Below are 144,179 nucleotides of genomic sequence, written 5' to 3'. Positions count from 1 at the left end.
TTTGGTGCACAATGGCTTCATCAAAAGGCAGTCATTTCCCCATCCCCACCTAGGATACAACAGGAAAGTAATTTAAGGGATTATCAAAGGATAACAGTAAAATGAGGGGAAAGTCAAGTAATTAAATCCAAATCCAATATTAGGAAAAAATAAAAATACACAAAGAATGTAAAACAGGAAAGAATGTAAAACAGGAAAAGTAATATACTTGAAACCAACTATAACACAGAAAAGCCAGCATGAAAATACCAGTATCAAATCATCTCAAGAACCAAACCATCCCACCATGCACTCCAGAAATTCAAGAAGTCTGCAGGACTCACCCTTCTCCTTTTGTCAATTGTTTCATAGTAAATGTTCACAAACTGTTCTGCAGCTCTGCAGGCCTGATCAACATTTGTTTTAAAATCCTTATGAGCAAGAATAAAACATGAGTGATTAAGTTACAACAATAACTAACACACACTGAAAAAGCCTTTTTCCCTTCCCAAGTACATAGGGGTCCTCTGTATCTTAACTGAAGCACAATATTACTCTTACAGCTTTATAGCAGGAGGCCAGAGTCATAGAAGGTAAAAAGTTTATACTCTGCTTGTTTAACTTGGTTACAGGATTCATGGACTGTTCTACGTTGGTCTTTTTTTTATTTTCAAACACTATAAATACTATATCTAGTTCCTAAATATCAAGATCAAGTACATCTTTAGCTAAACTCTGACAAATGATTGTCAATTATAGAAACATGACAGCAGAAAAAGACCATATGGCCCATCTAGTCTGCTTTTCTCATCCAGTGACCCAAAGTTGCTTACAACAATAACTTACAATAATACAATACAATATCAAATGCAAAAATATCAGCACAAAACAATAAAATCCCCCAAAATGTCACCTAATCCAACCCAAGAGAATGGGAAACAACTATTCCCCCTCCACCATTTGAAGAAAAGAGTCTATATTAAATAAGAACCCAAGAACATCAGAAACGATACCGTAAAAATAGAACACCATCATTCATAAGGCCATTGAACCACTCACTATCATATGCTTTATAACTGCAAATATTAACCAACATAGAGCAGCAGTTACTATAACTAAACAGAGACATGGGGGTAACCTGCACGGAGCAGCGGTTACTAGGAAGCTTGCTGGGCAGACTGGATGGCCCAGTTAGTCTTTTTCTGCCATCACTATGTTAAAATAATATATGATTTATTTTAATATAAGTTGCATCCTCCAAGGGTTTTATAGTTGGAAAAAGAGATTTTATAGAAATTTCACAATCATTTATCCTGTATCGTTTTTATAGAAACCAATTTTTTAGGCGAAAGATTAAAAGAAAATACAGCGCTTCTCGAGTTTTCATTCTGAATATCGAGAAGCGCTGTATCGGTTAAGTAAGAGGCTAAACTAGAACAAAAATTAGGCTGGGCCACATGATGCCATTGGATTTTTAATGAGAAGGGATACCAGGAATGTAATTGCAACTGTAACAACCACACACACTATGACGGCTAACGCAAACGACTTGGGAACGCCTGATTCAGAGTCAATTAAAAAGGGGAGAACGAGAGAGAGGAGTTTGAAACCGACTCAAAGGCAGACATGGAGAAGAGGAGTTTGAAGAGGCAGAAAAAGCACCAGAGGCAGCCCGTGACGAAAGCTCACCATGGACGCCGCCATAAATCCCTTCCCCCGGCCTCGCACACTCAAACCCAGGAGCCGGGGACTGCTCCCGGGGCGGGATAAAGCAGGGGATGCGTCACTTTCCAGCTCTTCTCTTTCAAACCCAGCAACCGGCAGCTTCCCGGAGAAACAGCGACTTCCGGTCCGTCAGCGAGGACTGTTCGCCTGCGAAAACGCCCGCCCACAAGCTTCCGTTCCGCCCGGCCCCTTTCCGCTAATAGTGCTGACCTTCGTCGCCCATGCCGTGCTTCCTCTTCTCCAAGTAACGCAGCGTCTACTGGGAGTACATCAAACTGGGCAGAGGCTTTCGTGAGGACGCCAGAGCTCACTTACTATGACATCTTTTTGTTGGCCCATTAAAAGTTATCACAATTCCAGTATTCTCTTGGATCGGTAGGAGTTTTTGCCAGCTCATGGAAAGTCTTTTAACTTACGGTGTAAATTTTTCTACGTTTTTTATAATGTGACATCCTGCAAAATACGAAAGCGAGCTTTCTTAGCTCCACTCTGCAGCCTCTCTCTGTTAGGTCCTATGTTCTCACTGTAAACCTGTTTTTTTTTCCATAGTGTGGTTGTTACAAATCAATATTTGATACACCTTAAAAAAAAACCATCCATTCTTTTAAAACAGTGGGAAATATTTTCTTTATGTAACCAGTGGGCGGGACGGATTCTTTACTTGGTACCCAGGGGCACACAGAAAGAGTTTAAGACATATCCTTAAACACTTCCATAGTCTCTATATGCCTCTCCCTTGCTCCACAGATAGCTTTAGTCTCAGTCCAGGCTCCCAGTTGTGGAGAGGAGCAACAGCACAGCACGTATTCCCTGCTTCTTTGTAATCAAGCCCTGTCTCTGTTCTTTGGTTCAGAATACTGTCAATTTACACTGTCTTTGCATCCAATAAACATAGGAGAAGAATGGTGGTTTCCAACTTCTTTACTGATAGCTTGATCAAATGATTGAATAATATTATTTACACTTCCCTTATTCAATTGATTAGCAGCAATAAATAATAAGACAGCAGATAAAATAAACTCATGACTTCATGTCTTCTAGCAAAGTCTCTTAAAAGTCACTTTGGAAGCACTCCTTATTTACGCTGAAATTTCCTCTTCTCTCGCTTACTCAAATTCCTCAGATTATGTACATTGAAATTAGTTCAATCCTTCGCCTCCCAATTTAATTCTTAAATCTTCCCACAGAGTGGTTAGAAGGTATACAGTCCCAATGTTTAACCAGAATGTGGTTCCAGATTTAATATCTTCCAAGAAATCCTTTGGACACCCTTTAACTACTCAGGCAGCATCAGAAGGGTACTTCACTCTCTTTCTTGATTCTGTTAACTCCTGGTGGGCACTGTAAAACGTCCCTCAATAGCAACAAAGTTCTTCTTATCTTTATGTTGTATCTTTGTTTCTCCTAGTAGTTCACTTTACTAGGATCCCTTTCTTTGTAATACCTCTGTATCTTTTTGGAGATTTGGTATACTGACTCGCAGGTATGATAGGTTATCAGTTCCAAGTGGAAAATATTAGTTGACCCCAAAAGGAGGTCAGTTCAAAAAGACAGTTAATACAAAAATATAATTCCTCTGCATCGGGTCACCAGACAGTTTAAATCCTCTGGAGGAGAGACAAAAGACTGCCAGAATCTTCCCTTACACCGCAGATGACCCCAATCCACTGCGAAGAGGTACCAATGGTCTCTCAGGGAATGCTAAAAAAAAATTGGCTTAAAGGAATCCAAAAACAATTTTTAAAAGCAGGCAGATGAGTCAACTGTAGGCTGACCCTAAAGGGAACTTCCTTACTCATTTCCCTTAAATTAGGAGGAAAAATTACACAGCAGGAAGCAGCAAGCTCCCGACTGCTTGAAAGTCTAACTAAAAATCCAAGGGGATAGCAGATGCATTGGGATGATAAACAGCTAGGAAACTGCATCTGCATGTTCCCACATGGGGGAGCAAAACCCAAACCTCTCTCAATTTTACCTTGTGCAATGTAGAAAAGTACAGGACCAACACTGAGTCAGCACATTAATGGATATGATTTTTGCTCTTTTTTTTTTTTTTTTTTTACTAACTGTTGTCAACCCTGATCTTCATTCTAAACATCACAAACCCATAGTTCTAACTGAAGCTCACTAAGAATATCTGATAAAGGACAGCAGCAGCTCAAAAAATGTAAAGAAAAAAAGAAAAAAAAGATTAGCATGGAAAGCCCCAATTTCTAAAGAAAGGGACATGTAGTTGTCTGAGCTCCACTCTTCTACAATTGATGATAGAAGCATTCCACTGCAGGCAATAGATCTATTGAACTGGATCACTATACATCTGCACTGCCCAGTTCTTATTTATTTATTCCCATTTGATATTCAGCTTTTCCCTAGTAAAGGCACAAGGGGAATTACAAAAGGAATTGCAGTACATATGTCTGGGGTGGGGGAAGGGAAATAAATGTAATGCCCCCTTGACCGCTTACCTCGTGGGGCATTCCTGGGTCTGGGACCGACCTGGCAGGAGCCCCACCCACCCAGGACAGACTCCATTGATCCTCATGTTCTTGGCGCCTGGTGCCTCCACCTTGGGAAGAAGGTGTTAATGGGGGGATTTCTCTCCCTTCACCCCAGGAAAAAAAATGGGCTGGTGAACAAGACTGGCAGTATGTACAAATATGTACAGGTTTATTAGACTATATAAGTATATACATTTCTACATAACTATGTACATTGCTAATAGGATGTCAGACAGCACACTTATTGACTCGTGGTTAATAGTCTCAGGCCACTCAACTATATATATTTCTACAAGGTAGCAAGAATATTTAATATTTGGCAATTTGGGGTTTTTGACCCCACAGTATACTATCATATAGAATAGAACGGACCTCTTGCGTTCCTGCTTAATCAAGTATTATTATTATTATTATCCTCCCCTTTTTATTCCAAGTCTTACCCATGTGAAAAGATGCAACTGGGCTGGTGGGCAGTGTTGGCCTGGGGTGGTGTTATTGATCTCCCCCAGAGGGAAGGAGTTAGCAATCTGTTAGTGATCTGCTCCCCCAGAGGGGCGGAGCTAGTAATCTGTTATCGATCAGCTCCTCCCGAGGGGATGAGTAGCAATCTGTATGGATCTGCTTCCCCAGAGGGGAGGAGTTAGCAGACTGTTAGTAATCAGCTCCTCCAGAGGAGAGGAGTTAGCAACCTGATGTAGATCTGTTCCTCCAGAGAGGAGGATTTGCAGTCTGTTATGGAATCTGCTCCCCCGAGGAGAGTAGCCAGCAGTCCGTTGTACTCCGTAGACGGAGTTAGTGATCTGTTGTGGGTTGGCTTCCGACAGAGTGGCAGTCTGTTATGATACCGCTCTAGTAGTGTAAGGAATGAACACTTTAAGGTAAATTGGTGAATCCTTGGGCAGATGACAGCACCCCCAGGAGGATATCCTGAGAGGGACCACCAGCTAGGCTGGAGTACGGAGACAAACACAGATAGTTCTTTATTAGACAGGAAGTAGAACCACCAGAGGTGGCAGTAGTGAGCTAATGTGCCCGACAGGGCTGAAGTCCCTCAGATACTGGAATTGCGATCTCTGGGTTGCTGAGCTGTAGAGAGAGACTATAGATAGTGAGTAGACAGGGTATGCTGGATACATAACCAGTAGTAGATGATACACTCACAATTGTAGATATCTGTAATGGCTTCTATGTAACAGAGAGTCATCAGTATATTCAGGAACAGGAGCTGTAGACGATTACTGGTTCCTATATGCAGTCTGGAATAAGAATTCACAATATCTGTGTATGGGATGGCTTCTGGAATAGAAGAGAGTCTTTGGAGGGTTTTAGGAACATAGGACCTGATGGAGCGAGTACCGGTTCCTATCTGCAATCTGTAATAGTAATTCCCAAGATATGGGTATGCGATAGCTTCTGAGATAGAAGAGAGTCTGTGAAGGGTTTTAGGAACATGGGCCCTCGTGGAGCGAGTACCGGTTCCTATCTGCAATCTGCAATAATGACTCACGATCTCCGTACCTGCGATAACGTATTAGACAGAAGAGAGTCTTCAGAGATTAGGAACATAGGCCCTCGTGCAGCAAGTACCAATTCCTATCTATAATAGAACTCACAGTATTCACGTCTGCGATCGCTTCCAGGTAGTAAGGAGTCTTCTGAGCATTCAGGGACGTAGGCCCTCAAGGAGCGAGTACCGGATCCCGTCTTAGCAATCTGAAATCAAGAAGAGAAAGCGGGGCCCCTGAGAAGCGGGTACGCCTTGGTAAGTTTGAGGAGGCAGAGCAGCAGAGAGATATCCACCTTGCTAACTCGATTCGTAGTTGCAAACAAAGACCTTTTAAGTTGGTAGCGGATGATGTCACTACGGGGGGACGCCCCCGAGGTTCATGCCCTAGCCGGTACAAACTTTGGAGCGTGCGCGCCCTTATGTCATCAGGAACGTGGCGGATCCGCAGCGTCAGGCCAGCCCGGGGATTCCAGGAGAAGCGGCGAGGAGAAGCTGTGCAGCATCTGTCCATTAGAGCCGAAGGGAGTCGCCACAAAGGTAGAGAGGGTGGAGTGAGGGCGAGAACAGGCACGAACGCAACAGTGGATTTGTTGTATCTAAACCGCTGCCATCTCCTCAGTGCTGCTTCCATTCTGCTGAAAGGTCCATAACAACACTGTGGTCCACACCCTCCTGCAGATGCGACTCTGCTTCCTGGTCTGTCACTGGGGTCTATGCCCTCCTGGGGGACCCGACTGTTATGGGTTCAGGCTGTACACACTGGTATCCTGCCCAGGGGCTCTGACCAGGGAGCTAATCTCATATAAACACAATAACTGGAATTATACCTGGAGCCTTGTACCCAGGGGCTTATCTCCTACACAAATGCCCACACACAATTACTGGGGATTATATCTGGGGGATTGAACCCAGCAGCTTATCCCCTACACAAAGAGCCACACACAAACTTGGATTCAGTACGACACGGTTCCAGGTAAGGAAGTAAGTTTATTTGAGCAATAGAAAAGTAAAACAAATAAAGACAGATTGTATAGAAAAAGTAATGGTAAATAATAACAATTGCTACATAAATATAAACAGCTTACATTTCCAAAGGATCATCCGTACCATCATGTCCAGGGCTCTCTCTTTCTCGCTGTCTCCCCTTATACACTACAAACTCTTGTGAGAACAGCACCGTTCCCTCCCTCTGAATTCTTATCAGCTCTTCAGACACAGCTGTGTGGCCTTCATTCTCTCTCTCAGGCTTTATTATAAGTTAATTGCTAGTTTTCTCATCATAGATTTAGTGTATAACTAAATAAATAGGCTCTTGCCTGTTCATAAACATTTCACAGTGGAAGACAGTAAACAGGAGTTCACTCCAGACTACTCTGTGTCTGGGTGAAAACTCTGAATCCATACGATCTATCCTCTATATACATCCTCAGCAAAAAGTAACAAAAAAATGAGTCCAACACCGACTCCACCTGGAATGCTGCTGGGGTCCATGCCCTCCTGGGGAACCCAATTGTGCATCTGGACCTGCCGTTGGGGTCCCCTTCTTCGTGGGGAACTGCTCGATCTGCTGCTGGGGTCCACACCAACCTGGGGGACCGCTCAATCTGCCACGGGAGTCCATACCCTCCTGGGGAAATCACTCCACCTCCATATCTTTTGCTGTTCTTCGGTTCTTCTCCCTTGGTAGGAGGGTTTTCCCTGCATTGGGTTTGCAGCTCCACTAGGCATATAATTCAGTGATTCAGGCCCTCCATAGTCTCAGCTTTTAGTGATTTTAGCTCAACTAAGCTCATGGCCAGTCATTCGCTGTTCCCAGCCTGGATGGGTCACCTTCTCTCAGCCAAAAGGCCAAGACCCAGGCAGAACCATGGAAAGAGAATATGTGCACACCCTTCCATCCTGCCTTGTCTTTTTTTTCTATAGTCTGAGAACTAGGTACCCAAGGGTCTGACTTCTTAGGACTGCTTCCTAGGACTGTTTTTAAGTATATTTTTCTCACAAATCCCCCTTTCATTTAGAATTCCCCAGTGTTGGACTTTTCCAGCCATAGTTCTGTTATTTTGGATTTTGCTATCCTTTGATTTAAAGTGACAGTGAGGAGTTGCAAAAAAGGTAAGGTGGGTGGAGTGGAGTGGAGACGTCGGGCAGCGACAGTCGTAACATAGAGTGAAAGAGCTCTGTGGGCGGGATCCTGCTGGGCAGGAAGAGCTCTGTGGGCGGGACCCAACTGGGCAGGTTAAGAGGCAGAAACCTGCTGGGATCTGGATGCCCCTGCTTCTTCAGGAGAAGGCAGCTCCTGAATACATTGCTGACCTAACAAAAGTCATGTGTAGTCTGCTGGAGAGAAGCAGTCTGGGTATAGGAGAAGGCAGCTCTTACTTATATTGCTGTCCTAACTGGAGTTGTGAGTACTATTGCTGAAGATAGGTGTTCTACTATGATTGTATTTTGGGAAGTGTAAATAAAGCTTTAATCTATGAAGGAAAAACTGGAGTCAGCATGGTTTCTGCCGCCAGCCTAAGAAAGTTGCTTTGTCATCCTACATGAAGTTTCAGAGACAACAAACTATGTTGCAGGTTCCTAGCCTACAACCTCCAGGGCTGCAAGTTCAAACCCTTTCAGGTAGGGTGGCCAACTGCCCAGTTTTTGACCGGACTGCCCAATTCTGTGGCCATTTGTACAATGTCTGGTTACAAGGGTAACCAGACACTATAAAACCCAGTCAGGCAAGGCCAGCAGCCAATCCATGGTGGCAACTTGGTGGCACTCTAATCATTTGCCTGCTATTCTTTGGCGCAACCATTTGGAGGGGAGAGATGCATGCTCATTTAGCCTGGCCTGCAAGGAGCACTTGTCCGCATTTCTCCTGCCATCGCCTGGAAGAACGAGTGTCCTGCATTTTCCCCTGGCTTGCTCTTCCTTCTCTTTCCTCTCTCTCAAGTCAGGCCTTGATTGCAGCTGCTGCCTGCTTAAATGTCTTCGGTGCTTGGGCTGCAGTTTGACTTTCCTCCGGCACTGCGATTCCCATGGCTGTGGTGTGATCTGCTGTTTCACTTTGTATGAGCTGCTGTGACCTCCTTTAAGTCCCAAGCAGTGCTGCTGTCTCTCTAGTCTCTCAAAACTAAAGATAAGTAATTATGCTGCACATGCTGCCTCCCTCCAAGTCTACCTGTCCTGACAGTCTAAGGAAGTCCCACGCAGGCTGCAATGCCATTGAGGCGTGGCCCAAAAGGGACATTATAGGGCTGCTATCTGCTGCTTGTACGCATCGCTGCATTCCCCTCAGTAAAATAATGGTGAATGTGTCATTGTACTGCTGGCTGTTGCTCCCCTTGGTGCTTGCCTCCCTCCCCTTGCTGTCTTTCCTGCTGAGCCCTGAAAAGTAGTGTATGTGTGTATATGAGAGGGAGGGAGGGTCTATATATCTGTATATATGAGAGAGAGGAAGGGAGGACTTGTGTGTGTTTAGGAGCAAGAGGACCTGTGTGTGTGTGTGTGTGTGTGTGTGTATACGAGAGGGAGGGAGGGCTTGTGTGTATAGGAGAGGGAGGAAGGGCCTGTGTGTGTGTGTATGAGAGAGAGGGAGGACTTATGTGTGTGCGTATATGAGAGGGAGAAAGTGCCTTGGTGTGTGTATGTGTGTGTATATGAGAGGGAGGGAGGGCTAGTATGTGTGTGTATATGAGAGGGAGGGAGTGAGAGCTTGTGTTTATACGAGAGGGAGGAAGGACTTATATGTGTGCGTATTTGAGAGGGAGAAAGGGCCTTGATGTGTGTATGTGTGTGTATATGAGAGGGAGGGAGGGCCTGTATGTGTGTGTATATGAGAAGAAGGGAGGGCCTGTGTGTGTTTATGGGAGAGGGAGAGAGGGCCTGTGTGTGTGTATGAGAGAAAAGGAGGGAGGTCCTGTGTGTGTGTGTGAGAGAGAGGGATGGAGGACTTGTGTATGTCTGTCTATAAGGGATGGAGGGACTTTGTATGGGAGAGGGGGAGGGAGTGCATGTGTGCGTATGAGAGAGGGGGGCAACATATGTGTATATGAGAGAGAGGGAGCGCCTGTGTGTCAATGTATGAAAGGAGAAAATTTGTGTGGCCACCCTCCCAGTTCAGACAATCTCACAGTGACCGGAAATCAACAGTTCCTAAGTATGAAGTGGAGGGGAGGGTTTTTTTTTATCCTTATTAGTTTTAATTATTGCATGCTGTTTGATCTATCCGCAATTTTGCAATATTTTATGGAGTCTGGGAAATTTTTTAAAATTTGTATATGAGATTTTAATTGGATGTTCAATTCGTCAGCTGTTTTGAAATATTTTCTGTTTATTAATATATTTTTATTATGATTGATGTTTTATATTTATTGATATTATTGTTTGATGTTTAATGAGGAATGGAGATGTTTCTGTTTTTTGTTGCACTGCATAAAGTCTGGCTTATTGCAGTTTCCAGTTCAGCTTTTGTCTGCATGTTTCTATCTATGGTTTATGGTCTCTGTATTTGGTGAGGATTTGATTGTGGGCTACATGTGTTTCTAAGGTGAGATATTCTGCTTACGTGTAGTTTCTGTGTAGGGATCTATGGCAGCATGGCTTGTTCTGTTTTCCTAATATGTGTAATGGTGTTTTAGGGCCTGGTATAATATTTGGCTTGGAGGTATACCCTAGTGGCCAGAATAGTGGGCTACAAGCCAACAAAACAAGGGTTTATATCCTACTTTGGGCAAATCACTTCACTCTCTATTGCCTCAAGTACAAATTTAGATTATGAGCCCCCTGCAGACAGGGAAATACCTACAGTACCTGAATGTAATCCAGCCGAAGTGCCAAAAAGCAGAATATAAATAAATATGACATGTTGTCTTTTTATAGGTAGGAATATTACTAATGGACTGATGCCAGTTAGTGTTGCACCGGAGGTGGACCCTTGGGCCAAGGTGGGGTTGACGCTACCCGTAGGAGGGATCCTACGGGTCCCCACCGTCGGCAGGCGGAGAGGGCTGATGGACTGAGGCCGGCTGGTGCTTCACCAATACCAGTCTTTGTTACCCGCGGGTTGAGCCTTTGGATGCCGGGGCAGGCTGGACTTAGGTGGCCTCCATCAGTGGTCATCGATGGGTGGATTGAGGTCAGCCCAGAGGCAGCAACTACTAGTGTAGATATCAGTCTGTACTGGATGAGGCGAAGTCCCAGAGACCCGGGCACCAGTAGGAACACAGTCTGACAGAGGGCACCGGAGCAAGAGCAGGACGAAGCCTGAATGAACCACGTCCAGGACAAAGCTGAAGAGGCGTCTTTAAGCAAGCTGGGATCAGGGCTAGCAGCAGTCTGGAAGCAGTGGCAAGAAAGGCTGAAGTCTAGACGAGGAGAGAGTCAAAAGGATGGTCAGACAAAGCAGACGTTCAGGGCTGGAGAGAAGCAACGGCGTAGTCAAGCAATTCAGAGGTTCGGGGCTGGAGAGAGGCAACGGAGTAGTCAGGCAATGCAGAGGTCCCTATTTTATAAAAACCAAAAGTATGTGCATAATTTAGGATTTGCACGCACATATATGTTTGTGAAAAGGCAGTCTAAGGGCGTTCCAGGGCGGAGCCAACACTTACACATGCACGTTACTACTTTAAAAGACAAGCATGTAGATTTGGCAATTTACTCGTGTAATTTTACACCGGCTAATTATCTGGCATACGTGATATGAAGCATGTTTATTGTGTACTATTGGCCAGTGCCATAGCTAGCCTATGGCCAATATAGCCATGGCCATAAGCACCATTGCCAGAAAGGCGCCACCGCCCCAGTCACGCTGTGGCGACTTCCACTCCAGAATAAGACCTTTAATGCAATACCATGGCTACTGCAGCTTCCTCCTCTCTTCCCTACCAGGACTGGCGCTTAGGGCGTGCTGAAACCCTTACAGCATGCCCAACCGTGCAGGCGCAGTGCCTGCTGTAAACGCGATCGCAAACAGCTGAGGATGTGCAGGTCAAAGAGGCAGAGCAGACAGTGAGACAGGCGCTGCTTCCTGCAGAAAATGGAGCCCCTGCCAATCCAGTCTGCGCCGGCACACTGCTGCGGTCCTCCTGAAAAAGGAAGCAAGAGAGCACGGGGAAAAGGAGGATCTACCATGGGCTGCAGCTGCCACAGAAGGAGGCTTTGGAATGGAGACAGAGAGCAGTGCAGCAGGGGCCACCACCTGGTAGGAAAACACTTGAGAGATATTTAACATAAGGGGAGGATATTGCTGGTGTCTGGCGGGGGGGGTGAGGGATATTTGTGTCATCTCCCTGGGTGAGGGCAAGAGAGAAGGATGTTAGTGGCAGGTATCAAGGAGAGGGAAATACTAGTATTGACTGGTGGGGAGACAGGAAAAGAAAGGAGGATGCTAGTGCTGGCCTGGAAGGGAAGGGGGGGAGGGACAGAGAAGGAAATACTGGTGCTGGCCTAGGGGGTGGGGGGAGACAGGAACCGAGAGGGGGACAGTGATGTGTTAGAGGGATGTTGGTGAAGGCCTGGAGGAGAGAAAGAGGGGGGTCAGAGAGGAGGATACTGGTGTTGGCCTGGGCAGGGCCAGTGGAAGCATTAGATGGATGCCGAAAGTGCCATGGTCCCAAAAGTGACAGAAAGACTGGGCTGGCTCTGATCAGGCTGGCTGTCATCTCCTGACCCTTGTGTCAAGCTAGAGAGGAGGCAAGGCAGACTTACAACAGGATGTAGGTAGCAACAAGGATGCTTAGGCACACATTTCCATCCCCTTCCCCGTTGCTGCTGAGTCGATGTCATATTTAGGAGCCAGGAGGCCCTCGAGTGCACAGATGCAGCAGAGAAGCATTTGCTACCTGCTTTTTTCTCACTCACTTATTAAAGCAGCAAGAGCAGAGCAGCATGGGAAGGAGATGCAGGCAGTGCAGTAGCTTCTCACCTTGTACTGTCTAGGGCAGTGTTGTCCAACCTTTTTGTTCGGGAGGGCCACATGAACAATTGTTGAACAACTCGAGGGCCGGATTAACAATATCGCTATTATTAAAAACACCAAATTACAACTTGAGAAAGTTTTTAGACCAGTGTAGTTCAACAGTCTACTCTACTCTAAAATTTAGATTCTAAAAAGTTAACCAAAGTCTCTCATGTTATAAGGACATAACACATAACATAACATAAGAACATAACTACATAAGCTAATCACGTTCAGTGGGAAATCTGACACTGCTTTTGTTTACACAAGTAGTCTATGTCAGCTCCAACTGTAGAGCTTGCAATGCAATGATGCTGTTAAATGTTCAACTGTAAGCAGAAACCGTGACTTTGTTTTTGCATTTTTCATTCTTGAAAACAACTGTGCGCAGCAGTAAGTGCTACCAAACAAAGCAATGAACTTCTTGGCATCTTGTGATAGATTGGGGAACCTGTGAGGTGAAACATAAGAACATTAGAATCTCAGAAGATCATGTTCAGTAAAAACTCTCTTCAAGTCACTGTCATTCTTAATGTCAATTCTTAATGTCAATTACTCAGTAGCTTCATGACATCAGTATGTTTTCTGAAATCTTTGAACCTTTGTTTGAAGTCATCAGTATGACAACTAAATCTGAGTACTTCTCATGTTGCACTGTGTCAGTAGGTCTCGTAGAAAGGATTGTCAAGTGTACAATTTTCTTCAGCATCAACTGTGAATGAATACGCTTCAACTTCTCAATGAATGTAATGACGTTTGTACAATTTGTGCGCCAGCTGTTTCTTTCCTTGAAGTTTCACGTTCAAGTCTTCCATATTTTTGGTCATATCGACCAGAAATGCCAAGTCACTCACCAACAAATTATCATCTAGGAAACTTATATCCTTCCCTTTGTTGGCCATGAATGTCTTTATTTCATCACGTAAACTCCAGAATCTGGATAGCGTGCCTGACCTGCTGAGCCATCGAACTTGGTTGAAGTCAATCACATCATCATGATCTGAGCCCACTTCTTCCAGAAAAGATGTAAACTTCCTTTGATTCAGACCTCTGGATTGTATGAAGTTGACACTTGATACAACTTTTTCCATCACATTCTTCATTTCCAGTTTGTTGGCACACAAGTTTTCCTGGTGAATGATGCAGTGGGGTATGGCGACTTCCTGTGGCACTAATTTCTCCAACAAGGTCACAAATCCATTCCGCTTTCCTGCCATGGCTGGCACTCCATCTGTTGTTATGCCAATCAGCTTGTTCTCACACAGACTGAACTTCTCCATTACCTGCTTGACTTTATCAAAGATCTCCTTTCCTGTTGTCGTACCCTTCGTAGGACAGATATCAAGCAGTTCCTCGACGATGGAAAACGTTTCTGTAACTCCTCTTACAAATATTGCCAGTTGAGGTGTGTCACTTATGTCTGTGCTCTCATCAACTGCTAAGCTGTAAAACTCGCAAGTATCAAGTCTCTTGATCAAAGTCTCTTGAATGTTTGTTGCCAAGCCATCAACTCTTCTAGCAGTAGTCTGATGAGAAAGGCTTACATTTTGCACCACAGACTTCTTATCTGGGAAAACCACATCCGTAAACAGTTCCAAGCATTTCTTAACCAAATTCCAGTCTGCAAATGCTTTTCCTCTCTTGGCTATGGTTTCTGCTATTAAAAAGTTGACCTTTGCTGCTGCTTCGGAACTCTGGCTATTTTAAACAAAGACTGTTGGCTGACAATGCTTTCTTTCAACAAGTTAACGCGATCAGTTCATGGTTGACCAACTAGGCTATCGAATTTACTTGCATGCTTTGTAGCGTAATGTCGCTTTATGTTGTACGTCTTTTGAACAGCAACTATTTTTTTTGCAAATCAAGCACAAAACTTTACCTACATGTTCCACCATGAAAAAGTCATCTGTCCACGAACTTTTGAATATGTGGTTTTCGACATCAACATCCTGTTTCCACTCGCAGATGCCGCCATTTTTGCTGTCAGTATTTACAATGGATGTCTGTACAAGCTGGAATGGACTAAAACAGACTTTAACTCTCTCCCTCTGCCCCCCCTCCTCAGGCAACTTCTCTGTGTCCCCTCCTTATGCAGCTCCTCTAGCTTCTCTGTCTCTCTCTCTCTTTCACTGCCCCCCCTCTAGCTTGTTTCTCGCTGTCTCCCTTCTTCCTCCATGCAGTAGCTTGTGTGTGTGTGCACACCTCTCCCTCCCTCCCTCCTCAGGCAGCTTCTTCTCTCTTCCCTCCCCCCTTCAGCTTCTTTCTCTCCTTTTTTCAGCAGTTTCTCTCTGTCTCTCTCTCACTGTTCATCTGATCATGCAGCGTCTGATTCCCTCCTCAAGCAGTTTCTGCTCTCTCTCTCTGTCCCCCTCCTTATGCAGCTGCTGCATGTGTGTATGTGTCTCTCTCTCCTCAGGCAGCTTCTCTCTCTCTTTCTTTCTCTACCCCTCCTCCAGCTTCTCTTTCTTTCCCTTTTGCAGCACTTTCTCTCTCTGTCTATCTCTCACTGTTCACCTGATCATACACCATCTTTTCTTTCTGATTCCCTCCTCAAGCAGCTTCTGCTCTCTCTCTCTCTCTCTATGTTCCCCCACCTTATGCTGCTGTTTCTTGTGTGTGGTGTGTGTGTCCTTCTCCTCAAATCCTGCACATCTCCAGCTCTCCCACATATCCCCCCCCCCCCTTCAGGTCCAGCACATCTACAGCTCACTCACACACACACTTTCCTCTCCCCTCGTACTCCCCATCCTCAGATCCCCGATTCTACCTCCTCACCTTCCGCCTGCTGGGTCCCGGGTTGATCTGCACTGGTGGCAAAGGCGATTAAAGGTTTCCTTCGCCTTCCTCTGCCAGAGTTGCGTGACAACAGGAAGTTGATCAGGGGGGGCGGGATGCAGTGTAGCAGAAAGGCCCTGATGCCGGCAGAGGAAGGCGAAGGAAACCTTTAATCGCCTTTGCCGGTGTTCGACCCGGGACCTAGTGGGCGGGAGGTATGGGGGGGGGGGGGTAGTGTGGGACCTGGGAGGACGAGATGTTGCCCGAGTGGTCCGTCCGCCCCTGTTGCAGCACGTGACTCAGAATGTGCAGGCTTGTTTTCCCAGTGTTTCTTTTTTCCAAACCGGAGGGAAGGGTTTTTTTTCCCATCAGAAGGCAGCTGCGACCCCAAATGAGAATTCTGCAACCCCATTTGGGGTCGTGACCCACCATTTGGAAACCGCTGCTTTAATTGCTGCTAGATATGGAAGGGAATTTTCCCTTGCTCCCGATCCTCTCCCTGATAGTCCCTGCACCCCTCCCTCGCACTCAATCCTCTCCCCGATAGTCCCCGTACCCTTCCCATGCACCCGATCTGCGGGCCGGATAGAAAGGCTTGGCAGGCCGCATTCTGGCCTGCGGGCCGTACGTTAGACAACCCTGGTCTAGGGTCATCAGTGTGAGGCTGGACTGTAGCTGCCGGTGTGGGAGCTTGTGTATGTAAAAGAGAGCATGTGTGTGTGTGTGTGTGAGAGACCAAGTGGAAGGGAGAGAAAGCATGTATGTGTGTGAGTGGGAGAGAGAGAGAGCACATGTGTGTGTGTGAGGGGGAGAGAGAGATTTGCGCTTGTGAGAAAAAGATAGAGGCATATGTTGTCTGAAGAGAGAGTGTGTGTGTGTGTGAAATAGAAAGCGAGAGTTTGTGGGGACAGAGAGAGAGCAATTGTGTTTGTGTGAGAAATAGAGAACACGTGTTTCCTGAATGTTGGAGAGAGAGGAGAAAGTCTGTGCACACCCACATCCACAACAATCTCAGGGTGAGTGGAAATCAGAAGTTCTCCTGTATGGAAAGTTGGTGATTTTTTTTTTCAATAATAGTTTTAATTATTGGTTGTTTAATGTCTCTGCTATTTTTAAATTTTGGGGGGAAATTAAAAAAAAATTGCATATAAGTTTTTAATTATTGGATGTTATTCATCAGCTGTTCTGAAATATTTTTATATTTCATGTAATAAGGTCACACATATTGACTTATAGATTATAATAATAGTGTTGTTTTAAATTTTAAAAAATTTAACTGAGTCTTCCAGCTCATGGTGATGTGTTGTGCACAGGATGAGGGTGCCTTTTTTTCACTTGGCCATAGGAGCCAAATTGCCTGGCTATGGCTCTTCTATTGGCTGGGTGGAAGGGCTGGGTGAACCAGGAGGGTCTCAATGATCTGGACTGGGCAAACTGGTGGAATAATTTGTAAAACTGGTTTATTTCAATTATGTGTGCATGTTTTAAAATAGACCGTCTTACACACATAAATCAGCTTTTTTTTTTTTATAAGTCCTGCTTTATTTTTGTGTGCAAAATATATGCACATAAATTTTTTATATAGGTGGGGAAAGTATGTGTGCATTCAATCTATTCATGGCCATATATGCATGTATATGCCTCCACGTGCATTTGTTTGAAAGTTATCCTCCCTGTGTACATTTCTTTTCCTTGCAGTTACAGCTGGAACTAAGAACATGCCATGCTGGGTCAGACCAAGGGTCCATCAAGCCCAGCATCCTGTCTCCAACAGTGGCCAATCCAGGCCATAAGAGCTAGCTGACCTACGTCTCCTTTCTCCTCTCTCCTTTTATCAACGAACCAGTTGCTGTGCTGCATGAAAACACTGGGAGAGCCATATCAGCAGAATGTAAAGGGCTAGTTGATCCTAGCTGCAGCATATGTAGTACGTATCTGCTTGTTAAACAAGCCCTGAGAAAGCAGGCTACCCTCACACCGCACATCTTCAATACACACCAAGCAACTATATCTGGAGTGTGTTTGCCACGCATAGCTGTGGGATTTTTAAACATTTTGTCCTTGCTAACGCGGCCACTGCTGGATGAGAGCTGGACAGTAGGTAGGAGTGGCAAAAGAGAAGAGGTGGCAGCGTGGGTGATGACGGAAGGACAAGGAGTAAAAGAGATATGGGAGATGGGAGAAGAAAAAAGAAAGGGGTGAAGCAGCTCTGTAAACTAGTCAGTTTGGTCCAACAAAAATATAACTAGCTACGGTGACTAGTTAAAGAAACAGCAAATTAAAAAGCTGCAGCTGGTTTATGTTTAGTTTTTGAATGATCCATTTGGAAACAAGGTATCATGACAGACAAGTGTTTTTATCCTGGTTACAAATCTATAAATGAAAATTTAAAAACATACCTTGGGAATTCTGGAAAGAGAAATAGCCAGAAACAAAGATTGCTTTGTTTCTGGCTGTTTCTCTGGAAGGCTGTTCACGAACTCCAGCTGATGGTGCATGGGGTCGGTTTCATTTAGTGGAAAGCTGTATGGACTAGACACTATCCTCCAGCAGCAAAAATGGCATCCATAACCCTCACAGTATGTTCTTTATGTAAACTCCCTAGGTAAAAAGTACTGAAGACTCTGAAACCTATTTGCTGAGCTATATGATCAGATGCCCTGATGTAACAAGAAGGGATTTATATTAGCTCATAACCCCATTATACAGTGGAATTCTTTGCCTAGTTTACACAATCAGCTTTGAGTGAAACATCTCAAGTATTATGTATATATATATGCTGAATGACTAAGCCTGTTGATTGCATTTCGATATAGTTTATAACAACTTCATACCGGCAGGGGTCAGTAACTTAACCAATGAGCACTAAAAGGGAAAGAATGATATGACTTCATCTTGACTTGATATGATTTGGAAAACACCCCTGTAATCACAAGATCCAGGAATATTAACTAATCAGTGTCTATTATTTGCCTCAAAAGAAATTCTGATACTGTATGTTAAAATCACTTCTTTTTATTTTCTTGTAAAATTACTGGTCAAGATAGGTACCAGAGTGATCAGCAGCAGTGCTGTGCGCTACCATGCGGAAGAGCCTGGTTTGATTCCTGGGCCTAGTTTATGCTCTTTTTGCCAGCTGAGGTGGGGGGTGGGGAATCTCAGACATTGTGGAAAGGCGACCTCTTCTGGATAGACCCAGGATGCAGACATACTGGGTTTCAGAGGGCACTTTGGTTTTTGGCTCCTGGCCAAGGACTGCCACCACAATGGCTAGGTGGGAAGTTATAAGATAGGGGGTAAAGCCCTGGGTACTTGCAAATGAAGGTTCATGGTGCTATAACCCACTAGATCAGGGCTTCCCAAACCAGTCCTGGGGACTCCACAGCCAGTCGGGTTTTCAGGATATATACAATGAATATGCATGAGATACATTTGCATAGCATGGAGACTCAGTGGGTCGGATTTTAAAAGGGTTACATGCGCCGGGCCTATTTTAAAAAGGCCCGGCGACGCGCTTAAAGCCCCAGGACGCGTGTAAGTCTCGGGGCTTGCAAAAAGGGGCGGGGCATGGGTGGGGCGGGGTAGTCCAGGGCAGGGGTGGGGTCAGGTTCCTGGCCCCAGGGCTAAAGTAAGTTTGGAGATAAAAAAAAGCAAAGGAAAAGGTAGGGGGAAAGGGCGGGGGAGGTAGGGAAAGGGAAGGTGGGGTGGAGAGGTAGGGAATGGGGGAAGGCAGCGTGGCTCAGCGCACGCAAGGTGCACAATTGTGCACCCCCTTGCACGCACCGACCCCTGATTTTATAACATGCGCACACCTGCGCGCACATGTTATAAAATCGGGCGTACATGTGCTCGCGCCGGGTAGCACACGCACATGTACGCTGCGCGCGCTTCTTTTAAAATCTACCCCAGTATATGTAAATTGATCTCATGCATATTCATTGTGGATATCCTGAAAACCCGACTGGCTGTGGGATCCCCAGGACAGGTTTGGGAAGCCCTGCTCTAGATGCTGGTTCAGATTGAATTGGAAATCCAAAGGAGAAGGAGGAAGTTTCTGTGCAAACAAAAAAAAAAGAAAGGTGCCAAATGTGCAGTACTGAAAACTGAATAGTTATTACTAATTTATTTATTTATTTTAAATCTTTTCTATACCGTCGTTTGGTGTGGACCGTCACAACGATTTACATTAAGGCACATAAAAGTAATAATGTTGCAATTTGTCTGATTACAAAAGTGCCATAAGGTTTCGGTAACATAGTTAGTGATCAATATTAAATGTTTATTTATTTATTTATTTAACTTCTTTTACTATACCGACACTCAAGACCAGGTCTTATCGTACCGGTTTACATTAGAACAAGGGGAAAAATCAATTAACGTATAAGTGGAAAAGAGAAGTTACATTAAAACAGGGAGAGTAAAAACATGGATGTCGGAAGATAGGACAGAATTAAGTAATTGAACAATAAGTTAACAAAATTACAAACTATAAATTAACATAAAACAATAAATTAATAATACAGAAAACATGGATTATAATCAGCGGAAATATACATGGAAATATATATATATGGAATATATACAGCTGGAATATACATGTTATGTCAGATGGGAGGAGTGGCGGGGGTGAGGGAAAAGGGTGGGTTGAGGTTGCGAGTGGAAAAGGGAAAAAAGAGAAAAAAGTTTGGGAGTGCGGGGAGGGAGAAGGGTGGGTTGGAGGGTGAGAGAGAGTTGGTTAATATGGAATCCTTCAACGATAGGCTTGTGTGAACAGCCAGGTTTTAAGTTTTTTTCTGAAGGTTAAATGGCATTGTTCCTGGCGTAAGTCTTGAGGAAGCGAATTCCAATGTAGGGGACCTGCTGTTGAAAAAGCTCGCTTGTGGATGGAGTTGTGAACTGATGATTTGTTGGGAGGGGCCTTGAGCTTACTTTTGTAGGCAGTTCTTATTGGTCTTGAAGATGTAAGTAGTTCCAGAGGGAAGGTGAGTTGGAGAGAGGATTGTTGGTAGACCGATTTGTGGATGATAGTGAGAGCTTTGAACAGTATTCTATGTTGAATAGGAAGCCAATGTAAGATTTTTAGGATAGGTGTGATGTGGTCCTTGCGCCGTGTGTTTGTAAGGATCCTGGCTGCTGCGTTTTGCAGCATCTGTAGAGGTTTGGTCGAAGAGGCGGGGAGACCGAGTAGAAGAGCGTTGCAATAGTCAATCTTTGAAAACAGTATTGCTTGAAGCACAGAACGGAAATCCTGGAAGTGTAAGAGCGGTCTTAGATGCTTCAGGACCTGTAGCTTGAAGAAACATTCTTTAGTTGTAGCGTTAATGAATTTTTTGAAATTCATTCTGGAGTCAAGGGTGGCCCCAAGGTCTCTGACATGGCTTGCTAGTGGGGTTATTGTGTTATTAGTGAAGGGGTGGTTATCGCTAGGGGAGATAACCAGGAGTTCCGTTTTGGACGTATTTAGGACCAGGTTGAGATTCGTGAGAAGCTGGTTGATGGCATGTAGGCAGTCGTTCCAGAAATTTAGAGTTGAGGAGATGGGGTCCGAGATGGGGATTATGATTTGCACATCGTCTGCGTATATAAAATGGATGAGGTTGAGGCTATTGAGCAGCTGGCATAAAGGAAGTAGGTATATGTTAAACAGGGTAGGGGACAGAGAAGAGCCCTGTGGTACTCCTTGTTTTGATGGGACGGGGTGGGATTCTTTGTCGTTTATTTTAACTTTGTAGTGCCTGTTGTTCAGAAAGGATTTAAACCAGAGCAGTGCAGAGCCAGAGATGCCTATTTCCATTAGACGGCTGATGAGGATGTCGTGATTTACCGTGTCAAACGCCGCAGAAATATCGAGTAGGGCTAGGAGGTAAGATTGTCCCTTGTCAAGGCCCATCAGGATGGTGTCCGTTAAAGAAAGAAGGAGGGATTCTGTGTTTAGGCGTTTCCTGAAACCGAATTGAGAAGGGTATAAGATATTGTGGGAGTCCAAGTAGTCGGTGAGACGGAAGTTGACAAGTTTTTCCATTAATTTATCTACCTGGACAAGATTCATTAAATGTAATGAATCTTGTCCAGGTCTCTCTATCTCGGTTTTGATTACAGAATTAACTTTAAAATTGTGACTGTCCTTTAAAAACTACACATTTAGTGAATACAGCAGTGTGTGTGGGTGTTTTATTATTCGTGCTTTGCTTGTCCCTGGTTTCTATTCACCCTTCTCTTTCTGAAAAGCTTGTTTAAAGAGCCAGGTTTTTTAACCTTTTGTAAAGGTTTTGCTGTCTCTTTGTAGTCTTAAATCTAGGGGCATGGAGTTCCATAGTATGGGTCCTGCCAGTGATAATGCTCTCTCTCGCACCTGTGTAAGTCTTGCAGTTTTGACTGATGGAATAGTTAGGAGTGCTTTATTTGCTGACCTTAGGTTTCTGTTAGGGACGTGTACAAGGAGGGCTGTATTTAACCAGTCTGCATGTTCGTTATGTTTTAACTTATGTATGGTGCACAGTGTTTTGTATTGTATTCTTTGTTCAATGGGAAGCCAGTGTAGTTCAGCCAGTGTTTCAGTGATGTGATCTCTTTTACTTTTGCCAGTTAAAATTCTTGCAGCTGAGTTTTGCAGAACCTGCAATGGTCTTAGTGAGGTGTATGGAAGACCTAGTAGAAGTGCATTACAATAATCAGTGCTTGCAAATATTAATGCTTGTAGTACTGATTGAAAGTTAGCAGTTGTCAGAAGTGGTTTAAGCCTCCTAAGGACCATGAGTTTAGCGTATCCTTCCCTTACTTTTAGAGATATGTGTTGTTTTAAGCTTAGTTCGGTGTCAATTATTACTCCTAGATTCCGTACTTTCTCTGCAAGTATTATTTGTTGGTTGTTTTTTAGTGTGATTGGGTTTTGTTTGATTTCCATATTTTTTTTCTTTCTAAATGTAAGAATTCTGTCTTCTCTATATTGATTACTAATTCCATTTAGTTTAGTAGCTGTTTAATGATATCTAGATACATGTTGGCTAAGTTTAATGTTTTCTCGATTGTATCGTCAATGGGTAAAATTAATACTCAGAAGAGATAAAATATAGACATATTTCCTCATACAGCCCATCAATACACTTCAACCCTGTTCCAGAAAGTACACTTTTATAAGACAGAGGCTAATAGGCTGTATTGTTCTCTGTAGATTCTCTGGTGTTACAACACAATATATGTAAAAAAGAGGAGTAATAAACTTTTTAATAATAATGGAAAACCCCTTTTTTAACAATAGATACAAAATGAACAGGGTATCAAAAATATATGATAAAGTGCATAGGTTTATCTGATGTCTCTTGCCACACAATTGGCTTCAGGCATTTTCAAAACCAGCACTCTAAATTAATATCATTTACCTGCTCATCAAATGAGTACTCGCTCAAATATTTATTATTCAAATATCCTTTCATAATCTTATTATAACTCATAAAAACACAAACTCCTCAAAAATACATTAAATCATTCCCCAAAACAAACATATATTAATGTTGATGTATTCCACACATTAAGAAAGGTGGAAAGAAGGCAAAATCTAGATGTATTCCACACATTAAGAAAGGTGGAAAGAAGGCAAAACGATTACCGGCATGGTTAAAAGGGGAGGTGAAAGAAGCTATTTTAGCCAAAAGATCTTCATTCAAAAATTGGAAGAAGGATCCAACAGAAGAAAATAGGATAAAGCATAAACATTGGCAAGTTAAATGTAAGACATTGATAAGACAGGCTAAGAGAGAATATGAAAAGAAGTTGGCTGTAGAGGCAAAAACTCACAGTAAAAACTTTTTAAAATATATCCGAAGCAGAAAGCCTGTGAGGGAATCAGTTGGACCGTTAGATGATCGAGGGGTTAAAGGGGCACTTAGAGAAGATAAAGCCATCGCGGAAAGATTAAATGATTTCTTTGCTTCGGTGTTTACTGAAGAGGATGTTGGGGAGGTATCCGTAATGGAGAAGGTTTTCATGGGTAATGATTCAGATGGACTGAATCAAATCACGGTGAACCTAGAAGATGTGGTAGGCCTGATTGACAAACTGAAGAGTAGTAAATCACCTGGACCGGATGGTATACACCCCAGAGTTCTGAAGGAACTAAAAAATGAAATTTCAGACCTATTAGTAAAAATTTGTAACTTATCATTAAAATCATCCATTGTACCTGAAGACTGGAGGATAGCAAATGTAACCCCAATATTTAAAAAGGGCTCCAGGGGCAATCCGGGAAATTACAGACCGGTTAGCCTGACTTCAGTGCCAGGAAAAATAGTGGAAAGTGTTCTAAACATCAAAATCACAGAACATATAGAAAGACATGGTTTAATGGAACAAAGTCAGCATGGCTTTACCCAGGGCAAGTCTTGCCTCACAAATCTGCTTCACTTTTTTGAAGGAGTTAATAAACATGTGGATAAAGGTGAACCGGTAGATATAGTATACTTGGATTTTCAGAAGGCGTTTGACAAAGTTCCTCATGAGAGGCTTCTAGGAAAAGTAAAAAATCATGGGATAGGTGGCGATGTCCTTTCGTGGATTGCAAACTGGCTAAAAGATAGGAAACAGAGAGTAGGATTAAATGGACAATTTTCTCAGTGGAAGGGAGTGAACAGTGGAGTGCCTCAGGGATCTGTATTGGGACCCTTACTTTTCAATATATTTATAAATGATCTGGAAAGAAATACGACGAGTGAGATAATCAAATTTGCAGATGACACAAAATTGTTCAGAGTAGTTAAATCACAAGCAGATTGTGATAAATTGCAGGAAGACCTTGTGAGACTGAAAATTGGGCATCCAAATGGCAGATGAAATTTAATGTGGATAAGTGCAAGGTGATGCATATAGGGAAAAATAACCCATGCTATAATTACACAATGTTGGGTTCCATATTAGGTGCTACAACCCAAGAAAGAGATCTAGGCGTCATAGTGGCTAACACATTGAAATTGTCGGTTCAGTGTGCTGCGGCAGTCAAAAAAGCAAACAGAATGTTGGGAATTATTAGAAAGGGAATGGTGAATAAAACGGAAAATGTCATAATACCACTGTATCGCTCCATGGTGAGACCGCACCTTGAATACTGTGTACAATTCTGGTCTCCGCATCTCAAAAAAGATATAATTGCGATGGAGAAGGTACAGAGAAGGGCTACCAAAATGATAAGGGGAATGGAACAACTCCCCTATGAGGAAAGACTAAAGAGGTTAGGACTTTTCAGCTTGGAGAAGAGACGACTGAGGGGGGACATGATAGAGGTGTTTAAAATCATGAGAGGTCTAGAACGGGTAGATGTTAATCGGTTATTTACTCTTTCGGATAGTAGAAAGACTAGGGGGCACTCCATGAAGTTAGCATGGGGCACATTTAAAACTAATCGGAGAAAGTTCTTTTTTACTCAACGCACAATTAAACTCTGGAATTTGTTGCCAGAGGATGTGGTTAGTGCAGTTAGTATAGCTGTGTTTAAAAAAGGATTGGATAAGTTCTTGGAGGAGAAGTCCATTACCTGCTATTAAGTTTACTTAGAGAATAGCCACTGCCATTAGCAATGGTAATATGGAATAGACAGTTTTTGGGTACTTGCCAGGTTCTTGTGGCCTGGATTGGCCACTGTTGGAAGCAGGATGCTGGGCTTGATGGATCCTTGGTCTGACCCAGTATGGCATTTTCTTATGTTCTTATGTTGTTAATCTTGTCACCGCTTTGTATATATTTAGCTAACCATTCTCGCACAAAGTTAAGCAGAGAAATCCACTCATCCAGAACCCTTAGGGCCGGATTTTAAGATGTACGCACAGGTGTACATTTGGTCGTGCAACCAAATGTACGCCCAATTTTATAACATGCGTGCGCGGCCGCGTGCATGTTATAAAATCCGAGGTCGGCGCACGCAAGGGGGTGCACACTAGTGCACCTTGCGCGCGCCAAGCCCTAAGGGAGCCCTGATGGCTTTCCCCACCCCCCCACCTTCCCCTTCGTTCCCCTACCTAATCCGCCCCCCCCCCCAGCCCTACCTAAACTCCCCCCTAACCTTTATTTTATAAGTTGCACCTGCCCCTGGGTAGGTGTAGGTTGCATGTGCCAGCCGATGGCCGGTCCGGGTACAGCACCAAATGGCCGCTGTGCCTGGAGGCACTGAGTGCTTAAAGACTCATACTCAAAAACACATTCCACTACAAACTTGAAGGCGCAAAACTAGAGCAAATATTTCACAGCATTTATATGGATATCAAGGCGGTAGGCAACAGCGTCAGAGTCCAGGCTGGGTCAGGGCACCTAGTAGTAAGGCAAAGAGCCCGAAGGCCACACACACACACACGGCAGAGCAGAGGGCCCGTAGGCCACACACACACACACGCACACAGGGCAGAGGGCCCGAAGGCCACACACACACATACACACACACGGCAGAGCAGAGCCCGAAAGCCACACACACGGCAGGGCAGCGGGCCCGAAGGCCACACACGCACACGGTAGGACAGCGGACCCGTAGGCCTCACTCACACGGCAGAGCAGAGGGCCCGAAGGCCTCACTCACACGGCAGGGCAGAGGGCCCGAGGACCGCACGCGCAGTAAGCAAGGCAAGACAGGGCAGAAGGCCCGAAGACCACACACAGTGCAAGGCAAGGCAAAGCAGGGTAGAAGGCCCAAAGGCCACACACAGCGCAAGGCAAGGCAAAGCAGGGTAGAAGGCCCGAAGACCACACATAGCGCAAGGCAAGGCAAAGCAGGTAGAAGGCTCGAAGGCCACACACAGCGCAAGGCAAGGCAAAGCAGGGTAGAAGGCCCGAAGGCCACACACAGTGCAAGGCAAGGCAAAGCAGGGTAGAAGGCCCGAAGGCCACACACAGTGCAAGGCAAGGCAAAGCAGGGTCCAAGGACCACACGCACAGCAAGCAAGGAAGGCTAGAGCAGGGAGCCCAGGCGAGCTTGATGCCAAAGCCCTGAGGGAACTGCCAGGTAGGGATATAAAGGGAAGTCCAGAACATAGAGTGAACAAGGGAGATGGACTGGGCCCGTCAGGAGAGCCAGCTCTAGAGGGACCCCTGGTGGTGAGGCGGTTGCACAGCAGCCATAGCCGTAACATTACATTTGTGATCTGTCATGTGATTGGCTGTTTATACTGTGCATATTGAATATGGGAGCGTTTGGTTTGTGTTCCGCCATCTTTAGGCTTTGATTAGTATGCATATGTTAGTTGAAAAGGTAAGAGGCCCACATTGAGTTCAGCAGTAATTTATTGTTTATGCTTTATTTAAATGCCTGGTTCTTCTTAAATACATATTTTTTGCTTTGCAGAATGCTTGACCCCTGAGGAAGACGGTTACTCCTTTGAAACATAGGCTTGTGTTGGGCAGACAAAGGATTCTGGATGAATGATTTCTCTGCTTAACTTTGTGCGAGAATGGGTGGTTAAATATTTACAAAGCGGTGACAAGATGAGTATATGTTTTTTTGTTTTGGAGAATGATTTGATGTTCATATTTTTTAGGAGTTTGTGTTTTTATGAGATATAATGTGCTTATGAAAGGATATTTGAATAATAAATATTTGAGTGAGTACTCAGCTGATGATATTAATTTAGAGTGCTGGTTTTGATAATGCCTGAAGCCCATTCCGTGGCAAGAGACATCAGATAAATGTATGCACGTTATCATACATTTTTGATACCCTGTTCTTCATTTGAATCTGTTGTTAAAATTTTTTTCCTTTATTAATAAAAAGTTTATTGCACCTCTTTTTTACATATATTGGGGCAGATTTTCAAAGGGTTACGCACATAACTTATGCGCATAACCACGAGAAGGTGCCCCTGCGCGCGCCGAGCCTATTTTGCATAGGCTCGGTGACGTGCGCAAGCCCTGGGACGCACGTATGTCCCGGGGCTTTGAAAAAGGGGCGGGAAGGGGGCAGGGGCGTGGGCGGGGTGCCAGTCTGGGGGCGGGACCGAGGCCTCCGGCACGGCAGCCGTGCCAGAGGATCGCACGCCGGCAGCTGGCAGGCGTAACTAAGACAACAAGGTGGGGGGGGGGGGTTTAGGTAGGGCTGGGGGGCGGGTTAGATAGGGGAAGGGAGGGGACGGTGGGGGGAGCAGAAGGAAAGTTCCCTTGGAGGAAACGTGGAAAAACATCGGGGGCTCCCCTAGGGGCTCCTCTAGGGCCCGGCAGGCGCAAGGTGCACAAGTGTGCACCCCCTTGCGCGCACCAACCCCGGATTTTATAACATGTGTGCAGCTGTACACGCATGTTATAAAATCGGGCGTAGATTTATCTGGCCCAGTGTGTGTATTTCCAATTTTGAAGTGTGATTTTGCATTTGATTTTAGTAAATGCTGGGATTCTCTGGTTTTGGCACTCAACAACCTGTGTCCTTTTCTGTAATGTTTAGAGTGATTCTTCATTAAAAAAAAAACAAAACGATAAACAATAAACTGCATGAGAAGAACACTATGGATAACATATTAAGGTAAGAAAAATCATATCATAATTGTATTTGAAAAATGAAAGTTTATTCTTATACATGAGAAGTTTTTTCATGTTATTTATTATTTATTTATTTATTCATTATTTAAGTTTTTTTATATACCGGCATTCAAGACAGCAGTCACATCATACTGGTTCACAGAAAAACAGGAGTGCATAATAAACTTCAAACTAGAACTATGGTGCGGAAAAGGCAGTTACATATAACAAGGGTGGATAGAACTGGCGAGGAGGGAAAAGAAAGGACAGGTTATTAATGGCTAACGATAGTTACAGATAGATGTTATGGTGCACATTTCTTACAGAAGGTCTTTGGATATCTTCTAATGATTCATGTTCAAGGCTAAAAGATAAAGAAAGAGGTTTAAAAAACTGTTACAGCACAAAATTGTATTTATTGGCTCATCTGACTGGCTGAATTTTTTTTTCCCCCTTACAGACAGAATGAGAAAAGATCCTTAAGGGCTAGAGTTCAGAGGAATTAGTTACCTAATATAGGGGCCGATGCAGTAAAACACACGCTGGAAACAAGCGCTAGTATTGAGCGCTGTAGTCATAATGTACGCGCAGCGACATTCCCTGGGCGCCCAATACAATATTTAAATGAGAGGCAGCGATAATAAAGGCACGCTAAAGGAGAACTGTGAGTACGTACTGCTCAATAGTTTACTGCATCGGGCGCCCAATTGCAACTGGCGCTCAGTATGAGCATCCGTTTTTATCCCGTTTCGTTTTTAGCTATAATTCACTTCAGCAACCTCAGCAAAATATTAGGCACCCCTTGCTATGGACATCTAAATTGTATGGCCTAGAGAAAAGTGAATTTATTTTAATGAAGTCAAAATATACATTTATTTTTCTCCACCGCAAGCAGTAAATTAAAGTGCCACAACAATACTTTTTTATAAGTCCTACTTTATTTTTGTGTGCAAAATATATGCACATATATTTTGTAAATAGGTGGGAAAAGCATGTGTGCATTCACTCTATTCATGGCCATATATGCGTGTATATGTCTCCACGTGCATTTGTTTGAAAGTTATCCTCCCTGTGTACATTTCTTTTCCTTGCAGTTACAGCCTGGAACTAAGAACATACCATGCTGGGTCAGACCAAGGGTCCATCAAGCCCAGCATCCTGTTTCCAACAGTGGCCAATCCAGGCCATAAGAGCTAGCTGACCTACTTCTCCTTTCTCCTCTCTCCTCTTATCAACGAATCAGTTGCTGTGCAACTCAGTGAACCAGTTGCTGTTTCTCCTCTTCGGATCCTCGGCCGCAGAGGACCGCACCTAAGTCCAAGAGGCCCGGGTCCTCACGGGCTCCTCCTGGGGGGACCTCGGGCTTCCAGTGGTGAAGATTCTTCGAGTCCTGTCTCCTGTGCTGCCTCCCGGCTTCGACATCCACTTTGGGCCTTCCTACAGTGCAGCATCATCCGTCTCAGCCGGCTCAAGGGTCCACAAATTCAACACTAAGGGCTTAGTCATTGGTAAAATATTTTCAAAATAATCTTAAGGCCTTTCTGTTTTCTCTAGCCTTTGGGAGTAATTAGTAGTCATGTGGGCTGGCTCAGTTTGATACTGTGTCATGTCAGCTCTGCCATTACTGATCAGGCTGAGTTTGGTTGATTGTCATTTTATGTTTTTTTTATTACCTTGTCAGTTAATTAAGTTTTTATTTCTCATTTTATGATTTAGTTTTGTGATATCCTAGATTGGTAATTGGTTTCTGCTGGTTGATGTTTTAATATCATGTTTTATTTGTGATGATTGTTTTACATTAATTTTTATGAATGTAGTTTGTAACCCACCTAGAATGATGGCTAGGAGGAATATAAATAATTTTAAACAAATAATTTCCACAGAGCAGGGACTGTTTCTCTTTTGTTTATCTGTACAACACTGAGTACATCTGGCAGCACTAGGGAAATGATATGCAACAGTAATAGTAATAGTAGAATTATCCATTACATTGCACAGTCCCTGCTTTCAAACTTATAACATGTATTCTGTATTAATGCCAAACAGGTTGGTATTCAGCATCACTTAGGGCCTTATTTTCCAGACGGCTCGCACGCGATAAGGGACGTTTCGCATGTGAAAAGTCCCTTATCACGTGCGATACTAAGATGGGGGTGGAGTCGGCCCTGGAAGAGGAGGAGTCGGGGCGTCACCGGGGCTGACTCCGCGAAGACGCTGCGAACACCAAAAAGGTAAGGCCCTTTTCGCGTCCTAGTTCGCGCCCAATAGCTACACCTTCTATGGTGGCGCTATTGGGTGCGAAACCGGCAGTGATCGCACCGTGGTGGTGCGATCACTGCTAGCTAGCGCAGGACCGCCCCCCGTTTCGGCCCCCCGCCCCTCATTACCTAAAGTATTGCAGGCCTGCGATACTTTAGAAAATGAGGCCCTTAGTCGGATCAGTTCTGACTTATCTGGCTAAGCGGCAGCATCTGAATAAACAGCTGCATTTAGCGGCCACCACTTAGCCAGATAAATACTTATCCGCCTAGTAGTTAGCCAGCTAAGTGGTGGGCAGAATGGGGGCATAACTGAGAGGAGCTATTTATCCAGCTTATGTAAAAGGATAAGTAGCAACATTCATACTTATCTGGTTAGGTTAGCTGGATAAGTTAGACTTCCTATTGAGCAGGACTAAAAGCCAGGTAAACGTATCCATCTAACTCAAAAATTGTATGGGTACATTCAGCGGGGCAGCCATGCTGCTGAATATCCAAGATAAATTAGCAGGATAAGTATGTCCTATTAACTTCCCCAGCTTGCTAACCCCTAGATTGATCAAAATGTGATAATTTTTGCATGGACGATGCCTGCAATAAGGAAAACGGGTGTGGCTATGATAATTTTAGAATTACTGCATGCTATCTTAGTGCTTTGCCTAGGTAGTTTATTATAATGTGCATTAAAGTTTTTCCATGATACTTAGGGGGAGAGAGAGAGAGAGACTCTTTATAAGGCTTTCATATTATTCAACTATTTATAATCACTATAGGAGGGCTAGCTAGTAATTTGAGGTGAGGTTTTCGTGGTCTAGAGTTTTGGGGCCAGTTTTACATGCAGAGTGAGATGTACGAACAGCACAGTAGACCTTGGTGAAGATTTGATGTGATTTGGAGTGAGGAAAGTTACACAAAGATAAGATTTCTACAATGTTCTCTTGCCCTAGCTTGATGGACTCTCTACCGAAATCGGAGCGGCCTTGGAGGGAACTTTTTTTCCGGTCCCCCGCACCTTCCCTTCCCTTCCCCTATCTAACCCACCCCCCAGCCCTACTTAAATCCCCCCCTACCTTATTTTATTTCTTATGCCTGCCTGAGGCAGGCGTATCTTGCGCGCCGGCCAGCTGCAACAAAGGAGGCCTCAGGACTGCCCCCGAACCGCTGCCAAGCCTCCAGAACCGCCCCCGGACTGCCCCCTGATCCCCGGACCCGCCCCAGACCACCGCCAAGCCCCCGGACTCGCCCCTTCCCGCCCCTTTTTCGAAGCCCCTGGACATACGCCTGTCCCGGGGCTTGCGCGCGCTGCCGAGCCTATACAAAATAGGCTCGGCGCGCAGGGGCAGATTTTCTCAGGTTACGCACATATGTTACGCGTGTAGCCTTTGAAAATCTGCCCCATAATGCATTTTGATGAATGACCCTGTAAGTTCTGAATATCTACCTCTAAGAATTTACTGATGATAACAAGCATCTAGTAACGATATCAACAAAGGGAAGACAGTTGAGGCAAAATTAAATATTACCAACTATTGGGAGAGCTAAGGTTTTGTTCATAAGGAGCTTGCATAGCATGTTACCTGATAGCATGTCATGAGCTGTGAAGAGATAATAGGACAAGGAGAATTTATAGCAAGGAATCTCTATACCCATCCTCTGTCCCTTCTCCCTGTGCTCCCCATCAATGTTGAATAGCTCAAGAACACTTGTATTTTCAGAGTCTAGAGTCTAAGATAGGTGGGAACTGCAATATTTGCCATCTCTCCCTGCAGTGTGTCAGCTCAGCAGTGTATCTGCTCATGGCTGGACTGGACACTTGAGGAGACCATTTTTTTTTGTACTGTTTTATTGTCAGTTCAGATCATTCCCTTTTTGATCGATGGATGATATAAACTGGATCATCTTGCTTACTCTGGAGTCCTGTGGAGCCCCGTGTTTTCCAATGGAAAGTGCCTCTAGCGTTGAGCATTTTAACTGTTCTTAAATAAGTTTGTGGCACTGTGGGATTTACAAATCCCCACCAACTCTCTCATAGCTGGGTCACACTACCAATGAAGAGGGTGAAAGGTTCTTTCAAATTTATTTATTTATTTATTTATTTATTTATTTATTTAAAACATTTTATATACCGATTTTCACGGAGGGTATCCGACCAAAACGGTTCACAACTTCAAATTATAAAAGATAAAATAATAATAATACTAAAGAAAATAAAAAACATAATAAATAAATAGGAAATAGTAAAGATTGAAAAAAAATACATTGTATAATTATAATCCCTAACACTCTGCATGACTTAACTAAAAAGAAAATTTTTTAACAAAACAAGAAAAGTCAGAAATTTAAGAAGAATTACGAAATCAAGGTCCTCATTATCATGTAGTTAGCAACAAATAGTCTATTAAGCTCCAGATATGTATCATAAACCGATACTGATATTATAAGGAGCTTTGAGGAGAGGTATTCACTTCCTCAATTCCTGCATAAGCTGTTTTAAATAGATAGGTTTTTAGAGCCTTCTTGAATTCCTTGTGGTCCATAATTGATCTCAGGGAGTTTGGAATCGAGTTCCAAAGGATGGGTCCCGCCACTGAAAAGGCTCTCTCTCTTGTTATATTTAGCCTAGCCAATCTGACTGTGGGCACCTCAAGCAGATACTTAGAAGGAAGACTGTTCCTGACTCTCAAGAAACTGTTTGGAATCTTTATTGTGACATAATTTAAATCTGGGAATGTAGTTTAAGGAGAAAACTATGAAGTAAAAGCAAGTTTGCTTACCGTAAACGGTGTTTTCCGTAGATAGCAGGGAATTTAGCCATGCATAATGGGTTGCGTCGTCCACGACGTCACGGGGCGGAGCCTACTCTCTAAGCTCGAAGAGCTTTGAACTGCGCCTGTGCACGAGTTCCCGCGCTCCTCGAGCTTGCCTCAGTTTGTGACTAAGCTATGAATGACGTGAGCGTAGCCAAGGTGACGGCTGTCCAGGGAGGTGGGAGGGAATGCATGGCTAAATTCCCTGCTATCTACGGAAAACACCGTTTACGGTAAGCAAACTTGCTTTTTTCCGTCGATAAGCAGGGCATTTAGCCATGCATAATGGGAGTCCCAAGCTGAAAGTTGCAAATAAAGATTAATTGACATACAGCAATGAATAAACAACAGTTTAATACTGAGTACTTTACAATTTGCAACTTAAGCAGGTGGACAGCCAGAAAAATTAAGGCAAAACAGAGTGCAAAATGGCAGTACCCAATGGGGAATCTGCTGCCGATTGCTGGTCTAGACAATAGTGAGATGTAAAAGTGTGTATAGAAGACCAGGTTGCTGCCTTACAAATGTCCTGGATGGGTACTCCTTGAATATGTGCGAAGGAGGTCGCAGTTGCTCTGATTTGATGAGCTGTAATGGATCCTGTAAGAGGAAGTGAAGATCTGGAATAACAGTAATATATACAAGCTGTTAACCAATTGGAAAGAGTTCTTTTGGAAACTGGTTGTCCTGGGTTGTTTGGGTTGAAGGAGACAAACAATTGAGAAGACTTTCTTATTGAGTGAGTAATGTCCTTGTAACAGGCCAGTGCTCTCTTACAATCGAGGGTATGAAGTACCCGTTGATGATCTGTGGTGTGAGGTTCTGGATAAAATACTGGTAAGGAGATGGTTTCATTGAGGTGAAAGGCAGAAACCACTTTAGGTAAGAAGGATGGATGAGTCCGTAAGACTACTTTGTCTCGATGAAATTGAAGGTATGGAAAATTAACCACGAGTGCTTGAAGTTCACTGACTCGTCGTGCTGACGTTACTGCTACCAGGAATAAAACTTTCCATGTGAGGAATTTTAGCGGAGACGTTAACATAGGTTCAAATGGCTCTTTCATTAGAGCCTCTAGGACTATGTTGATATCCCAAGGCACCATTGGTTTTTTAATAGGTGGGTGAAGGTGGATTAAACCCTTCATGAATCTGGATATCAAAGGATGAGAGGAGATAGTGCCCTCTTTTTCCAAGTGGTGATAGGCTGCTATGGCACTAAGGTGAACTCGTATGGAAGTGACTGCCAGTCCCGAGAGAGATAATGTGTGTAAGTAATCTAGTAAAGAGGCAGGTGAACAAGAGTAGGGGTCTACCTGTTGTAGTTCACACCACGCTGAGTACCTTTTCCATTTAAAGGCGTAACTGCGCCTCGTGGAAGGTTTTCGTGCTGCGATTAAAATATCTTGAACTGCTGTAGAGAGGTGTAAGGAGCTCAGTAAGCGCCGTTCAATCTCCATGCTGTCAAATGAAGCGATGCTTGCATCGGATGTATGAGGTTCCCTCCTTCTTGTGAAAGCAGGAGCGGATCTGTCGGGAGTGGTAGCGGTGGGAATACTGATAGACGGAGGAGATAGGTATACCATGGTTGCCTTGGCCATGCTGGAGCTATCAGTATTAAGTGCGCTTTGTCCCGTATGCATTTCTGAATTGTGCGGGAGATTAGCGGAATCGGGGGAAAAGCATATAGAAGGCCTTTGTTCCATTGGATAAGAAAGGCATCCTGCGAAATTCTGTATGGACTGGGAAGAAGAGAACAAAATAGGTGAACCTTCCGATTCTCTTCTGTTGCAAACAGATCTATCTCCGGAGTACCCCACAGAGCAAAAATCTTGTTCGCATTCGTTTGATTGAGTGACCATTTGTGCGGGTGGAAAACCCTGCTCAGCTTGTCTGCTCTGGTGTTGGCTAGGCCTGGTAAATATGATGCCTGTAGGAAGATGTTGTGGCGTTCCGCCCACTCCCAAATTTGTACTGCTTCCTTGCATAGGGCTAAGGAACCGGATCCCCCTTGTTTGTTGATATAAAACATTGCCACCTGGTTGTCGGTATGAATCATTAATGATTTTCCTCGAATCCATGATTGGAATGCTAGGAGTGAATTCTTTATTGCTCTTAGTTCCAGTAAGTTTATTTGATAGGATTTTTCGATTGACGACCAGAAGCCCTGTGTTTCCAAATGGAGGAGATGTGCTCCCCATCCCTTGGTAGATGCATCCGTTGTTACAACTAGTTGATGAGGTGTGATCTGGAACGGGTTTCCTTCGGACAGGACTGAAGGTCGGAGCCACCATCTGATGTCTTTTCTCATGGAGTCCGTGACTTGAACCTTGTAAGACAATGGTTGAGAGAGTTGGTTCCATTGGGACTTTAAACCCCATTGGAGTCGCCTGATATGGAGTCTGGCATTGCGAACTACGTGTATTGCTGCTGCCATATGACCTAGTAACACCATAACCTGACGAGCTGGAACGGATTGTTGACGTAGAAGAGAGTGAGCTATGGAAGTCAGAGTGTTTATCCTTTCGATAGGTAGAAATGCTCTTGCCAGTGGAGTTTTTATAATGGCGCCTATGAACTGAATGTCTTGTGTTGGATGAAGTTGAGATTTTTCGTAATTTACTATCCATCCTAATTGATTGAGACACCGGAGTATGGTTTCTATGTGTGTCTGCAGTAAGCAAGCATCGTGGGATACAATTAACCAATCGTCTAAATAAGGAAATATATTTATGCCCTGTTTTCGTAAGTGTGCCACAACAACAGCAAGACATTTCGTAAATACTCGTGGAGCCGATGAGAGGCCGAAGGGAAGTACCTTGTACTGGTAATGTTGGTTTGCTACCTGAAAACAAAGGTATTGCCAACAGCTTTTGTGGATTGGAATGTGAGTATACGCATCTTTTAGGTCTAGGGAACACATCCAATCGTTTGTTTGGAGAAAAGGCAGGACTGTTTTGAGGGAAACCATTTTGAACTTCTCTGTGTGTAGAAATTTGTTGAGAGCACGAAGATCTAGGATTGGGCGAAGGCCTCCCGACTTCTTTGGAATGAGGAAATACTGAGAATAAAAACCGCTGCCCTGTTGATGTAGGGGTAAGAGATTGATCGCTTTTTGTTGAAGGAGGAGTGAGATCTCCTTGAACAGGGCTGGCAATTGAATCTGCGGAACAGAGTGGTGAGTAAGATGGGGAATCAGTGGTATGTTTTTGAAATGAAGCCGGTATCCGTGCTGTATAATACTTAGTACCCATTGGTCTGTGGTAATTTGCGACCATTGATGATGAAATGTGGACAATCTGCCTCCTATATATGCTGTTGCTGTGGCCGGGAGTCTCAAAAAGACTGCTTAGGTGTTTGTTGAGTAGTCTGAGCTTTTTGAGGTCTTTGCGCCCTCTGGCGCGGTCTTTGACCTTGTGATTGAGGTGGAGGACGCTGCTGTTGAAAAGGCTGCGCCCTATAGTGAGGTTGATACGGCTGGAAGTATCGATATGGTCTACGGTAGTAGTAACCTCTCTTATATGGAGGATAATAACGTCTGGAAGGAGGTTGTGTATCCGTAGGAGACGTCAGAGATTGCACAGCGATATTCTGGTCTTTTATAAGAGAAACAGTTTCTTGAAGTTTTTCACCAAAGAGATTGTCAGGTTTACATGGCAAATTAGCTAGACGATCATGTACATCTTCGCGTATACTGCTAGCTCGAAGCCAAGCCGTACGTCTAGCCGAGATGGCTACAGCAGAAGCTCGTGCTGAGGTGTCAAATGCTTCATATGAAGTACGCAGTAAGTGGCGGAGGCCTTCCTGTGTGTCATGGAAAATCTGAGAGAATGAAGAGTCCCCTTGTGAGTTGTGAATTAAGGGTTGAAGTTTCTGTGTGCATTGAAGCAGATATTGGATAATATAAAATTGATGGTGATTGATACGTGAATTAAGCATAGAATTTTGATACAATTTCTTGGCGAAATCATCTAAAAGCTTGTTATCTTTTCCGGGAGGAGTATTGGAAAAAAGCCTATTCTTTTTAGCTTTTTTCAAAGCTGATTCTACCACGATGGAATTATGTGGAAGTTGCACATTTGAATAATGTGAGGTCTTTTGAAGTCTGTATTTTAAATCCAACTTCTTTGAAACTGGATTGAGAAGTAGTGGAGTTTCCCAAGACCGTGACATTAGATCTTCTAGAACCTGGTGAGGAGGCAAAGCTGTGGGCTCCGAAGGGAGGTCTAGGATTTGTAATAGACCCATGACTTCTGTTCTTGGGTCTGGGATTTTTTTAATTTCAATATTTAATGTAAGTCCCAGTTTTTCAAGGAATTTGGCATATGTCAAATCCTCCGGAGGAGAAGTTGGCTGTGGTAATTCCTGAGGCGGGTCCGATGGAATTCCCGTTGAGCTGGTTGGAGATGATGGTGGAGATCCCGGTGGGGAATCTGTATGTGTTGAAAACACCGGTGAAGTAGAGTGCGATGGCGAAACATGTTGCGAGGGAGAAAAATCCGGATTTTCAGGAATGGTTTGAGGCTCCTGTGGTAAACCTTTAAAAAAGGTGTGGAGCAAAGTAGTTATTTGGAACATCGTGTCTTCAGCTGTAGCGCGAGACTGGGTCTGAGATATGTGCTTAGATTTTTTAAGTCGTTTTTGTGGTGGTGTAGTCGGCGGAGATATTGTCCTCTTTTTTGGATGAGGAGGATCGCTGCCTATCTCAGGAGAGGTATCCCAACCTGAAGGAGGGTCCTCAATTACTATATCTGATAGTACAGATGAAGGAGAGTGGTGTTCCACATGCTTGGAAGCGGATTGACGCAAGGAGGACATCCGCTGTGGTGAGACATGTTTAGTTTTTGCCGTTGATTTCCTTGGAATCTGTTGAGTATCTGACTTATAAGATTTTGTCTTCAAGTGAGTCGAATGAGTCATGGATTTTGTAGCTGCGTCGTGGCGCTTCGTGAGTGAGCTCGAAGCAGCAGTATGCTTCGTAGGTTTTGACGATGCGTCGCGTCGCTTCGTGAGCAAGCTCGAAGCGTCCGTATGCGTCGTAGGTTTCTTTTTCTCCATATGCTTCGAAGATGTATGACGCGAAACAGATGGTGTTGACGCATGCGTCAAGGCGGAGTCTTCCGTCGAAGCGACGCGCTTGGCAATCGAAGGTGGATGCGACGTACGGCCTCTTGTGCTCGAAAGTGAGCTTTGAGGGGTTCCAGTTTGGGGCTTTTGCTTACCCTGAGAGGAACCTGTCGATTTGTCGTCCATTGGGGAGGAGGCTTCAGGTATTTTAAGTCTCTCCATTTTTTCCTTTCTTTGTCTTCTAGCCCGCGGGGACATTTTTCCACAGTCCCTGCAAGTAGTCTGGTCGTGGTCGGGACCAAGACATAAATAACAGTAATTGTGGTCATCTGTGACCGACATAATTTTGCCACAGGAACAATATTTGAATCCCGGGCTTTTCGGCATTTTCTCTTCCTTGGTCGTTTTTTTAAGGTTTTTGAGGCGAGAGTAAACTGCCACACGTCCGTGTAGTAGCGCGGAAAACAAAAACTGAGGCAAGCTCGAGGAGCGCGGGAACTCGTGCACAGGCGCAGTTCAAAGCTCTTCGAGCTTAGAGAGTAGGCTCCGCCCCGTGACGTCGTGGACGACGCAACCCATTATGCATGGCTAAATGCCCTGCTTATCGACGGAAAATCTCTTGACACCAACCCTGTATAGAGGGGCATCATTTCCATCAAGAAGAAGCTGTCAGATAAATGTTGATGCCTTCAGCTTACATTATCTTCTGACATGCACAGTACTGTATTTTAGTATAAAGTCACTTGTGATTTAAACCCATTTTATGATGTGATTACCTTTGTGTCCCAGATAACCAGTGCTCCATCCACACCAGTGCTGCTAAACTTGGTCACATTGGCTTTTTCAACTTCAACGATTCGTAATTGTCTATGTTTTAAAACACAAAGGGAGAACAAAACACTTTACTTGAGGTTATGTTTCATTTCTCTATGTGCTCTCCACATCTTTATGGCAACTAATTGTAAGCTAGTGGCTTATTAAATTGCTCTTTTCCCTCTCTGGTTAGGGTAAGTTCAATTACAAAAGGAATAACCCCTGGTCACTTTTTTTTTTTAAAACTCAGGGAATGCCTGATGGTAACTTGAAGCAGTTCTTTGAAATCTCTTTTGTAATTTACAGAAGAATGCAAATACCAAATGCTTCTTTGAACATATGATATCAGTAGCATGCACCTTTGACTGGAAACCAGTGCTGTTTTATTTGCTTGGCCAAAAGAGACACCAAGTGGACATTACTGAAGGGGAATATGCTAGGATTTATTATAATTAACTTTCTATGAAATACTAAGTTATATTTGAAATGATGAATGGTACATCTTTGTATCAGAGCTTGGGAGGGTGATCGCTGACCATGAATATGTATGCGGATCTTGTAAACCATTTGTGATCTACGTTTGGAATGATGGTATATAAAACATCTAAATGAATAAATGAATACCTGCCTGGAGTTAATGAGAGAGAAGGAACTGAATACTAATGAGCCTTTTTAATTAGGTATAAAAGATAGCAAGTGTTTTGTTTAAAGGCAGAGAGAATGAAAGGGGGAGAGATAGATAACCAAAATAATAAAAGTGGAAAAGGAATTTTCTTTTGCTGCAGGGATTTTGCCATTTGGGTGCTCCCATATTCAGCCAGATGAATATGTTTTTTTAGCAGAGGTTAATTAAGTGATTTTTTTGGATAAATTTTGTTCAATTTATTTTCCAGTTAGTTTTACATAAGAACATACTAGGTCAGACCAAGGGTCAATCAAGCCCAGTATCCTGTTTCCCACAGTGGCCAATCCAAGTCACAAGTACCTGGCAAGTACCCAAACATTAGACAGATCACAAGCTAGTATTGCTTATTAATTATAGTAATAGCAGTTTATGGATTTAGCCTTGAGGAACTTATCCAAACCTTTTTAAAACCCAGTTACACTAACTGCTATAACCACATCTACTGGCAATGAATTCCAGAGCTTAACTACACGCTGAGAAAAAATAATTTTCTTTATTTTGTTTCAAATTTAAAAAGAAACTAAAAACACTACTGTTCAACCAAGTTTATTCAGAATAGTCCTCCATTCTCGCCATCTCGCACACCACCTCTTGGTGACCTCCCTTTCCTTATATTAAGGAGCTAATTATATTGTAAATTGTTACTTGTTCTTGTTAAACTATTTTTCTATTCTGCCCTTGGTTAACCCCCCACCCAGTTCTCCCTCCCTGTTGATATGTACTTTCAAGCCTTTTTTGTTATTATGTGAACCGGTATGATGTCCCCACTAATACCGGTATATAAAAGTTTCTAAATAAATAAATAAATAAATGAGCTACTTGCTAACTTCATGGAGTGCCCCCTGGTCCTTCTATTATCTGAGAGAGTAAAATAACCGATTTACATTAACTTGTTCGAGTCCTTTCATGAATTTGTAGACTTCTATCATATCCTCCCTCAGTCATCTCTTCTCCAAACTGAACAGCATCTAACTTCTTTAGCCTTTCCTCATAGGGCAGCTGTTCCATGCCCCTTATCATTTTGGTTGCCCTTCTCTGCACTTTCTCCAGTGCAGCTATATTCTTTTTGAGATGCGGTGATCACAGTATTCAAGATATGGTCTCACCATAGAGTGATACAGAGGCATTATGACATCCTCCCTTTTATTTTCCATTCCCTTCCTAATAATTACAATTTCCTAACATTCTGTTTGCTTTTTTGATCGCCACAGCACACTGGGCCGATGATTTCAATGTATTATCCACTATGACGCCTAGATCTCTTTCCTGGGAGGAGACTCCTAAGATAGAACCTAACATTGTGTAACACAGTTATCGAATAGCTGCTTATACAATGTGGGGTAAATTTTAAAAGCATTACTTCCGTAAAAAGGCCCATATACATGAGTAATGGGCCAAATGCAAGCAACTCTTATTTTAAAAGCAGCAAAGTATGTACGTATATGCACGTAAAAAGAGATGTGTTAGGGGTGGGTCAGGGGCATTCTGGTGAGGGGCCAACATTTACTTGCATAAATCTCAATTTTAAAATTGGCAAATGCAGTGCACGTTGGACTATTACCTGCACATATTTACTTCTGCTCTTTTTCAGGTGTAAGTCCGAATAAAACTCATTATAGTTAAAAACTGATTGGGTGAGGGGTCTGGGTAAACTGGGAGAGTTGCAGGCTGAAGAAGCAGAGGGGTCCTGATGCCTAGAAATAGACTGGGCAAACTGGTGGACTAAGTAGTTATTTCCTTCACATGCTCATGTTTTATAATGTGCTCACTTGCATGTGTATAAGCTGAGAAGTTCTAAGCAAAGATCCACAAATAATATTTTCTTGCATAACTACTTAAAATTAGGGCTATTAATACACGTGCTAGGTGCATTTTATACTATGTGCACACGCGTAGACAATTTAAAATCCCAGTGCATGTGTACTACGCTCACTTACATGCATATGTGGGTGCGCTTGGTAAAGTTACCATCCTTTAGTATTAGGCTAGCTTAGTTGCAGGGAATCTCAGAAGATTTGTTGTGATTTTATTTAGAATAGACAGGTAATATTTCTTTTTGTGAGAGTTTCTCCGTGAGGCAAGTTGATCACTGGACTGACTGGAGTGCTGGAAACAAGTATCCCCCAAACATCTGGATTGCAGAGAAGTTTGTCTAAAGGATTAAAAAATCACGTAAGATTTAACTGAGAATTTATGCTATTATTCTGACCAGACTTTAGGTAGGAATTTTGAAATTTTCCTTGAATTGAACTGAGATATAGGGCAGGGTAGTGGGTTTCTGTTATAACTTACAAAAACCTAATTTCATAATTTTCCTATGCTAATTCATTTTTCTTTTACTATAATGCCATGTGCTTCTTTTTCCTATAAAGTCTAAGAATTCAAATGTGTTATGTAAATCTGCATGCATTAATTTTGTTTGCTGTACTTGCAATAGTAATATATTGTGTATTTATTTTATGTTTATATATAGAAACATATATATAGAAACATAGAAATGACGGCAGAAGAAGACCAAACGGCCCATCCAGTCTGCCCAGCAAGCTTCACATTTTTTTCTCATACTTATCTGTTTCTCTTAGCTCTTTGGTTCTACTTCCCTTCCACCCCCACCATTAATGTAGAGAGCAGTGATGGAGCTGCAACCAAGTGAAATATCAAGCTTGATTAGTTATGGGTAGTAGGGGAAGTAGGGGAAGTAACCACCGCAATAAGCAAGCTACACCCATGCCCATCTGCTTTACCCAGACCGTGCCATTCAGCCCTTATTGGTTGTTTTTCTTCTCCCCTGCCGTTGAAGCAGGGAGCTATGCTGGATATGCTTGTAGTATCAGTTTTTCATCTCCCCTGCTTTTTACTTTCTGTTCCTGTTTTTACTTTCTGTTCCAGCCTCTCCTACTTCCTTGGGAGAACCTTTAGTTAAGTGGAAGTGCTACACATGCGCATTCTAAATCACACACCTGAGAGGTAGAATTATTTATGTGGCCCCTCCCATAGTGAGGGTTTGCATATTATTGACACAGCACAATGAGGCCAATATACTAGCCCACAGAGAGGTCCTTAGGAATTCCCCAATAGCCAGGGCTTAATTTGTGAGGGAATGCTTGGAACACAGTTCCACCATTTCTTTTCAGACTTAAGAGGCAGAGCAGCATGAGTGTTCTGCTCCAGTCCTTCCCTGCCTTTCAGACAGCCTGCAAGGAAGAGGAAAAGAGAGGGCGAGTCTGAAAGCAGAAAGAGCAAACAGCCAACCTACTCCCTAATCCAGACCCCCTCCTCTTGTTCCCCCTCCCCTCCTCTTCTTATAAAGAACAGAAGGAGAAGGCGTGAAACTGAAGTAGATGCTACAGAGCAAAAAACAGACACTAAAAGGGGTTGAATTAACACAAGTTTGAAACTTATACGCAGTAATGCCAGTGGTCAAGGTTTCAACCCTGGCCTTGATAAGCACTACAACTCACAAGTTTCAAATTTACGCTAATTCAACTCCTTTTTGGTTCTGTTACCCAGGGCTTGATTTCTTGCAGAACAACAAAGAATAGTGTTCTGTCACCTTTTTTTTTTTCCTGGTGGTAAATAAATTCTGGCTCCCCCAGGGAAACAGAGCAAAGTTGGTGGTGTAAATCAGTTCCAGCTCCCTGCAGAAAAGGAGCAGAGCCGATGGTGGGTAGGATCATTTCTGGCAGAGCAGAGAGTGTTGGAGCTGCTTAACCTGAGATGAGAGCAGCCACATGGCTTTGAGTTTTGTGTAATTTCCTGGCGCAACTGAAAGACCTTGAAAGAGGATGGGAAGGGGTGAAAAGACATGAGGTGAATACCTGTTGGCCCGACTGCTTCTGGTGGGTGTGTTGGTATATATGTATATATAATATATACCATATATATATATATATATATATATATATATATATATATATATCTACCTTATAAATGGGCTCTGACCGACGGCCCGCAAATGCGCAGTAGAGAGCAGCTCTACCGCGCATGTGCGGGCGAGCACGTCGGTCAGAGCCGTGCGTGCCCGAAAAAAAAAAAATGGCGGTGGGGCCGCAGGAGCGGCGGCGAGGGTGAAAAGCTGGAGCGGCGGCGGCCCCGAAGCAGGAGCGGGAGGAGAAGCAGCGGCGCCGCGCGCGCGGGAGTGACAGCCCCCCCCGATATCTGCCGGCAGGAGCGGGAGGAGAAGTAGCGGTGCCGCGCGCGCGGGAGTGACAGCCCCCCCCCCCTCCGATATCTGCCGGCAGGAGCGGGAGGAGAAGTAGCGGCGCCGCGCCCCCCCCCCCCCGAGATCTGCCGGTTGTGGATGATCAGAGAGGGGAGGGGATTGAGAGAGGGGGAGTGACTGAGGAGAGGGAGGGGAAGGTGAGAGAGAGAGAGAGGGAGGGAGGTGAGAGGGAGGGAAGGTGAGAGAGAGAGGGAGGTGTGAGAGAGGGAGGTGAGAGAGGGAGGTGTGAGAGAGGGAGGTATGAGAGAGGGAGGTGAGAGAGAGGGGAGGGAAGGTGAGAGAAAGAGAGGGAGGGGTGAGAGAGAGGGGGAGGGAGGTGTGTAAGAGAGAGAGAGGGGGTGAGAGAGGGGGAAGGGGGAGGGGGAAGGTGAGGGGGAGAGGGGGAGAGAGTGAAGGAGGAGGGAGAATGAGGGGGAGGGAGTGGGAAGGAAACGGACCGAGCCCGTTGTTACGGGCTTAACGGCTAGTATATATATATATGAGAGAGAGCATGTGTGTGTGTGTGTGTGTGAGAGAGAGAGCTCACATCTGGCCTCTCCCCCAGGTCGCTCCAGGCGCCAGCCCAACTCTCTTCCAATGCCTCCCTTCCCCCACTGTTACGCCCATTGCCTGCCTCCGTGTTAGCCGGCTAAGAACTCAGTGCCTCATTTACTAAGGCTTTTCTCCCATTCTGTGTCTATGGGAAAAATGCTAAGTAAATGAGATCTGTAGCTGGTTAAGTGGCTTAACTGGATAAGTTTCTTTTGAACATAGACCTCAAACATAGTTACATTTACAAATATAAGTGTCTTTTGCATGTTTAAATGCATGAAAATTAGCTATGCAAACATTGCTAATGAGTTGATTTGCATGACTCTTCAGCTTGCTGGCAATATTGCATAAGTTTTGCATTTGCATGTGCAAAATCACACAGGTCAAAAAGCACATAACAGGAAATAAAATTCACAAATGCGATTATGTGCATTATTTGCCATTTTTTTGTGTGTTATTACATTTGCAAACACATGCATTTTAGTATTATCAGCCTCAATGTTAACTATATTTGCTGACTACCACTGGCTCATAACTGGTGTCATACTGGACAAGCATTGAAACCAGTCTCTCTGTCTGTCCATAGGGTTGAGGCACCTTCTTTTGGGCTTCAGGTGTCTAACTGATTACACTGCAGCCTCCCTTGACAGTTAGATAAGAGGTTATCCATTCATTGTCTTTGCCCCTCAGGTACTCACTACAGCCAAACAAGGTAACAGAACATTTGAGTAGTGTGTCCAACCTGATGGTGTTTTGATGAAGCGTGTCTAAAGCTGTATCCTCATTGTCGGTAGTGGCTTTTTTATCCAGGTTGCGGAAGTGCTGCATGGCTGACATGTTCCCCCTGGCATTTTGCTTCTGGATACCAATTCTTCCCAGCAGCTGAATGCTGTTTGCGTTAGTGTATGAGAACAGGTAAGGGCAGCAGTTATGACCCTAGAGGAAGAAAGATGGGTTGTGGGATTATAGTTCTTTGAAAGACAGCCTTGAAATGTAATGCGAGCAGGCAACATCTTTTCAAAGCAATGAACTAAATACCATACACAGTCCATGTCTGGCCAAGGGGTTTCTGCCTTTCAGTCTATCTGAGGAAATAGCAATAACAGGGTATTTATTGCAGTCTTGCAATTTCATGGTTTGGACATAGAATGGATCACAAGACTGAAGGCTGGGTCACCATGCTGAACATGCAGGACAAAAGTACATATCTTGCAGTGCCTTATTGCTATTATAAAATGGACCTGTCTGCATGCTTTTCTTACACCACTTTTTTCCCAGCAGTCCAACATTTGAGATTTTAGAGGCCTTAGTCCCATGTCAGAAGTAATTAATGTTAAAGGGATGTAAAGACATGTGGTGCTAATACAGTACCTGCATGTCTATTGCATGTGCACTGTAGTCACATGACTAGGACAGATCACTGGGTTCCAGACTTCCATTCAGATCGATACAGTAAAGTGCAACCGCGGTTACCCTGCTCCTAACTCGCCTTCTACTCACTTTCCGGCCGCGTTAGCCCTTCCCGCGATACACTATCCCCTTTAACTCATCCCTACTGCCTCTTAAAATCCCCGGGTAACCCCTTCCGCCCGCGGCATGTACGGTATATTAAATGTAAACGAGCGAATTAGCTATTCCCTCCCATACAGTAACGCGCGCCCCGACTATCGCTTTTTTACCCTGCTGTTTTGCCGCGCGTTTACCCTGCTAACTTACCGCCTACCCTTACCCCTGCGTTAGAGGCAGGGGTAAGGGTAGGCGGCAAACTTTCCCCCAGCCCCCGCTCACCTGCCCTGGCCGCGTCCGGTCTCCGGTGCAGCCCCAGTCCTGTCCCCTCAAATTATGGAAGAAAGTTTAGGAGAATGAGTTTAATATCCATCATTTACACTTTGATTAGAAGATTTATTTTTTCATTGTTGGGGAAACATTTTTATATACTGCATCTGACTGGCTTTTGATTTGGGCATCAAAAGGTGAGGACATGACACTGTAATGGAAGTGAAACTGCAGGGGGCTCAAACAAACATTGTTAATTTGTCATGAGTATGTACTGCTTGCTGTGTCAGTAGCTCCTCCTCTTTCTCCCTCCCCAGCAAAAGCTCTTTTTTTTTTCCGGGAATGGGAGCGCTGGTATTTGGAATGTGATCTTTGTTAGTAAATTAATATTTATATCTGGGCATGCCTGATTGCTGACACTGGTGTGTATGATAATAGATTAGAATATCATTGAAGGATGGCTGTGTCTCAGGAAAACCCCCATCTTTTTACAGTGTTAATGTCTGTGCGTTATGGAGTGGGAATGGTCACATCATTAAGGGCGTTCTTGACTTTTTTTTTTCAGTTTTCTTTTTCACTCGTTGAAGCAGACTAGTTGAAAATGTTGCCAGTATAAATGACAACAGCATTTGCAGCACAGGTGCTTATGTGCACTTTAATGTTGGATTCTGACTTTCCACTAAGCCCTGACTAGTGGAGTTGGTCTCCTGGTGGGAAACATGGCTGCATTGTCTTTGGAGGCAGAAAGGTTCTTGCAAAGGAGTTTTCGCATGCACCTTGTTTTGGAAATAAAATAAACTCACGGCAGCAACCAGTTGGTTCTCATTCACAAAGAGTACACTGAGAAAGGGAAGAAACTCTGTTTTCAGCTGAGTAACTCTGAAAGAGAGAGCATATGGAAAAGATATCAAAGCAAGACATCCCTCAGAGATTATCTTTCTAAAAGAAAAGGAACGTGAGGTGAAATTTAGTCTTACTTCATCGTTTCCTTTCCTTGAGTCCTAGCAGACCAGTCAGAACTCCTGGATTCCACTCTTTTTCCAGCAGGTGGATTCAGAGAACCTCTTTCTTTTTTTCTCACTATAGATTCTGGGATAGCTGGAACTTCATCAGTAGACTGCTGCCCTAGCCAGAAACAACCTACTTACACACATTTAGGAGACAAAGAGGAGCAGATTAGTAGGCTACCGCAGTCGATAAATTAATTGAATTTATGGACACTGTACCTCTCCATTTTTTCTCTGAGAATCTTGAGGAGATGCTAAGACTGTGCCCGTGTGCGCGCATTCCCCTGCCTACTTGCTTGCTCCCTATATCTCCCCCAATTCTTCTTTGAGTCTTTCTCTTTTCTGGGAGGGATGTAGACTGGTCTGCTAAGACTCAAGGAAAGGAAATTAACAGGTAAGACTAAATTTCATCTTCCTTTTCATCCTGCAGACCAGTTTGAATTCCTAGGATGTGCCAAAGCAGTGTCAATTCAGGAGGGATACAGACTCTATTGCTGCCAGCACTTTCCTGCCAAACTCCATGTCTTCCCTCACATGCAGATTCAATTTATAATGCTTTATGAATAAGTGTAAAGATGCCCAAATCACCACCATGCAAATCTCCTCTGGGAGGCTACCTTATATTTGTTGCATTGGAGGTGGACCCTTGGGCCGAGGTGGGGTTGATGCAACTCGTAGGTAAGGACCTATGGGTCCCCACCATCAGCAGGCGGAGTGGGCTGATAGACAGAGGCTGCTGGAGCTTCACTTGTACCAGCCCTCGTTCCCCGCGGGTTGAGCCTTTGGGTGCCAGGGCTGGCAGGACTTAGGTGGGCCTCTGTATGTAGTTGCAGTAGGAGTTGGTTCAGCCCAGAGACAGCAGGTGAGAGATGGTACAGACTTACTCTGGACTGGGTAATGTCCTGGAAACTTAGGCGCCATTGGAACAAAGGCAGACAGGGGGCGCTCGAGCCAAAGCAGGCCGAAGCCTGAAGAAACCACGTCCAGGGAGTAAGCTGAACCACGTCCAGGGCTGAACCACGTCCAGGGCTGGCGGCAATCTGAAGGCAGTGGCAAGCAAGACTGAGGTCTGATCATGGAGATAGTCAAGAGCGTAGTCAAGCAAAGCGCAGTTCGGGGTCTGGAGATAGGCAAGGTGTAGTCGGACAAAGCAGAGGTCTGGGTCTGGAGATAGGCAATAGACAGCAGGTGAGAGATGGTACAGTCTTTCTCTGGACTGGGTAATGTCCTGGAAACTTGGGCGCCACTGGAACAAAGGCAGACAGGGTCGCTCGAGCAAAAGCAGGCCGAAGCATGAAGAAACCACGTCCAGGGAGTAAGCTGAAGAGGTATCTAATGGTAGGCTTGAGTCAGGGCTGGCGGCAATCTGAAGGCAGTGGCAAGCAAGACTGAGGTCTGATCACGGAGATAGTCAAGAGCAAGTCTGGAGATGATCAATGGCAAAGTCAGGCGAAACAAAGGTCTGGAGATAGGCAGTGGTGTAGTCGGGCGAAGTAGAGGTCTGGGTCGGGAGATAGGCAATGGCGTTTTCAGGCAAAGCAGAGGTCTGGGTCTGGAGATAGGCAATAGAGTAGTCAGGCAAAGCAGAGGTCTGGGTCTGGAGATAGGCAGTAGCATAGTCGGACAAGGCAGAGGTCTGGGTCTGGAGATGATCAATGGCAAAGTCAGGCAAAGCAAAGTCAAAGTCCATGTAGTCAATATGAAGCATAAAGCAGGGTAGGAACGAAGAGACAGGAACCAGGAACAATGAGGAACAGTAATGCAGGGATGAGATGAATCTCTAGGAGGCAATGAGTACTCGACCAGCGAGGGAGCGGAGCCTGAGCTTAAATACTGTAGTTAGGTTGACGTCGTCATTCGAGGCCGCAGCTAGGTTCCCGCCGCGATCCCTACTTAAGAATCAATGGTGCATGCGTGCCTAGGGAGGGGCGTGGCGTGAGTAGCAGCGTCTCTCCGCGGGCCACGCAGAGAGGCCCAATGAGACATGGAAGCAGGACCGGGAATGTCAGGGACTATGACAGAGCCGGAGGCACCGGGGGAGGCCTGAGGACGAAGCTGATGGCCCACTGCTGCCAGCGAGGAGGAACCAGAGGCTGGAGTCACTGTAGAAAGGTGAGGGGGCCATGTCGCGGGTCTGCTGCGGACGGCATGCATAACAATATTTCACCCAGATTGATGACTGAGATCTGGTAGAGTGTGTTTTCAGATCTACTGGCATCTGCTTGCCTTGCCTCATGTAGGCTGCTGCTATCGCCTCCTTGATCTATTTTGCAATGAATGCTTTGGAAGCAACCTGCCTTTTCCTTGGACCGCATAACAATACAAACAAGTTATCTGATTCTCTGAATTTGAGGTACCTTATAAGGATTCTCCTAACATCTAGTAGATGCAGATTTCTCCCACCTCCTCTGCATTCCTCCTTTGTGAAAGCAGGGAGGGAAATATCCTGGTTCATATGAAATTCTGACACCATCTTTGGCAAGAAGGATGTGACTGGGCGAATCATAACCCAATCTTCATGGAGCATCAGATATGGAACCCTGCATGAGAGCACTTGAAGCTCCGAGATTCTCCTCACGGAGCAGGTTGCCAGCAAGAAAAGCAAGGTTCAAAGGGGGCCTTCTCCAGAGCCTTCAGGACCAAGTTCAGACCTCATATGCTGGCACTACTTGGTGAACCCACAGGCAAATGTGCTTTACTGCTCTAAGGAAGCGTACTATGTCCAGGTGGGCCCCCACTGAGGACCCTTCAATTAGGCCCCTCAAACAGGCTAGTGCTGCCACCTGAACCTTTAGAGAATTCAGTGCTAGCCCTTTCTCTAGGCCTTCCTGCAGGAATTTGAGTATTGCCCCCATACCTGCACTAGAGGGAGCTATGTTCCTTTTCTTACACCATGATTCAAAAACTCTCCATACCCTTCCATATGCTAAAGAGGTAAAACTTTATTTTTTTTGGAACTCCTGCTATTCCAGCCAGCCTTCCACTAGCTGGAGGCAGAGCACTACTGACGGATTTCCGGTTATCCCAGAATACATAGCAACAAAAAAGGTAAGAAGTTCTCTGCTTCCACCTGTTGGTGAAAGCATGGAATCCCAGGAGTTCAGACTGGTCTGCAGGATGAAAAGGAAGCATGAATGCCAAAAAAAAAAAACACCCCATTTTTTGCGGCAGGAGACAAGAGAAAACTACTCTTATGGGGTTCCAGCTCAGTCAGAAACAGGGCTAGGATCCAGTACCACAAGCCTTTATTCACAACTACCTGGGGATTTCCCCCCCCCCCCTTCCTATTTTACATCTCCCGCCCAACTCACTTAGGCCAGATTATTGCAGCGTCTGCTCTCCGGAATCCTGCAGTCACGAGACCCACGTCCACACTCTGGGTGTCACCATTGTGCAATGACTATGACTCCTTTTCTCCAGGGACTGTGAATGCTGGCTCCACGGCATTTTTAGACCCAATTAGGCCGCAGAAGACCTGAGCCAGGAACGGAACTCGGGACCTCTGAATGGCAGTGCCGGCGAGCCACTGGGCTAGCCCCAGAAAACGTTTTTATTCACCTAGATGTCTTCGTGAATTTTTAATTCAACTTCTGTTATAGCTGATGTGCTGGGGTTTATTTTGACAGTTCTGTTATATATTGGGCAATGATATTCAAAGCACATTCAGTGCAATTTAGCCAGATAAGCAGGACTTATGCGGCTAAATAGTGGCTGCTGAATATGCCCCTACATTATACGGCTAAATGTTACACGCAGAAAAAGTAGGCGTGTACTGGGCAGATTGGAGGTGGAGCGAGTTAGCTGCATAAGTGCACATGTAAGTTTAGATGCACCATAGAACAGGTCTAAACGTAGCCAGGTAGGCTTCGCCAATCTGCTGAATATGCATCGTAACTTTGTCAGATAAGTTCTAACTGGCTAAGTTACTTTCACAGCCAGTTTTGAATATTTACCCCATTGTGTTCATTGTTTCAGCATTTACTTTTAATTTCCCTACCACTCTCCACCCCTCAGTTATTATTTTCTTCATCCTACCATTTAGATATTCTAGGGATAGCCTGCTGGTCAGCTTGTTAAACAGATAGATACTTGTGATAAAGCACAATTAGAGAGGCAGATGCATTTTGATTGATAAGCAGAAAGGGTGGTGGATAAATGGAATGGGCTCCTATGGGAAGGTGTAAGTAAAAAAAAAAAAGAAATGGTACTAGAATTCAGGAAAGCCTGGGAAAATCTCAAAGGAGAGCCTAAGTAGCTGGAGGTGAAAATAAAACCTGAGATCAAGAATGATTGGCAGTACTCAAGGCTGGATTTAAGATTATGGCACACGTAGGCAGAGAATCAGGAAATTGGGGTGGGGGGGGGGGGAGTGGATTTGCCCTCAGAAATCATAGAGCAGCATGGGGATTTCTAGTTTTTGGGTAACTTCAGAATTTGGCGCCCTAGGCGTGCACCTGTGTTGCCTCTGCCTTGATCTGGCCCTGGCAGTACTGGAGTAGGAAGAAAAAACATGGACAGGTTAGATGGATCTTGAGTTCTTTCTGTCATCACATTCTGTGCTCCTTCATACTTTCCAGGCAAATAGACCAAGACTAGGCAGACATCGATAGTTTAGACAGACAAATGGATAAATCATGTACTATTTGAATTACAAGAGAAAGGACAGACTGGATTCACACTTACGATTTGTCCTTTGTAGCATCTGCAATAGTCACCGTGCTGCTGTGGCTGACCCATGCAAGGTATTGTCCATTTGGGGAAAAGCAGACGCCATGGACCCATCCACCGCTCTCACTTGCTTCAAACAAGAGCTCACCAAATGGCATTTTTGAGCCCCACGGTGTTAAGCTGGGCTTGTCTTCAATCTCTTTGATGTAAGCTGAAAAAATTCTGCCACATGGGAAGCCAGTTTCATCAAGATAGAGCCAGCATCAAAACTAACAGCATGCACAACAAAGTCTGAGAAATTAAAAAAGCACCTATTTTGAGATACATGCTTCTGGTCCTTAAACTGCGCCTGCTCAATATCTTTCTTAGTTCATATTCAGTTAAATAACAGGTCTCTTATACTGCTGTAACATTTGGCTTTCAATGACGGTTTTTAGATACTTTTATAACATCTGGATTTGCAGCATTCTTCACTGCCAGGAGCCCAGTATTAAAAGTATTTCCCGAACAACACTGCTATCATTGGGCTACATAACTACATTGCTTACATATCTGATGTGACATCTACCTTACTGTAATGAACCCCTTTAAAATGACTTCCATTAGCAGAGAACAGGAGCAAGATAGTTTTTAACAAGTACATTTAATGTTTGACTATGCTGGTGGTGTTTAAATCAACAGATTGCATTACAAAACAAGAAAAAGGGATGGATGCCTTCTTTAACATCAAAGCTGGAGCACTCAGTAAGTGACAATATACAACAGCAGTAGTGTCTTCAAGCATTTAACTTTTTGATACAATATCAGAGTGACAGACTCAGAAAGTACCTGCACTGAAAATCACTGGACCCAGCTGCCAGTAGGATGTTATTTGGATGCCAATCTAAGGTGAGTATGGTGGACCTGATTGTCTTCTTGATATGTTTGCTCAACCACCTGTTATTACAGTCAAGCAGAGAGTATGATTAAATTGAAGCACACAAAGTCCAATTATATATATATATATATAAAACAAATCTCATACTGTTCACAGGTATAAATCAGCTCCTGGGCTGCCAGGGAAAAAGTACTCCTCAAAGGCTCCCCCATGGGCTGGGAGACAATGAAAGTCAATGAGCAGAAAGCTTGTATTAATTCAGACAGCATCAGGCAGGAGACCGATTCTGAACACTCATCTTTTTATCAGTGCAAGAGCACCTTGCTTGGAATTTCAGTGTAATGGTCTTAAGCTACCAAAGTGCGTTTGCTATCATCAGCAGACATAAGCTCTCTGCTCCTTCATCACATTTTTACTGATTTTTATTTCCAATATTTTAAAAACATTCTTTGAAATTGGTTAAAAAAGAAAATGTGCACTGCGTCAGATTTTTTGATAGAATCCTGATTTCTCCATGTGGGCAGTGGAAGGCATTTTCCAAAGGGATGGAGGTTGCCTTAACCCACAATATTAGGCGCCTTGGAACCCTGGGGGCTGATAAATGCAGTTGGGCAGAACGGATAAATATTAGCCACCCAGTTTCACAACACGCTTGCATTTAGGCGCTGTTCCAGCAGGTCTTCTCATGGGAGGTGGGGGAGGGACGCATATATTTGGGTTGGGGGAAGAGAACTCTGCGTTTATCACTGAATCTTCACTGCTAAGTGTACAGTTTGTCCCCTGGAGCCCAGGCAGCACAAACAGCAGGGGCAAAGTAGGAAGATGCTTCTGTTGCTGCAGACTTTTAAAGATAAACTAGCTAGATATTTTTTTCTCTTTGAAAAACAGATAAAAGCAAGGGAGTACAAAAATAACTGTGTGCATTGCTGCTGGGTCAATTAGTGATAATTGCCCTTTAGAATCTTTGTTGAAAATTGAAACAAGAAAAGAATTGCAGAGCAATTCCTTTGAGCACTTTTTTTTTTCTCTGTACAATAGAAAAACCTGATTTTTTTCACTTCCAAGCTAGATGCATCAGTTTTGGTAACACTCTCTTTTATACAGATGTACATATCCTGAAAATGTGGATGCTTTAGGTTCTGGAGATAATGTGTATGCAAGCAGAGAGACAAAGCAAATGTGATTTATTATTTTAGAAAAAAGTGCTAAAAAAGGACATATTAACTTGGCACATTTATGAGGCTGAAAGATTGGTGCAATTTAACGAATTACATGGAAAACAAGGAATGAGCTGATTGTGGGCACCCACAATTATCAAAAACTTTCATTTGTTGTTGCTTTCCAGGATTCTCACTATAGCCAGATCTTGGGGGAACTGCACTGGTTAAAACCCTCCCATCTCAACAGCTCTGCTTATCTCCTACACCAGAACCCCACACAGTGGAATACTGTATGCTCTTGTTTCTTTAGGTTTTTTTTAAATGCTCACCAATCATTTTCTTTCTCAAAGTAACAAATGGAAATGGTTTTGGATCCACTGCCCACAGCAAACTTGTTTTCCAGTGGGGACCATTTCACACAGCTGGCTGCACGGTTGATGCGGAGCAAGACTAAGGTTGGCTTCCACACGCCATCTTTGAGGGTCCAGACGTAGGCATTTCTGTCAACGGCGCACGTCACAATGCGATTAGAGTTAGGAGCCCAGTCAATGCCTGTAAGGGAATATATGACCGTAAATCTCCAGTTCTTTGCACTGTGGCTCCTGTGATGACCATTTTGTGGTGGCGCCCAACCTACCATACACATAATGTGGCAAGCAGCCCTGCAGTGACTTGCTTTCTTGAATTTTTGTTTTTACCCGAAGTATTGGCCAATATTTTGACTTTGTGTCTTCGTTCTGTGCTCATTCCTGCCCCTGGCAGAGGTGCTGTTACTGTGCCCTGGATCTTTTCCAAATGTGTATTGTGCCAAAAGTGGATGAAAGGCAGGCGGCTAACACAATTTAGGATATATGGCACTAAAACTGACTCTTTTTCCAGGTCTAAATGCCAATTCTTTTTTACCTCCAACACTCCAATATCAAAATAAATAAATTTACACCTGGCCACACACTTTTTCAAGAGGAAAGTCACTAAATAAATAATTGGCTAGATGTGATAATGCATGTAATACCAAATATATAGATCAAAAGTGAACTCTCTGACCTGTGATAATCCCATTGTGTTCAGTCAGATCATGAATTTTCTTCCATTGGTTGTCAGTTTTCTCATATATTTGGACTATGTGGTTGTTAGGGCTGATGGCGATTTCTGTTAATAGAAGAAAAGTGCTATTACTTTTCATGTTTTAGAAAACGGGAAAGATCCGTGACAGCCACTGGATTACAAATGGTGACAGCCAAAGTAATATTTTCCCTAAGGTCATGATTTACTAAGGCTTTCCTTCCATTTTGTGTCTATTGGGAAAAAACCCATGGTAAATTAGGCTCTATATTTGGAGTATCTTAGGGGAAAGGCATGGATTAATGATTTACAGCAAAGGGCTGAGACCTAGAGACACCAGGGTTCTAATCCCATATTCTCCACTGATGCTCCTTGTGACCCTGGGCAAGCCACTTTATCTCCTGTTGCCTCAGGTACCCACTTAGATTTTAAGCTCTTTGGGGCAAAGATTTATCATACCTGATAAAAAGTAAATTGTCATAACCTAAAATTAGAAAGGTAGTCTATAAATACAAAATTCTTATCACTTGTAAGGCAACATTTTCTGAAATCAATTCTAATGTGCATGAAATGCCCAAGCATGGCTGTTATATTGCGCTACTAGGAGTCATTGAGATAAATGTGCTGAATACTTCTGGCACCCGTTAAAAGACAAGAGAACACCAAAACATCCCCATCATGTAACAAATGAGAACACATTTTAATAGACTCTGGGAAACGGGAGGGGAGATGAGCCAGCAAATAACATTTGAAAAGGCATTTTGGGAATCAAGCTCTCAAAATAAACAATTCAAAGCAGAGGAAGAGAAGAGTTAAAATTGGTGGACATAATAGGACTGCCAGTTGACTCTGTACCCAGCAGGCAATGGGGTAAAGCTAGGGACTAGATCTGCCTGACCAGACTAAATGGAGCCAGCTGACAACTCTGTGCTAACACCACAGAAACCATAAATGTTAAGACTTATTTATTATCTGTGCACCATAAGGAAATAGTGAGGAGCACAATAAGAATATCTTGGGTGGCTGGACTGATGCAGTCAGCGACAGCGCTGCATGCTGTCATGCAGAAGACCTGGATTAAATTTCCAAGTCTCATCCAAACTCCTCAGATTGGTCGGGGTGAGGATGCTGCAGAGGCAGCATTCATTGTCCCGGGGGGGGGGGGGGGGGGGGGGGAGAAGGAGTCCTATATCATACAACAGTGACACTGGCTCCTGGAAGTAGACCCAGTGGGGGTAATTTTCAAAGGAGTTACGCGCATAAATGTAACTACTATTGTAGCAATTTTCAAAAGCCATTTACTCACGTAAAGTGCACTTATGCGAATAAATCCTATGGACGATTCAATGGCATATATTGTAGCAATTTTCAAAAGCCCACTTACTCGAGTAAAGTGCATTTACATGCGTAAAACCCAGATTTACGCATGTAAATGCTTTTTAAAATCCGCCCCAGTGTGTGGCACCCGAACAACGAATACTGCTGAATGACTGAGCTAAGTTAATAGGGAGGGATATAAAATAGGGGAAAACTCCCTACCCCCAACAGATGCCAGGTCTGATTGAGCTGAAAACCCAAAGGAACAAAATGAACCTGTTACTGCCTCCCCCCCCCCCCCCCCCACAAAAAAAGGAAAAAACCCAAATATCTTGGCTTTTTAAAAGTATGTCCAAACTGATGGTGGAGGGAAGTAAAGAATGTTGCAAGGCAAGTTTACTTACGGCTGCGATCTTTGTTCCAGGCATGACAGGATATGGGCTCTATCCCAAAGCTGTAGAGGGACATGTCCAAACACACATGGGGTGGAAGAAGGGTCTACCAAGAGCCAGAAAGAAACACATAACTCACTTTCTACTGCAAACAACTTTGTAGGACTGAGATGATGCAGGCAGCATTGCCTGATGGAACATTGGGAAGGTTCTTATTAAGCTTCCCTACAGAAAACTGCATTCAGATAATTCCTTGTTATCCATCTCATGCTGTGTGTATTATCAAAGCGCTATTTGTGTTACTGTAGAATGACAAGCTGCCATATAGTATCCTCCCAATCACGCAGTGAAGAAAAATCCAGAAATCAACCTAAACCAGCGTTTGTTGCTGCACAAAGAAGCTACAGTTGGGTGTGCAGAATATGGAGGAAGCAGGAACCGTATTTTCCAGCTCACTCATGCAGTAACATGAAAGAGACTCCCTTCAAACTAAAGTTTCTGCTGTGGAGATGACACCCATTTTAAAGTTAAGTTCTTGTTTTCAAGTCATGCTGTTGTAGGAATTAATAGGGCTGCCAAGTAGGTCCATTTTTTCAGGACAGGATAGACTAGGCCTGTTTATCCCCAGTGCATACACGTACTTGTAGTTCCTACTTTTCTTGGAGAAATCCGAACTCAAGTCCTTCCATTCAATGGGGATTAAACCAGACCTGGATCGACCAGTCCTGAAAAGCTTTGAACTAGTTGCAGCCCTTGGTCTTTATTCTGCTTCACATGACTGCTTATATTTCACCTGGCAAATTTCTCCTGCTACTTTGCAGCCCTAGTTCTCCTTATGCACCCATTTTTTCACTAAACTTTCTGTTACTGCGGCTGTCCCCTCATTTTCTTTCAGAAAGCATTACATTAAAAATACAAGGGAAGTCCAAGGGCTTTAGAGAACCTTCAGTGATTGTGGATCTGTTTTGTCATTTTCAGTAAATATCATGTACACATACCTCTATTTAAGAGAATAATAATATACCATATAAATGAAAAATATCCAAACAGATCCACATGCACAACAATTCAAATAAATATGAATACAAAAATTCTGTCGTTAACCAAACAAATATATTTGCTGATTTATATTCACTTATTGCAGCAAAGCCGTACTAAGTGGATTACAAAAATTACGTATAACAAACAATTCCATATTGAAAAAACATACAAATCGGTACATAAAATCTAATATTATAGCTAAAAACAATAAATATATAAACATATATAAAAACAAAATACAATAGAAATAATATATAAAATACTCACCAATGTACTATAAACTCAGACATTAATATTTAGTTATTGGACTAAGTATTCCTACCAAATGCTTCTTGAAATGATGATGATGAACAGCTATACAGAAAGCTTATGCTTCCAGCACACCTGCTAAGAATTATACTGAGAGCACCTGGACCCTAGATTACATAAGGGTCATTTGAAGGAATGAGGTTGGGGGGATGCCTTGGGGGGAATGGCAGTGCTGGGGGGGGGGGGTTTTAAAGGGAAGTGAGGAGTGCACTCATTTTTAAAATATTTACCGAGGAGGGAGGGGAAATGGATGGATGGCCAGCACCAGTAAATGCATTTTTTAAATCTAGTGGCATTCTAGGGGGTGTTGCTGCTAGGGTGTTAATAATTAGTGGTGATCAGGTGGTTTTTGGGCCCAGTGGCCCCGTGCTGTCTATTTTTTTTTGGACAGGATCGCCAATTATCCAGAATATTTTGAAGGCTGGATAGCTTAAAAACCTAACCGGCTATATTCAGACATAGCTGGTTTATGTTTTTAAGTTATTTGGCTATATGTAGCCAGATAAATTCAGGATGATATATTCAGCAGGACGTTTATCCCGGCTAAATATATGGGACAAGTTGTCCAGCTAATTTTACCGATATCTTGTCCACCAACCATCCTACTGAATGTGACCTCCAAAGTTGTTCTTCAAAAGAGTGAATTAAGATGTGGGAAAGCTTCAGGAATGCTGATGCTGTGGCAGGTTGTCAATTATGCAGCAACAAGCTAATCATGCAATTTCTCTCACAGCCACACAATCATAGGAGGCTAGTGACACTGAGTATACTTGAGGATTTATCAAAGTCTGGAAGAAAGATCCTCCTGTCTTCTTTTGCTGAACTGCAAGATTTTTTCAAGTGTTTTTTTCCCCCACCCCTTCCTGAAGCAGGCACAGGTTGTGCTGAAATTGGTGAAGTCCAGATTACTCTGCTCTTCAACTTGGCAATGGGACTTTCTCCTCTCTAGCTCTTCCATTCTCCAATTATAAAATCTATAAAACCATGTTTATGTGTTTTTCTTCAAAGACTAGATAGAATAGTCCCTTTCTTATTCTCTGTTGGACTGGTTTAATTTTTGTCCCTGCATCTATACAAATTTCCTGCTTCATGTTAAAAATTTCACTTTAAGGTTAATGTATGCACTATGGAGACAATATTGTTGCTAGCGATGTATGCGTGAGCCCCTGTTGCCGTGGCGCAATTAATGCAATCTCATGCGCGGGACTTGAGGTTTGTGCCGACAGCGGGTGACGAGTCAGGCTATGATGAATCCAGGAGGCTATGACTATGGTCAGATCCAAAGGGCTGGACAAGGTTGACGGGCTAGGCTAAAGCTGAAGCTGAAGACGGGTGAGGAGCAAGGAGGTAACTGAATCTGAAAATTTGGAAAAGGAGCAAGGCTGAAACTGAAGCTGAAGACTTGAACGAGGAGCAAGGATGAAACTGAATCGGAGGTGGCCTCGGAGGGAACTTTCCTTCCGCCCCCCCTCGCACCTTCTCCCTCCCTTCCCCCTACCTAACCCACCCCCAGCCCTACCTAGAACCCCCCCATACCTTTGTTGAAGAAGTTACGCCTGCCTCCTAGCAAGCGTAACCTACACCTGCCGGCCGATGGCCGGCCCGCGATCCCGGGCACTGTGGCAAATGGCCGCTGTGCCTGGAGGCTCAGGTCCCGCCCCGCCCCCAGACCACCCACTCCCCGCCCCTTTTTGCAAGCCCTGGGAAATATGCACGTCCTGGGGCTTGCGCGCCGCCAAGCCTATGCGCGTAACCCTTTTAAAATCCACCCCTATGTGTATAAGTTGCAGCTCCACTCCCTGTATCGCCTCTTTGTCATTAACGTATAAATATGTGTATAACTGAGTTACATGCATACTTTTGCACACACTAGTCCCAGACTATTTTATAATAGTTGTTTTTTGGTAATCACCTTCATTCATATATATAAACTACCTCTGGAGTTTGGTCTGCAAGCTCCCATTGCTTAAGTTTGCAAAGGGTAGAAGAAGGGAGTGTACCAGTACACAGGATACAGAACAGAGTAACAAAGACAGCAGACTGAGGAATGCTTTCTAAGCCCCAGGATGGCGTTTTATACTATTCTCTTGTTTGGAGCACTACTAGAGACACTGTTGCATGAAGCTAAGTGCAGGAGGTTCAAGAGAAAAGCACAATCGACCACTCCAAGATCAGAAAATATCTACAGTGCTAATTATTTATTGAAGACTGTAGCCAGAAAGTAATTTTTTCCCATCCTTATTAGCTTTTCTCTCAAGTGTATCACTTTTTAATGTCATCAGATCATTTCTATATGGAGTTCTCCACTTTCTTTGCTGTACACCCCAAAGCTTCCTTGAACATGGGTACAGTAGCTAAGGAGCAATGCAGGTTGCAGGAACAGGGTTACTGAACTATGATCACTACATCAGAAGATCCCCCCCCCCCCCTTTATAAAAGACCCTGCTGTATAATGAGTGCAGGAAAGAACCTCTGTGAGTTCTTACTCTCTGCAAACACACCAGGCTAGTAATACAGGAACCAAACATCCAGGAACTGAAGACATTTGGAATCGGTTAGAATTTAGCAGTTTCCCTTCATTTCGGTTTTTAAAATGAAAAGCTTTTTCTCCTTTTGTGTGCACCGATGATACAAATCTTTACACATTGTTAAGATACTATGCGCTCTTTCTTTAAAACCCCACCCTGTGTGTCTCTCGCACTGAACCAGGTGTAGGAAAGGGTTTCTCCCTTCCTCTCTCCCCCCCCCCCCCCAAAAGAAAATCTTCAATACATATGACCCTTCAATTCCCAGTAACACTGACCTCTTTGTAACCTCCTCCTGTTTCATTCATTTAGCAGTACTTGGCTCATCTTAACATTAATGAGATATGAGGAAATGCATAATTATTAATTACCCAGGATGAACATTAAGCTGCTTACCTGCTATAGGTGTTCTTCCAAATCCAAGCTGTGTTTCTGTACACTCCTGGCAAGGACGAACATGTCTTTAAACTCCAAGCGCTAGGTGCTGGTTTTAGAAAGTTTAGCCGTAAGGCTTTAATCTGGAATGCAGGATAGCACAGAGGGGAGGGGTTAGTGACAGCCTCAAGTTAAGTGGAGATAGATAGGTCAATTTTCCAAGATTGCCATATAAAAATGCATAATCTAATCTGTGTATTTTTGGTGGCAATATGTTTTTCTTTGGATTGTAATCCAGGATCACTGGAAGGGGAGGGGTGCTATAAAAAAAAAAATCAAGAAAATGAAATATATTGTATTTGTCTTGTTTATTTATCTTGACAAGATTGTAAACTCCAAGAAGCCAGGACTTTCTCCTTTGCGTATCTGTACAGTGCTGAGTACACGTAGTAGCGCTGTAAAACTGATAAATAGTAGTAGTAGAAATGGAGCTTTTTTAAAAATCCAAATTACAATACCAAAAATACCAATCCAGGATCACAATCCCCAAAAATGAAGTGCAACTGGTCAGAACCCAGGTCTGACCACATGCTTCTAAATGGCAATATTCTAGATACAAAAATCAGCATAGCTCCAACTGCAAAGAGTTCTCCATGCTCCGTGCATCATTTGCCTCTATAGGCTTTAAAGACATCACCGTTGGCGGTATTAAGATTATTCCAAACAAAGATGAACTGTCAAAACCAACAGCTGGTATGCAGGGCCAGTAGTAGCTTTTTTGATGCCCTGTGCAAAAACGTACTGTGCTGCCCTCCTCCCCCCTCCCCCAATTCATTCAGTGCCTGTCCCAGGCCCTTCAAATAAAGCCCAGGCAGCTCTGTCTTGCAATCTGTATGTTTTAGAATTGACACTAGTGTACCATCTCTAGTGTGGAATCCTCTCCGGTGTACCCCGTGCTGCAGGCCACTACCAAATCATCTCTATAGAGGAGCCTCATCGGTGTACCCCGCTCTGTGGACCATTGCCGTATCTTCACTACTGAGGTATTCCCCCTGGGTATACACCACCGGACAGACTCTGTGACTTTCTCCTGCACTCCCCGCTTCCTGGGCAGTGCCTCTCTATCTCTCTAATACTCTATTCCACAGTTGTGTCTGATATCCACTGAGACCTCGCCTCCTGACGGTGAGGCTCACAGGGCTCCTTCCTGTGGGTGGTACCATCTCTCACCTCGGCCCAGGGGCCACATACCTACAAATCCTAACATCCATCTCCAAGATTTGCACGATTACATGTGACTCGTGAGTGCTCCTTCTCAGTAGCTGGTCCCACTCTTTGGAATTTTTCCAACAGAGTTGCGTCAATGTGACTCGATTAAGAACTTCAAAAAAATCCCTCAAAACTTTTTTTGTTCAAATTGGCTTATTTTTAAGTTTTATTATTTTTATGTTTTAAATTTTATCTTGTATTTTTAGTTGTCTTACCTACTGTTCTCATCCTTACCACCTCTTCCAGGCATCCATCACCCTCTCCATGAAAAAAAAAATTTCCTTATGTTGGTTCTGATTCTTCCCCCTTGGAATTTCATTTCTTGACAGCATTTCAAAGGGATACCAAGTCTATAAACTACACCAATGTTACAAACTGAATATTTTGCCTTTGTTATGAGTATTTTTTTAAGTGGTGCTGTTACAAGTACAGTATGTATTTCTTTTTCATATATTTTCTGAATCGAGAAGATATTTCTGGTCATTTTGCCATAAAATTCTGTTTGGATCCTGATTGAAGATGCAACAGAAAAGGAACTTTACACAGCTGGAATGAACACAATAACTTTTTACTTTCTAAGGGGAATAATGATTTATTTGGCCAACACTGTATACAACTGAAATATATCTCACACAGCTGAATATTGTCATGATGGTCAGCAAATGGAGCTGTCCACTTCAATGTTATGCTTCTTGGAGAAAAGGCAGCCAGTTCCACCCTTGGAAGGGAAAGCAGTAAGCATCAGAGTCAGCTTGCCAGTAGAGAGCAGCAGAGAAAGATGCAGTTCTGCGTCCATCACAGCATAGAATATGATGCCAGATAAAGACCATAAGGCACATCTGGTCTGCCCAATTTAATTCCTGTTGTATGGCCATAGGTTCCCAGATGATCTCCTCTTTATTCCCTTCATTCCTTTGCAACTAAGGATCCTTTGTGCTTATTCCATGCCTTCTTGAATTCTGGTTACTGTTATTCTTTACACTACCCCTCCCCTCCTCTGGGAAGCCCTTACATACATCCATCTGTGAAGAAATATTTTCTAATGTGACTCTAAGCTGACCCCCTCTGAGCTTCATATCCTGACCTCTTGTTCTAGAATTTCCTTTCCTATATAAAGGGCAGTGGAAACAAGGAATAGTCTCCTGTTATTGTTTTGTAAGGTTTTGGGTGGACCCTTGGACCACTGTGGCTGCTGACCACGCCTACGGGGGGAAGTCCCGTGAGGGGCCACAGGTCACACTCAGCTTTGGGACACACAACACAGAGTTATATCTTTTATTAGACAGAGTTGAGAAGCCACCAGAGGTAGCAGTGTGAGTAGAGATGAAGCCCGGCTGGGCTAGGGTTCCTCAGGATACTGAAACAGTGATTCCCTTCTATGGCTGTGCTGTACTGGGAAAAACTGAGATAGTGAGTACAGTGGAGCATACCACAGAGTGCTGTTATAGAGCCTTGTTGGTTGATTATTCACACAGCGGTCTCTCCCGGAAGGTGACACAGAAGCTGGAATAGAGAGGAGGTCCTCGAGGAGCGAGTACCTGGTTCCAGGGAACAGCTCTGAGAAATAAAATTGGTACTCCCTGATGATGTTGCAGCGGTTTCTTCCAAGCAGAAGAGATAAGTTCAGGCAGCGAGTCAAGGAACATGGGCCCTCCGAGGAGCGAGTACCGGTTTCCTGATAGCGACCTGAAAGAAATGAAGAGAGGCCCCCTAGGAGCAGGTACCCCATTAGGATAAAGTCCAAAAGTTGGAGAGGCAGAGTAGCTAGATACGGAGAGGGAATCCATCCGTAAGGAGTTCCTGACCTTGCTAACTCGATTAGCTAGCAAAAAGTGTAGGCTTTTGTATCCGGGATGCATGATGTCATCACAGGGAGACGCTTCTGAGGTTCGCGCCAAAGAGAGAATAAGAAGCAGGGCCGCACGGTGCGCGCACCCTATGGCAGGATGCAGCGCCCAAGCCGGACCGGGGACGCCGGAGAGAACGGCAGGCAGACGCCACGGCAGCCAGACGTCCATCAACCGCGGGAGAAGTTGCAAAAAGAGGTAAGGTGGGCGGAGTGGAGACGTTGGGCAGCGACAGTCGTAACATCTCCTGGTGGTGGTGGATGAAGGAAAGTAACAAAGGAGGCCTGGCATGAAAATTTCACATAAAATAAAACAGGGTGTGAAGATAGGGTAACCCAGTGTTTCCCATCCTTTTCATGCCCAAGGCACGCCTACATATAACAAAAAAGTTGTGTGGCTCACCAAACTCCACTGAGCAGGCATGGAGAGGACTCATAGCCAAAAGAAAAGCTAGGGAAGCACTGAAAGTCCCATGTCTCTCTTCCAAATTTTAAAACAAAGGGAGAGAGAGGACAAAGATACACAATGGACCAACTCACTTTATATACAAGTGCAGGAGAAGGGAGAAGTTAATTACCTTGGCTGCCACATGTTGCTTCCAACACTCAGAATGAGTCACATCCAGTGCTTAGAGCATGCTCTCCCTGTCTCACTCAGCCTGGGCATAGGATACAGGCTGGAAGGACTGAAAGATGGAGAATATAAGGATGTGCTGCTGCTGGTGTAATGCGTGTGCTGTATAAAACAGGTCTCAGCTAGCCAAGCCCTGCATGCTATCCATTAATTACCACACTTTGGGGCTGATGCAATAAAATGCAAGTTAAAACGTGCATCCAAACTGTGCATCAGTTTTTTAATGCGTGCTGCCACTTCCCTTGAGTGCCTGATGCAGTATTCAAATCAAACTGAAATGAAAAGGGTGCCAAAAAACGTGCATTGTTGAAAAAACAGGCTCATGCTGTAGGTAGAATGAAGAGGCATGCCTGGTTATATTTGTTCTCAGAAAGGTGCTCCTGAGAACATAAGAACATAAGATTTCCATACTGGGTCAGACCAAAGGTCCATCTAACCCAGTATCCTGTTTCTAACAATGGCCAATCCATGTCACAAGTACCTGGCAGGATCTCAAGGGGTAGAAAAATTCCAAGCAACTTTCTGCAACTCTACCTTAATAATATTTATGGACTTTTCCTCCAGGAACTTGTGCAAATCTTTTTTAAATGCAACTACACTAACAGCTTTCACCACATCCTCTGGCAACGAATTCCAGAGCTTAAGTATGCATTGAATAAAAACATATTTTCTCTTATTAGTTTTAAATGTACAACTGAGTAACTTCATCGTGTGTTCCTTGGTCTTTGTACTTGTCCTCTGGTCTTTGTACTTTTTAAAAGAGTAAACAACTGATTTATGTTTACTCGTTCTACTCATTATTTTATAAACCTCTATCATATCTCCCCTCAACTGTCTCTTCTCCAAGTTGAAGAGTCCTAACCTCTTTAGCCTTTTTTCATAGGGGAATCGCTCCATCCCCTTTATCATTTTGATCATCTTCTCTGTACCTTTTCTAATTCTGCTATATCTTTTTTGAAATGTGGGTGACCAGAACTGCACACAATACTCAAGATGAAGTTGCACGATGGAGTGGTACAGAGGAATTATGATAATTTCTGTTTTATTCTCCATTCCTTTCCTAATAATGCCTTGCATTCTGTTTGCTTTCTTGGCTGCTGTTGAACACTGAGCAGAAGATTTCAACGTATTATCAACAAATGCGCCTAGATCATTTTCCTGAATGGTGACTCCTAATGTGGAACCTTGCATTGTGTAGCTATAATTTGGGTTACTCTTCCCTAAGTGTATCACTTTGCACTTGTCTACATTAAATTTAATTTCCATTTGCATGCCCAGTATCCCAGTTTTGCAATTTCTCACAATCCTTCTGTGATTTAACAACTTTGAATAATTTTGTATCAACAGCAAATTCGATCACCTCACTCGTTCCCATTTTCCAGGTGTTATGGGCCCTGGCGTTTGGGAAACCCACTTGAGGTTGAACCCTTGTGTTCTGGGGGCCAGTATATCTCTGCTGTGGCAGTACATCATAGTGGTGAGCCCACACAAGCAAGGCTTGGACAAGACAGGCTGGAGACAAAGATTGGACAAAGCAGGATTGGATGAGAGCAAGCTCGACAGGACTTGAAACTAGACAAGACAAGGGTGGAACAAGGCAAGGACAGGACTCTGGTACAGGCAGGACTGGATATGATATAGGAACACCAAAGATAGTCCCAGTGTAAACTTTATTTGGATGGAGACATATATTCGTACAAATGCCCGACTCTGGCCGAGTTTCGCCCCACATGGGGCTGCCTCAGGGGCTATAAACAATGGATAAATACATAATATCAATAAATATAAAAATGAACATAAAACATTAGGACATACATAAATGAGTCAAAAAAATATTTAAAACAGATTACAAAGTATTTTTTTTTTTTTTACAAAGTAAACAAAATTAAAAAAGGTACCACTGTAAAAAACATATATAATAAACACACTGATAAAAAGTATTAATAGAATTTAAGAAGAAAAATAGGTGTCAAAACTATGTTTGTACCTGTGTGAAATTAATCTCTTATTATGTATCAAAAAGATGTCTTGGAATAAACACACCATATACTTTGAAAGTCTGGTGATCTGTAAATAAATAGACCAACACATATAGTGACAAAAAACAAAACACAAAAAAAATTACTAAAAATTAAGATCTATTGTATATGGAATTGCTAAAAAAGTAATTAGTGGAAGTGAGTGTATATGAGCTATACTGTGCCCAGTGTTGTGAGTATCTGTGCGACTGATTGCTAACAAATAATTGCTAAATGCCATAAGCCTTACACTACAGAAACAACTATGTAAAGACAACTCAGCCATTCGATTTTAAGCTATGAGCCAATGATAAACAGGACAAGACTAACAAGTCAGACTAGGGTAGGAATTAATACCGAACAAAGAATACAGAAGCCCAAAAGCAGCAAGGCTTCGAACAGACAGGGAACAGGCAAGATAAGCCCAAGGGCCTCAAGGCAAGGCAGAAGACTCATAGGCCATAAGGCAAGACAAAAACAAGGCAGAAAGCCGTAGGCCATAAGACAAGGCAAGAACAAGAGTCAGGTCCCGGAGCCAGGAATGACACTGTGAGAAGACAAGGAGCTTCTGGCAAGGCAGGGTTAGATAGGCCTGGGTCTTGAGCGTGGCAAGGGCAGTGAGGAGAAGCTTGGCAAGACTGTGAGGCATACTGAGGGCCTCTGCTGGTGGGGAGGCATCATGAAGGTAGGATAAGGCTGCGTAGCCAGGTCATTTATAAATATGTTAAAAAGCAGTGATCCTAGAACAGATCTTGGGGGCACTTCACTATTCACCTTTCTCCATTGATAAAATGTATTATTTAGACCTACTTTCTCTTTTCTATCTTTTAACTAGTCCCCAATCCACAATAAAACACTGCCCCCTATCTCATGACTTTAATTTCCTAGGAAGTCTCTCATGAGGGTTTTTTTCAAATGCTTTCTGGAAATCCAGATACACTATATCAGCTGGCTGCACGTTATCCACATGTTTATTTACATGCTTAAAGATTTGTAGCAGATTGGTGAGGCAACACTTGTCTTGACTAAATCCATGTTGGCTTTGTCCCATTAAACTATATCTATTTATATCTTCAGTAATTTTGTTCTTTATGATAGTTTCTAGTATTTTGCCTGGCACAGATGTCAGACTCACTGGTCTGTAGTTTCCTGGATCACCCTGGATCTCTTTTTAAAAACTGGCATTAATTGCAACCCTCTAGTACTACGGATGATTTTAACAATAGTTTACAAATTACCAAAAGCAGATCTGTAATTTAATTTTTCAATTCTTTCAGCACTCTGGGATGTATACCATCTGCTCCAGATTATTTTCAACTATTTAATTTGTCAATATGCCCTAGTACATCTGAGATTTGTTTCGGTTCCTCTGAATCATCATCTTTAAATATCACTTGTTTCAGAACATATTTTAAAACCACCGATGGTGTCTCTCATTGCTGCAAGGTGCTGAGGACAGCCCAGGTGCTAGCCTGGATCTAACCATCAGATAGTGATGACTTTTCCGTGGCACACCTGATCAGGTCTGAAGGTCACCAGTGTGCCATGGCACACTGGTTGGGAAACACTGGGGTAGCCAATCTCCTAGGATTGTCTTGGAATCTCCAGGATTAAAGATTTGCTTGTTTGATGTTATTTTACTAACTGTTCCATGTAAACATTTTAACTTTATTTTTCTACCTGTTCCATGTAAACCAATGTGATGTGCAAATGAATGTCGGTATAAAAAAGCTTTAAATAAATAAATAAAATAAATAAATAAGACACTGCTGCAAGCCATTCTGGAGATAAGATCCTAGCTAGGGAATTCTCAAAATGAATACTGAATGGTGAATTAGATTTCTTGTTACTAGCTTCTCATTAGTTTTAGTCATTCCAGCCATTGTTTTAATATATAAAGGCTTAGAAACAGTGTACTGTACAAAGATACTCGACCCACAGGCATTTAAGGTAAATATTGCAACATTTCTTCAAGTGTTTTGGAATGCTATCAATATGTGGACTATGAATATGCAAAGTATTGCTGAGCAATGACAGGTCTGAATATAACTAGAGCTGCCAAATGACCTGGCTGAAGGAGGGAGACTTTTGTCCAGTTGTTTTTTTGTACGTACATCCCTGTTTATACCATTTAAAATCAGCACAGCAAGTACCATAATGAAATGCCACTCCTCTCCCATATTCAAATCCCACCTAAAAAATCCACCTTTTGAAAATTGCTTTAAATCTTAAACCCTGGCACTCCCTGATCATCCTTGTTGATTTGAACCATGTTTTCTATAATAAATATGTAGCAGCTTCCACATTTTGGTGCTTTATCCTCAACTAGGGGTGCTATGGGTCCATGTCCAAACCCGGACAGGGAGAAAGAAAATCTTTCAGGGCCCATGTGTTGCGTCCGTCGGACTCAGATGGCTTCGTCCCACATGCCTCACCTCAATATTTGCTTTCTCCACCAGCCTCGGGAAAATGACTTCCGCCGGAATGCTTGCCGTTCTCTCCGGCATCCCCGGAACAGCTATGGCAAGGCTTTCCGCCATGATTCACCTGAGGGCCTCCTAGGGTGCGTGTGTGTGTGCTACCCACGTCTTTATTCCAACATTGGCGCGAACCTACCGGTAGGGGGTGTCCCCCTCGAGTGACATCACAACATCCGGGTATTTCGGCTGCCCATTTGCTGACTGACTTTGAGTCAGCAAGGATTGGATTTGTCCGGCCTAAGCTGCTCTGCCGCTTCTCGCTGCTGCTGGAAGCTCTCTCTACCCTCCGGGGTTTTACTAACTTGGGTACCTGCTCCTCGGGGGCCCTATGCTTCTTTCCAGGTGCCTATCCAGTACTCGCTCCTCGAGGGCCTGAGTTGTCTACTTTGGTGCCTGCTACCAATACTTCTACCTGCTGGGAACTTCACCATTACAGCTACAAGAGTGTGAGTAAACTAACATCTACCAGTCTGTCTCACCTACAGCTCCTCATTGAAAATCTGCATCGGAGCTCCCTATACCACCATTGTGGGACAGGTCTCCTCAGCTGAGGACCCCAGACTGCTGCATACAGGAATCTGCTCACTACTGCTACCTCTGGTGAACTCAACTAGCTGTACAATAAAAACTATCTCTGTGTTTGTGCATCTGAGTCTATCCTGGTACTGCAGTTCACCGCGAGGCTCCTCCCCATGGGAGTGGCCATCACTGCAGCACCTAAGAATCCACCAAACACCTCAAAACCATAACACCATGGCACTATCAGTCTTAGTCTTTATTACAGCACACACTCTAGGTATAGAATTTCCAATAGGTGCCAAATTATCCAGAATAGGAACAAGGAAGCCAAAATGAATAAGAGGGGAAAATACCAAGACTCAAACCAGTGCCCATCCATACAGTTCTTTCACTGGCAGTAATGGGGAAAATCAAACAAGAGTCCCAAGCTGATGTTGAAAATAAAGTCTTTACTGTAACTTAAAGAAAAGGATCCAAGCCAGTATCACAAAATCAAAATCAGCATACAGCAGATCACCAAAATAAAGCAGATGGCTTCCTTGTCCATTGTAGATGTTCTCACAGTTCTCCTACTCCTTGCACCTTTATCCATAGAAAATATATTCTCACCAGTGAGGGTGGGATGACTAGAGGGAAGCTCCAGTTTCTGAATAAATTGGTTAGATGGAAAAAGTCTCCCCAAGCAAAAAAAAATATCAAACTGGATTCCAAAAAGTCAAAACACTTCACAAATATCAACTGTAATCCAAATTCTAAAAAATCCAAGTCTCTTGAGTTACTGGCTCAAAAAGCTTAATCATTCTCTTCACTCGTGTTGTTCACTGGCCGCCTGGGCAAAAGCTCCTTGATCCAGTCCTTTGGGATACTGGGGATATGCCTTTCCCTCTGGCACTGGTCAATCAAATCCAATGCCCTTTCAAAAATACCTTCCTCAAAACCTGTTGCTTGAATTGCTTCTGTGAGATCTTAGGGGAATCTCCAGCTCTCCAACTACCTTTGCTTTGAGATACTGGGGAAATCTTTAATTCTCTAATCCAATGACTTTGAGATCCTGGAGGAATCTCTGTCTCTCTCTCCAACCCACTAAATCACTGCGCATGCTCCAGGGGACTTTATACTCCACTGAAGCCTTTCCCCTCAAAAGTTGAGGTTATTGCAAGAGGAGGAATTCCAAATACCAAACTCTTCCTACTGCCCCTTTCTAGAAAATCAATTAGGAAAATATTAGTGATGCGCAAAGCCACCACCCCTTGTCACAAATACATTTCCTGTAATATGTTTTGTTTGGTCTTGGCTAGATTATAAACTTCAGAAGGGGATGACTTTATGTGTATCTGTACAGTGCTGGTACATCTAGTAGCATTACTGAATTCTGTGGTACAGCGGAGTGGAGAATTTGTGCAGAATTCCCCCCCTGCACTGAAATTTCAGTTTCTGCGCAGAATTTGGAGCAGACCTCACCGTGCTGTGAGCAGACCCCAATCTGCTCATGGCGAAGAAGAAAGCCCTGGCAAGCTGCATTGCCATGAAGAGAAAGGAGACCCCGGTGTATTGCGTCGCCGCGAAGAGAAACGAGGCCCCGGTGTGCCAAGTCGCAGTGAAGAGAGAGGTGCAAGTCTCGGCATGCAGTGAGCGGAGTAGCCCCGGTGAGTTTGTGTGTAGTGGTTGTTTGTGTGAGAGACTGAGAGGCTGTGTGTAGAGGTATGTGTTTGAGACTGCAAGCCGGTGTGTGTATATGTGTGTGTGTGTGTGTGTGTATGTGTGTGTGCCAGAGAGAAGGAGTCTTTGTATATGTGTGAGAGATTAGGAGCTGGTGTGCGTGAAAAAGGGAGTGTGTGTATGTGAGGGAGTGAGGGTGCTTGTTTGTAAGAGAAGGAGCCTGTGTGAAGGGATGTGTGTGGGTGTGTGAGTGTGTGAGAGAGAGGGAGCCTGTATGTAAGGGTTTCTATGTGAGAGAGAGGGAGCCATTGTGCAGGGGTGTGTGTGTGAGAGAGAGATAGGTAGCCTGTGTGAGGGTGTATGCACGGGAGAAAAAGGGAGCCTGTGTGAGGGTGTATGTGTGTGTGGGAGAAAGAGGGAGCCTGTATGAGGGGGTACGTATGTGCATGAGAGAGAGGGAACCTTTGTGTGCATGAGAGAGGGTGTTGCGTCGGAGGTGGACCCTTGGGCTGAGGTGGGGTTGACGCAACCCGTAGGTAAGGACCTACGGGTCCCCATCGTCGGCAGGTGGAGTGGGCTTTTAGGCAGAGTCCGCTGGTGCTTCACCTATACCAGCCCTTGTTCCCCGCGGGTTGAGCCTTTGGGTGCCGGGGCCGGCAGGACTTAAGTGGGCCTCTGTATATAGTTGCAGTGGATGTTGGTTCAGCCCAGAGACAGCAGATGAGAGATGGTACAGTCTTACTCCGGACTGGGAAATGTCCTGGAAACTTGGGCGCCACTGGAACGAAAGCAGACAGGGGGTGTGCGAGCAAAAGTAGGCCAAAGCCTGAAGAAACCACGTCCAGGGAGTAAGCATAAGAGGCGTACAATGGTAGGCTTGAGTCAGGGCTGGCGGCAATCCGAAGGCAGTGGCAAGCAAGGCTGAGGTCTGATCACGAAGATAGTCAATAGCATAGTCAGGCAAGGCAAAGTTCTGGGTCTGGAGATAGGCAATGCGTAGTCGGACGAAGCAGAAGTCTGAGTCTGGAGATAGGCAATACGTAGTCAGGCGAAGCGGAGGTCTAGGTCTGGCGATAATCAATGGTAACGTCAGGCAAAGCAAAGTCAAAGTCCGTGTAGTCAATCCGAAGCATAAGCAGGGTAGGAACGAAGAGACAGGAACCGGGAACAACGAGGAACAGGAACGCAGGGTTGAGACAAATCTCTAGGAAGCAAAGAGTACTCGACCAGCAAAGAGACCTGTTGCAAAGGCAACACTAGGGAGTGGAGCCTGAGCTTAAATATTATGGTTAGGTTGACGTCATCATCCCGGGCCGTGGCTAGGTTCCCGCCGCGGTCCCTACTTAAGAGTCAATGATGCTCGCGCATGTGCCTAGGGAGGGGCATGGCGCGAGTAGCAGTGTCTCTTCGCGGGCCACGCAGAGAGGCCCAACGAGAAGTGGAAGCAGGACCAGAGATGCCGGGGACTGTGGCAGAGCCGGAGGCACCGGGAGAGGCCCGAGGATGAAGCTGATGGCCCATCACCGCCAGTGAGGAGGAACCAGAGGCTGGAGTCACTGTAGAAAGGTGAGGGGGCTGTGTCGCAGGTCTGCCGCGGACGGCACGCGTAACAGAGGGAGCCTGTATGAGGGGATGTGTGTGTGTGAGAGAGAGCCTTATGAGGAGGTACGTATGTGCACGAGAGAGAGGGAGCCTGTGTGTGAGAGGGACAGAAGGAGCCTATGTGAAGGGCAGTACTGAGAGAGGGGTCAAACTCTGGGAGTGGAGATAAAGTGGAAGGGGTTGAGCCTAGCGAAGTACTGTGTTCAGTTCTGGAGTCCGTATCTCCAAAGGGACAGAGACAGGATGGAGGCGGTCCAGAGAAGGGCGACCAAAAAGGTGGATGGTCTTCATAAAATGACTTATGAGGAGAGATTAAAGAAGCTAAATATGTATACCCTGGAAGAGAGGAGGAGCAGAGGAGATATGATACAGACTTTCAAATATTTGAAAGGTTTTAATGATTCATGGTCAACATCAAACCTTTTACAATGGAAAAAAATCAATAGAACTAGGGGTCACGATTTGAAGCTCCAGGGGGGAAGACTCAGAACCAGTCAGGAAGTATTTCTTCACGGAGAGGGTGGTGGATGCCTGGAATGCCCTTCCGGAGGAAGTGGTGAAGACTAAAACTGTGAAAGATGTCAAAGCGGCGTGGGATAAACACTGTGGATCCACAAAGACTAGAGGATGGGAATGAAGAGTAGAGCCATGGGGATGGCTTGCTGGAATGTTTACTACCTGGTGATTACTACCCTTACTCAAAAAAATCCCTTGCACGGTTAATGCAACCTGTTTAAAAGTCTAAACCTCAGAGGTAAAATAGTTTATAAGAACAACTCTGATTCTACCTTTAATTAATATTCTTTATTGGAAATCATATGCTATTCATACACAAAACAGATCAATACTCAGGAAGCAAAAGTACACAGGAAGCAAATATAGCAAATATATACTTACATAATAAAGAGCTCAGCGCTGGGCTCTGCAACAGATACAAAATCCTCGCCAGCCCTACTACATACCAGCTTTGCTTATATAGGTTAAAAATCCAAAGTCAGCTAATTATTTCTGCTTGCATGCTTCACACCACTAAATTGTTACGCTGTCTGCCTACAGGCAGCTGTTATTTGTCTCCCCTTATCTTTCTCCCCCCTGCATTCTTTCCCACAGACTATTTGCGTACCCTTTGCGATATCTCCTGCCCCATCTTGTTGAGTCTCTGGTGTCTGTGAATTCCTGCAAAAACAGTTTTATAGCTTTCTTCTTTGGCATCTGGCCTTCAAAGTCCCAGGTTTGTGTTCTGGGGCCTGCTGGTATTTTTCCATACCAGCAGTATGTTCGGCAATGGTGGAAAGGGCCGGGGATTGAACCCGGGTGGTATAATCAACAAACCCCAACATTGCTCTCTGCTTCAATGGCAAAGGGAAATGTGGAAAAGAGGATTTGCATTCAGATAACAACCAAAAGGAATGAACTTCACAATCTGGGTAAATAAATAAACGTGGGGGTAGCTTGCTTATTAAGGCGGTTACTACCCTAAACCAATTAAGCCTGATACATCACTTGAATGCATACACAGCGTCTCTCTGCTTCTACGGCAGGGGGTAATGTGGAAAAGAGGATTAGCATTCAAACAACAACCAACAAGGACTAAACTTCATAATCTGGGTAAACAAATGAGCTTGCTTATTACGGCGGCTACTACCCTAAACCAATTAAGCCTGATACATCACTTTGAATATTTATACAGTGCTGCTCTCTGCTTCTATGGCAGGGGGAAAAAGTAGAAAACAGGATTTACATTCAGGCAACAACCAACAAGGACTGAACTTCACAATCTGGGTAAACACTTATTACAGCTTATTACAGTGATGTATCAGGCTTATTAAGCCTGATACATCACTTTGTAAGCATATACAGCATTGCTATCTGCTTCAACGGTAGGGGGAAGTGAGTAAAACAGGCATCGATCTGTGCAATCTGGGTGAGCAAGCATCAGGGTAGCTTGCTTGATGCGGCGGTTACAACCATTAACCATAAGCCTTATGCTAACCTTCGATGCAACTCCAACATTACTCTCTGTATCAATGACAGGAGATGTTTCTATGGAGGGTGAAGTAGTTGGGAGGCCCGAGAAGGCAAAGTGAAAGGAGACTGGCCAGGGGACCAGAGAGAGAGGGAGACATTCTTACAATGTACTTCTAGGGAAATTCTGCTCAAATTATTTAAAACTCTGCATCTTTAACTAATAACTTTTTTCTGTATTACATTTTAAATGAATTATTACTTAAAGATTATCATGTATATTGTGTTACTGACCAATATAAAGTATGCAGAATTTTGCAGAATTTTCAATTTTTGTGATTGTGTGTGCAGAATCTCCCAGGAGTAGCAGTACTATTAGTAGTAGGATGGGGGTCATCAGAAAAGGATTAAGATAAAATCTCCCTCGTTGATCACTTGGCAGCTCTGTTGGGCCAGTGCAAGAATCTTTGGCACCATAGGCAAATCTTTATTCATGTGCACTCCTCTCCTCTCCCCGGCCCCCTCCCCAATTTACCTATTGGCGGCAGCTCACTACTATCTGCGGCAGTAGCTCTAGCACAATGCTTCTTTCTTTGGAAGCACTGGTTCTGGCACTGCACCCTTCTGGACTTTGTGCTGGCAAGATTTTGTCAGCCCCAAAATGTTGGTGCTCTAGGTGATCACCTAATTTGCCTAATAGAAACGGCCTTACAGTTCTGTAATACATCTGGGAATGTGGTGCCTGTTTTGTCCAATAAATGAAACTTTCTGTGACACATTCTAATCCGTGGAAGGTGCTTATGCCCCAAAGGGAATGCTTTCACCAATGTTTTCGGTGTATAGGAGGCAGAGACTAAGGGTAGAGAGAAACCTTCAAGCCCTGCCTCGTCCCTTACTCCCAGAAAAGCAACACGTGTACACATGTTGGTCTGTCAGGCGAATAACGTTTCCTGAATCTGGGGAATATAAAAAAAAAAAAGCTCCAGGCGCGGTAGCGCTTTAAGGTTGCCAGGGGCAACCGTTTCCTGTCAGATCGAGGCCAATTGACGTCACCGGCCGGCAGCGATTGGCCGGCGCACTTGTTTCCGGCGGGGCAAGGAGCAGAGGAGGCGGTTGGTTGGGAGGCAGCCTTGTTGGGTTTCCAGCGGCCGTAGGGAAGGGGAGAGGGGTGCGGACGGAGCCGAGCACGCCGCGACATCACGCCCGGTAAGGCCTGGCCCGGCTGCGCGCTCGTTGCGTGCCTTGCGAGGTTTATTTTTGTTGTCATTGCACGTATCCAAGATGGCGTCACTACGAAAGGGGGCAAAACAACTGAGCTGAGCTGAGCTGGGCTGGGGTGAGGAGATATAGCTCCTCCGGCCCTCTGAGCGGGGATTAGGCCTATGACCCGCTGTACTGATATGCGGAATAGGACGGATTTGTGCTCACCGGGCCTCGGCCTTTTCCACCCCCCTCCTCACCCTTCCGGCTGCAGGTGACGTCAGGCCTTGCTGGATGCTGCATGCTCTCCCTTGCCCCGTGGGAGGCGAGGCTGACACTTCTGGCAAGGTTGCGTATCTTGTCAGTTGCACAGGCAAGCGTGGCTTACCACAGGCCGGCTAGAAAAACCTCTGCGAACAGCAGCACTATGAGTATAGTATTTTCCCTCACAACATCTGCTGCAGTCTATGTCCAGTTACAGTGACAGGAGATTGCTACTCTTTGCTTTGCAAACTGGCCTTATAGAGGAGGGTGTCGTTCTCCCATTCTGTGTTTATGGGAAAACAAACTGAGTCAAGCCCTAAATGTGCCACATAATACAGTGTTGTAAATGTAGATGAGTGGTGATTTTATGCTTTTTATTTTTGAGCTGGATTAAGAATGTATGCCTTCATAGTTATTTTTCATGTGATAAGCAGATTTTGTTGTTTTTTGAGTTGGAAAACTTCTATTTTAGCTTGCATTGTTGTTGTTTGATAATTCTCACTATGGAAACCTAAATTTAGAATATGATGGCAAATGTGGACTTGAAAGGCCCATTTAGTCTGCTCATGTTAATTCTTGGTGCAGTGTCATAGATTTCAGTTGATTTCTGGTCTTCCCTAACTTCTTGAATCCCCATTACTGTTTTTGTCTCACTCCATGATTCCATGCATCCACCACCTTTTCCATGAATAAAAAATCTTTGATATTGCTCCTGAATCTACCTCATTGGAACCCTTTTTCTTGACTTCTTGTTCTAGGTCCTCAAGCCACAGACAAGCCTGGTTTTCAGGATATCCATAATGAATATGCATAACATGTATTTGCATACAATAGAGGTAGTGCATGCAAACCTCCCTCATGCATATTAATTATGAATATCCTGAAAAACAGTTTTTTGGCTCTTGAGGTGTTGTTCTAGGGTATTATCTTTTTTCTAAAAAGATTTTGCTTCTTTTGCATTAATTATTATTATTTTTTTTAAGTATTTCATGGGGCTTTTGGTGTAGTTCCTGCACCATTTTGGTAGCCCTTTTCTGAATTGCCTCCACCATTTCTGTAACCTTTTGGAGGTACAATTTCAAGAATTGGCCAAATTTTCTAGATGAGGTCTTGCCAACAGCCTGTAAATAGGCATTATCACCTTCTTTTTTTGTACTAGTTATGGTTCTTTGCTGTATACCTTAGTATTTATCTGGTTCTGACTATTGCCTTATATTCAGGCCGATATAGTACTCCGGTGGAGCGCACTGTTATCCCGTGTTTGGATGCGCGTTTTCGATGAGCTAGCTTTACTCCTTATTCAGTAAGGGGTAATAGCGCGTTTTCGACGAGCTAGCTTTACCCCTTATTCAGTAAGAGGAAATAGTGCGTCGAAAACTACTTTTCTGTGCACCCTCCAACTTAATATTATGGCGCTATTAAGTTGGAGGTCCCAAAAGTTAAAAATAATTAAAAAAAAAAAAAAAAAAAAAAAAGTAAAATCAGCCCAAGGCTCGCGGGTTGAAAACCGGATGCTCAATTTTGCTGGCATCTGGTTTCCGAACCCGTGCCTGTCAGCGGGTTTGAGAACAGACGCCGGCAAAATTGAGCGGCGGCTGTCAAACTCGCTGACAGCCACCGCTCCTGTCAAAAAAGAGGCGCTAGGGATGCGCTAATGTCCCTAGCGCCTTTTTTTACCGCGGGCCCTAACTTGAATAATTTTTTTTTCTGAATCACGCGCACAGGAGAGTGGCCTGTGCGTGCGCCGGGAGAGCGGGCGCATTACCGCAATTTTTACTGTATCGGCCTGATTGTTTGCTACCTTGAGGTAGGAAATGATCATCCTGAGGTCTCTCTCCAGAGTAGTGTGGCTCTATCTTTACTGTTTACGTTTGTTATTAATTATGCCTATTGCTATTGCTTCTTTCTGTCCTGCTTTTCTTTGGTTCGTTGTATCCCCTCCCCCATGCCCTGTTCTTTGTAATCTTCATTTCTATAGTTCGCTGTAAACCGATATGATGTCCCCGCGAATATCTGTATAAAAGTCTCTTTAAATAAATAAATAAATACTGCTCCCTTGATTTTCTGCACTCTGAATATGATTCTGTCTTTTTTTAAATTGAATCTTAACTGCCAAGCACTCAGCCACTCTTCAAGCTTCCTTAGATCACATCTCATTCTGTCTGTTTCCTTAAGAGTGCAGATCTTAATGTCATTGATAAGAAGCAGGCTTTTCCATCTAACCTCTCTGCACAGTTGTTTACAAATATATCGAACAGAACTGGCCTCTGAACAGATCCCTGTGGCACTCCACTAATCACCCTTAGTTAATGGAATTCTCTCTGAGGATTTATTACCCTTTGTAATCCATTCTCAACTAGTTTCTAATCTAGTGTAGCAGCTTGGCCCCCTCTTCCTCCCACCTCAGACTGCTCAGTTTATTTGAGTTTTCTATGCAGCACAATATCAAAAGCTCATGTTTAGGTTTCTTGCTTGGATTTGGTGTAGGTAATTGTTTTATAAAACTTGGCTATATTGCAAAAAATTAGTGTGACTGTATCACTTTTTGTTTCCAAAATTGTAAAAATACAAACCAGTCAAATATAGTGACTGAATATAAAAGGAAGCCTAGGAGCAAGACCAAAAGAACACGATAAATAATTTTTTTTCTCTAACATCACCCAAATCCATCCTTTCCTTTTTGAACACGCTACCTGAGCCTTTATCCACTCTCATCTCCTCCCTCTTAGACTATTGCAACCTGCTTTTCACAGGTCTCCCAGCGCGTCATCTTTCTCCACTACAGTCAGATGTGAGACTTGCCTTTCACCAAAGTCACTACACCCATATAACCCGTCTTCTGAAAAATATTGCATTGGCTCCCTATCCATTCCCGCATACAGTTCACTTACCAACAAGTGTTTTCATTCTGCAGCTTCTTACTACCTCTCCTCTCTTATTTCTCTCTACAACAGTGGTTCCCAACCCTGTCCTGGGGACCCCCCAGCCAGTTAGGTTTTCAGGATATCCACAATGAATATGCATGAGAGAAAATTTGCCTCCATAACATGCAAATTTTCTCTCACACATATTAATTGTGGATATCCTGAAACCCCCACTGACTGGGGGTGTCCCCTGGACAGGGTTGGGAACCACTTCTCTACACCTTTTCTCAAGTTCTCCACTCATCAAACAAGTCTCTCCTATCTATGCCCTTCTCCTCTAATGCCAATTCCCAACTCCGTGCTTTCCACCTGGCTGCAACATGTGCTTGGAATAGACTTTCTGAGCTGGTGTTATGCTCCCCCTCACCTTATTTAAGTCTCATCTAAAATCCCATCTTTTTGAGGCTGCTTTTAAATCTTAAGCCCAATTGTCCGCCTTCAGCCTCAACTAATTTTAACCATTGTCTTGCTATATGAACGTCTTAAGTCTCTTACCCTGTATGTTTGTCTAGATTGTAAGCTCTGTTGAGTAAGGACAGTCTCATGTTTGTACAGTGCTGCATACATTGAGTAGCACTATAAGAAATGTTTAGTATTAGTAGCAGTTTTAAACTTGTATTTTATATAAGAGTGTTCAGAAAAATCAAAAGGTGTCAGTGGTCATTTTCAAATTTTTCTGCTAATGATCAACTCTCAAATTAGTAAGGAAGATATATATTTTTATTTAGTTAGAAAACCAGTTTTTTTTCCTTGCATGATAGTACATATAGAGAATTATGGCTGGTTAGGGTTCACATTTGCTACAGATAAATAAGGTGTTTTGAGCATGTTTAGCTAGTTTGGCCCTTGCTATATCTTTGTGTCCAATGTGATAAGCTGAGCATTAAAATTGTGAGCTGAAATTCAATGTGCAATTTTAGTGCACAAGCTAATTTTTTATTTTTTTTAAAATTTTTGATGAGGTAAGGTAATGGTATATTGTTGCATTGTGACTTAAAAAAAAAAAAGGTGCAGAAACCAGAAAATGTGCGCAAAGGAAAGGCTTAATGCACAAAAAAGCAGACAGTATTTTTGTGCATATTATGCGCAGAAGATATATTTTCTGCACATAAAATCCTGGCTACAGTTCCTGGCACCAGAATTCCAGCCTCCACCAGTAGTCTATCATTAGCCCTGGAAACATTACTCCATTCTAGAAGTTAAGTTTCCAGCACTAAGAAAATGAGGTAAGCTAGCGTACCTCTCTGCATTGGGGGAGTAATGTTGAATGTCTTCTTTTGCATGGGAGTTTTCCTGCGAGGGTGCTAAGAATTACACACAGTTCTATGTGCACATTTATAGCGCATAAAACTCCTTGCTGCGTCAGCGGTAATATTTTGCAAACTGAGGATTAAACTGTGTGCTCTGCTGAGTGCACTTATTACATTGGCCTCTCTGGGAGTTAGTTCAGAAGTTCTGGGTGCCTGAAATCCACTCATCTTTTCAAATACAAACTTATGAAATCAGGTGCAGTAAGGAATTTCCTAGCTCAAAGGCTTACAATCTGAGTGTGTACCTGAGGCAGTGGAGGGTGAAGTGACTTGCTGAAAATTCGAGGAGTGACAATAGGAGAAGATGGATTTGAACCCTGTTCTTTTTGATTCTTAAGCCTCTCCTCTAACCACTAGGCTGCTACTCTGCTTCAGGGATGCATGATGACTGGGCTCTTCCCCCACCCGCAGAGCTATGAAAACTTCTTTCCACAGCAACCTCTGCTGTTCCATGGAGTGGAAGCCCTGACCTGGGAATCAGACCTAGGTTCTCTGCATGGCAGTGTTCAGCATTGCCACTGAGCTGCTGGCTCAGGCCTGCATTTCAGTTATTTACCTATAAATGATTTTCTTTCTCTTTGCTGTAGAGAAGTCATGGCATCAGGTGGCGGCAGCAATGAGGAGGACCGTAGTCTCCGAGAGTGTGAAAACTATGTACAAAAACACAACATCCAACAGCTCCTCAAGGATTGCATTGTCCAACTGTGCACTGTTAGACCAGACAGGCCGATGGCATTCCTCAGGGAGTACTTTGAAAGAATGGAGAAGGTAAGTAAATTGTTGCTGTACTCATACATATACAGCTAGTTGGAAGTATAATATAATAACTTGTATGCAGAACTGAAAGTAACTTTCAGATTAAAAAATGTTGTTTATGGAGAACCATTGATGTGTATGGCACTGTTCAAGAGAAAAGAGGTATAAAATGAGACAAATTAAGACTATGTAAACAAGGCATAAGTACATAGTTGCCCAAAAGTTTACCATATAGGTCAGGGATGGTTAATCTGTGATTCTTTCATGTGCAAATTGTGGTTTTTGCCCTCCTGTCCCCATGGAAACTGAGAACCTCAGCAGAGGACAGTAGGAGAGAGGCTGGAGCAGAGGGTATACAAAGCAGAGAAGAACCATTCTGTAGCCTGTCTAGCCCTTATCCTCACAGTGGGGAGGGGATGAAGAAGGGAACAGAGGCTTTTCTCTGCTCATCCCTTCTCTCCTGTTTGCAATCAGCTGCAGTGGAGGACAAAAGGAGAGGCACTAACTAACAAGACAGCAAAAAGGATCCAGTCAAGCTGACTGACAGCTTTCCCCAGCCTGTCCAAGCTACACCTCCTCCCTCACACACATCCCCACTTGCTACCTGGAACAGAGAACTCTTCTGCTGTCCTAGAGGAAAGAGGCTGAAGTGAACACTGCCCCAGGCCCACCAGATCCCTGTGCTTCCAAGACTAGGGATGTAGCTGACTGCAGAGGAGAGGGAGTCTGCCAGAACTCTAGTCACACCAGAATTATTTGGTGTGAGAAAGTGGATGAATGCTGAAAGACAGTGAGCGGAGAAGGAGGTGAACGAAGGTATTGAATATTTGAGGGGTGCAGTTCATGCTGAGGTGGTAAGGGATATGAATTATTGGGGGGAGTTAGTGTAGGGGGTGAATGTTTTGCAGATGGGGACAGTGCAAGAGGGAGATGAATGCTACTGGGGGGAGTGATGTGAAAACCAGTAAATGTTGGGAGAATTGAGGAGGGAAGTGAATGCTGTAGTGGGGGCACATAGAGAGGACTGGAATGCTGGAGGGAGGTGAGGTATGAATTGAATGCTGGGAGTAGCATGAGGAGCTGAATGTTGTAGGGGAAGTGAGAAGGGGGGGGGGGGGGGATGCTGGTCTCCCTCACCATTTCCCTGAAGTCATCTATGCAAACTGGACTGTCTGACATCTTATTCTTCTTCCCCAAGGTCCTTGTTGCCATGTGTTCTGCAGCAGATGTAAGAAGGCCATGGCTCGGTGGTGGAAATATAGAGAGGGAGAGAGGACCAGGATAGGGAGTTGCATGAGAGAGCTAGGGATGGGGTTTAAAAGAACCGAGAACAAGGGATTCTTTCCCTGTGCCCCCGCCCCACTATCTCTTGAAAATGTGAGTCTCTTTGGTACTGTGTATTCTGATTCCTTGGCTCTCGGTGCATGAAAGATTGATCACCTCTGGTATAGGTGGTTGCTGCAAGCCACTTTGAATCAAGGGAAGCCCAGTGGACTTCCATAATCTCTTATGTCCATATGCGGGCCGATACAGTAAAATGCATGGGAGAATCGGCACTCAGAGGCGAGCACCCGCTCTCCTGACGTGCGCCCAGGCCACTCTTGTGGGCGCGCGATTTTGTATTCAAATGAGGGCCCGCGGTAATAAGGAGGTGCTAGGGACACTAGCGCGTCCCTAGCGCCTCCTTATTGACAAAAGCGGCGGGTTTGACAGCCGATGCTTAATTTTACCGGCGTCTGTTGTCGAACCTGCTGACAGCCACGGGTTTGGAAAATGGACGCCGGCAAAATTGAGCATCCATCTTCCAACCTGCGAGCTGCGGGCTGATTTTTTTTATTTTTGGGGCCTCCGACTTAATATCGCTATGATATTAAGTCGGAGGGTGTACAGAAAAGCAGGTTTTTTTTGCTTTTCTGTGCACTGTCCCGGTGCCGGCTGAAATTAACTCCTCCCTTTGGGCAGGCGTTAATTTCTGAGAGTAAAATATGCGGCTTGGCTGCACATTTTACTTTCTGTATGGTGCGGGAATAACTAATAGGCTCATCAACATGCATTTGCATGTTGCGGGCGCTATTAGTTTTTGGGGGGTTGGACACGCATTTTCCTCACGCTATTACTGTATAAGGGGGGGGGGGGTTAATAGCCCCTGTGTGGACGCGTGTTCTCGATGCGATAACGGTGCGCTCACATTGAGCGCACCGTTCTGTATCGGCCTGATGGTGAGGAGAGAGCTGTTGCACTTGTGGTTGTTCACAAAATGTTTATTAGAAGCACTGAGTGATGGGAAAGGGATTTGAAAGAACTAAAAGAGGGGTTATCAAAACAGTTATGAGTTCACTGCTGTTCCTTCATATTTTAAACTGAGGCATAGGAAAAGAGAGCTAACTGTTCAGGTCTAATAAGGAAACAATATTAAATGACAAAAATATAATGGCAAGTGGGATCCAAGATGGCTGCCGCATAGGCTGGACGCTAATAACCTCGCTCTGCGGAGTTTTGCTATTTACTTATTCTCTTGAATTTCCTTGAATTTTTTTACCACCTTTGCCATGCCTCATACAAAGAGGAAGGCAAAAGTGAGAATCTTCAACACCGATACCTGATATGACAGCCGCAAATTGAATCGTTGTTGGTGGCTTCCATGAGACACTTGCCGGTGGGAGGAGGTGTACTCGGCAGGGAGCAGATGCCGAGACCCCAGGCAGAGGAAACATCCCTCAGTCCCGGCGCACCAACTACCCCAGAGCCACTGTAAAGATTCCTCAGCCTGCCTGGGGAGGCGACGGAAGATTGGCTGGAAGAAAAAGTGGTTTCAACAACAACTATAACACTGAGAAATGGCGTGGAGGCTGTAAGCACCGCGGGAAAATTGTCTGTTTCGGAGAACCAGATTATTTCAGGCTCCAAGGGTTTGAAGCCTGAGGAACAACAGCAGAGCGGAGGAGAAGGGGACCCTGAAGTTGCAGGGAGCAGCGAACCTGAGGTACATATTCTTTGTAATTTACCGCTGGATACACCTCAAGTAATAACCTTGGATATTATTTGGAAGACATTATTCTCAATGGATAGTTCTATAAAAGCCTTGATGGACATGTTGAAAGATAATCTACAGAATACTAAGAAATTAGATTCTAAGATATTGGGATTAGAAAATACAGTGAAGGAGATCCAACAAAAAGTAGAAAAAAACCGAAGAAGTGCAGTATAATTTAATTAAATCAGATACAATCTGTTTAAGTAGTTTGGAGAAACTAGAAAATGAACAAAGAAGAGCAAACTTGAGAAGTATCTCTGAGAGATATGTTTAAAAGTTATTTAAAAGAAATTTTGAAGGTAAGGTTTGTCTTTTTGCGGATGACACTAAGATCTGCAACAGAGTGGACACGCCGGAAGGAGTGGAGAGAATGAGACGGGATCTAAGGAAACTGGAAGAGTGGTCGAAGATATGGCAGCTGAGATTCAATGCCAAGAAGTGCAAAGTCATGCATATGGGGAGTGGAAATCCGAATGAACTGTATTCGATGGGGGGGGAAAGGCTGATGTGCACGGAGCAGGAGAGGGACCTTGGGGTGATGGTGTCTAATGATCTGAAGTCGGCGAAACAATGCGACAAGGCGATAGCTAAAGCCAGAAGAATGCTGGGCTGCATAGAGAGAGGAATATCAAGTAAGAAAAGGGAAGTGATTATTCCCTTGTACAGGTCCTTGGTGAGGCCTCACCTGGAGTACTGTGTTCAGTTCTGGAGACCGTACCTTCAAAAAGACAAAGACAAGATGGAGGCGGTACAGAGAAGGGCGACCAGGAAGGTGGAGGATCTTCATCGGATGACGTACGAGGAGAGATTGAAGAATCTAAATATGTACACCCTGGAGGAAAGGAGGAGCAGAGGTGATATGATACAGACTTTCAGATACTTGAAAGGTGTTAATGATCAAAAGACAACGACAAACCTTTTCCGAAGGAAAAAAATCAGCAGAACCAGGGGTCACGATTTGAAGCTCCAGGGAGGAAGATTCAGAACCAATGTCAGGAAGTATTTCTTCACGGAGAGGGTGGTGGATGCCTGGAATGCCCTTCCGGAGGATGTGGTGAAGACCAGAACTGTGAAGGACTTCAAAGGGGCGTGGGATAAACACTGTGGATCCATAAAGTCAAGAGGCTGCCAATGAAGAGTGGGTGACTCGCCAGAATGATGGCTACTGCCTGGAGTCAATACCCTTATTAAATAAACATACACAGGCTTACGGTGACTCCAACATCGCTCTAAGCTTCAACAGCAAGAGGAAATGTGGAAAAAAGGATTCACTCTCACAAAGAGGGGAGTAGCTGGCTTGTTACGGCGGTTACTACCTCAAATCAAATAAGCCTGATACTTCACTTTCAATGCATATACAGCAAAGTTCTCTGATTCAACAGCAGGGGAGAAGAAAAACTGATACTTCACACATCCAGCAGAGCTCTCTGCTTCAACGGCAGGGGAGAAGAAAAGAGGGTTCGCACTCACAAAGCGGGGAGTAGCTGGCTTGTTACAGCGGTTACTACCCCAAACCAAATGTGCCTGATACTTCACTTTCGACGCACATCCAGCATGGCTCTCTGCTTCAACGGCATGGGAGAAGACTTATACGTCACGCATATCCAGCATAGCTCCCTGCTTCAACGGCAGGGGAGAAGAAAAACAACCAATAAGGGCTAATAACATAGTCTGGGTAAAACAAATAAGCATGGGTGCAGCTTGCTTATTGCGGCGGCTACTACCCCTAACGAATCAAGCTAGATATTTCACTTGGATGCAGCTCCATCACTGCTCTCTACATTAAAGGTGGGGGTGGAAGGGAAATAGAACCAAGAGCTAAGAGAAACAGATAAGTATGAGAGAAAATACGTGTGAAGCTTGCTGGGCAGACTAGATGGGCCATTTGGTCTTCTTCTGCCGTCACTTCTATGTTTCTATGTTTCTATGTTTCCTGAAGATGGGATACTTGCTATCTCCAAGATTTATTATATGCCTGGATCCAAGGAAAAGAGGGAAGAGCAGTTACTTCAACAACAAGAAGATCAAGAAGCTTGATCATTGAATGTTTCTGCTTTACTTGAATTGACTGTAGATACAGTTGTCGATACCAGGGAAACCCTACTAGTATCATTTGTATTTATAACAGCGAGACACAGTATTAAGACTCCTTATGTGTAATCAAGATCATGGTTTTCATGGACATAGAGTTTGGATCTATCCCAATGTAACTAAGGTTACTCAAGAAAAAAGGAGAAAATTTCTACAGATGAGGCCGGAAGTTGTCTCTAGGGAAGCAAAATGTATTTTACAATTTCCCTGTAAATGTATTGTGATTTATCAAGGCTCCAGATACATCTTTTTTGAACCAGCACAATTACAAGAGTACCTAGATTCGCATTCCTGAAAGAACATCAGGGTTTCGGTATTAGAGGGTTAAATCATGAGGTACATTCTATGCGGCTATTATATAAACCAATAATATTTCCCTGTACGTACCCGGATCAGTCCAGACTCCTGAGTTTTGCCCCCCCCCCAGCAGATGGAGACAGAAGTTTACAAACCAAAACTCCGCCTATATCTAGGCTGGTGCCACCTTCAGTCTGGCAGTATTCTTCTGTCTCCTAGCAGGTGAAAAACCTTCAGTCTGTGCTGAGTCCTAAGTTTTAGGTGGTAGTTAGTTAGTTTAAAAAAAAAAAGGCTAGGGTTAGGGACCGCAGAGGCTTGCCTGCTGGTCCCGGATTACGCCTCCCAGAGGGTTGCGAGGTCCTGAGGGGACCATCCCTTCTGGTCTGAGGCCGCCGATGAGTGGGGGATCCCCATATTCCAGCACACCTATCGACGCTGGGGGTGACACCGGGGTGCCCTGTTCACTCCCCCCAGTTCACTCCCCCCAGTTGGCTCCGGACCCGAGGGATCGGTAGTGTTTTAAGAAAAAAAAAAAAAGAAAGTAAAGTGTTTGTTTGCCTGCCTGTGTTCCCTTTGTTTCCCTTCCTTCGTCGTTTGGGGGGGGGGGGGGGGGCCTGGTTATTTTTTATTTTTTTGGGCTTGTGTGCTCCCATCTCCCGCGGCAGAGCAGGCCGAGGCGGTCTGCCTGTCGGGCCTGCAGGTCCATGTCGGCGCGGCTGTCCAGGGACAGCCTGTGTTCCTCCTGTGTTTCCGGAGGTGAGGGAGGTTCGGCGGCTTCGATGGGGACCCAGGAGGGTAGGCAGACGCGCACCGGGTCTGCAGCAGGCACAGCGGCGGTCAGTGTCTGCCCATCTTCGGGGGTCCCGGGAACGGCCGCCATTTTCAATACGGCCTCTTCATTTTTGGCGGGAACAGCGGCCATTTTCTTGCTTCAGGGAGCTGAGGCAAACGTGATGCTGGCGGATCGGGGGGAGGACGACCCCCCCACCGCGTTTATCACCCCAGCGCAGGGTCCCCGTGGGGGACAGACCTGCACGGCCAAATGTTCCCATTGACGATACAATCTCTGAGGGGGATGACGATGGGGCGTCCTCTGATTCATCGTTTGACTCCCAGTTTGTACTTCTTATGCACAAGGCATTCAAGGTCCGGAGACTGGCCAGGAAGAGGTCCCAGGATGCCTCCACTCCGGGTCTAGAGCGGGGAAGCGGTCTAAGCCTGTCCCAGGCCAGAGGGCCCAGTCAGGTCTCGGCCCCTCCGGCCTCGGGCATCCAGAGGTGAGCCGGATTCTACAACGGATACGGATGAGCCGGAGGAGCATACAGGGGATCAGGACCTGCCATCCCAGCCTCCGAGGGGGGTTGATGGGGACGGAGACCAGGGGGCCACGGGTTCCCGCATTTCCCATGGGACAGAGGGGGATAACCCGAAGGTGAGTAGATTGTTCCGAAAGAATGAGCTGGGGCCCCTTATTCCGGAAATCCTGGGAGAATTAGGGATCCAGGTACTGCAGGAGGAGTTGCGGCTCGGCGTGACGGACCCGGTCGTCTTGGGACTTCAGGGGTTCTCCTTCAGCTTTTCCTTTGCATTTCTCTGCCTCGGATTTGCTTTTTAAGGAGTGGGATACTCCTGACTTGGGGCTGAAGGTGGCGAAGGCGATGGATAAGCTATATTCCTTGCCGGAAGATGCCCTGTTGATGTTGCGCATGCCGAAGACAGATTCGGCGGTAGCGGCGGTAACGAAGAAGATCACCATCCTGGTGACCGGGGGTACTGCGCTTAAAGACCTACAGGACAGGAAGCTGGAAGTTCAGCTCAAGAGGATCTTCGAGGTCTCAGCGTTGGGAATTCATGCGGTGATTTGCAGTAATTTTCCTTATGGGCTGGCCTTCGCTGGGCACAACTTTTGGCCAATGAATCTGTGTCACCTGAGGAGGCACGCCAGGCGGGACGATTGGAAGTGGTTATTGCCTATAGTGCCGACGCCTTTTATGATCTTTTGCGAACCTCAGCCAGAACGATGGTTTCTGCGGTGTTGGCTGTGGCTCCGACATTGGTCGGCGGATGTGACCTCCAAGGCCCGCTTGGGTTCCTTACCTTTTAAGGGAAAACTGTTGTTTGGCAAGGAATTAGAAGATCTGATTGAATCCTTAGGTGAGAACAAGGTGCATCGGCTACCTGAAGATGGACCACGGACCAGGGGAGTTCCGACTTCTCGCTCTCGTTTTCGCGGCGGTTGCCGGCCGCGAACCTCTCGGGGTTCGGCTTCTTCCTTTCGTCACAGTTCTAACCGGCAACAATCTTATTCGCAGTCCTTTCGCGGGCGCCTTTTCGGTCGTCTGGGAACCAGTCAGAATGTGCAGGGGGGGTAAGCCTACACAATGATGTGCAGCCAGTCCATTCCGTCGTACCCAGAATCAACGGCAGGTTGGGTCGGTTTTACGAGGAGTGGACCAGAATCACATCGGATCAGTGGGTCCTAGAGGTGATAAGACATGGTTACGCGTTAGATTTTTTGCGCCAGCCGCGCCAGTGTTTCCTGGTATCGCCTTGCGGTTTTTCAGACAAGCGCCGGGCGGTGCGGGCGACGCTGGGTCGACTTCGAGATCTCGGCACGATTGTCCCAGTTCCTCCCAACGAGCTCCGCAGGGGCCGTTATTCCATTTACTTCGTGGTGCCAAAGAAGGAAGGAACCTTTTGTCCTATCCTCGATCTAAAAAGAGTCAATAGATGTCTTCGGATCCCTCGATTTCGGATGGAAACCTTACGTTTGGTGATCACATCCGTAAGGCAGGCGGAGTTTCTGGCCTCCCTGGACCTCACGGAAGCGTATCTTCACATAAGTATTCGGGCGGAGCACCAGCAGTTTCTCAGGTTTGCAGTGCTGGGGCAGCACTTCGTTTCAGGCGCTTCCGTTCGGTCTGGCGACAGCGCCTCAAACGTTCACCAAGATCATGGTCGTAATGGCCGCGCAGCTACGAAGGGAAGGTCTGTTGGTGCACCTGTATTTGAACAATTGGCTGATTCGGGCCAAGTCGGAGACACTCTGTCGAGCAGCGGTTCAGCGAGTGCTCCAATTTGTTATGCACCCTAGGTTGGATAGTCAATGTATCCAAGAGTCACCTGGTACCGTCGCAGTCGCTGGAGTTTTTGGGAGCTTTGTTCGACATGCGCCAGGGAACGGTGTCTCTCACGCAGGAGCAACTGTTCAAATTGCAAGTGCAAGTTCGAAGATTATTATCCAAGCAGGTTCCGATCATATGGGACTATTTACAGGTGTTGAGGTCCATGACTTCCACACTGGAATTGGTTCCCTGGGCCTTCGCACATATGCGTCCCTTACAGTCAGCGTTGCTGTCCCGCTGGAACTCGGTATCGGAAGAATTTCGGCTTCCATTGCCACTGACTCAGGCGGCCAGGGCCAGCATGGATTGGTGGTTGTGTCCGGCCAACTTGAGTCGAGGAGTCCCTCTGGAGATTCCGTCGTGGACGGTGATTACCACAGACACCAGCCTGTATGGTTGGGGAGCGGTCTGTCTGCGACAGTCGATACAGGGGTACTGGTCCCCACAGGAGGCGTCTTGGTACATCAGTTGCCTAGAGGCCAGAGTGGTCCGGCTGGCTCTGCTGGAGTTCTACCTCTCATCCGCGGTCGGGCCGTCAGGGTCCTATCAGACAATGCGACCACGGTAGCTTACATCAATCGGCAGGGGGGAACCAGGAGTCAGGCCGTGGCGACCGAAGCGCGACTGTTGATAGCATGGGCGGAGAAACATCTGAACAGCATAGCAGCCTCTCACATAGCCGGGGTAGAGAATGTTCAGGCGGATTTTCTGTCACAACTGGCTGGACTCCGGAGAGTGGGAGCTCGCGGGGGATGCGTTTCAGCTCATTTGTGCTTGGTAGGGCACACCCCCAGTCGACTTAATGGCAACCTTCAAGAATGTGAAAGCTCCTCTGTTTTTTGCTCGGCGCTGGGAAATGGTGGCAGAGGGAGTTAGATGCTCTGGCATTGCCGTGGCCAACCGATGTGTTGCTTTATGTGTTTTCTCCGTGGCCACTCATAGGCAGGGTGCCGCGGTGAATCGAGGTACACCCGGCAGATGTGGTAGTAGTTGCTCCCGAATGGCCACGGCACCCGTGGTTCGCGGATCTTCTGAATCTGGCGGTCGAGGGATCCCTTCGTTTCCCGTATGTCCCGGATCTTCTGCACCAGGGTCCCGTTTGTTTCGACCAGGTAGATCGCTTTTGTCTAGCGGCATGGCTTTTGAGAGGCAAAGGTTGAGATCCAAGGGGTATGCGGAGACGGTGTCTACATCGTTATCTTTTATGTGCAGGTCTGAAAGGTGTTTGAATCATGGTGTATTGTTCGCGATGTGGTTCCTACTCGAGCGGCCGTGTCAGATATCCTTCTTTTCCTGTAAGACGGTTTGACTAAGGGTCTGTCGTGTAGTTCCTTACGAGTACAAGTAGCAACACTAGGTTCCTTGCGCGGGCGGATTTAAGGGGCCTCTGTGGTGCACCCGGATGTTGTGCGTTTTCTTAGAGAGGCAAAACATTTACGTCCTCCGTTTCGACAGCCCTGTCCGTCCTGGAATTTGAATGTAGTCCTTAAGGCGTTGTGTGGCGCTCCTTTCGAGCCTATTCGCAAAGTCACTTTAAAGGATTTAACTCTAAAGGTGGTGTGTTTGGTGGCTATTGCCTCGGCGTGGCGGCTTTCCGAGCTTCAGGCGCTATCGTGTCGAGAGCCTTTCTTGAGGATTTCTGAGTTGGGAGTATCTTTGCGTACGGTTCCCTCCTTTTTACCCAAGGTGGTTTCTTCGTTCCATGTGAACCAGGCGGTGGAGCTGCTGTCGTTTTTGCAGTTGGATGGTTCGGATACCCTAGCCAAAGATCTCTGTAAATTGGATGTGCGACGGACGCTGCTACACTACTGTCTGGAAGTGACCAATGCGTTCCGGGTTTCCGACCATCTGTTCGTTCTCTGGAGTGGACCTAGATGGGGTGATGCGGCTTCCAAGGCTACCATTGCTCGTTTCGTTGAAGGAGGCCATCCGTTCGGCATATCTTTTGCAGGGACGGTTGCTACCCTTGGGGCTCCGAGCCCATTCTGCTCGCTCCCAGGCCACTTCCTGGGCAGAATGTCACCATATTTCTACGGAAGAAATTTGTCGGGCGGCCACCTGGAAATCTTTGCATACGTTTGCCAGGCACTATTGTCTGGATGTCTAGGCTCCAGGACCGGTGGGATTTGGAGAAGGAGTGCTCAGAGCGGGCCTCTCCGGCTCCCATCCCTTGTAAGGTAAGCTCTGGTACATCCCAGGAGTTTGGACTGATCTGAGTACATACAGGGCAAAGAAAATTGGTTCTTATCTGATAATTTTCGTTCCTGTAGTACCACGGATCAGTCCAGAGTCCCGCTCTGTGGTGGTGATGATGCCGGAAGAGGCAGCGCTGTATGGGCCGGATTTTAAAAGCCCTGTGCGCTGGCGCACATATTTTGCATAGGCCGCTGGTGCGCGCACAGCCCCGGGGCTTCATAAAAGGGACGGGGAGGGGGCGTGTCTGGGGTCAGGGGGCGGTTCGGGGTGGGCCCGGGGGCGTGGTCGAGGCCCGGGGGCGTGGTCGAGGCCTCCGGACCAGCCCCCGGGTTGGGTGATGGAGCGCCAGCAGCCTGCTGGCATTCGCAGATTTACACCTACTTTCAGCAGGTGTAAATCTGCCAACAAAGGTAGGGGGGGGGGTTTAGATAGGGCTGGGGGGTGGGTTAGGTAGGGGAAGGTGCGGGGGGGTGGAAAGAAAGTTCCCTCCAAGGCTGCTCTGATTTTGGAGCGGCCTCTGAGGGAACAGGCAGCGTGCGCCGGGTTCGGCGTGCGCAACTTGCACAAATGTGCACCCCCTTGCGCGCGCCGACCCCGGATTTTATAAAATCCAGCGTACTTTTGTTCGCGCTTGCCTAAATTTATAAAATCTACCCCTATGAGTGTTCGTGTGTTTTCAGTCAGAAATACGATGTATTTTCGGTTTCGGTACCTCGGGTTCTGTTCCAGTTGGGGAGTTGTAAAACCGGTATCGATGTTCCTTGTTATGTAGTTAGTTGGAGATGTTGGTTTGAGTTATTCTGCTTTGACATTAAGTAATACTGTCAGACTGAAGGTGGCACCAGCCTAGATATAGGTGGAGTTTTGGTTTGTAAACTTCTGTCTCCATCTGCTAGAGGGGGGGCAAAACCCAGGAGTCTGGACTGATCCGTGGTACTACAGGAACGAAAATTATCAGGTAAGAACCAATTTTCTTTTCCTTTCTATACTGCTTGAATATATCTTGGACCCCTTATTACTTATAATTTTTAGACAGCTATATTGTTACTATGTTAAGGATGTATTAATATCCTAAATAAGAAATATTGGATATCTGTATTTTCTGAACATATAGTTCTGTAATATATTGAAATTTCAATTAAAAAAAAAATAAATAAAAAAAATAAATAAATATATATATATATATATATATATATATATATATATCTGCAAGTGTCTGACTATATATACTGTGAATCCAAATCTTATGGATTTGAACAGCATGCTTAGTATATCTACTATTATGTAGATCTGCACATTTATTTGGTTAAATTTATTGTATCAATTCTTATACCATCTTCTATTGTTTAAATTATTTTATTTCAAATTTATGACTATAAATAATTTCACCATTTTTTCACATGTTTACATTAAACACTCACACATCATTCATACAATTCCCATAAACCCCTGCACTCCCCTAGACCTCCATTAAAAATACACCCACCCTTAAAAGAAAATCCCTTGTATCTCAAACCTCCTTCTCATATATATATTTGCACAATGTAAAACCACCCTCACTTGTCTCATACCCAAAAATCTTCCACTTATACACTTAATAGGGTTATTCACTTAGAAAGTCCCATGCGTGTCAAACCTCCTTCTCCTGTCCGGGTTCACATTTCTTCCTTGATTTGTTGTGAATGTTTCTTCAAAAAGTCCCAGGAAGTCAATCCCACATTATGGAAGTCTTATACTGCTTCAACAGCCCAGTCCCAGATAGTCATTTCCTCTTGGTAGAAATGTTGGAACACTGCTTCAAAAGCCCACTGCAGCACCATCTTGCACGCTGGAGTTTCGCAGCACTCCTTAGGACCTTGTCATGATGTCTCCGTGCCAATTGATAAATTGGTGAGCAGAACAGTAAGGTTTTCTTATTTCTCTTTTGAGTAATTATTATAGAACAAAGGATTATCGGTGTTATTGATTGAGTAAATTTATTGTATACCAAATTTGTCAAGACTCTGTAGGGGAGGTACAACAGAGTAAAAAGACAAAGCCATAAATAAAAATCAGACCGACAAACAAAATCACAAAAAAATAAAAATATTTAAATAATCAGTAATACATTAAGTACCAAGATCAAAATAACATATCACTGTTCCATTGTACATAATATATTAAGTGGAATTTATGTGCAATGACAGCAAGAATTATGGCAATTTAGCAAGGTCATTTTTCAGAATGGGATGGGCCGTTACCGCATGCGTTAGCACCTTATCGTGTGTGATAACTCCCTTACATGTGATAACGACCGCATTGTGTTGATAAAATTTAAATGAGGGAAAGGGGAGGAATTTGGGTGGGGTTTAAAAAATTTTGGGCCCAGTTGCGCTGCAGGCGATAATGTTTTACACATTATCACTGGCAGTAGCGCTGGAAATACACCTTTTTGCAGGGGCGCTATAGGGGTGATAGCGTGCGCTGCAACCGTGGCAGGTGAAAACACTGCCACAATGTGGCTGGGTGTACTCTATCGCCCCCTCCTGCCCCTTTTCTGACCGCAGCTCTTCATTCTGCTATATTTATAACTGAATGAAAATCTAGGCCTGTGTTAGGAAAAGAAAGTCATGTGGCTTTTATTTATATCTCCTTCAAAATTCATACTTTGCAAAAACTGTTCACAATTAAATGTAAGGTTTCTTTATGCTTTTTATAAACATGTAATGGTTTTAGGTTACTTGCACCTTTTTTTAGTTTAATTCAGCTTTATATAGGGAAATACTGTATAACATTCTGCATGACAGTATTCTTGTTTTTTTGTATAGTAGTAATTTGTAGCTTATTGGCAAAGCAACAATGAAGCTATGTTACACCAAATACATGGTATAAAATATTTAAAATAGCAAGTAGGTAAAAATGTCAGTTCCAAACATTCCATCAGTGTCCAGAGATTTTATTAAATCCAACACTTGCTAAGGCAGCTCCAAAGGTTGAGACCATGCCTCACCTCCAGTGTTTTTGGACCTTGACCCTGAGTTTTTCAAAATTTGACCTATATTTTACTCAAAACTGGGTCCTTCTTTCACTTGCAAGAAAAAATTCTGAAATGGACTTCACCGTTTCTAACTTTTTCAAGCCTTAATATCCAAAGAAGATTTTGAGTTGTCTTCAAACATGCTTGATGTTTCTGCATGGTGGAAGCAGACTTTAGTGCTTTACTGTGTTTTGTGCTAAAACTTTGATTTTCAAATTTTTTGAGAACATGCCCAATTGGAATCTGTTGTAAGGGTCAAGAGTGTTGTATACATGTTTTTCCAAAATTGCTTTTCTGTCTAAAATGCTGTGTACTTATTGATGAAACAGGTCAAAGAGTAAATTGAAAGTGTAATAAAAATAAATCATTTGTGTGTTTTAGCATAAATACTAGGGTCCTCTCTTGAAATATTTATTTGCTGGCCAATTCTGCCTTGCTCTGAGGGCAAATACTAGCTGCTTAGGGCAAGCTGTAAGGAGGGGCTTGCCATGTTGAGTTAAAAGATGACGTGACTGATGTGCAGTTAGGGGCATTGTATGTATGCTGACCCCCTTCTCCAAATGTTAGATGTTCATAGATGGTTGATAAGAGCAAGGTAAAATGCTGTGTTCTTGCCAAACTTGGCCTGGTATATATGTGCTACATATTTTGATTTTGCTATTCTCATCTTTCCTAGCATATAGCCAGATAGATTCAGGACCAATGGGCTATATGCTCCCCTGCTAGCAGATGGAGATGGAGTCAGATTTCAAAGCTGACTTTACCTTAAGATATACCCCTGCAGTGACTTCAGCCCTTCAGTATTTCTCCGTCTCCTAGGAGATGTGGACATTCTTTCCCTATCGGGACTACAGTACTTTTTAGAAGAGGAAATTTTACCTTTAAATTTAGAGAGAGATTGAGCCCTGCTCTCCTGCGGTGATACCTAAAGGTCCCTCCCCCAGTCGAGAATTCCTGAGGCGATTTCCGAGATCCCCCAGAGGTGTGCCTTGGTCCAGTAGCCGGTTCCCGGCATGGACTTTGCTGCTGAAGCAGCTAAAAGGCAGCGGGTGCAGGAAGCAGAGTGTGGCGGTGACTGCCAAAGCCCTCTCCCCCCGCAGCCAGAGATAGTCTCTGTATTCAGCTGGTAAGCGCTGAGCCCAAGTAAGTAAAGAGAGAAAAGGATTTCTCCTGATTCAGAGACGTGGAGGGGCTTCAGTCAGCCTTTCCTCTGATCTTGCTTGGCACGCTGTACTGACATTCCCGATCCTGTTAGGGTAAGGGAAGGGGACTTCTGAGTGGGTTGAGCGGCCCCCTGATGGGCTAGGTCCCACTTCAAGCTCAGTGGACACACCACGTGGTAGGCCACGGCAGCACCATCTTGCACACTGGAGTTTCGCAGCACTCCTCGGGACATTGTCATGATGTCTCTGTGCCACTCCCAGAACAAGAAGCTGGCAGTAGAATCTACCTTGATAAGGCTCCTCAATTTGAGGGCTATAATTCCAGTACCCATGCCCCAGGAAAATACGGGGCATTATTCTATCTATTTCATCATACCCAAGAAGGAGGGTTCCTTTCACCCGATCCTGAACCTCAAGAGCGTCAACCGTTATCTACGAGTAATTCATTTCTGCATAGAAACTCTGCAGTCCGTCATAATGGCCATACAACTGGAGAGTTCTTAATCTCCCTGGACCTCTTGGAGGTTTACCTTCATATTCCAATCCAATGAGACCACCAGCATTTTCTACGCTTTGCAGTGCTGGCCGCCATTATCAGTTCCGGGTGCTGCCTTTCGGCCTGGTCCCCGCCCCCAGAATATTTTCCAAAATTATGGTGGTTGTGGGGGTGGCACTGAGGAAAGAAGGGATCCTGGTGCATCCATACTTGGACGACTGGTTGATCCAGGCGAAGTCGTTAGAGAGTCTCCAGGTGACCAGCAGGGTGACGTCCCTGCTTCAGGAGCTTGGTTGGGTGAACATGGACAAAAGCAGTCTCAAGCCCTGAGTATCTGGGAGTCCGGTTCAACACCCAACAGGACAAGGTCTTCCTCCCACCCTCTAGGATAAGGAAGCTGATGTGCCAAGTGCGTTGGTTGGCAAACACAATGCGGCCCAGGGTGTGGAGATATCTTGAGGTCCTCGATCTGATGGCATTAACCCTGGAGGTAGTACCTTGGGCGAGGGCACACATGCGTCCACTTCAACGCTCCCTGCTGTCATATTGGAACTCGCTATCCCAAGAAGATTCAATTCACCTCCACCTACCGATGAAAGTATGTTCTCAGCTCTAGTGGTGGTTACAGGAAGCTCACCTGAGCAAGGGTTAAGCCTGTCCCCACCGAACTGGTTAGTCCTCATGACAGACGCAAGCCTCCAGGGATGGGGAGCTCAGTGTCAGGAACAGACAACCCAGGGGCAATGAATCAAGGAAGAGGCACGCTGGAACATAAACCGCCTGGAAGCCCAGGCAGTCAGATTAGCGGGTCTACAGTTCAGCCACATGCTCCAGGTTCAGGTGGTCCGTGAGTTGTCAACGCAACAATGGTAGCCTACATCAACCGCCAGGGAGGATCCAAGAGCCAGCAAGTGTCTCTGGAGATGTCCTTATGGAATAGGCGGAGTTGAATCTACTGATCTCTGCCTCCCACATTGCAGGAAACGGCAATGTCAGAGCAGACTTTTTAAGTAGGGAGAGTCTAGATCCAGGAGAATAGGCATTGTCGGCCAGAGCCTTTCAGCTGCTGGTAGATCACTGGAGCCTCCCATCCATCGATCTGCTGGCCACATCTCACAATGCGAAGGTCTCTTGATTCTTCAGTCGCAGAAGAGATCAGCAATCCCTGGGGATCGAAGCCCTTGTTCAGACCTGGCCAGAGGAGGACTTAGTGTATGCCTTACCTCTGTGGCCCCTGCTGGGCAAGGTCATTTGCAAGATCAAGCGTCACAGGGGATTAATCCTTCTAGTGGCTTTGGATTGGCCCAGACGCCCGTGGTACGCAGACATAAGGGGGCTTCTGGTGGAGACCTCCCTGTGCCTTCCACTGCACAGGGACCTGCTCCCAACAAGGTCTGGTCCTTCATGAGGATCCGACTCTGTTTTGTCTTACGGTCTAGCCCTTGGGAGGGCTTGCCTAATGAAGCGTGGATATTTGGCGGCAGTAATTACCACACGGAAGTTCTCAAAGTCCTTAGCATATGTGTGGATCTGGAGAATATTTGAGGCCTGATGTGAGGAACATGGGGTTTCCCCTCGGACGGCCAAAATCCCTCTGGTTCTGGAATTTTTACAGGACAGCCTGCATAAAGGATTGTCCTTTAACTCCTTGAAGGTCCAGGTAGCGGCTGTCTCCTGTTTCAGAGGCGAGGTGAATGGAACCCATCTGTCAATGCATTCAGACAGGGCCCATATTCTAAAAGGGGTAAAATACCTCCGGCCACCCCTACGGTGGCTAGTTCCCTTGTGAAATCTTAAACTAGTATTGGACTTTTTAGCAGGGCTGGCATTTCAGCTGCTGCACAGTCTATCCTTGCGCCTGTTAACGCTCCTGGTGCGATATGCTCTGCTCATCGCATCTCTGAATTTTAGGTATTGTGTCTGGAACCTTTCCTCTGGATGACTTCAGGAGCATTACAACTTCACATCGTTCCATCCTTCTTGCCCAAGGTAGTATCAGAGTTTCACTTGAATCAGTCCATTTCGTTACCGTCCCTAGATGGACACAGAAGATTACTGCCTCCTCTGCTATTTAAACGTCAGTAAGCTTTTAGTGCGGTATCTCAGAACCGGTGCACAAGCCGGACTGCTTGTTTGTTCTTCACAGTGGAAGAAGGCAAGGTGAACCAGCTTTGTGGGCTACCATAGCTCGCTGGATCAAGGAGGTGGTCACAGGAGCTTATGTAGAGGCAGGAAAGCCATTACCCTTTCAGGTTAAAGCTCATTCCACTAGAGCTCAGGCAGTATCCTGGGCGGAAGCTAAGCTACTGTCTCCCATTGACATCTGCCGAGCAGCGCCATGGTCCTCCTTGCACACCTCCAGGTTCTATTGCCTGGATGTTCTGGCCCGAGAGGACTCAGCCTTTGCAAAAGTGGTGCTAACTGGACCGCGGGCAGCCTTCTGCCCCGATTGGGAGTCTCTTTGGTAAATCCCATTGTTCCTGAGTCCATCTGGCTACACGATAGGAAATGGAGAGATTACTTACCGGATAATTTCATTTTCCTTAGTGTTCTGTCCCCATTAATGGGTACATGTTTGTGTCTGTATATAGTGCAGCCCACCTATGTTTACCACAGCCCCTCCTTCCTAGTACTTTTGACACTTTCTGTAACCCAGCATAAAAGTCTGAGAGCCTTGCCTTTAACAGAAACCTCCTCCCTTCATGTTCCCTCCTGAGTCACTGGGTCCTGGGCTCTCTGCTATTGGTTCTCGCCCCTTACCTCAGCCTGAGGAGATTTTCTCCGGTATTCATTCCATGACTGTGGGTCTGTCTCAGCTGGGCCAGTAGAGAACTCAAGTGCCTGTAACCTTTGTTACATGAACAGCTTTTTAAGTTCCTCCTACCGCTTAATTATAAGACTAATCAGCTTCAACCCCACGTTCTCTTACCCTGCGTCCCAAGATACTTCACCACCCTTCCCCTGCCTTCCTCCAGCTACAAGGATTTCTGCCAGAGGCATAGACGGTTGAAAACAACTCTTGTAAGTAGTGAGAAGTTATCTTTACAATAAAGATTTCAAACATAAAGATCCTTGTTTTGAAGACTGATTGGGTGGAACGTTAGCTGCTTTGGATGAGGGAACTTTGAAAGTTTCTGTGAAACAAACAGTATAAAAGCTGTACAGTAAAAGGCTTTACAGTTAAGAACTGTATACTTAGTGTAGACAGATGGACTCAGCATCCTGCCCACGGCTGCCCAAGAACATTGCCAAGGAATCGCCCATGAGGTGAATATTGACTCCAAGAGATTACGGGTAAACCGTCGCCCAATCCCTAGATCAGGGCATCTGTAATCTTGCTGGGATTCACCATTTAGGTTTGGTTGAGTACAGTTATGGTTATCTGGTTTTAATCAAGTTGTAATCAAGTCTTACTATTGAAAAACTTATATCCACAATGGCTTTTGACTCCGTCACCAACTGCTAGCAGGGGAGCATATAACCCATTGGTCCTGAGCCAATCTGTCTACTCCAAGGCAAATGAAATTAACAGGTAAGTAATTTCTCCATTTTGCATAGTTAGTTTTCATCAGTGCACTTATGTAATAGCTGTCATAAAAATGTATAGGGGTCGATGACCACCTGAGACTGCTTAACATAATGACTTCAAATCCAAAGAGCTGTATGGAGTACTTGCTGCATCTAATATAGAATTTTATTTTGTGTAACTTGCATTTGGTGACTTTAATTCATATGTGTGTTTTGAGAGTGTGTATATGCTGCAGATTGTTTTATAGTTTAAACTGTTATGATGAGCTGCAAATGGCTGTATTTCAAATTTTATTAAACATAAGATCAACATTTCTCACCGCCCCTCATCTTCCCTCTCATCAGTGGAGCTATAGGAAACCAGTTTAGGTGGTAGGAATGTGCAGTCATTTTGGAATGACAAATGTTTCGTGTTTTCTAAGTGAACAAAATTTTGAGATTTTGTTTTGCTTGCACTCTTTGCAAATAGCATGCACTTTAAAACAAAAAATGAAATATTCACAAAGCAAAAAGGAAACAAAACAATCATTTTTGCATGTACACTCCTAGAGGTAAATTTAATGCTGCTGTATTCATTCAGTATGCTTCTTTTGATAATTTGATACCCTTATATATATTTTTCTACCACTAAGGAGGAAGCAAAACAGATTTTGAACCTGCAAAAATCAGGATCACGTTCAGACTCCCGCGAAGATGAAATCTCTCCTCCTCCCCCAGTGAACCCCGTGGTGAAGGGCCGGAGACGGCGTGGTGCTATCAGTGCAGAAGTGTACACAGAGGAAGATGCTGCCTCTTACGTTAGAAAGGTACCCTTTGATTTCTGCAACAAATTTCAAACATAGCCATGTTAAATCCACAGCAATTCAGTTTCTATATGTATTTGTGCATTCCTCTCGCCTCCCCTTAAGGAGATGCATACAACTAATGCTGTAACTAAAACTATTTTGAAGATGCCTTCGTGCTGCTATTGATCAAGCTTGCAGTGGAAAAACAGTAATTGGGTAGTTTTTAAAGAAATGTTTCTTAGAGTTTTAGAAATAATTTTGTAAATGAACATGTCAGACCTTGCCTAGCATGCTTGCTTTCCTGTTTTCATACATAATTCTATCTTTTAATTCTGTTTAAGGTGATTCCTAAAGATTATAAAACCATGGCTGCTTTGGCTAAAGCAATTGAGAAGAATGTTCTCTTTGCTCATCTTGATGATAACGAAAGAAGGTAAGATCTCCGCTGTTCTTGTTTTTGAAGTTGAAGTTTATTCAGGATGTAACATCAGCTCTTCAAAAGCATAACATAGCACATGTGCTTTGATATACAAGAAACCTGCAGGGCTGTATTTCAAGTATATTTTTGATCCCTTTTAACTCGTTTACTGTGTAATGCATCTTTTTCAGTGACATTTTTGATGCCATGTTCTCCGTTACTTATATCGCTGGAGAGACTGTCATACAGCAAGGCAAGTGATAATTCTTCACACTGTGCAGTTTGAAGCTAGGTGGACAAGATTACTTGAATCTAAAGTACTTAACGTTTTGTGCTCCTGGGTAAAATGCTGAGAATTTTAGAACATTGGCCCTTAATCTGAAGTCATTTCATTAATACACTGAAACTCTTATAGAGCAAGTATAGCAATGTAGCTACAATCAATATAATTTCTGTCTGCAAGTGCTGCATCAGACACATTGTGCTGGATAAGTGTCCTGATTCACCTTATTGCTTACAGATTTGCTTACTGGCACAGATAGAACACTGCTGTTGAACAATACATACTAAGTGAGGTAGAGTGCCCAGGTTTACTTTCTGGTATTCTACAAGGCAGAATGTAAAGCAGCAGTGCTTCTTGCTTTAGAAAAACTAAATCATTACAGTGAGGGAAAAGAACTACATGTGCTGACTTATCCCAAGTGTTTTTTCCTAGCGTGTAGCAGATGGACTCGGGACGAATGGGTATAGTGTACTCCTGTTAGCAGTTGGAGACGGATCAGATTTCAATCTGACATCAGCCCCTAGTACATATACCCCTGCAGGAAGTGCAGCTCTTCAGTATTTTCCGTCTCCATAGCAGTTAGGGACTATCTGCATGCTCTCGCAGCATTAGAACCAAATTCAAAGAAGAAAACCAAAATTTAAAGGAGAAACCTACCTGAAGACGAGCCCTGCTCTCCTGCAGTGATACCCTCTGGTCCCTCCCCCAGTTGAGATTCCCGAGGTGATTTCCGTGGTCCCTCGGAGGTGAGCCTCGGTCCGGTGGCCGAATCGCGGCGAGGACCTAGCCCCCGATCCTCGGGCGCGGCTGAGAGGCAGCGGGTGCACCCTCAAGCGTGGCGGTGAAGGTATTTGCCCTCTCCCCCCGCAGCCGGAGACCACCCGGGACGAAACCGGGAAGCGCCGAAGACACGGTAAGGTTTAAATCTTCTACTCGAATCCGGTCTCCGAGGATCGAGGAGGAGCACAGGTCACCGGCCGGGACCAGTGCCACCGGGTTGATCCACCCTAGCAGGGCCAGGCCCCGGCTATTTCCAAGGGTCTACCCACGTGGAGACCCTCCGAGGGGGTCGCTATATTGCCCGCGTGCTCGCCGTCGCCATCTTGGCCCTACTCGCCGCTCCGTTCGCTGTTTGGCCCGAGCGCACAAAACCGAGCTAGGCGCACAAAGCACATGTGCGCATAGACTTACACGCACATAATCCTTGTGCGCAGATGTTACACGCACAAGGGCCGGGTGCACAAGAATACGCGTGCCCTGCACGCCTACGCTGCTGTGCGCATATCTACGGCCTGGACGCACAGCCGCTCGCACAATTCACACGCACATCTTAGGCGCACTGGCGCGCATAAGATTTTATGCGCCGACAGCCATTTGCTCAGGGCCTCTGCCCAGCATGCCACATCAGAGCCGCACAAAGCGAGGAGGCCGACACCCTGTGCACCCAGTGTGAGGAGGCCCTGGGAGATCCAGTTCAGGGCCAGTCTCACCCAGGGCCGAGTACTAGCTCCTCAGGGGGTACCCCGGACCTAGCAAATCCCATTGGGACCTCCCTACAGACGGGAACCCCCAGGGAACCAGCGCCCCTCAGCTTGGATCCAGCGTCTATCTCATGGGTGGAGTTCTTCAAAGGGGTTCACGCCTGTGTTCAAATGCAATCTGAACCTCTGACTGAGCAGCCACATGCTCCACCGGAAGACCCTTATGCCCCAGGCCTCTCAAAACCTAGGCACAGACTTCCACTACCCAGAAGCCCCACCTATGAAGAGGAAGCCGAGCCCCTAGAAGAGGGGGAGCTCCCCCCCGGGGACAGAGCCTCATCGAACCATGAGACGCTTCTTCACAACGGACAAGCTCCCGGACCTGTTCACCCAATGCCTGACGGAGCTCGCCATCATGGGCCCAGGTACTTCGGGGGAACCTAAACCGAACCCCCTGCTAGAGGGCCTTCGTCAGACTTCCCACCATTTCCCTGTGTTACAAGCGGCACAACAGCTAATTGACTTGGAATGGAATGCTCCGGAATCCACATTCAAAGGGGGACGAGCTTTGGCAGCCATGTACCCCCTGGACCCGGCAACCAAAGATCTTCTTGCATGCCCAAGAGTTGATGCCATGGTCTGCGCGGTCTCTAAGCGCACCACTATCCCAGTGGAGGGAGGGGCAGCACTCAAGGATGCACATGACCGGCGTCTGGAGTCCATCCTTAAACAGTCATTTGACGTGGCCGCTATGTCTCTACAAATTGCGGCCTGCTGTACTGTGGTGACATGTGCCTGCTTATCCCAGACCAGGAACAACACCCCGGGAGAAGTCATGGAACCAGCAGTATCATTCCTTGCGGATGCTGCTTCCGACCTAGTGCGCACAGCGGCCAGAGGAGTGCCATCCGCGGTGGCGGCCAGGAGGCAACTCTGGCTCCGAAGCTGGTCGGCCGACGCTTCTTCCAAAACACGACTCACAAGGATGCCCTTCAAAGAATCCCTCCTGTTCGGCAGTGAACTGGAGAAACTGGCCGACAAATGGGGCGAGTCCCCATTGCTGCGCTTGCCGGAGGATAAGACGAAGCGAAATCAGTGACCTTTCCCCAGGTCCTCCAGGGGCAGAAGTTCACAGCGCTTCAATCCTTACAGAAGCAACTACCAAGCGCCCCGCCCTACGGGCAGGAACCAGTCCTTTCGGAACAAGCTCAACAAGAGGGGAACCAGCTCGGGTACAGGCCCCAGCCGCCACCCCACAATGAAATTCAGCCGACCCGTCCAAGGGAAGAAGCCATAGGGGGCAGACTAGCCCTATTCTACCGCAGATGGGTCGAGATAACTTCGGACAAGTGGGTCCTAGCCATCATTCGGGAGGGGTACTACCTGGATTTTCTACGAACCCCTCCGGACAAGTTCGTGGAGTCTCCCTGCCACGACCTCTTCAAGAGGACGGCAGTGGAAGCTACACTGTCCAGACTACTGACCCTCGAGGCCTTAACCCCAGTGCCTCCACAGGAAATAAATACTGGTCATTATTCCATTTATTTTATCGTCCCCAAGAAAGAGGGAACATTCAGACCCATCCTGGACCTCAAGTCGGTCAACTGCCACCTGAGGATTCCCTGCTTCCCCATGGAAACCTTACAATCTGTAATAAGGGCGATACAACTGGGAGAGTTCCTCACATCCCTGGATCTTTCGGAGGCCTACCTACACATCCCAATTCATCAGGAACACCAGCGCTATCTATGCTTCAAAGTCCTGGACCGCCACTACCAGTTCCGGGCACTACCCTTCGGGTTAGCTACAGCACCCCGTACGTTCACCAAGGTAATCGTGGTGGTGGCGGCAACACTGAGGAAGGAAGGAGTCCTCGTACATCCTTGCCTAGATGATTGGCTGATCAGGGCAAAATCACCAGAGGAAAGCCACCAAGCAACCAGCAGAGTCATAGCTCTACTGGAGAGCCTAGGATGGGTGGTCAACACAAACAAAAGTTCCCTACAGCCCTCGCAGTCGTTGGAATACCTGAGTCCGATTCGACACAAAGGAAGACATGGTCAGCCTAATCCCCACAAGGAGATCAAAACTGTGGAACTGGGTGCAAACCTTGCTGAACGATCCTCTTCCCACAGCATGGGATTACCTGCAAGTCCTCTGGCTGATGGCATCCACACTGGAAGTAGTGCCATGGGCGTGAGCCCACATGAGGCCCCTACAGTGCTCACTTCTATCACGGTGGAATCCACGGTCCCAGAACTACACCGTATGTCTATCACTCCCGGGCAGAGTCCGGACCCAGCTCCGATGGTGGCTGCAGGCCAGCCACATGAGTCGGGGATCAAGACTATCCTCCCCACCACAGATGCCAGTCTACGGGGATGGGGAGCACACTGCGAGGAGTTAACTGCCCAAGGGCAGTGGAACGCAGAAGAGGCGGGATGGAACATCAATCGCCTAGAAGCGTGGGCAGTCAGACTAGTCTGTCTGCGGTTCGCTCACAGACTTCGGGACAAAGTGGTCAGAGTAATGTCGGACAACGCCACAACAGTGGCCTACATCAACCGACAGGGGGGAACCAGAAGCCAACAGGTGTCCCTAGAAGTAGACCCCCTGATCGCATGGGCGGAAGCAAATCTCCAGGAGATATCCACCGTCCACATCGCCGGGAAAGACAACATTGTGGCGGACTACCTCGGCAGGGAAAGTCTAGACCCAGGAGAATGGAGGCTGTCACCCGCAGCCTTCCAAATGATAGTGAAACGATGGGGGACACCAGACATGGACCTTCTGGCAAACAGGATCCAACGCCCAAGTACCCAGATACTTCAGTCGCAGGCGGGAACCGCAGGCCCAAGGGATCGATGCCCTGCTACGGACCTGGCCCCCGGGGACCCTGCTTATACGCCTTCCCACCGTGGCCCCTATTGGGCGCAATCATTCACAGGATACAGCTACACAGGGGACTAGTTCTTCTGGTGGCTCCGGATTGGCCAAGAAGACCGTGGTATGCAGACATGAGAAGACTGCTGGCAGGGGAAACCCCTACTACTGCCTCCACACAGGGACTTGCTACAACAAGGTCCAATCCTCCACGAGGACCCAGCTCGATTCTCTCTTACGGTCTGGCCATTTGAGAGAGGGCGGATACTCGGGGGCTGTAATCGATCCAAAGACAACGACAAACCTTTTCCGTCAGAAAAAAATCAGCAGAACCAGAGGTCACGAGCTGAGGCTCCAGGGAGGAAGATTAAGAACCAATGTCAAGAAGTATTTCTTCACAGAGAGAGTGTGGATGCCTGGAATGCCCTTCCGGAGGAAGTGGTGAAGTCCAAAACTGTGAAGGACTTCAAAGGGGCATGGGATAAACACTGTGGATCCATCAAGTCTAGAGGACATGTATAAAGAGGAGGCAGCAAAACACTGCACGGAGCAGCAGTAGCCACAGAGGCATTCACAGAGCGGGATGCCAGTGGTTGGTGTTCCACCTTCACGGAGCGGAAGGATGGAGGGCTGCCATCTCCAAAAAAAAAACAAAAAAATACAGGGGTGGGTAAGAGTATGTAAAATTAACGGTGAGGTCATAGGCTATAGGTATTGCCAATTATTAGGCTTGTTCAATATTTGTTGATAGTTAATGTGGCTCTCGCGGAAATGGGGCTGCTACCTGGAGATAGTGCCCTTGTTCAGTGTACATACAAGGGGTTGATGAGACTCCATCATGGCTCTGGGCTTCAAAGGCAAGAGGTAATGTGGAAGAAAAAAAAAAATTTGTATTCACAGGGAAGCGAGGTGTAGCTGGGCCGATACTTTACTTTCAATGCATGTCCAGTGTAGCTCTCTGCTTCGGCGAGGGAGAGAGTCTGATACTTCTCTTTCAACGCATGGCTCTCTGCTTCAGCGGCAGGGGGAGTGTGGAAGGGAGGATCTGGGTGTGGACGGCAACCAACGGGGTCTGGATCGTATAGTCTGGGTGGACAGGGGCAGGGGTGTGGCCTGCTTGTTGCGGAACTTGCTACCCCTAATTGAGCTGGATGTTCACTTGGATGCAGATCCGGCGATGCTCTCTTCATTGGTGGTGGGGTGGAGGGGAAATAGGGCTGGAGGGTGCTGGAAGCCAAGAGTAACAGGTGTGAGAGAGAAAAGGGAAGAAAAAAAAAGGATAAAGTGCGTAGCTTGCTGGGCAGACTGGATGGGCCGTTTGGTCGTCTTCTGCGGACATTTCTATGTTTCTATGATACCATAATACCCTCCTCCGAGCACACAAGTTCTCCACATCGTTAACGTACATAAGGATTTGGAGAGTATTTGAAGCCTGGTGCGAAGACCATGACATCAAACCACGCGCATCTAAAGTTTCCGTGATCCTGGAATTCTTACAGAACGGACTACAGAAGGGACTGTCCCTCAACTCCATCAAGGTACAGGTGGCCGCATTGTCATGCTATGGCTCCAAGAGTGAGGGCGACAGCATAGCTTCTCACCCGGACGTGTCACGCTTCCTGAAAGGAGTCTAACACATTCGCCCACCACTAAAGTGGCTGGTATCTCTGTGGAATCTCAATCTTGTTTTGGATTTCCTAGCAGGAACCGCCTTCAGACCCTTCAGAGGCCTGTCCCTCCACCTGTTAACCTTAAAGACTGTGTTTTTGCTGGCAGTTTGTTCAGCCCGCCGCATCTCGGAGCTGCAAGCACTGTCCTGCCATGAGCCGTTCCTCAGGCTCACTCCGAGATCCATCCAACTATGCACGGTTCCCTCGTTCCTCCCCAAAGTGGTCTCTCACTTCTAGCTTAACCAGACCATCTCGCTACCATCGGCAGATGACTTGGGGAATTCGGAAGAAGCCCGTAGTCTACGCCACCTCAACATCAGCAGACTCTTATTCAGATACCTGGAAATGTCTGAACCCGTATGAAAAACTAACCACCTTTTCGTCCTTCACAGAGACAAAGAGGAAGCGGCCTCGCGGGCAACCATAGCCCGCTGGATCAAGGAAGTTTTCAAGACTGCCTACGTAGAAGCAAGCAAGCCACTGCCTCTACAAGTCAAGGCCCACTCTACCAGAGCCCAGGCAGTATCCTGGGCAGAAACTAGAATGCTGTCACCCGCCAAGATCTGCAGGGCGGCGACATGGTCCTCCATCCATACCTTCTCCAGATTCTACCGTCTGGACTTTCAGGCTCGGGAGGACATGGCATTTGCAAGGGCAGTACTAAGTGGGTCACGGGCAGCCTCCCACCCGGTTCGGGAGTAGCTTTTATACATCCCATTGGTCCTGAGTCCATCTGCTACATGCTAGGAAATGGAGAAATTACTTAAGAACATAAGAAATTGCCATGCTGAGTCAGACCAAGGGTCCATCAAGCCCAGCATCCTGTTTCCAACAGAGGCCAAACCAGGCCACAAGAACCTGGCAATTATCCAAACACTAAGAAGATCCCATGCTACTAATGCAATTAATAGCAGTGGCTATTCCCTAAGTAAACTTGATTAATAGCCGTTAATGGACTTCTCCTCCAAGAACTTATCCAAATCTTTTTTGAACCCAGCAACACTAACTACATTCTCTGGCAACAAATTCCAGAGCTTTATTGTGCGTTGAGTGAAAAAGAAGTTTCTCTGATTAGTCTTAAATGTGCTACTTGCTAACTTCATGGAATGCCCCCTAGTCCTTCTATTATTCGAAAGTGTAAATAACCGAATCACATCTACTCGTTCAAGATCTCTTATAATCTTAAAGACCTCTATCATATCCCCCCTCAGCCGTCTCTTCTCCAAGCTGAACAGCCCTAACCTCTTCAGCCTTTCCTCATCGGGGAGCTGTTTCATCCCCTTTATCATTTTGGTTGCCCTTCTCTGTACCTTCTCCATCTCAACTATATCTTTTTTGAGATGCGGCGACCAGAATTGTACACAGTATTCAAGGTGTGGCCTCACCATGGAGCGATATATAGGCATCAAGACATTTTCCGTTTTATTAACCATACCCTTCCTAATAATTCCTAACATTCTGTTTGCTTTTTTGACTGCTGCAGCACACTGAGCCGACGATTTTAAAGTATTATCCACTATGATGCGTAGATCTTTTTCCTGGGTGGCAGCTCCTAATATGGAACCTAAGATCGTGTAACTACAGCAAGGGTTATTTTTGCCTATATGCAACACCTTGCACTTGTCCACATTAAATTTCATCTGCCATTTGGATGCCCAATCTTCCAGTCTTGCAAGGTCCTCCTGTAATGTATCACAGTCTGCTTGTGATTTAACTACTCTAAATAATTTTGTATCATCTGTAAATTTGATTATCTCACTCGTTGTATTCCTTTCCAGATCATTCATTTATATATATATATATATATATATATATATATATATATATATTGAAAAGCACCGGTCCAAGTACAGATCCCTGAGGCACTCCACTGTTTACCCTTTTCCACTGAGAAAATTGACCATTTAGTCCTACTCTGTTTCCTGTCTTTTAACCAGTTAGTAATCCACGAAAGGACATCGCCTCCTATCCCATTACTTTTTAGTTTTCGTAGAAGCCTCTCATGAGGAACTTTGTCAAATGCCTTCTGAAAATCCAAATACACTACATCTACTAGTTCACCTTTATCCTAATGTTTATTAACCCCTTCAAAAAAAATGAAGCAGATTTTTTTAGGCAAGACTTCCCTTGGGTAAATCCGTGTTGACTGTGTTCCATTAAATCATGTCTTTCTATATGCTCTACGATTTTGATCTTGAGAATAGTTTCCACTATTTTTCCCGGCACTGAAGTTAGGCTCACTGGTCTATAGTTACCCGGATCGCCCCTGGAGCCTTTTTTAAATATTGGGGTTACATTGGCCACCCTCCAGTCTTACCTGATAATTTCGTTTTCCTTAGTGTAGACAGATGGACTCAGCATCCCACCCACGGTTGCCGTTATGCATGGACTTTCAAATGATTCAAGGGTAAGCCACGTTTTCACTTACCTAGGGCATCCACCCTACCAGGTGTCGACGCTTTCCGGTTGAGCACACTGGCGGTCTCCAGCTATAGTCAATCAACCAGTTCAAGTTAATCAAGAATAACGTTTAACCAAGTTATGAAGTTATTCGAGTTAATCAAGTTATTAAATTAATCAATCAGTCAGTCACACATATATCCACAATGCTTTTCGAGGAGAATACTGAAGAGCTGCACTTCCTGCAGGGGTATATGTACTAGGGGCTGACGTCAGATTGAAATCTGATCCGTCTCCAACTACTAACAGGAGTACACTATACCCATTGGTCCTGAGTCCATCTGTCTACACTAAGGAAAACGAAATTTTCAGGTAAGTAATTTCTCCATTGTTTGTTTTTTACATTTTTTGCAGGGAAGAGTGATCTCCCCCCCCCACCCCCTTTAACCCTTGATCTACAGTGAGATCATCTCATAGTGCAGGGGTCCACATCTGTGTAGACAAACTATTAATGAAGACAGGAGCTGGGGAGCTATATGAAATTTAAACAAAATTATTTTTAAATAGCCTTATCTTGGTGCTACCTAGGTGGTACTTTCTCTTTTTTAAACTAAAGCAGGGGTTCTCAACCTTTTGGGGAGCAAGGACTCCTTTTGAGTCTCCAGAACTAATCTTAAGTTTTGCATGCAATTAAATGCGATATGCAAAACTGATTGATGTAATTGCAAATGACTCTGGTATAAAATATTAAATAGTTTATGGTATAAATTGTGCCCTCCCCACCATCACCATGGCCTATTCATAAGTGCTCTCCCTTGTGCACTTTCCTCCCCTGCAGCTCTTTCTCTGGTTCTGTCCCTCTTTCCTTCCTCCTGTGACCCCCCCCCCTTCTTAAATACTCAACTTCCTGCCCTGCTCCCATAGCCCCTTTCCAAGTGCCTTCCCCAATGGCCCCTTCTTGAATGTCCTGCCTCCTATCCTCTTCCCCTTGTGGCCCATCCCAGAGTGTTTTTTTTTTTTTATTTATTTGGATTTATTATCCACCTTTTTGAATTAAGAAATTTGCCCAAGGCAGGTACAACACATTAGAAAGATAACATACAGTCAGAGGTCTGTGAGTGTAGCTGCTTAACAATTCTTTTCTAAAGGAGACATCAATAAGAACTAAACTTGATATCCATCAATGACAAGACTAAATTAAGTGAAATGTAGAACAGTACTAAACTTGAAAAAAGTCAACCAGAGGACTAAGAACACAACACATCTCAGTAAACTCAACAAAGGACTAATTAGAAAAGAATAGAAATAGCTTGTAGTAGCATATTCCAGGCACTAATAAATGCAAATATCTCAGTAAACCAATAGGTTGTAGTAGCACATTCAATACACCCCTATAAGGTGTCAAGCAAGCATTTCCTTATGCCTGCCTCTCTCTTAAGGCCCTTTCCATGTTCTTTCACACCTAAGCTCTTCTTCTTGCCCTCTCTACCCTTTCCAGAGTATTGATCCCACTATGGACCCTGCCAATATGTCCATTCTACTCCCTCACTGCAGCTTTTTTTCCTTCACTATCGGGACAGCCAGAGCACATGTAGAAGTGGCCAGAAATGTTCCTCAGTCGTCACCTTGCTTGCTACTGCCTTTGGTCATGTGGAGCAGTGGCTGTTGAAGGTGCTGGTGGCAGCGTGCTTCCCCCTCCTCCTTTTGGTGCAGCTTCAGGTGCCTTCTGGTGGCAATCAGCTGAACTCTTCCCTGCCTTCTCTTGAGACTGCAATCTCCTGTCCTTGGCATGGGATCAGGCAGTGGTATTATGCAGCAGCCTTAAAGCAGAGCTCTTCAGAGATGAGGTCAACTTGCTCTGTTCCTCAATAGTTGCTCTTTGGTTGCCTCCCTTCTCGTGGGGACCCTCTGGACTCACTGACCTCTAGGGGTCCAGGCACGCCGGGTTGGGAACCACTGAACTAAAGGGATATCTATGTGAGGGTCAAATGTATTTGAAACAGATCCATGTATCTTCATACATCCAGCATGTCTACAAACATTTTTTCCAGTTATTAATATTTGAGATGCATTCCTATTAAGAAGTTTTCTGTTTTTTTTGTTTTTTAGGTGATGAAGGTGATAACTTCTATGTCATTGATCAGGGAGAAATGGATGTAAGTTTCAACTACTGCCAATCAAATCAGGATTTTCTTTTCTGCTACCGATTTATTCATTCCTGAGAGCTTCAATCAGGAGAGAACTTCCACGGCTTTTTGTGTAGAAAATAATTGAACCAACTTTCATGTTTCTTGGAACCTCCAACCACAAAACTAAGACTGGCCCTATTTTCCAAAGATTTTATTCACAAAGTCAGAATGAGAAAAGCCTTTTGGGAAAACAAGATCCTTAGAACTTTTGTCTTAAATCCATTAAAGAAACCCTTAAATAAGATAATTTTGTTTTACCTTGAGGACAAGGGTGGGATCTTTTCTTGTTCCAGAAGTTTTCATAGCTATGATATAATCGGCGATTTGCCTCTATTTGCATATCAGATTTATGCTCTGACTGAAAAGCATATTTAGAACTTTTGCATTAAGTGCATTTAACCTTCTAACTCCAGGATAGTAGGAATCTATCTGCTCACTGTAAAAACCTTTCTTTTCTTTTTCAGGTATATGTAAACAATGAGTGGGTAACAAATGTCGGAGAGGGAGGAAGCTTTGGAGAACTGGCTTTGATCTATGGAACTCCTAGAGCAGCAACTGTCAAAGCAAAGACCAATGTTAAATTATGGGGTATTGATCGAGACAGCTACCGAAGAATTCTTATGGTTAGCTTGCTTTGTTTCTTGTTAACGCAGTTCTCTTTACAAATGTAGAATATTCTTCAGCCCACCCTGATGGGTTCTGTGTAAAACAAAGACTAAGAAGAGCTATACTCGAATGATCTTTGAATTCTAAATATAACTATAAGCTTATTATGGATCTCTAAAGATACTAGAGGAGTAGGATGCAAAAATATCAGTATAGAATTTAGAATCTCAGATGTTAAAACTTTTTTTTTTTTTTTGGTATCTTATAAGCAGCTCAGATTTTTTTTATTTTTATTTTTTTAGTTACAAAAATGGACTTACAAAATTGTTTTTCTTTGTTACCATTGCCATGTACCCTACATGAGACCGATTTTAGAAACCGTTTTATTATCTCATGTTACAAATGAACTGGGTTAAATTTTTTTTAAACCAGTACGTAACAGTATAAGTCATACTGAGTTAGACCAAAGGTCCATCAAACCCAGCATCCTGTCTCTCTAAGAGGTGGCTAATCTGGGTCACAGGAACCTGGCAGATCCCAAAGTGCTTGTGTCTAATTTCCAAGGATAAGTGGCAGCTTTCCCAAGTCTAGCTAGCTAATAGTGGTTTATGGACTTCCTCCAGGAACCTGTCCAACCCCCTTGAAACCCAACTATCAGGCCCATTCAGTAAAGTGCGCGGGAGAGCCGGTGCTCTGAGGCAGGTGCCCACACTCCTGGCACGCGATTCTGTATTTAAATTAGGGCCCGCGGTAATAAGGAGGCGCTAGGGGCACTAGCGCGTCCCTAGCGCCTCCTTATCAGCGGAAGCCGCAACCATCAGCAGGTTTGACAGCTGACGCTTAATTTTACTGGCGTCTGTTGTCGAACCCGCTGACAGCCACGGGTTCGGAAAATGGATGCCGGCAAAATTGAGCGTCCGTTTTCCAACACACGGGCTGCGGGCATAATTTTTTTTTTTTTGTTTGTTTTAATTTTTGGGGCCTCCAACTTAATATCGCTATGATATTAAGTCGGAGGGTGTACGGAAAAGCAGTTTTTTTTAGCTTTTCTGTACATTTGCCCAGTGCCGTCTGAAATTAACTCCTGCCAAAGGCTTGGCCGCACATTTTACTTTCTGTATTGAGTATGACTAACTAATAGGCTCATCAACATGCATTTGCATGTGATGCGCGCTATTAGTTTCGGGGGGGTTGGCCACACGTTTTCCACGCACTATTACCCCTTACTGTATAAGGGGTAATAGCCCCTGTTTGGACGCGCATTTTTGATGTGCTAACGGTGCGCTCGGCCTGAGCGCACCGTTCTGTATTTGCCTGTATGCTAGATACCTTGATCATATCCTCCAGCAACAAATTCCACAGTTTGATTGTGTGGAAAGGTTTATAGAGCTAAGCAGTTGTCTGGATAGGCAGATTAGATGGGCCGTTTTAAAATCTGCTACCTGTTGGTTTCAAGGAGTGTCTCCCATAATACTATTTGAAAGGATAAATAACTACTCCCTGTTTACCTGTTCCATCCCACTCATGATTTTATAAACCTCTGTCATATCCACGTTTGTTATCTCTTCTCCAAGTTGAAGAGCCTCAATCTGTTTAACATGTGTTCATAAAGGAGCCCATTTCATCCCCTTTATTTTTGTAGTAAAGAATAATTTAAAAGAATGAAACCTAGTTTATAAACACTTCATGGCAGAGTTCCTACTGCATACTTGTGTCTTTTGGTTATTAGGGAAGTACACTGAGAAAGAGGAAGATGTATGAGGAATTCCTCAGCAAAGTTTCTATTCTGGGTGAGTGCCTTATTTTGAGTTAATGAAAAGCAAGAACAAATGATCTTATGTGTCTTTCTTTGATAACAATAGCTGTGCATGCTTCATTCTCCTAGGACAAGCAGGATGTTAGTTCTCATACATGGGTGACGACATCAGATGGCGCCCAGCACGGAAAACATCTGTCAAAGTGTCTAGAACTTTGACTGGCACACTGAGCATGCCATTATCCATACAGGGTCCCTCTTCAGTCCCTTTCTTTCCACGGTGGTGGAGCTCTGCTCTGTCTTCAGAGTTCTGTTTTCTTCTGGTTTTTGTTTTTTTTTGCCGCCTTCGTGTGGCATTCCACCCCTAGTTAGTGGGGAGGCGCAGTACGTTTTTTTTTTTACCTGTTTTGTGGTCAGTTCCGGGGGGGTTTTTGCGTCTGTGTCTGCCCTGCACCGTCCGCTTATTGGTTGAGGCATGACCTCCGATTGTCGTTGATGCCCCCAGTGCCTGCGGACCATGTCTTTGACTGATCCACATGAAGTCTGTATTCTTTGCCTGGGAGCATCGCATGATGTCCGCTGTTGCCAATTTTATGACCAGAATACCCCTAAAGATCGTTGGGTGCAAAGAAGTCAGAGCCCTCCACGCCGGCATTAGGTGTGTCTATGTCGAGGGGAACCCATGGACACCAATCCATCTGTGTCCACTCCCACTCAGGCTTCCCCCTCTGGAGAGGGGTGCCAGAGATTGGCCACTGTCTGTGCCTTTCTGCTCCAGGACGTTGGATTCTTCACCCTCCTCAGCGCCGGGGGAAAGACCGGGCCGAGCACCAGGGGAGATCGAGCAAACAGTCACTGGTCACCATCGACACATGGCTCTGGTTCCGGGAGAGCGCCACCATCGGCCGTGTTGCCCCCGAAGCGGCAACCGTTGAGCAGGCCTGGTCTCCACGGGGCCGAAGCGGCCCCTTGGAGACCAGGCCTGCTCAATGGTTGTCTGGCAGAAGAACCCGAAGATCTAGATGCCCGAAATCTACAATTTCCCCGAAACCATGCCCGAGAGGGGAAAGAAGTGAACCTTATTCTCGCCCAAGGATTTGATCATCTTCTCCAACTCCTTACTGAATAGCAGCTTGCCCTTAAAGGGCAAAGAACCCAGCTGCGCTTTGGAGGAGATGTCTGCCGCCCAATTCCTCAACCAGAGGAGTCCGTGAGTGGAAACAGCAGACATCATGGTTCTAGCAGAGGTCCGCAGCAGATCATATAAACGCTTCTCACAGGACAAGCAGGATGGTAGTCCTTACATATGGGTGACATCATCAGGATGGAGCCCAATCACGGAAAACTTCTGTCAAAGTTTCCAGAACTTTGACTGGCCCCTACTGGGCATGCCCAGCATGGCACTAACCCTGCAGCCAGCAAGAGTCCCCCTTCAGTCTTCTTTTTTCCGCGCAGCAGTAGCCTCGCGGTTTAGGAGCTCTGAAGAGATTCCTGACGGGAATTTTCCTCATGGAGTTAATTAAAATTAGATTGCCCCACAGGGGTCCCTCCTCTAACTTTTCTCAGGCTGTGGTACTCCAGTAAGTTTTTCACTGTTTTTTGTCTATTACCGTCGAGTTTGGCCCTCGCGGCCTACTGGCCGTCGACCGTACCGCGACTCGATTTTTTTCTATGGCCAAGGCGTCGGGGTTTCGTCGGTGCCCGGACTGTACTCGCACCATGTCTATCACAGACCCTCATGGAGTCTGTGTAATGTGTTTAGGCCGTGAGCATGATGTCCTGACTTGCACCAAATGTGCCCTCATGACACTAAAAGGTCACAAAGCCAGAGTGGAGAAGATGGGACTCCTTTTTCCGTGCTCACACCCCGACGCCGTCCATCGCTTCGACGTCATCGGAACCGGCACTGTCGAAGTCTCACCAGCATCGACAACCGTCTGGTGACCGCCCACCATCGACGTCTTCACGGCCATCGACTCCCGTTTCTCCCCCTCAAGATCGAGGGGATCGTAGGGAGAAACATCTGCATCGTAAGTCTCGGACCATCGAGGGAGCAAAATCATCGACCTCGCCACCGTCCGAGCCACCATTGAAGAAGCCCCGCCCAGGAATGGCACTGACCACTCCTGCGACCGGGACATCTAGGCCATCCTCACCCGATCGGGGTTTGGGAGTCGCGATTCCACTTGTAAAGGTGGTCCCTCCAACTGTGCCTCAGCCTCCCTCTTCCGTCACGGAGCCAGGGCTAATTGCCCCAGGTCTCCGGGAAGAACTGGACCGGCTGGTCCAGGAGGCCATCGACAAGACGATGCAACGACTCCAGGTTCCTTGGCACAGACACCGGCACCGAGAGTGGAACCTGTCACCGACCCTATTCCAGCAGCACTGGCACCGCTGTTATCCCGGATGGAGGCGCTCATGACTGCCCTTCCACCGGTGATTCCCGGGTCTCCGATGGCTCCGGTGCGTTCCCCGATGACAGCTTCATCGGGAGGAGAATCACCGTTCCACATTCCTCCTTCGGGGGTATTGCCTCAGCCATCGATACCATGTCGTCCCTCGCCACCGATTCATTCATCGGGGGCGATACGTACGTCGGCGCCATCGAAGCCTTCGATACCGGCACCGATGCCCTCCAGGCTGTCCACGGCGTCCCCGGTGATTCCTTCGACTTTCTCGGAGCCTCAGCCGGGCCCTTCGGGTATCCAACCCCCCTTCTCGTCCTTCAGGTCAGCCTGCTGATCCTTATGACACCTGGGGTGATGATACTTCCACAGACACCGATGACTTGCCTTCACCTCTCTCTCCTACTGAAAGTAGAAAGCGTTCTCCTCCAGAGGACCTCTTTCATTAATTTTGTGAAGGAAATGTCGGAATTGGTCCCTTTTCAGCTTCAGATGGAGCAAGATGATAGGCACCAGATGATGGAGCTTCTCCAGTTCCTGGATGCCCCTAAAGTGATCACTTCTATTCCCATTCATCAAGTTCTTCTTGACCTCCTCAAAAAGAACTGGGAAAGCCCTGGATCCATTGCCCCAGTACACAGAAAGGCTGACACTACCTATCTAGTACAGTCAGCCCCTGGCTTTCAAAAATCTCAGCTCGACCACCATTCAGTTGTGGTAGAATCAGCTCAAAAGAAAGCAAAAAGGATGAAGCCTCACTCCTCTACCCCTCCTGTTAAGGAACATAAGTTCCTAGACAATATCGGTCGACGAGTGTTCCAAGGGGCCATGCTCATCTCCAGAATTGCTTCTTACCAGCTGTACATGACCCAATACAACAGGGTCATTTTCAAGCAAATACAGGACTTCTCTGAAACCCTGCCTGACCAATTCCAAGAACAGCTTCAAATCCTTGTCAACAAGGGCTTTGAGGCAGGAAAGCATGAGATAAGAACAGCTTACGATATCTTCGACACCTCCACTAGAGTGTCTACAACTGCCATTTCGGCAAGACGCTGGGCCTGGCTCAAGTCTTCTGACCTTCGCCTAGAAGTACAAGACAGGTTTTCTAACCTGCCCTGTATAGGAGATAATGTGTTCGGTGAACAGATTCAGCAAATAGTAGCTGAGTTAAAGGACCATCATGAGACCCTCAAACAGCTCTCATCGATACCTTCTGACTTCCCCTCTAGACAGCCCTTCAAGAAGGACTCTAAGAAGTCATTCTTCCGCCCAAGGAAGTACTATCCTCCACCAGCAAGGTCCCAAATTACGAGGCCCTATCAAAAATCTCAGCCTCGCCAGCCCCGGAAACAAAAGCCACAAGCAGCTCCCCAGCCGGGGCCTGCTTCAGGTTTTTGACTTTCACTTGGAGAGCAGCAGCCTGATTCCTCTACCAAGCATACCAGTGGTAGGTCTATTGTGCCGCTTTCATGGCATGTGGCACTCAATCACAACTGACCAATGGGTGCTAGCAATCATTGCTCAGGGTTACCACCTAAACTTTCTTGCTCTTCCACCGGACTCACCACCTCTACAAGCGTGGGGAGTAACCGACCACTCTGTCCTTCTGGAGCAGGAGGTTTCCCTTCTTCTCCAGTTAAGAGCAATAGAACCCATCCCACTCTCGCAGCAAGGCCTAGGGTTCTATTCCCGGTACTTTTTGATCCCCAAAAAATCTGGGGGCCTTCATCCAATTCTGGACCTACGTGCCCTCAACAAGTACCTCCAGCGGGAAAAGTTCAAGATGGTAACCTTGGGCTCGCTTCTACCTCTTCTACAAAGAGGAGACTGGCTCTGCTCTCTGGACCTCCAGGACGTATACACTCACATTGCGATATCTCCAGCTCATCGCAAGTACCTCAGGTTTTTAGTAGGCCCAAAGCACTATCAATACCGAGTGCTTCCATTTGGCCTAGCATTGGCACCACGAGTCTTTACCAAATGTCTCGTAGTTGTCGTAGCCTTTCTCAGGAAAGAAAGTCGTCTACCCCTATCTAGACGACTGGTTAATCAGGGCCCCAAACCAGCAAGCCGCTCGATCGTCCCTGAATTTGACCCTACACACTCTAATTTCTCTAAGATTTCTCGTCAATTACGAGAAATCCTATTTAGTCTCATCTCAAACCTTGTCGTTCATTGGGGCAGACTTGGACACCTTGCAGGCAAAAGCCTTTCTACCTCGACAACGAGTGCAAACCCTCGTGTCCCTCGCTCACCAGTTGCAGTCTCAGCATACAGCAACAGCTCGGCAATTCCTTGTCCTTCTCGGACACATGGCGTCCTCAGTCCATCTCACACCAATGACCTGCCTGGCCATGAGGCTCATGCATTGGACTCTGAGGTCACAATGGATTCAAGCGACTCAGCCTCTGTCAACCATTGTCCACATCACCGACGCACTCAGTCTGTCTCTCGCCTGGTGGAAAGATCAGAACAATCTCCTCCAGTGACTGCCTTTTCAACTACCAGATCCTCAACTCATTCTCACCACCGACGCTTCCAACCTCGGGTGGGGAGCTCATGTGAACAATCTACAATCACAAGGATCTTGGTCTCCAGAGGAAGCCAAACACCAGATAAATTTCCTAGAGCTTCGAGCAATGCGATATGCTCTCAGAGCTTTTCAGGAACGCCTGTCAAATCACGTCATCCTGATTCAGACGGACAACCAGGTGGCCATGTGGTACATCAACAAGCAGGGAGGCACAGGCTCCTTCCTTCTGTGTCAGGAAGCTGCGCATTTTTGGGCGGAAGCGCTCTCCCACTCGATGTACCTCAGAGCCACCTATTTACTGGGAGTGCACAATGTCTTGGCAGACAAACTGAGTCGTGTATTCCCACTGCACGAGTGGTCTCTCAACCTCTCGGTAGCGACCTCTCTCTTCCAGCAATGGGGTTATCCCCAAATAGACCTCTTTGCGTCCCCTCAGTACCACAAAGCGGACAATTACTGCTCCGTCATTCGGCGCGAGCACGCTCAGCCCAGAGATGTATTGTCCCTCTTGTGGGCAGCCGGTTTGCTTTATGCATTCCCTCCACTTCCTCTTCTCTTGAAGACTCTCATGAAGCTCCGTCAGGACAAGGGAACTATGATCCTCATAGCACCTCACTGGCCACGCCAAGTGTGGTTTCCCATACTCCAGGATCTCTCCATCCGCAGGCACATTCCCTTGGGAATGGACCCACTTCTGATCACTCAGAACGACGGATGTGTACGCCATCCCAATCTTCAGGCCTTGTCCCTGATGGCTTGGATGTTGAAAGGTTAATTCTTCAACCACTTAACCTTTCCGATTCAGTTTCTCGTGTCCTGATTGCTTCACGGAAGCCTTCCACAAGAAAGTCTTATTCCTATAAATGGAAAAGGTATACATCATGGTGTTCTTCGCAATCCCTTGATGCCTTTTCCTGTCCAATCCCAAGGTTTTTGGACTATCTCTGGCATTTATCGGAATCAGGTCTAAAGACCTCTTCCATCAGAATGCATGTTAGTGTAGTAGCCGCCTTCCATAAAGGTGTCAGATGTCCGCTCAATCAGTGTTTTGGCTTCAGGTTCTAATCCCGTGCAGGTGTGTTGCGTGGGCAAAGGTTCTTATTAACGCTACACTGTTTTCTTCTTCCCTCTGCACATTTGGGGGAAGTTGAACATAGTGTGGTTGTGTTTCCTATTCATCTGGCTTGGGTACAGTTCAACTTAAGTTGACAGTGTCAGTCAAAAATTTCTGTATCCATCTGCTGGAGGGGAGACAAAACCAGCTGTCTGGACTGATCCGTGGTACTACAGGAATGAAAATTCAGGTAAAGACCAATTTTCCGTTGGCTTCTATCCCATGACACTCTCTTTTCCTGACACTATTGAGGAACTTTGCCAAATGCCTTTTGAAAATCCAGATTCACTATGATAACCAGCTCACCTTTGTCCACATGTTTATTAATCCCTTAAAAAAAAAATCCAACAGATTTGTAAAACAAAACTTCCCGTTGCTAAATCCTTTTGTGAACTGATAAATTGAGCCTCATGGAAGCTAGAGATGGGGTGACTCAGTTACTTAGTCTTAGTCCATCTCTGAAATCACTTATATACATGAGAATAAAAATGTTTGTACTGCAGGAAGCTAGGGACATCTGACATGACCATGTCTTACTCAGATAGGGCATAGTTACAATTTTAAATAGTAAAAAAAAAAAAAAAAGTCTCTTTCTAACTACTTTTTTTGGAAGCTTTGCATTTGGTGTGCTACAGACTTGATTCTCACCCATATAATATGTTTCAACACATGGAAATATTTTTAGGGTTATTGAAAATAGAAATGTTTTAGAAGGAAGATCTAAAACTGATGCGTGAGTGAAAATTATACTTTTAGTTACAAGATGCTAGCTGTGTTAAATTTTTTTTTAACGTTTTCCTATGTGTTGAGCTATTTTAGTGTTTAAGGTTTTTGTTATTACAAATACTGCATTTTTTAAAATAAGTGGTAGCATATGCTTTTGCACCAATACTCTCCAAAAAAGTACAGCTAGTACAAATCTTTGTGTGCTAATAAAGTTTGTTATAAAATGAGGTGATTTTGTGCATATGCATAATAATCTGCTCATCGGGCACTTAGGTCATACATAGGTATTGATAGTAACTCTTTTATATATAAAGATAGAGTATAGCACTTGCCCGGAATATTATCAGAGGTGTAACTAGTTGAGTGAAACCTTCAGTTTTTTTATCCCCTTAGAATCTCTTGATAAATGGGAGCGTCTCACAGTGGCTGATGCTTTGGAACCAGTGCAATTTGAAGATGGACAGAAGATTGTGGTGCAAGGAGAACCAGGCGATGAATTCTTTATCATTTTAGAGGTGAGGAAAGATGACATCCTACTTGATGTCGGATGTAGGAAATCTAGTAATGTGTTAAATCAGAAGGCAAGCATGAAGCTATTCAATACTTTTATCATAGGAAAGTAAATTGTTTTTTGATTGCTTGGATCATCTGAGATCTTGAGTACTTATGCTAATGAGAACTTAGCAAGGGGATTTCTGGACTTTGGTGTAGGAAGTTCCTGAAAGACACATCTTTTATAAGATTATGTGGCAAATTCAGCGGCCAGCATGTTTACATAATGCGACAGATTTATAATATGCTTGTTATCTATAGTACTACCATTTACATAGTGAAAAATGACAGTCCATAGAAAATATTATTATTTTTACTCAACTATCAAACTTTTTTATAGTTACTTCACTATTTAGTAGTTAGTCTTTGGGCTTATTTTTGTTTGAGGGAATATTGTTTAACTTACTGTTTAAATTTAAATCCATAGGAAGAACAAATTTTCATTCTTCATATACTTTCAGTATTAAAAATTAAGTACTTATTTAAAATACACATTGAATAATAATGCTTAATTTTAATTTATTTTTTCCTGTCACCTATTTCTTGTTAGGTTTTTAAATAATTTTTTTTCAGTCTGCTTCTCTCATAGATAGCACAAGGATTTTTGCATCTTATTAAAATGATCATGGTTGGCATACTTGCTCAGTATAACTATATCTGTGTTAAATTTTGCGTCAGGTAGATTTCTAGAATGTAGGATTGGCTTTTGAGGAAGAGACTTTTTTTTAGGAAATTCTGAATTTTTATTTACTCCTTGTTATTAATATAAAAAGTGTCATCGTATATGAAAGTGCTAAAATGTTTTTGCATTGTGAGTAGATTCCATTGCAGTAAACAGTCTACAGCAAATTCTTTCTCTATAGAAGAAAAATAGGGGCTGGTTATCATTTTCTGGCTAAGTAGCCTACGACAGGGCATTGAAAGTAAAACGGATACATTTGCAAAACTGATTATATCTTAAGTGCAAATTATTTTGGCTACTATAAGAATGAGATCCAAACTTACTACTCTTATTTGCAGGGCACAGCTGCTGTGTTACAGCGCAGGTCAGAAAATGAAGAATTTGTCGAAGTGGGAAGATTGGGGCCTTCTGATTATTTTGGTGAGTCTTTAAAAAGCTGTTCAGTTTGCTGTGGGAGCTGTAATGATTGGAGGGGAGAGTGGAACAGATTAACACTCATTGTAGTGCATTCTGCAATATGACTACTCAGAGGAAATGAAAATTAGCCTGCATTCTCCTGCCATATCATGACATGGAGTCAGATTGGGATGCTGGCTGACAGTGGTGCAGCTCTGCTGCATAGTGTTCTTGAATGCATGTGTATATCAAATAAAGGAATCCCATATATTCTATATGTTAACCTCTTTTTTTTAATAATCTAAACAAACATTAAAAATATATTGAACTACCATGTATTTTTATGATTACAAAAAATATACTTTCCTGAACATACCCAGATCAATCCAGCACCGGATTAACCCCTTCAGCATCCGAATCCTCCAGAGTGAGCTTGATCCCCAATTCCTCCAACACCTGGGGGATAAGTGGGCGAAGCTCCTCTCTGAGATGGATCATCGCCCTCAGCATCTGGACCCTCCGAGACCCCCTGATCCGTCCTAGAGTTTCCAGGGTCCTGAGTGGAACTCCCTGCTGGGTCCTCATCTCGATCGGACCCCAAGGAAATGTCTTCATCTTCCCGAGACTCATCCGAATCCCTACCAGCAGATGGAGGTAGAGAACAAAACTTTGGGCAGTGCCACCTGCAGTTCCTTAGTATTTCCTTACCTCCAGCAGATGATAGAGGTGCTAACCCTGCAGTCCTGACTGACTTGGATATTTTGAGGAAATTTGCTCCCCGATGTGCCAGGTTCCTGAAAAAGGGCCATCTCTCGGGTTGAGGTGGGCGAATGGGGGGTTGGATACTCCTGTCCAGTTTTTAGCCATCAACCCTGGGATCCTCGACAGCCAGTGATCTGGTTCCCTCGGTGGGACCCGAAACCCCTCCGCCGGCCCAGGAGTTCAGGGAAGTACCTTTGTTTTTACTTTGGGGAATTTCTTCTGTTGTGTGTGGGCTTTTAAGCAACAGCTCGAGCGTAGTGCTGGGCTGCCTGTCAGGCAGCTGGCCTGGCGGGATTGTCAGGACTGGGCATGGTGGTGTTGAGGCGGATCGGGGGAGCAGACAGTGGAGGGGTGGCCCCGGTCAGGGTAAAGTGCCTCCGTTAGCTTTTTCTGCCCTGCTGGTTGGGTTACGCAGTTTTCAGCTGCGCCAGTGGCCTTCTACGTGCCGGCAGGAATTGCTGGAGGCAGTGCGTCCACTTCAGTTTTAGGCAGCTGCCGTGTGGTGCAGCCCCAGCCGCGCAGTTGGCAAGGGATTTGCTTGTTTTGGCCTTTATTTGTTTTTGGAGTTTTTTTGCTTTTTTTTTTTTTTTTTTTTTAATCTTATGGCAGACAGGCAGCTCGGGGAGGACTGTGGGGGTCGGTCGGCCTCCCTTAATGACCACCTCCTCTACGCAGAGTGTGCAGGAGGGGGCGTCGGCAAATAAGTTGAAGCCGCGGAGACACTCGCGGACCGCAACAGGCGTTTTACCTCAGCCGTCAGCAGTTGGATCCGGGGGAGTGGGAGCTGTCCCCGGGAGCCTGGGATCTTCTCTGTGATTGGTGGGGGACTCCTCAGTTCGATCTCATGGCAACAAGTCTCAATACCAAGACAGAGGTTTTTTAGCCATCAGAGTGAGTCAGGGGTGGTGGGGCTCGATGCCCTAGTATGCCTGTGGCCGACCGGTGTCCTCCTGTATGTCTTCTCTCCGTGGCCCCTCATAGCGAGGGTTCTCGGGCGGATAGAAGGTCAGCCGGGGTCAGTAATACTTGTGGCTCCAGAGTGGCCTCATTGTCCTTGGTTTGCAGATCTGCTACATCTGGCAGTGGACGGACTGCTACGCTTGACTCACTTGCCAGACCTGCTTCGTTGGGTCCCATATTTTCGGATCGGGAGGATCGCTTCTGTCTCGTGGCCTGACTTTTGAAAGGAGGCGATTGTGTGTGAGAGGGTTTTCCGAACCAGTGATTGCTACCTTTCTGCAAGTGCAGTGCTCTTCTACTTCTTTGGCCTATTCCAGAGTCTTGAAGGTGTTTGAGACCTGGTGTGGACAACAGGGTTTGGACCCTCTTAAGGTTTTCGTCTCCCATATTTTGTCCACTTTGCAGGTGGGCTTATCCAAAGGGTTGGCCCATAGTTCTCTTCGAGTCCAGGTTTCAGCTTTAGGTTGTCTCAGAGGGGAGAGTACAGGGGAAGGTTTTGGCTTCCCATCCGGATGTGGTGTGTTTTCTGTGGGGAGTCAAGCATCTCCGTCCACCCCCTCGTAGCGTTTATCTGGAATGGAACCTCAGTCTAGTGTTATGAGCATCCAAATGGCAGATGAAATTTAATGTGGATAAGTGCAAGGTGATGCATATAGGGAAAAATAACCCATGCTATAATTACACCATGTTGGGTTCCATATTAGGTGCTACAACCCAAGAAAGAGATCTAGGTGTCATAGTGGATAACACATTGAAATCGTCGGTGCAGTGTGCTGCGGCAGTCAAAAAAGCAAACAGAATGTTGGGAATTATTAGAAAAGGAATGATGAATAAAACGGAAAATGTCATAATGCCTCTGTATCGCTCCATGGTGAGACCGCACCTTGAATACTGTGTACAATTCTGGTCGCCGCATCTCAAAAAAGATATAATTGCGATGGAGAAGGTACAGAGAAGGGCTACCAAAATGATAAGGGGAATGGAACAACTCCCCTATGAGGAAAGACTAAAGAGGTTAGGACTTTTCAGCTTGGAGAAGAGACGACTGAGGGGGGATATGATAGAGGTGTTTAAAATCATGAGAGGTCTAGAACGGGTAGATGTGAATCAGTTATTTACTCTTTCGGATAGTAGAAAGACTAGGGGGCACTCCATGAAGTTAGCATGGGGCACATTTAAAACTAATCGGAGAAAGTTCTTTTTTACTCAACGCACAATTAAACTCTGGAATTTGTTGCCAGAGAATGTGGTTCGTGCAGTTAGTATAGCTGTGTTTAAAAAAGGATTGGATAAGTTCCTGGAGGAGAAGTCCATTACCTGCTATTAAGTTCACTTAGAGAATAGCCACTGCCATTAGCAATGGTTACATGGAATAGACTTAGTTTTTGGGTACTTGCCAGGTTCTTATGGCCTGGATTGGCCACTGTTGGAAACAGGATGCTGGGCTTGATGGACCCTTGGTCTGACCCAGTATGGCATTTTCTTATGTTCTTATGTTCTTAACCTTTCAAGCCTCTGGGTCGGACGTCTTTGAAGATCCTTACCCTGAAGATGCTCTTTTTTGGTAGCTATTTGTTCGGCTAGGAGGATTTCGGAATTGCAGGCGCTTTCTTGCCATGATCCATTTCTACAAATTTCGTCGGATAAGGTGTCTTTGAGGACGGTGCCTTCGTTTCTTCCTAAGGTGATGTCAGTTTTTCATGTGAACCAAACAGTGGAGATGCCCGGATGAGGCTCAGGATTCCTTGATGGGAAGAGAGCTCCATCTTTTGGATGTGAGACGAGTGGTGTTGCGATACTTGAAGGTCACTAACTCTTTCCGTCGCTCTGATCATTTGTTCATCCTTTTCAGGGGAGCAAAAAAGGGAGAGAAGGCATCAAAATCCTCTTAGTCTCTTTCAACCAGTGAGACAATCTCTGCTGCTTATGTGTCCAAGGGAAGAGCAGTTCCAGTGGGGCTTAGGGCCCACTCGAGCTCAGGCGGCGTCTTGGGCTGAGTGTCAGCTGGTGTCTCCCCAAGAGATTATGTAGGGCCGCGGTGCGGTCCTCATTACACACTTTCACCAAACATTACTGTTTAGATGCCCGAGCCCCGGAGATGGCTCCCTTTGGGGAGAGTGTTCTTTGAGTGGATCTTTCGGGTTCCCGTCCAGTGTAGGAGAGCTTTGGTACATCCCACTTGTCTGGACTGATCTGGCTATGTTCAGGAAAGGAAAATTGGTTCTTACCTGCTAATGTTTGTTCCTGTAATACCACAGATCAGTCCAGAGGCCCACCCTGGGGATCTATCCGAAAGACTGCTTGTTCTACTGCTGTAATTGCTTGCAAAGCAGAGTTTGCCATAATTGGTTAATATTATTTCAGTTTACTGTTCTAAATTGGTTATCCAGTTGGTATGGGGTATCCATGTTAGGAGCCTCGTTCGCCCTCTAATTCTAATTATCTTGGCTTGGGTATCGATTAATACTGAGGGACTGCAGGTGGCACTCTCGTATATGTGGCAATACCCAAAGTTTTGTTCTCTACCTCCATCTGCTGGTAGGGATGAATAAAACCCACTTGTCTGGACTGATCTGTGGTATTACAGGAACGAAAATTAGCAGGTAAGAAACAATTTTCCTATATCATATGTTCGTGTATAAAAATAAAAGAATGCTAATCTATCTAACTAATAACATTCATTAAACAAATAATACACATGACAGTTATATTAACAAAAAATATACAATAACTAACATGAACAAAAAAAATCGCGAAAATCTAAAATAGACAAAACAAACAAATCCATTGGAAAACAACATTAAACCTACATAATAATGAATAATTGAAAATGCCTATATGGCGGTTACAAAATATATTTGAAGCTGTCCTTATAAGACACAATATGAAACACATATAAATATGAATTTCAAACACTCAAATCAGTATTAGAAAGATGTTACGATGATACAGGTTCTATAAAAAGTTTAGTATAAATAGTCGCTTAATCGCATCAAACTATAAATGATCCTATCACATTATGAAGTCTTCCAAGTCTCCCGACACAGAAGAATCTTTTCCGTTTCACCTACAAGAGGCTTCTTCAGCGGATATATCACAACAAATTTTTCAAAATATATAGCTGATGCTACGATTATTATCGTGAACAGTCCGACTGGGAAAATACCCTTCTCAAATGAAGCCCACGTGCAATCTTTATAAATATAGAAATATGTGTAAATAGCTACCAATTAATATATATTATATAACAAATCGTCAGGAAAAGATATAAAGATTAACAAAAGGTAATTGGCTGGCTGTCTTCTTACATGATCTTTGCTTATGATTCAGTGTTTTTCTAAAATGAATAAACAATGATACTATTGACCTATTTCAATCCTCCCCTTCCTGGCCAAACTTATGGAAAAAATAACATCCAACTCTCTGACCATCTTGAAAAATACAGCATTTTATACCCCTCTCAGTTTGGCTTCCGCAAATTTCACAGCACCGAAACACTCCTTATCGCCTTCCCTGACACACTCCTTAAAGGCATGGATATTGGCCATTCCTACATTCTTGCCATGCTAGACATCTCTTCCGCCTTCGACACTATCAGCCACAAGATTCTCCTAAACCACCTAACTGAAATTGGCATTGCTGGCTCCACCCTTCACTGGCTTGAATCCTACCTCAATAACAGACACTCCACGGTTAAAATTGGAAACAGCGAATCTGAACCCATCAACCTAACTCGAGGTGTACCCCAAGGCTCCTCCCTATCCTCCACCCTTTTTAATATATACATGTTACCTCTTTGCCATCTTCTATCTGACCTAAAACTCATCTCCAAAATCCCTTGAAACCTGGGAAACCTGCCTAGCATCAATCACCCACCTCCTCTCTAATCTTAACCTCTCCCTCAACGCCTCCAAAACTGAACTCATCATATCACGCAATCCCAACACCTTGACCTCCACTCACATCAACACTCTTCCCCCTTCAATTCCTATCTCCCAACACGTACGTGACTTTGGCGTTATACTAGATTCCCAACTGAACCTCAAAAGGTTCATAAGTTCTACCAATGAAAGAATGCTACTACAAACTTCATGTCCTCAAAAAAAAAACCAAAACTTAAACCCCTCCTCCACTTTAATGACTTCTGCACAGTCCTTCAGGCCTTAATATTTTCCAAATTAGATTACTGCAACTGCCTCCTGCAAGGTCTCCCCTCAGCCACCATCAAACCACTCCAAATGCTTCAAAATGCTACTACCAGAGTACTCGCCAACACCCACAGAAAAGACCATATCACCCCCATTCTTAGAGACCTCCACTGGCTCCCTATCTCCTAGAATTTGCTACAAGATTCTCACTATCATACATAAGACACTACATAATCATGACGTTCACTGGCTCAACGACTCCCTTCACTTCCATACCTCCATTAGACCCACCAGATCCACATACAATAGCACACTACACATACCCTCACTAACCCCCCCCCCCCCCCCACTACCACAAAAGAAAGGGCATTATCTATAGCAGGACCCTCAAACTGGAATGACATACCACCTGACCTCAGACTGGAACCCTGTCCCCACAAATGAAAAAAAAAAACCAAAAACTAAAAACCTGGCTCTTCAAACAAGCCTACACATAATCCATCTCCCCTGCTCTTGCCAGCCACAAAGCTGTATTTACTGACACTGTAAATTCCATATTTATAATGTTACTATGTTATAATGTTATTTATCTATTTTCCCCTTACCCAGTTTTACCCTATTAGTTTGCCTTGTTTTCCGTTTTATGTACTGCAGTTTCCATTTTGTTTTGCTTCTACACCTGTTACATGTAAACCGATGTGATGTCCTTCAAACACCCGTATAAAAAAGCCATAAATAAATAACGCCATGTGTTGTATAAATAAATAAACTTGTAATCAAAAAAATGTATATTTAAATGTATTTACCTGCCATTTTTATTGCATCAAACCAATATGTATTCAACAATAATCAATGCTATCCATCGGCATCAAGATGCGTGGAGAGTATTCGTACTACCATCTCGAATACATATATCACACAGCTAAGTGTCCTCCAAAAGTAACGCGTAATATTTCTTTAAGCACCCAGTTCTACAACAAATATAATACAATTTCATAAATAAGCTGTACATTGACTTCAGACTAGTCAGTATTGTTCCATCTTAGTGTGCTATACTTGCTGAGCCACTGTCCTAATGCTGCTGCCATCTCAAATTGAAAAAACGCCACGAATGCACATTGGAAAGCTCCCTATTTATACAAACTATCCTATCAACTGCTTAAGGACAAACGTCATCGGTTGCCAGGAAGATATGTCAACTATAAAATAAACTTTGAAGTTGACTGAATAATGTATGAAAAAAATGTATATGAAAACATTAAGAACCTGAAAAAATGCGATCAATATTTGTAAATCAAAAAATAAGAGAAAAAAGAGAAACAAAAACAGAGAAGAAAAATTTTAAAAATCAGTATTAATGCTTGTATCAGATTTACATATTGCAGAGCTTGTAATAAACATGTTATTGAACCAAAAATAACCACCTTAGATAAAAAAAAATATAAGCCATAAGACCACAGTCGAGTACCTGTATTACTAGTACATTCCAGAGATAGAGCTGGTATAATTGCTTAGTGTACAAAATAAACTCTGTTCTTATAATGATGTCTATTCAATCTCATGGTTGAATGCATGTGACCAATAATTGATGGCATTATTGAAACTGTTAAACTAGCTTATTGGCCTTGCCAGGTTTGATAAAACACCCAAGGTCCTTTGGCCAGTCAAACCAACTTCTATGCCCCTCTATCTCTTACTGTGTGTTTCAGTAACTGAATATATTCCCCTCATGTTTGCTGCCTGTGATGTGATTGGGCACTTGTGAGGCTGAATGGTAGATACATATCTCTTACCCTATAACTGACACATGTTTCCTATTCCTCATATTTCTCAGTAAATGGTTAATAGTGTATAAAGTATATGAATCTATCACTGCAGCCAATGCTTAAGAGCATACGTTTATTCCAAAAACACAAAAAATGCAAGAAATACATTTGTAAAAAAATGAAAGACTGAAAGAGGAACTAATGAAGCAAAGAACAAACAAGTGATGATACAGTGAGCAATCTAGCTAACATTGGTGACTTAGGGCCTCATTTTCCAAGCCGCTCACACGCGATAAGGGACCTTTCGCACGCAAAAAGTCCCCTTATTGCGTGCGATACCAGGATGGGGGTGGAGTCGGGGCGGAGTCGGCCCTGGAAGAGGAGGAGTCGGAGCATCACCGGGGCTGACTCTGCGCCGATGCTGCGGACAGCGAAAAGGTAGGTGCCTTTTCGCTGCTTATTTCGCTCCCAATAGCTACACCTCCTATGGTGGCGCTATTGGGTGCGAAACTGGCAGTGATCGCACCGCGACGGTGCGATCGTTGCCAGCTAGCGCAGGCCCGCCCCCCCGTTTCGGCTCCCCGCCTCTCATCTTCTAAAGTATCGCAGGCCTGCGATACTTCAGAAAATGAGGCCCTTAGTGGCATCTTGGCTACTAAGCTTTTTTTATACAGGTTTAGATAGTTTTTGTTAAGAAAGGAAAAGATGTTAATGGCAATCTTTTTTGAGCTTGAAAGCACATAACCTCTTGATAATGAAAGAGTTGCAGGCAACTTTATAAATCTGCTTATTTTGTCTTTTTTTTTTTTGCTCTAGGTGAAATTGCCCTGTTGATGAACCGTCCTCGTGCTGCCACAGTGGTTGCCCGCAGCCTCTTGAAATGCGTGAAGCTTGATCGACCCAGATTCGAACGTGTCCTTGGTCCCTGCTCGGATATCCTTAAACGAAACATCCAACAGTACAACAGCTTTGTATCGCTGTCTGTCTGAAATGCACTCCTCCCTCCCAACATTCACGCAGACTGCTCTCTTTCCATCCGCTGCACTGCAGGGTCACCGCCATTACAGCTTCCTGCCCCTCTCATAGATATAATTCTCTACAAGAAAAAGTTGCTCTCATTACATTTTGTTTTTAAATTTAGAGCATTTGTGTGCTCGGTGTCCAGTTTCATATCTTGGAAGAGTTTGCTGGAGATTTTTGCTGTTACTGCTCTCTGTGCAGCGTCCAGTGTTCTGCTGTGGCAGTCGGTGCCGTGCTTGGCTTGACAGCAAGTGACTTGCCATAGAGTGAGAATGTAACAGTGGAAAATATTTTTTTAACAATGCCTACTTTTCTAATTTAGTATTCAGTATATTTTAGGCTGTAGTCACTATCTGCTGTATTTATTTAAAAAACAAAAAAAAAACAAAAAACAGGAATTTTGTTCGTGTTTTTGATTTAAATTTTATGGGTACTGTAATTCTTGGTGCATCAGCCCAATAGAGAAAAGCTTAGTTGGAAACTGTGCGGTGATTCTGTGCCCCTATGTGCTGGTTTGAAGATGGTTTGATTTATTTGTGGTTCTGTTTTGGGTTACTTCTCACTGGTCTTAGCGTCATTGCTGTTGCTTCATAGTCTGCTTTTGCCACCCGTGATGTTTAGTCCCTGAGCTGGTTATCTCTTGACTTGTTTTCAGCTGTCCGTGTCTCTTAACATTTTTTTTTTTTTAATCAGAACTTTTATTTGGGAAAAAGGCTTAACTTTGACCTCTGAACCTTAAACTGGTAAACAAATCATACAGCTATCCAGCTAGTGCCAAATATTACACATTTCAGGGCAGGAGATGAGAGCAGATATTTTTTTGTTGCTTGCAGGCTTTGGTAAAAGATCCATCCACCTGTGTATTTTCTTTTGTTGTGAATAGCTGTGCTTTTAGGTGAGATGTTTGTGGGAAATAAAAGGTTGAATACATGAGCAATGGACTAGATAACTCAGCAAGTTGGTAATTCAGCTTTGCCATGACTCTGCAACTGTCCTAGATCAGCCATACCTAAAACTTGTTGCTGTTCAGTTTCTTGTGTGAAACGAATTGGTAGTCTCAGTCCAGGGAGAGGTGTCCACATGTCACAAAGCACTCAACCCCCCCCCCCCCCCCCCCCCCTTCCAACCTGTGGCCAGTCTCGGCATGGAGGCCAAGAATGAAATGAGCCTGGAAACTGAATGCCTTTTTGACTGCTAGAGGAGGTCCCTCCAGAACCGGGGTTGTGGTGTGAGTCGCAGACCTTTGCAGCTGCAAGCGTTTATGCTTCACTTGTCCTATAGATAAAGGACTTCAGTTTCCAGTATGGTCAATCTTGAACCTTTCACAAGCACTGTGCTCACCAGAAAATATTCCCTGTTAAATAGCAAACTAATTTACACATTTTAAACTTACTAGAAGTAACTTTTTTGTTTTTGTTTGTTTTTTTTTTCCTAATTCAGGGTTGATCTGGAATGAGATGCTGCACTTTTGTTGAAGGTGTGCTTTCTATTCTAATTTTTCCTACTTAACATAGCAAATATTTCCTACATTTTAAAATAACTTAAGTATATTTCAGTTAGTATGTTGCTTTTGTGCATCTGTGATAACCTAAATCACTTTAGGGGATTTTGCATAGATGTTTAAGGTTATATTTTAATTATCCCTTACATAATCTTGAGGAAGGTTGTATGTGGGAGTTGCAGCAAGTTCTCTATTTTTCTGGAATTATTTTCCAGCTCTTAGAAATGTTATTTTCCTGAAGCTACTAAAATCTGGCATGGCAGACTTCCATCCATGCCCTTCAGGTTCTCTTCATGATGATTTAGCAACAAAATCTCTGAAACACCTAGAATGTTCTTAGGTGCCAATAACTGCACCACAGCCACATGAAGCTTTGATAAAAGCTGTCATGGTCCAGCTTTATTAGCTTTCCCTTGTATCTTGCAGGTAAACTAGCTTGATCATCCTGCTGTTGAGTGCTGGTCATGTCTATGGTGCCCAATAGCAGGAGCAGTGTATGCTAACAAGGGGGATGGGTGAGGTTATGTTCTCTTCTACTTCTGAATTAAATCAACTCAGTTATATCACCTCACTTGTTCATCTTCATTAATATTGTGGTTGAACAAACATCAACTCAGTACAAATTTAATGTAATTGTATATATTCAACAAACATTTTTGAGAAAGGAGTGGAAAGTTTCATATCTTATTGCATTCCCATTACCCACTGGTAATGTAAATTAGATTTTATAATCATAAACTATCCACCACCGACCACTTTCTATTTATCTGTTGAGCATGCAAAAAAAACCAACCTAAAAAAGTCTCCAAACATTGTATCAAAAAATGACTTGATAAGTGTCCAAACACACCTTTTATATCCAGATTACTCTTTTCTTGTGTTTTTGTGAAACACTGTAACCAAAATGTAACTTTAAGCACTGTTAACGTGAATGGTACTTCATGTATATGCTATTCAGAGTCTGTTTTGAATAGTTATACAGCAATAGCATATACATGAAGTACCACTCCTTTCTCAAAAATGTTTCTGTTGAATATATACAATTAAATTAAATTTGTATTGAGTTGATGTTTGTTCAACCACAATATTAATGAAGATGAACAAGTGAAGTGATTATAATGGAGTTGATTTGATTTATATTGTGGATCCCTCTATAGTGAGAAATATAGTGCAGTATTTTGGCTCTTCTACTTCTGGGCACAGCATGGGAGCTCTTAGCAGTTAAGCAGTAGGATTTTCAAACCTTGTTAATCAGCAGACTACTTAAAAAAAAAAAAAAAAAAAAAAAAAAAAAAAAAAATTGTCCAGCCAGAAAGATAGATAGATATATATATATCTGCTTTTCTGGCTTCTTGGGCTGCCATTTCAGGTTGCTAAAGGCTTTTACCATGAACATACAATTTGAAAATATTTTAGAAAATAATTCTCCAAGAACCGGATTCATACCTTTTTAGATGGTCACATATCAGGAATCTAGTTGCTGGAAAAAGCTAAATTGATTAATCAAATTGATGGATTTGTTTTTATTGGTAGCAAATAGAAGTCCTGGATATGTGACTGTGCCAGGGTTGTTGATTTTTCACACAGGGTTTTCTTCTGCTCTGCGGACCTGATCTAGTATGGGATGGTTTAAGCATGGTGTAGGAGATTTTTTTTTTTCATGACCCAAGAACTTTTGGGGGTTTTTTTTTTTTTTTTAGTTTGACCCTGGTTAATAAGACCCTTGATGTTTAGCATTTCATTGCACACTACCAAGTCATTTTGCAAACTTGAGACCTTAGGGGGATGTGTGCTGCTGCTTTTGGCTTTCAGCATTTCCTTAATTAACTAGTCACATGTGTCTGTTGGTGTGAAGCGCTTGTTGACTTTTTTTTTTTTCTGCTTTAGCACATCAGGCAGTGACAGTCCATTTGTAAGATATGAGCAGGGAAAACAGTCGGCCTCACAAATCATATTTTTTTATTAAACAGTAACCAGGTGCAATAAGAGATTTTTTAACTAGTTATTGAAGACATTTTTGAAAATTAAGAGCAAACACATTCATACAACCCTAATCCTGTTTTTATTTTACAAAGTGACTTTTAGCATCATGTTGATAAGTGAAGAAAACTTCAACCTTAAAGGTGTAAGAGAGCTTTAGTAGAGTAGAGTCGAATAATTTATTTTGGGACTTGATAGAAGATCACAAATCTAACTTGAATTTCTGGTTTTCCAGAGACCTTATGAAGTGGCTGGTTTGAAGCAGTACTGTCTTGCAAAGCTCATGCCTATATATAATGATTTGTAAATGACATTTTAGCTTTAACATATTAACGTTTTTCCATGCTATTTAGTCAAAACTTGAAACTTGATTTGATTCTTGACTCACCAAAATTATGTAAACTAATTGTTGTAGATTTCCACAAAATACACTTTTTAAAAAAGGCTTTCTAATCAAGTTTCAGTGCATATACCTTTTTTAGCTTGCTGTTTACTCCCTTGTTTGTAGATTACCTGCAAGGTTTTAAGATAAAAGGCACCAAGTTACGTTTAATATTATTCACAGTTCTAGCTTTACCTTTTGTGTGTGAATTTTAAATATGCTTGAAACCACAATTGGCATAGTTTGCCTTAGCTATAACATATTCAGGGCTTTAGGCGTCCTTTTTGCTAGGCCATCTTTACAAAATATAGCGACATAGAAAGTTATAGTCAATCAGAGGACCAGTTTTGTATTCTTACCTGACTATATAAGTCTGATTTACTGTATGTGCTAATAAATATATATATTCCTTTTGTTATAGATTGTCCTAAAGGCAGGTCGAGCAATAAAATGATTTAAATTCTTAAACTCAGTCTTGTCATTAACTGTTTATATGGAGATGAATCAAAATCCATTTTAATACGTTTCTGTGAGATGAGACCATAAAACCATATGCCAGGTGATTTTTTACAACTGTTGACCTGTCCGGCAGAATCCTCTTCACACTTAGGAGTCTATCTCTGCATAAGTCTACAAATGGGCTATGTATTTTATTGACCACCAGATTGCAAAGTCTGTCCTCGAGTTGATGCCATAAAATCCAGGCATATGCATGATTTTGATTACTTTGTTTCTAACTTAATGTTACATAGAACACTTGTCAATACATAAAGTTAGACATTTACATCATAGAGAAATATTAATGAAAGATACTAGGTAAAACCAAATGTCTTCATATAGTTGAGAAGCAAAGCTTGATTGTATTTATAATGTGAAAACAAAAATGGACATAAATAAAGATTATCGATGGGTGAAAAATGGAACACTGTCCTGGTGAACATAAGTAGGTTCATGGAAGGTGTTGCACCTTTATTTCACCCTTGTTCAAACTGCACATGTTAAAAGGAACAGATACCAAGGATTGAATATAGGGTGGCAGAGAAGAGGAAAGTCCATGAGCCTTTAGGATAACAGCTTATGCAGTAGAAACCCGATCATGCTACTTGCAGGCACTTCCTGGTCTAGCAGAAGAATTCAGAATTTTTTTTTCATTTGAGAAGACTGTAGTGATGTAGCTCACACGGGTAATTATCATTAAGGTCACACCTAACCACAGATGTTTTTGGGAGATGTTTTTTTTTTTTCACTGTGGTAGTTGCATAATGTCTATTGCAGGGGTAGGATACTCCAGACCTAAACTGCCAAAATAAGCCTGGTTTTCATGATAGCCACAGATAATTTGCATGAAATACATTTGCATTCACTTGCTCCATTGTATGCAAATTATTTTTCATGCATATTCATTGTGGATGTCCTGAAAAGCAGACTTCCTTGTCCTTTTGCTCCGCCAGTCAAGAACCTTTGGGGTTAGTCCCCTCATCCAGCAATTGGCTCGCGCGTGTTATAAAATGCCGGGTCAGCGTGCACAAGGGGGGTATAGCTTAGCAAATATGCGTGGCGACACATCGGGGCCTTCCCCGGTTACCTCCCAGTCCACTCCAATTAAGGAGTGGACTGGGAGGGATCTTCCAACCCCCTCCCCTCCCCCTATCCTAACTAGCCCTAATTTTTCTATTTTACCTCTTGCTCTTTCCAAGAAGCAGGAGCAAGTTGCACATGCTGGCACAGCAGCAAATGGCCTCTGTGCCGGGCACCTCTAGTCCACCCCAGACCACCCCATTTTCAGGCCCCAGGACTTACACACATCCCGGGTTTACGCTCATGGCCAGGCCATTTGAAAATTGGCCTGGTGCGCGTAAGGCCCGGCCACGTGCGTAAACCACAGGATTTATGCGTGCCGGGGTTTGAAAATCTACACCTTAGATTATTGTAAGCCCTCTGGGGATAGGGAAATACCTCCAGTTCTGAATGTAATCCACTTTGAAGTTCTGAACAATGGAATATAAAATCTAAAATAAATACATGTGTAGTTTGATCAGGCCCTTTTCTAAAAAGGGCCTGTCTGTTTACTTTCTGAGCCGAAACGCTTGTGGAGGCCAAGCTCCTGCAGTTGATGAGCTTTGCAGCAAAGCATGCTGTTGACAATTTGAAAGCTCACCATCTCTTATCAGGACTGAAAGCAAGCCCACTAACTCAAGGGCTTCCATCTCTGCTCCCATCCCTTGAATGTAGTAATAGCTTGAGCAATAAGACAGTTGACAAGAGAAGATGACACTCGTATTATTCAAACTCCCTTTAACCTTTTTCAAAGCAGAAAAACAACCAGAGCTTTCAGCTGGCTAAGGTAAGTCATGCAGGCTACGCATTATATAATAAAGGAAAGGGAAAATATACTTTCAGCTTCTATTGGGAATGCTTTTCTAAGGCTAGGAGATATTTTCTGATGATTGCCATGTGCCAGCTCATATGTCTGAGTGCTATGCTCTCTGTGACCACTAAAAGGCAGCAGTGTCTGACAGCACATAGTATTCAGCTTGCAAAGTGGTAAGAACATGCCATACTGGGTCAATCCAAGGGTCCAGCTAGCCCAGTATCCTGTTTCCAGCAGTGGCCATTCCAGGCTATAAGAACCTAGCAAGTACCCAAAAACTAAGTCTATCCCATGCTACTGATGCTAGTAATAGCAGTGGCTATTTTCTAAGTCAACTTGATTAATAGCAGGTAATGGACTTCTCCAGCAAGAACTTATCCAAACCTTTTTTTTTAAAACCAGCAACACTAACTGCACTAATCACATCCCCTGGCAACAAATTCCAGAGTTTAATTGTGCGTCGAGTGAAAAAGAACTTTCTCCGATTAGTTTTAAATGTGCTACATGCAAACTTCATGGAGTGTCCCCTAGTCCTCCTATTATCCGAAAGAGTAAATAACCGATTCACATTTACCAGTTCTAGACCTCTCATGATTTTAAACACCTTTATCATATCCCCCCTCAGCCGCCTCTTCTCCAAGCTGAACAGCCCTAACCTCTTTAGCCTTTCCTCATAGGGGAGCTGTTCCAACCCCTTTATCATTTTGGTTGCCCTTCTCTGTACCTTCTCCTTTGCAACTATATCTTTTTTTGAGATGCAGTGAGCAGAATTGTACACAGTATTCAAGTTGTGGTCTCACCATGGAAAGATAAAGAGGCATTATGACATTTTCTGTTTTATTCACCATTCCCTTTCTAATAATTCCTAACATTCTGTTTGATTTTTTGACTGCCACAGCACACTTAACCAATGATTTCAATGTATTATCCACTATGCCGCCTAGATCTCTTTCCTGGCTGATAGCTCCTAATAACGTTGTGTAACTATAGCATGGGTTATTTTTCCCTATATGCATCACCTTGCACTTATCCACATTAAATTTCATCTGCCATTTGGATGCCTAATTTTCCAGTCTCACAGGGTCCTCCTGCAATTTATCACAATCTGCTTGTGATTTAACTACTCTGAATAATTTTGTATCATCTGCAAATTTGATTACTCACTCGTATTCCTTTCCAGATCATTTATAAATATATTGAAAAGCACAGGTCCCAATACAGATCCCTGGGGCACTCCACTACCCACCCCCCTCCACTGAGAAAATTGTCCATTTAATCCTACTCTCTGTTTCCTGTGCTCCTACCATGTGACAGGGGCCAGCCAATGGCATGGATACCCTGTCACATGGTAAGGGCAAAGTGCCATCGGTGCCATCTTTATGATTGGCAGTCGACGGCTCGAGAACGGGAGATCGCTCCCGGGACCACCACTAGAGCACCAGGTAATTTAAAAATGTTTTGGGGGGATTGGGAGGGTGGGAGAAGCTAAGGGGAGAAGCTAAGCAGAACTGCCATCCCATCAGCACTGTTCAAAGATGCTAGATTATCCAGGCAATAATGTGACTTAAAGTATGCACCAAGGCCCATAGCAGTCTTATAAATGTCTTCAATGGGCACTTCTCGGAGATGCACATTTAAGGAGGCCTTGGTGAGGACTTGAAGCTAACTTGATGAGCTTGAACTAGATTTGAGAGATTGAGTCCAGCTGCAGTATAATAATGTAGGGTACATTTTGTAATCCAATTAGACAAAGTTCTATTAGCAACAGCTATGCCAAATCTATTTGGATCATAGGACACAAATAGTTGCAATGACTTCCTGTGGGCCTATGTCTGAAACTGACCTAAGCAAGGGTCCTTATGCAGTCCAATTTGCGAAGAGCTTTTTCTCCATCATGAGCATGAGGTTTAGGAAATAAAGTGGGTAGAACTATTGACTGGTTTATGTAGAAAGCAGATACCATTTTTAGCAGGAATGTGGGGTGCGTGCGACATACCACTTTATCATGGAAAAATTGCAGGTAAGATGGATAACGCACCAGAGCTTGGGGCTCACTCACACAATTTATGGACATGACTGCCACCAAGAAAACAACTTTCCAAGTGAGATACTTTAGAGATGTGGATTCAAGAGGCTCAAACGGAGATTGTATTAGGTAGGTGAGAACCATGTTGAGATCCCAGAGGTTTGCGAACCGGTGGATGCGTCAGTAAGAGGCCTCTCATGAACCTGGAAATGAGGGGATGCATAGAAATGGGCATACTGTTTACTGGCAAACTGGTAAACTGTAATGCTGCTGAGGTGCACTCGCACTGAAGCTATTGCAAGGCCAGATCGAGATAAAAAATGGAGGTATGACAACAGCTATCTCGACTCGCATGTGAAGGGCTCTAGGTTGTAAGATACACACGTGTTTGAATATATTTTCCATTTGAATGAGTAACTATGCTTTGTGGAAGGTTTCCTTATTGAGAGGAGTATATCTTCTATTGGTTCAGGCAAAGCCCAAAGTGCTAAGACCATGCGTTCAACATCCAAGCTATGAGGTTGAGGAATTGAAGGGTCAGGTGAAGAAGAGGGCCTTCCTCCTGAGATTGGAGATATGGATTGTCTCCAAGATGTATTGAGAGGGCCTTGTGGATAGTTGAAAGAGATACACAAACCACACTTGCCTGGGCCACATCAGTGCAATGAGTATCCTGGTGGCTTTCTCCCACATGAGCTTCTGCATGGTCCTTGCAATAAGTGGTATAAATTGAACACGGGGTCTATTTATTAGGGCAGCAGAAAAGTGTCTTGGGTTTCACGTATCTAGGTGCGTAGTATGGAGGAGAATAGACTTAATTTCTGGTTCATTCTGTTGCAAAGAGATTGAACCAAGGCTGATCCTAAAGTCGAAACAGATGGTTGGCTATGGATTGCTGTAGTAACCACTCATAAGGATGGAAGATTCTGCTGAGGCAGTCCGCTAGAGTATTTGCTATGCTAAGTGAGTAAGTGGCTTGCAGAGTGGCTTCATGGTCTATTTTCCACTGCCAAATGAAAAGGGTCTGTTGGCAAAGGATCCATTTCTGCCTTGTTCATATAAAACATGGCAACTTGCTTGTTCATTTGAATGATGCTCAAGCCCTGGAAGAGATGGGTAAAGGCCAGCAGTCCTGAGGAGACCAAACGCCCTGCGTTCTGTAAGGTCTAGTGTGACTGTGGGCTCTCCAACCCAGAGTTGATGCATCTGTAGTCAGCATTAAGGAACAGGTTGAAGGGTGCTCTGAGGCAAAGCACTGTCGACCACAACCACTCATGTCTCTGACTTCATCTCTGATGTGAGACAAATGGATGTATTCAGGGGCTGCAGAAACTGATTCCATTGAGCACCCAGTTCCAACTGAAGATAGCACATGTGTAAGCACATGAGTGGAACTACGTGGATTGCCACTGCCAGGTGTCCCAAGAGCACAAGAAGCTGGTGTGCCATGAGGGTTGGGGAAGACTAATTTGTGTTAGGGCAGTTGCTCTGTCTACGGGGAGGAATGCTTTCACTTGCTTTGAGTTTTTGATGACCCCAATGAACTGAAGTTGTTGAGTGTGAATTGTTATCAATTACTCAAGTTGAGGAGAAAACAGAGTGATTGTAGGATATCTTTTGTGGTTGCTAGATCCCATGGCAGGTTGTGTTTCCATGTCCAAGTATAGAAATATAGAACATGTGAATTCCTTGGCAATGCAGGTAGGCCACTATCATTGCAAGGCATTTTATGAAGACTCGAGAGAGTAGCGGAAAGTCCAACTGAAGGACTTTATATTGGCAGTGTGCAGGTTCCACTTGGAAACAGAGGTAACACAAAAAAAAAAAGGATGAATAGGGATGTAAGCATAGGCATCCTTGAGGTCTAGAGAACACATCTAATCCCTAGTTGAATGAAGGGTAGATGGTGCCCAACAAGGTTATCTTCAATTTCTCCTGACAGAAGTGCTGATTGAGATCTTGGAAGTACAGAATGGGGCATAGATCTCCTGATTTCTTGGGAATTAGAAGATACTGGGAGTAAAATCCCCAGTCATGCTGTGAGGGAGGTACTTCCATTATGACTCATTGGGCCAATAATTATATTTCCATGCATAACTGGGGAAGGTGTGTGGTGTTGGATGGCAGAGCAGTGGAATAAGGGAGCACTGGCTGTCACTTGAAACTGAGACTGTGTCTATGTTGTACAGTTCTCAGGACCCTTTGGTCTTGGGACATCTGACGCCAGTGAGAGAGAAATGATTTATTCTACCCCGAGTAGATTGAGGGTAGACAGAATTGTGTTGATCAAAAATTGTCCCAGTTTCATTTGTGGTTGCTGCAGCACTTTCTGCTGTCTCTCTCTTGCACAACCTCTTGTCAGTGTAGGATGAGACTGTTGATGTGTGGGAAGAGAAGGCAGATGATACTAGTGGAAAGAGCAATATAACCTCCTGGGGTAGTAGGGAGGAGTAGCCTAGTGGTTAGAGCAATGGGCTACAATTCAGGGAAGCCAGAGTTCAAATCCCACTGCCACTCCTTGTGACCTTAGGCAATTCACTTCACCCTTCATTCCCTCAGATTCAAACTTAGATTGTGAACCTTCTGGGGACAGGGAATTACCTACAGGATCAGAATGTAATCTGAAGTGCCTGAAAAACTATAAAATAAATAAATATGGATATTTCTAAGCAAGGTATGGTCCTCTGTCAGAGAACAGCAGTTCTGCCTTAATGGACAATGAATGAACTGCAACATTCTGTTCCTTAATTTGGGAGACAGTCTCCTGCAGTTTCTACTCAAAAATGTTTTACCAAGGCAGGGCAAGCTGGTTAATATTTCATTAACATCTTGCCAGATGTTGCTTGATCTCAACTACACCATGCATCAAGCCCCCGTAGAGACAGCCAAAGTAGGTGTCATGGTGTCAAGACTCATAGACAGACTATAGAAGGTGGTGAATGGCTTCTTCCAAATCAAAGAGGGATGCAGGAGATATTTGCTCCCCAGACTCTAGTCGAATGAAGGGCTTCAATTTCTGTACACGGTCATAAATGTACTGGACAATATGGAACTGGTGTTGAGTGATATGTGCCATGAGCATAATGCCCTGAAAAACCTTCTTGCAGAAGTCATCCAGTATGTGATGGTCTGTTCCTGGTAGAGAGTTGGAATGAAGGCGGGTCTTTTTAGTCTTCTTGAGGGACAACTCCACAACTATGGATTGAGGTGGAAATTGCACCATGCCTGGTGACTTCTTCATACAAAATTTCAAGTCTAACTTTTGGGCAGTGGTGACACCGGAGTAACATGTTTCTCACATTCACATGAGTACTACATCTAAAACCACATGTGTGGGCAAGACTGATGGTTCAGCAGGGAGGTCCAAGATCTTCAGGATACTTAGGACTTCTGCTCTGGCATCAGGGTCCTTGTGTACTGTGCTATGCCCATCTTTTCCAAAAACATGGAATAGGTAAGATATGATCCAGTGGATCCAGAGGTGGGTTGTAAGGAATACCGGTGGAGCTGCCTGGGGACTCCCATGGGAATGGGAAACCTCACCAAGAGGAACATGGCGAGCTTGGAGGGTTCCGCAATCTGGATGGAACCAACACGGGTGGAGGCTGTTCACTTGATGCTGATGATCGTAACTGTCCCAAAGAAGAGGAAACCAGTAATGGCAGAGCACATGGCATCACTCTTTGTGGTGAGAAGGGCAGAGTTGGATAGGCCGGAGGGTAAGTCTACAGCAGTGGCTGGGGTGGTGTCTCCGACATTGGGATGAATGATGAGAAGAAGCTGTGAACAATGTCAGAGATCTGCTCTGTTGCCTGGCATCAATGAAAGTGCATCTTCTTCAGAAACCAATACAGGGTCTCATTCTCGTCCCAGAGGTGGAATAGAGGCTAGAGGAAGTATGGAGCAGATGGGGTCTGGAGACTGCATCCATAAGCCCTGGGACAGTAATTGTGAAATTGGCAAGACCCTAGTGATAGGAGGCGGAAACTGGAGGGAATCATCTAGCAAGGAAGTGCCAAAAATGGTGTAGAGCTGAGTAGGTTTAGCCACTTTCAGTATTTCCTGAGCATAACACTTCCCTGGTCAGACTGGTAGCAGAAGATAAGTAATGGTGCTCAGAGCACCTGGAGTGCTGGGAAGTGCAGAGCGCAGAGTGTGTGGTGATAGATGTGTAGTCTTATCCAAGCT

General features: G+C 44.6%; 3 protein-coding genes across 4 annotated transcripts in view; 1 reads left to right on the top strand and 2 right to left on the bottom strand.

The window, feature by feature from the left end:
• The window catches only part of LOC115090347 (NTF2-related export protein 2), a 5,089-nt gene extending 3,180 nt beyond the window's left edge, over positions 1–1,909 (bottom strand). The window contains exons 1-2 of one of the 2 annotated variants that reach the window (XM_029599297.1): positions 1,669–1,903; positions 324–410 (exon numbers count right to left, since the gene is read on the bottom strand). In XM_029599297.1, the coding sequence (XP_029455157.1) occupies positions 324–410; positions 1,669–1,683 (102 nt within the window). In that variant the 5' untranslated portion in view covers positions 1,684–1,903. Of the gene's footprint in view, positions 1–323; positions 411–1,668 lie in introns of both variants that reach the window. The other variant, XM_029599298.1, reaches the window with a different exon arrangement.
• A 26,130-nt stretch (positions 1,910–28,039) lies between these two features.
• Positions 28,040–60,921, bottom strand: LOC115090346 (actin-related protein 2/3 complex subunit 1A-like). The gene is made up of 10 exons (XM_029599296.1): positions 60,823–60,921; positions 56,564–56,657; positions 54,825–54,929; positions 54,110–54,332; positions 52,572–52,679; positions 51,759–51,965; positions 46,872–46,947; positions 45,035–45,228; positions 38,818–38,908; positions 28,040–28,274 (listed from the first exon to the last, which is right to left on the bottom strand). Exons 2-10 carry the CDS (start codon positions 56,625–56,627, stop codon positions 28,269–28,271), a joined length of 1,074 nt encoding a protein of 357 aa, XP_029455156.1. The 5' UTR covers positions 56,628–56,657; positions 60,823–60,921; the 3' UTR covers positions 28,040–28,268.
• A 14,939-nt stretch (positions 60,922–75,860) lies between these two features.
• PRKAR1A (protein kinase cAMP-dependent type I regulatory subunit alpha) lies at positions 75,861–134,532 on the top strand. The gene is made up of 11 exons (XM_029599294.1): positions 75,861–75,999; positions 81,079–81,259; positions 100,826–100,999; positions 101,320–101,411; positions 101,588–101,649; positions 112,223–112,269; positions 112,767–112,925; positions 114,638–114,698; positions 121,839–121,960; positions 123,018–123,099; positions 131,528–134,532. Exons 2-11 carry the CDS (start codon positions 81,086–81,088, stop codon positions 131,698–131,700), a joined length of 1,146 nt encoding a protein of 381 aa, XP_029455154.1. The 5' UTR covers positions 75,861–75,999; positions 81,079–81,085; the 3' UTR covers positions 131,701–134,532.
• Positions 134,533–144,179: the final 9,647 nt, after the last annotated feature.

Source organism: Rhinatrema bivittatum, chromosome 4 (assembly GCF_901001135.1).
Source record: "Rhinatrema bivittatum chromosome 4, aRhiBiv1.1, whole genome shotgun sequence".
Taxonomy (NCBI): domain Eukaryota; kingdom Metazoa; phylum Chordata; class Amphibia; order Gymnophiona; family Rhinatrematidae; genus Rhinatrema; species Rhinatrema bivittatum.
Note: the sequence above shows the minus strand (reverse complement) of the source record. Positions and strands in the feature narration are given on the sequence as shown.

Bases quoted from the DNA above. Each gene is read 5' to 3' on its own strand.
- PRKAR1A (XM_029599294.1), top strand. From the start codon at position 81,086: ATGGCATCAGGTGGCGGCAGCAATGAGGAGGACCGTAGTCTCCGAGAG. The intron at 114,699-121,838 runs GTGAGTGCCTTA...TTATCCCCTTAG, and splicing joins CAGCAAAGTTTCTATTCTGG to AATCTCTTGATAAATGGGAG. The intron at 123,100-131,527 runs GTGAGTCTTTAA...TTTTTGCTCTAG, and splicing joins GGGGCCTTCTGATTATTTTG to GTGAAATTGCCCTGTTGATG.
- LOC115090346 (XM_029599296.1), bottom strand. From the start codon at position 56,627: ATGTCCCTCTACAGCTTTGGGATAGAGCCCATATCCTGTCATGCCTGG. The intron at 51,966-52,571 runs GTACTTTCTGAG...CCCATGTGGCAG, and splicing joins TCCAGTGATTTTCAGTGCAG to AATTTTTTCAGCTTACATCA. The intron at 45,229-46,871 runs GTGAGTTTATTT...TTCTTCCTCTAG, and splicing joins AGAACCAACTGGTTGCTGCC to GGTCATAACTGCTGCCCTTA.